Source organism: Labeo rohita, chromosome 21 (genome assembly GCF_022985175.1).
Source record: "Labeo rohita strain BAU-BD-2019 chromosome 21, IGBB_LRoh.1.0, whole genome shotgun sequence".
In the NCBI taxonomy this organism is placed as follows: Eukaryota; Metazoa; Chordata; class Actinopteri; order Cypriniformes; family Cyprinidae; genus Labeo; species Labeo rohita.
In genome coordinates, this window is record NC_066889.1 from 25792839 (window position 1) to 25915045 (window position 122207).

General features: G+C 32.4%; 4 protein-coding genes across 8 annotated transcripts in view; 2 read left to right on the forward strand and 2 right to left on the reverse strand.

Annotated features, from left to right (window-relative positions):
- Positions 1 to 240, reverse strand: part of crhbp (corticotropin releasing hormone binding protein) — a 3335-nt gene extending 3095 nt beyond the window's left edge. The window contains exon 1 of the mRNA XM_051092438.1: positions 98 to 240. Within this exon, the coding sequence (XP_050948395.1) occupies positions 98 to 184 (87 nt within the window). The 5' untranslated portion in view covers positions 185 to 240. The remainder of the gene's footprint in view (positions 1 to 97) is intronic.
- Positions 241 to 25135: 24895 nt separating this feature from the next.
- On the forward strand, positions 25136 to 35762 carry aggf1 (angiogenic factor with G patch and FHA domains 1). 3 transcript variants are annotated; one of them, XM_051092434.1, is made up of 16 exons: positions 25136 to 25221; positions 25308 to 25359; positions 25903 to 26123; positions 26259 to 26358; positions 26439 to 26626; positions 28331 to 28468; positions 28571 to 28771; positions 30788 to 31310; positions 31441 to 31543; positions 31627 to 31678; positions 32786 to 32887; positions 32990 to 33155; positions 33266 to 33345; positions 34907 to 35034; positions 35186 to 35285; positions 35380 to 35762. In XM_051092434.1, the coding sequence occupies exons 3-16, from the start codon at positions 25920 to 25922 to the stop codon at positions 35584 to 35586; spliced, it is 2292 nt and encodes a 763-aa protein (XP_050948391.1). In that variant the 5' UTR covers positions 25136 to 25221; positions 25308 to 25359; positions 25903 to 25919; the 3' UTR covers positions 35587 to 35762. The 3 variants fall into 3 exon arrangements, with proteins under 3 accessions (XP_050948391.1, XP_050948394.1, XP_050948392.1); XM_051092435.1 differs by having other exon boundaries at positions 25174 to 25210; XM_051092437.1 differs by lacking the exon at positions 30788 to 31310 and adding an exon at positions 29096 to 29162 and having other exon boundaries at positions 25159 to 25359.
- A 2295-nt stretch (positions 35763 to 38057) lies between these two features.
- pde8b (phosphodiesterase 8B) lies at positions 38058 to 102720 on the forward strand. Of its 3 annotated transcripts, none has more exons than XM_051092432.1 (22): positions 38058 to 38296; positions 63372 to 63428; positions 67099 to 67289; positions 68315 to 68374; positions 68463 to 68520; positions 68872 to 68960; positions 69060 to 69138; positions 70946 to 71086; positions 71193 to 71281; positions 71630 to 71684; positions 77622 to 77673; positions 79641 to 79718; positions 80074 to 80150; positions 82565 to 82729; positions 86378 to 86435; positions 88170 to 88299; positions 88395 to 88593; positions 90259 to 90476; positions 90559 to 90697; positions 90771 to 90938; positions 92419 to 92548; positions 95414 to 102720. In XM_051092432.1, exons 1-22 carry the CDS (start codon positions 38252 to 38254, stop codon positions 95521 to 95523), a joined length of 2388 nt encoding a protein of 795 aa, XP_050948389.1. In that variant the 5' UTR covers positions 38058 to 38251; the 3' UTR covers positions 95524 to 102720. The 3 variants fall into 3 exon arrangements, with proteins under 3 accessions (XP_050948389.1, XP_050948388.1, XP_050948390.1); XM_051092431.1 differs by lacking the exon at positions 38058 to 38296 and adding an exon at positions 42513 to 43325; XM_051092433.1 differs by lacking the exon at positions 38058 to 38296 and adding an exon at positions 62937 to 63288.
- Positions 102721 to 103735: 1015 nt separating this feature from the next.
- wdr41 (WD repeat domain 41) lies at positions 103736 to 116836 on the reverse strand. Its single transcript, XM_051093771.1, has 13 exons — positions 116323 to 116836; positions 114447 to 114562; positions 113680 to 113728; positions 112159 to 112287; positions 112015 to 112077; positions 111780 to 111891; positions 110255 to 110317; positions 109896 to 109997; positions 109632 to 109816; positions 108205 to 108326; positions 108037 to 108122; positions 106423 to 106559; positions 103736 to 104370 (listed from the first exon to the last, which is right to left on the reverse strand). The coding sequence occupies exons 1-13, from the start codon at positions 116368 to 116370 to the stop codon at positions 104230 to 104232; spliced, it is 1353 nt and encodes a 450-aa protein (XP_050949728.1). The 5' UTR covers positions 116371 to 116836; the 3' UTR covers positions 103736 to 104229.
- Positions 116837 to 122207: the final 5371 nt, after the last annotated feature.

Here is a 122207-nt window from a genome sequence, read left to right on the forward strand (position 1 = left end):
TCACATTAAATCCATCAAAAGTTACATATAAAGCTACTCTAATGATTGTGTGTGTGCGCGCGTGTGTATGAAAGGTGAGCAGGTGTAAATATCTCACCTGTATGTCCAGAAAGCGCGCGTGTCCCCGGAGAGCCGTGACGCTCAACAGGAGGAAACACAGCTGTGCGCGCAAAGTGCCCGACATCTCCGTGCCGTCTGTCCGCGAAGATTTGCGCAATAAGAGAAGAATTCCGAGAGCTCCCGACCAGACTGCTCCTTTTATACCCCCTCACATAAATAGAGGAGGGGGGGCTGCCTGTATGGATCAATTGATGTGAGTCCGCAAGAGAGAGAGAGAGAGTGAGAGAGAGAGGGGGCATGACAGATGCCTAGTGTTTATTCTAGTTTTTCTACCTATTTAATAGACTTTGAAGTAAAATTTTAATTGTAGTAATAAATGATAAAATCCATGATGCCAAAAGAGCAGACTAAGATAAGAAATGTTACTAGTAACAACTGAGATTTTCCATAGTGTCTCCTAGTCCCTGAGTACTAGTGTCTTATGAATATGCAGTGAGTGGATATTTTCTAGTTACTATTAGAATACATATTAGTATTAAATTAATATTTTTAGGATTACAGATTACAGTTACTTTTTATGGATTACATGGAAACAAATTATTCACACAATGGCAGCAAATTATTCATAAGTACTCAGTAGTCCAAATACACTACCTAAAATGAGTAATCTTGAGTAATTCGTTTTAAAACTAATTTACGTTTTATGTTTTAAAATGTTGATAATCAGATTACTTGTTATGGATCGCATGGTTACAAATTATTAACACAATGGCAACAAATTATTCATACGTACCTGGAAGTAGTCCGAATATGCTACCTAAATGACTAATTGACTAAAATGACTCATTTTGAGTCATTTGTTTTAAATCTAATTTAAAACTAATTTACGTTTTATGTATTTTAAAATGTTGATAATCAAATTACAATTACTTGTTATGGATTACATGGAGACAAATTATTCACACAATAGCAGTAAATTATTCATAAGTACTCAGAAGTAGTCCAAATACACTACCTAAAATGAGTAATCTTGAGTAATTCGTTTTAAAACTACTTTAAAACTAATTTACATTTTATATGTTTTAAAATGTTTATAAGAAGATTATAGCTACTTTTTATGGATACAAAGTATTACCACAATGCCAATAAATTATTCATAAGTACTCAGAAGTAGTCTGAATACACTACCTAAAATGAGTAACTTTGAATATTTACTTTTTCAAACTAATTTGTTTTGTTTTAAAATGTTGATAATCAGATTACAGTTACTTTGTGTGGATTACATGATTATGATTTATTATTACAATGCCAGCAAATTATTCGTAAGTACCAAAAAAAGAGTAATCTTAAGTAATTTGTTTTAAAATTAATGTACGATTTGTTTTAAAATGTTGATAATCAGATTACAGTTACTTTTTATGGATACTAATTATTCACACAATGACAGTAAATTATTCATAAGTACTCAGAAGTAGTCCGAATACACTACCTAAAATGAGTAATGTTGAGCAATTATTTTTAAAATTAATTTACATTTTATGTTTTAAAATCAAATTACAGTTACTTTTTATGGATTGCATGTTTACAAATATTAACACAATGCCAGCAAATTATCACAAGTACTCCGAAGTAGTCATAATACACTACCTAAAATGAGTAATCTTGCATAATTACTTTTAAAACTAAAAACTGATTTATGTTTTATATGTTGTAAAATGTTGATAATCAGATTACAGTTACTTTTTATAGATATAAATTATTACCACAGTGGCAGTAAATTATTCATAAGTACTCAGAAGCAGTCTGAGTACGCTACCTAAAACGAGTAATCTTGAGTAATTAGTTTTAAAAATAATTTATGTTTTATGTTTTAAAATGTTGATAATCAGATTACAGTTACTTTTTATAGATTACATGGTTACAGATTATTAACACAATGGATAGAAATTATTCATAAGTACTTGAAAGTATTCTGATTACACTACCTAAAATGAGTAATCTTGAGTAATTACTTTTAAAACTAATTTACGTTTTATGTTTTAAAATGTTGATAATCAGATTACAGTTACTTTTTATGGACTACATGATTACAAATTATTGCCTGCAATGCCTGCAAATTATTCATAAGTACTCAGAAGTATTTCGAAAGTATACCAAGTATACCAAAAATGAGTAATCTTAAGTAATTTGTTTTTAAAACTAATTTATGTGTTATGTGTTTTAAAATGTTGATAATCAGATTACAGTTACTGTTTGTGAATTAAATGGTTACAAATTATCACAATGGCAGTAAATTATTTATAAGTAGTCCAAATACACTACCTAAAATGAGTAATCTTGAGTAATTACTTTTTAAAGTAATTTAAAAAGTAATTTTAAAAAATGTACGATTTATATGTTTTAAAATGATGATAATCAGATTACAGTTACTTTTTATGGATACAAAATATTACCACAATGGCAGTAAATTATTCATAAGTACTCGGAAGTAGTCTGAGTACACTACCTAAAATGAGTAATCTTGAATTTTTTTTTTTTTTTTTAAATTACGTTTTATATATTTTAAAATGTTGATAATCAGATTACAGTTACTTTTTATGGATTACATGGTTACAAATTATTAACACAATGACAGCAAATTATTCATAAGTACTCAGAAATAGTCCGATACACTATCTAAAATAGTAATCTTGAGTATTTTTCAAAATCAACAACAGAGTACAATTTCTAAGTAGTTAATCTTAGTAGTTAATTCTTGCATCTTAAAACACCCTATAAAATGTGTACATATAGGACCACCTAAACAAACCCATTTGTTTTATTTTATTTCTTTGAGAATAACTTGTCAAAGTTTAATTTCACTGCAGTGGGAGAAAGGTGAAGTAGTCTGATTGAAGTAATGAATGTCACATACAGTGAGTCAGTGAGGTATGATTGAGTGCTTTAAAGCAATAGTTCAACTAAAAAAGAAAATGCTGTCGTTTACTCACCATTTACTCACCATCATGTCATTTCAAACTTATCAATTGCTTCCTTCTGTGCAAATTACAGTGTAGCTTTTTGTGTTACACAGAAAAAAGAAAGTCACACCAGTTTGAAGCATGTTTGAATAACTTTTGAGTAAACTAACCTTTTATAGCATTTATTCATTATAATATAATGAGGCAGCTGAACTTTTCACTTGCATATTAATATTGCGGTCCACTAATTGTCTCAGACTGGTGTTATTTTCTCACACCTACAGTGAACCAACTGTGTCAGGTGAGTCGAAGAACAGCGTTTCACCTCACTACAACAGATATTTGCTGCTCTTAAACCTATTTGCTCTCAGCTTAAAGGTCTGAAAGAATTAGAGTCGTTGAATGTCACCTCGGGTCGAAACAATCAGAATGAGCAGGACGTTTGTGTGCATGCATGATGGCTTCTTGAAAACAGCATCAAATGTTGTCTGTAAAGAGTGTTTTAGGATGTAGTAATTACAATTAGCTCAGTTTAGAGACAAGAGAGTCAATGGAAGGACAAAATGCAGTCCATATCATGCATTTGTATTTTTGTATTTTTTTTCTTTTCTGTTTCGTGACCATTTTTCACCTTCTCTCTAAGCGGTCTGTTTAAGAAACGCCCCCTTTTACATGAAATGAGTAACAGCGCTGATCACTGTGCTCGAGTTCGCTGCTCGTACAGCAACATGCATTTATCTGTGACGTCAGGAAATTGTGGAAAAGTTTAGATGAGTCATTTTTGCCGTAGTTCAGTAAATGCTCTTGTTGGATGGAGGAGGAAGTTTTGAGTCCTAAGAGTTGCAGTGTGCTTTTATAGTGCATCCGTTTCTACGATCTGACCCTTTAAAACTACCTTCATTTAGTTATTTTAAGAATGTATGATACACAAACAGGAAGGCTTTGTAACTAACACATGGCAATGAAACCAACGTCATGCTGTTTGTGTTTCTCCTTACCCAGTGTGTACTATCATCTTCAGGGAGCTGCAGCCGTTCCTCCCCATCAAACACCCTGTTCTGGCATTTGAAACCCGGCTCTTGCACAGGTGTCCGCTTCTATCAGAGTCTTACCTGCCCCGGGTGAACTGAAAGGTCAGCTGTCTTTCTCACACTCGCTCTCTGGAATCAGGGGACATTTGCCTCTTGTGAACTATATAGGGCCAGTACAGTTTTCTGACTTCTGGCTGAATATGAATGGATATATCCAGGCATACTACACATGCTGTTAATGCAGTATGCATATTTTTGTGCACTGTGAGGGTTTTTTTGCATGTGTTGGATGATATATTTTTTTCTCCACAAAATTAAAGTACACAACCTGAGCATTTTGCATGAAAACTCAAAACGCAATGCACCTGACCTTCCATTTATTGTTTTTATCTCTGCTTTGACTCACTACTTGATCAGACTGCCAAAAGTCATGTCACAGAAAATTAGATTAAAAAAGCAAAATAAACATTTAGCTTTAACTCCTTCTAGCTTTAACTCCTCCCATCGTGTTAAAGCTAGAAGGGATGCAGCTCTAGCTACTGGGTATGCACACATCAGTCTAACATTATTTTTGTCACACTGTACAACAATAATACTGTTTTTGTATTATAGTAAAGGGTAAGTTTAGGGTTGGGGTAGGTGCAGACATTAAAAAAAAAAAAAACAATCTAATAGGTAGAACAGTTCATTTCATTGTTAGTTTCCGGTCAGAGCTGTATCCCTTCTAGCCAAAACCACGTCAAGCTGGTTGAGACAGGGTGCAAAGTAAAAAAAAAAAAAAAAAACCCAGTTACCCATTTTTAATTAATTAATTTTATTATAATTATTTTTTACAATTTGCTAAAAGTATGTTTATACTTTTATTTGTATGAAATGTAATTTATTAAAGTGTGGAAAGTAAAAAAAAAAAAAAAAAAAAAAAAAATAATAATAATAATAATAAAACATAAAAAAAAAATGTCTGGGAGGAACTGATAACTTGTTACTTGTTTTTAAATAATTAGTTTTATTTCATTATTTTTAAAAAATGCTAAAAGTATGTTTATACTTTTACTTTTATGAACTGTAATTAATTAATAATAATAATAATAAATAAAACAGAAAACATATGTCTGGAAAAAACTGTTAACCTGTTACGCATTTTTAATTAATATTTAAATGTAATTATTACGTTTACTTTTACTTTTATTACATTTTTTACATTTTATATTTATTTGTTTAAATAAGTTATTTAAATATTATTAAAGTATTTAAATATTGATTTAAAATCATTTAAATTCTGGTAACAAAAATCTCATAAAATTATTGGATTAATTAATTAAGTTATAGAACATTTAGAATTTGTTTTGTTGTAATTTTTTTGTAATCTTTTAATTAAGTTAAATTGAATTTAAAAATATGATAATATATACTATTTTTAAAAAATACTGTTAATTTACTTTTTGATTTTTGATTTTTGTTCAGTCTCTGTTTGTGACCCTGGACCACAAAACCATTCTTAAGTAGCATGGGTATATTTGTAGCAATGGCTAAAAATACATTGTATGGGTCAAAATTATCATTATTTTAATTATGCCAAAAATCATTAGGATATTAAGTAAAGATCATGTTCCATGAAGATATTTTGTAAATCTACCTTAACTATATCAAAACTTAATTTGTGATTAGTAGTATGCATTGCTAAGAACTTTATTTGGACAACTTCAAAGGCGATTTTCAGAGTATTTCGATTTTTTTTGTACCCTCAGATTCCAGATATTCCACATAATCTCAGCCAAATGTTGTTCTGTCCTAACAAACCAGATGATCTATAAATCTCAATTTCAAAAAAGTGTCCCTTATGATTGGTTTAGTGGTCCAGTGTCACATTTTGTACCTATTGCCATTTCAAGTGCTGAAGATGTTTTAGGCCAAATATGTTAAAAAAAAAAAAAAAATAGACTAAGGCCAGCCATACAACTAAACCACAGTTAAATTACAGTAATTTATTGAAAAACATCCTCTCACTCATGCACCTGTGCATGTGACTCTTTCCTCACTTGAGCTCAATCGTGCAGAACTCCATGAAACCTAATATAATTCGCCATGTGTTTCCTCGTTATTTTACGACCTACTATACACCGTGTGATGTGTGTTTATTGGAATCCGACCCAAATTTCTGACTGATCCCGGGCTAACTGTGCAGCGTCCCCCCCTGCTTCGTTTATTTCATTCCTGCATCCATGCAGTGGAGAGTACAGCGGGAGAGAAGAAAGAATGACGCACTTTGGCAGATAGGAGGCCACTGTTATAGCGTTAATCTTCCATTTCTCCGAGGATATCACTCACACACACACTTATGCACAGATTGAATGCGCTTCAAGGAAAAAGGCGTATGAACTTGTCTGAACAGGAATGTATTTCCGTTGGCCCTCGGACCAGTGCGCGCAGATCGAGATGTTGAAATCGCAGCGGTGTTAGCGACTGGAGAGTCTCTTGTGTGTGTTTCTATGGCCTCTTTGTGCTACAAGCATGACTTATTGACATTTCATACGGATTCAAGGAAGGTTTCTGGTTCAATAAGTTACGCTCTATTGGCAGCATGTCGATGACCACAGAAAATAATTTTGACTCAGTTTGCAAAAACAAACAAGAGTTGTGTTTACGGCAATGCACGTGCAATGGAACTGGAGCAAGCAGAAAAGCATTATCAATTTCTGATGTCCTTCCTCATATCATACTATAGTTGCTGGGTTTACAATGATAAAACAACATCAAAGTGAGAAAAATATCTTGTATTTGCATGGCTTTGCACTTGCCAAATAGACTTCCATTGTAAATGCATTACTGTAAACACAGTTTTTGTTCATTTTTACAAACTGAGAAATCAGTCCAAGTTATCTGGCTGTAATCGACAGCATACCACGGATAGTTTGGTGGGGATTCGAGATAACATCTCTCACAAAGTAAATGCCGGATTACACAGCGTCCGTTTGCTTAGATAAACAGAAAGAAGGAGAAACGGACCCAAACAGGCAATCATTCAGCTGTGAGGGAGGCAAACACACACACATACACACACATGTCTGGTTTATTATCCTTGTGGGGACTCTCCATAGGTGCAATGGTTTTTATACTCTCCACACTGTATTTTCTATCCCCTTACCCTAACCCTACCCCTAAACCTAACCCTTACAGAAAACTTTCTGCATTTTTACTTTCTCAAAAAAACTCATTCTGTATGATTTATAAGCTTTTGTACCCATGGGGACCTCAAGCCAGTCCCCACAATGTCAAAAATTTCAGGTTTTACTATCATTGTGGGGACATTTGGTCCCCACAATGTATCAAAAACAAGTACACACACACACACACACATGTGTACAACATGAGGCGTTTGGCTCCACCGTCGTCTTTGTTAGGATAAATATGATGGATGTGTTTATGAGATGTTCTTGAATGGTATGATGATGGCAGAAAAATATAACCATGTGTTTATTATGACACAGCAGATGAGAACTTGCACATGAAAGATTGGAAATAATATTGATAGACATTTATAAATACATAAAGTGGAGAAGATAAATAGGGTGGAAAGGTTATTTGCTTTATTAAAGCAGTCTTTAGCCTTAAACGCACTGCAGTTAAAAAGTTCAGTGTTCGATGTTCAGTGTTGCTTATATGCTAATCAGGGCTGCATTTGTTTATAAAAATACAAAAAAAACTGTAATATTGTGAAATATTTGTACAATTTAAAATACCTGTTTTCTATCTAAATGTATTTTAAAAATGTAATTTATTTCTGTATTGCAAACTTGAATTTTTAGCATCATTACTCTAGTCTTCAGTGTCACATGATTCTGATTCTTATAAGCCGATTTGCTGCTCAAGAAACATTGTTATCACAATTGCGCTGCTCAATATATTTGTGCATTGTGCACAGAAATATTTTGTAACATTATAAATATCACTTTTGATCAATTTAATGCATCTGTGCTGATTAAAAATTATCAATTTCTTCATAATTTTAGCTCTGAACGTCTTTGCATGCAATGCAATGTACAAAGTTTGAGGGTGAAATCATTAATTCACATTTATTTGCATGCACCATCTGTGTTGTTTTAGAGTGAAAAGAAATTATGCAAATCAAGTAATGGCAACAAAATTAGTGCTGAGCTCATTTTGCATGCAGTAATTACAGATCTTATGAGACAGGCTATTATTTGATTCTGTTCTGTTATGATCAATATAAAGTATACAAAAAAATGTTTACCACCTACACTTAAAAAAAAAAAGACTCCCCAAAGAACCTTTCAATGAACAGTTACATTTTTTCTTAGTGTGAAGAACATTTTAATAATCTAAAGAAACCTTTTTTAATTTAAAGAATCTTTTTTGAATGTAAAGATTCCATGGATTGGAAGTTTCTCAGTGGAACTACAGATAAAGAACCTTTATTTTTAAAGTGAAACCTGGGTATTAAGGCTTGCATGGCTTAAAATAACATAAATTATGTCTCTTACTGAAATATATAGCAGAAAACCAATGAAAGAGTTAGGTTATTTTAAAAATCCACATTGTTTTATATATATATTGGACTATGCCATTATTTCAATGACGTGTATTGGCTGCAATCGTTGAGCTACTGCCGCTACCTGTTGCTATTTTTACCGCAGCATAACTCGTAAAATAAAAACACTGATACAATGCCATCTTGTGCATCTTTTGGTTGTAATTTTCAGTCGAACGGCAAAAAGACCAACAGTGTAAGTCTCCACTTCTTTTTCCTAGTGATAAGAAGAGGAGAAAAGAAAGGGAAGATGCCTGTGGACCAATAAAACGTCCTAAAGACCTGTGTCTTTGTTCTCTCCACTTTAACCCCAAAGGATTTTGACAGCTCAGGGTTGCCAAGTTTTCATATCAAAACCCGCCTCATTGCTATTCAAAACCAGCCCAAGCCGGAGTGTAAAATGCACGTTTTTGTTGGGGTTCCCCTGGTAAAATTCGCATTCCAGGGGCTAAATATCACATTATTGGGGTCGCTTTAACCCGCGGACATGAAAAACAACCTGTGGCAACAGTGTTAAGGTAGCCCAATTCTGCGCAAAAACTGTGGACTTGGCAATGCTGTCACAGCCACTAAAAGAGCTTACAAACAGCAGAGACAAGAGAAGCTAGATGTCATCCTGGCAGGATGTAAACATGCTGATGCTTGTCATGACACCACAGCCACTGAAAGAGTTTCTCAGCATCGATTTCACTCGATATCCGGAGATGTTTAGACTACTAAATGTCCCGATGGTATGACATTTGGTTTAAACCTACACTTATATCCATTGCCACCTGTAAGCTCTTTCATTAGCCGTGGTCATCGTATCAGTATAGTTGTGTTTTCGGTAAAAATAGCAACTATCGCCAGTAGCTCACCAAGTGCAACCATTTCACGTCATCTAAATAATGGTGCCAAATATGTATAAATCGATGTAGATTTTTTTTTTAAATAACAGAAATCTTTCATGGTGTCACAGTTTCACCAAGGAAGGCAATAAAGACGAAGATAATCCACAAAAATGTCTTTAATTATAATCCACATGATACATGAAAGATAATAACTCCAGGTAACAAACACATGTGACTCTAAACAATAACCAACAGTAAACTGAACAGACAGGAGACTTTAAATTGGGCAGTTGTGGAGGGAAAAACAGGTGATGGGAGTTAACTGATAATGAACTAAATGAGAACAGGAATATCCAAATAAGGACAAACAAGAACTGGAAGGAACTGACGCAAAAGGACTAAACCAATACAGAAGACAGAACCTACATATAACACAACAAAAGATTTCATAAATGTGACAGTTTGGCCCCCTCCTGGAAGGCGTGACCCGTAGAAGGATCAACGGTGGAGGGAGGGCGCGAGTTCAGGAGGAGGCCGAAGGGCTCGAGTAGGGCAGGCAGGGAGGCATGCAGATGACCAGGGTGGCTCTGATGGAGGGAGGAACTACAGGAGACAGGAGGGACCATGGAGGAGTAGACGGAGGAAGGAGCCATGGTGAAGATTGGAGGGACCAGGTTGGCTTTGACAGATGGTGCATTCCAAATGGGATATATCACCCTCTAAAGGGCACTTCGGAGTGAAAACTATCATGGTCGCCATATTGAAGGGTTGTCCCGAACCGAAGTGCTCAAAACTGGCCACTTCAAAGGGCCCTTTGGAATGCAGGATTTCGAAGGGTACAACTGATGGACACTTCAGGCCCCCATGATCATTTGCGCTAATTCTTTCCATGATGACGGCGCTTCCGTGTGGTCATAAGGACATTTTAAGAAACAGTTGTTTGGTCCCTTACACCCTTCAACCCCTCGAAACTATCACTCCGGAGGGTAAACCCTTTCAAATGATTAGGGCATAGGGATGAGCCCTTCTGAATGGACCGCAGGGAGAGGGAGGAACCAAGGAGGAGACCAGGTGGTGGAGCCCAAGGTGAAGACGGAGAGTCGACAAGCCAGGGGGAAGCCGAGGATCCAGAGAGCCAAGGCAGAGCAGATGGCTTCGGCGACCGAGGCGTAGGCGGAGATCCGGAAGGCCTCAGCAGAGCCGGAGCGAACAGAGGACTGAGGTAGAACTGAAGGGAATGAGGAGCCCAATGGAACCAAAGGGATGATGGGACATGGCGCAGCCAGAGGAGGGCAGTCCCTAGGTGGAGGTAGGGGGACGCCTGACCAAGGTGGAACTGGAGGGACGAGGGAGCCCAGCGGAGCTAGTGGCCGGACAGGCTCAGGTGGAAACGAGGGAGCTGGAAGCCATGGCGGAGCCGCTGGGTAACAGGACTGAGGTGGAGTCCGAGCCTCAGAGGCTGGAGGAGGAGTCGAGGGATCCTCCAGACTCAACGCCAATGGAGCTGGAGATTGGCAGACCCTTGGCGAGCCTACTCCACAGATGGTGAGCAGAGGGGCTGACAGTATAAAGCAAAATGAGCATCGAGAAAGGAAACAGTTCAATGAGAGAAGGCGGGAGAGGGAGATTGGGTGGGATATTTTCCCAGGTTAACAGTTCGGGTGAAGACTGAAGGACAGGTATCTTAAATCTCCCAGGTCCAGTTCTTGCTCACCCTCAGGGGTGCGCAGTGGGTGGGGCTTTCCCTTGCCCCCATGATCTCCACAGCTATTTCCACCATCGCTTGTGCTGTCGGCTCTCGCACCTGGTCAGACACTTGGGGCTCTGGCTCCGGGGAATCATCAGCTCTGTCGCTCTTGATGGCGATGGTTCAATGACCGCAGCAGGCTCTGGCTCTCCGTCTGCAGTGGGCTTGGCCAGCTACACGCCACGGGGTGGCAGTTGACTGGGCTTTGGGCTAGCGGCCATTATGGGTGATGATTCTGGGCTGGTGGTACTCACATGTGATGACCTCAGGCTGGACTCCGCTTCATCCACAGTGAATGCTGATCCGGCGATCCAATTTGCTAAGTTGATGTAGCTCTTCAGCGATCAGCACAGATCAGCTCTGGGCATGACGAAAGTCTTCCAGCCCGCACCAGAATCTCTCCATTAAGGTAAGGTCATGTGGCGAGATGGCAATTGTCCAAAAACTCAACCACATATTCCTCCAGGTCACGGCCGTCTTGAAAAATGAAGATTGTAGCTCATGAAGAGCTATGTTGGTTGGTTATTCTGTCACAGTTTCACCAGGGAAGGCAATGAAGACGAAGGCAATTCACAAAAATGTTTTTAATTATAATCCACACGATACATGAAAGATAATAACTCCAAGTAACATAAACACGTGACTCTAAACAATAACCGACAGTAAACTGAACAGAAAGGAGACCTTAAATATGGCAGCTGACGAGGGGAAAACAGGTGATGGGTGTTAACTGATAATGAATAAGAACAGGAACATAACGAAATAAGGACAAACAGGAACTGCCCAAGAACATGCACTGCAGATGTGATGATTTTCAGCTAATACTGACTTGAACTTCAATCTTTAAGTGTAGAACCCTCATTAATCCCAAAAACCATTTTATTACAGTACATTGGAACTGTAAAAAGGCACAGATGCTCTTTGTGCCGGGGTTTGTGTCCAATTCTTTTTGAAACGCTCATCCTGACACATAAAGTGGAGCGTTTGATGAGGGACTGCAGGACGAGGTCACACACCGACTCTTCATGCAATAATGACGAACATGAGTGATTTTTTTATGAGAGGCCTACACACACTCAGAATGACATGTGTATGTGTTTCTGTGTACATGTGTGAGAACGGAAAGAGAGAATTTATAAAAGAGCCTCTTATGAACACTTCAACCAGAGAGAGAGAGATGTGACCGAAAGAGAGGGGGAAAAAACTGTATAAACAGAGGCCAGTATCTGCATGCAGAAGTAAATAAAGCACTGCCCTTTGGTAAATGAGGGGTAGATGGCGTTTCATAACTGGCAGACATAGAATTACACATTTTAATGGTTCACTGTTTCAGGGACGATGATGGCACACACAGAATTGCTCGCCTTTATTGAGAGGACTTTGTGTGTATTATAAACATGCACATATTCAGTGTTCTGAAAGCCTCCAGCATTGAATTACTCCAGAAATACTAATGTAACGCTAATATGTCATTAGCATAATGATAACGTAATGTGACGCTGAAGCACTGAAGCTGCTTTCTGTAAAACAGATGCAGCTGGAATCAGACTTAAATCTCTCTGTATAACCAGAGTGTGTTTGTGTGTGCGTGATGTGTGATGTGTCCAAAGGTTTCAGAGGAGACATGTAGCCAAAGTGCCTGAGGTACACACACACAGAGGCCAGTCTAAACCTTATAACACTGAGAAGACCCGATGAATAAGAAGAGAAGAGATTTTTTGTTTAATACACTACCAGTCAAAAGTTTTTGAGCAGTAAGATTTTTAATCTCACCAAGCCTGCGTTTATTTGATCCAAAGTACAGCAAAAACAGTAAAACTGTAAAATATTTTTACTATTTTATTTGAATATATTTGAATATATGTAATTTATTTGTAATTTATTCCTGTGATTTCAAAGCTGAATTTTTTGTATCATTACACTAGTCACATGATCCTGATCTGCCCGATCAGCTGAGAATTTTTTCATGTTTCTTTGATGAATAGAAAGTTCAGAAGAACAGCATTTATCTGTAATAGAAATCTTTTGTAACATTATAGATGTCTTTATCATCAAGTTTGATCAAATTAAAGCATCCTTGCAAAATAAAACTATTAATTTCTATAATTTCTTTCCCCCAAAAATTATAGCAAACCAGCATATTAGAATGATTTCTGAAGGATCGTGTGACACTGAAGACTGGAGTAAAGATGCTGAAATTTTATCTTTGATCACAGGAATAAATTACATTTTAAAATATATTAAATTAGAAAACAATTATTTTAAAAAGAAAAAATATTTCAATATTTCATATTTTCTGGTGAGCAGAAGAGACTTCTTTAAAAACATTAACAATCTTACTGTTCAAAAACTTTTGACTGGTAGTGTATATTTTATAATTTTTTATTAATACATGTGTATAACAAAGGTAGGATCTAATAAATAAATAAATATTTTTAAATATACACTTTTTATTTTTCTTAAATTACATTATATTTTGTTTTTATCTACTTTATTTTTTTAAGTTTTTGAATGAAATTTCTTATGCTTACCAAGGCTGCATTTATTTGATCAAAAATATAGCAAAATTGTGAAATATGACTACAATATATAACTACTGTTTTCTATTTGAATGCATTTTAAAATGTAATTTATTCCTGTGAGGCAAAGCTGAATTTTCTTTTTTGACGAATAAAAATGTCAAAATTAACATTTATTTAAAATACAAATCTTTTCTTCCTGTCACTTTCGATCAATTGAATGCATTCTTGCTAAATAAAAATATTAATTTCTTTTTTTTAATAAATTGAGTGGTAGCGTATATGCATTTTTTTCAAAATCAGAATGTTTTTTTTCTACAACCAAAATGTTCTCTAAAAGGTATTACGTCTTTCAACCATTCATCCCCAGTACCTTGTTTGTCCTGATTGCCAGCTTTGCTGTACTCAGAACGTAATTCACCAGACCAAATGTTGACTTGAAGCTGTTCTTCACTCCTCCTATTAAAGAAGAGAAGAGAAAAATAAATAAAGATGAGCGCTGCTGAGACGTAATAGCTGTAATGTGTTTAATGGAGCGGCTCATGAGGAAGTGATCCACACGGCCCTCAGAGATATCAGCCCCTTATGAGTGTGTGAGGAGTCAGCAGTGCATGCACTGTTATATTTGTCTGTAAACCACCGAGACGAATCGCGCACGCTTATGCATCGCCCTAATTATTGATGACGTTGATCAGACACTGCTTGAAGGAGCCGTTTTCTGGTCTCAGATGTCAAACATATTCGGAGCCAGATTGAATCACACAAGCGTCAATAAAACACATCTAGCCGTTCAACTGTTGAGCCCCACTGTGCTGCTGTTACATGCAAAGAACAAATTCACTGACACTCTTCAGTGATCATTTCACCGACACCCCGGTGAGTCGCAAACATGCGTCCTGCTGTCAAGATCGATTGATGAGAAATCAATGCACGCCTGAACAAATCACGGCAGTTTACACGCTTTTCTGTCTGTTGGTGTCCATCTCATCTCATCTCATCTCATCTCATCTCAGAGGAGATTTGATCAATGCTCTGAATCTGTGAGCACGTGTCACACACATGTGTTCAACAATCAGAACTCAAATCCGGAGAAAATCAAGCTTGCATGAAACATCGACATGGCCCGAAGCTGATGCTCATCTGAGAGTCTTTCAGAGCAAATGAAGATAAACACAGCTTCACCTGAAGGCACTGTACAGATGTTGCAAATAGTTTCAGTTCTCCAATTGTCTTTAGGTGATTCCGGGTTAGATTTATTGACTTGTCGTGAATTAGGAACTATTAATGATATCACCAGTCTCAGAGCAACATTAATGAATCTGGCTAGTGATTGTTAACTACACCTAGAAAATGAGCAACAGTTAGTGTTGGGTAAGATTTTTTAATGTTTTTGAAAGATTCCTCTCATGCTCTCATGCAAAATTGTGAAATATTATTACATTTCAAAATAACAGTTTTCTATTTAATGCATTTGTTTTTAAAGAAATGTTTTAAAAGAAGTCTCTTCTGCACACCAAGCCTGCATTTATTTGATCCAAAGTACAGTAAAAACAAATAACTGTTTTATAACTGAATATACTTTAAAATGTAATGTATTCCTGCGACGCAAAGCTGAATTTTCAGCATCATTACTCCAGCCTTCAGCGTCACATGATCCTTCAGAAATCTTTCTAATATGTGACCCTGGACCACAAAACCAGTCATAATGGTCAAATTTTTTTAAAACTGAGATTTAATACATCATATGAAAGCTGAACAGATAAACTTCTCATTGATATATGGTTTGTTAGGATAGGATACAACGTTTTGAAAATCTGGAATCGGTGCAAAAAATTAAAAATAAAAAAAATCAGCTGAAATACAGATGAAATAGTTAGAATAGAGTTTTGTTTAGTACTTCAAAGACACATAAAATACAAGAAAATCGTATTTTAAAGTTGTCCAAATTAAATCCTTAGCAATGCATATTACTAGTCAAAAATTACATTTTTATATATTTACAGTAGGAAATTTACAAAATATCTTCATGGAACATGATCTTTACTTAATATCCTAATGATTTATTGACATAAAAGAAAATTGTATTGTTGGCTAATGTTACAAATACACTACTTATGACTGACTTTGTGCTCCAGGGTCACATATGTCGATTTGCTGCTCAAGAAACATTTTCTTCTTTTATTATTTTCGACATTTTCTTATTTTTAATAATTATTTTTATTTATTTATAAATTTTTTTTTTTTTTTTGCATTTATTTGAAATAGAAATCTGGTAAGATTATAAATGTTTTATAATCTGTCACTTTTGATCAGTGTAATGCATCCTAGCTGAATAAAAATATTAATTTCTTTTAAAAAAAATTATCCCCAAACTTTGAATGGCTGCTTATATGCATTTTTTATCAAACTATGAGACGGAATTTATCTAATTAAAAATACAGTGATTGTGAATTATTATTACTGTTTAAAATAACCGTTTTCTATTTGAATATATTTTAAAATGTAATTTTTTCCTATGATGCAAAGCTGAATTTTCAGTTTTCAAATTCTCTCTGGGTGATATCATTAGAAATCATCACCAGGATGTGAGAATAACAATAAATCTTGTTAACCAACTGTTAACTATATACGAAGAAACAATTAAAAACAATTAAATAATATTATTTCATTTTTAGCAATGAAACTTGGGTGAATTTACAATAAATATAAATAAGCACTATTGCGAACATAATTAAACATATTTTTCTATACAAACAGAAAGATGTACAATGAGAAGACCATGAATTGTAAAATTCCTGAGTAATAAAAGAGCAACCGCTTAAAAATAACTTTACTGGTTTCCACAAACATATTAAGCAGCACAACTGTTTCAAACTTTGATATTAATAAGAAATGTTTCTTGAGCAGCAAATCGGTATATTAGAATGATTTCTGAAGGATCATGTGACACTGAAGACTGAAGTAATAATGCTAAAAATTCAGCTTTGCATCACAGGAATAAATACATTTTAAAATACACTCAAATAGAAAACAGTTATTTTAATTCGTAAAAAAAAAATTTACAATAATACTGTTTTACTGTATTTTTAATCACATAAATGGAGCCATGGTTTCAAAAACACCCCTTAATGACCCAGAAGTGTTCACTGATCCGACTGCAGGACTTTCACGGCTCCCCAGGAGTCCACAGCCCCCCGGGTGAAAGAGAGGAAACACCTCAGTGATTGACTTCAATCTGGCATTTGATAGTAACACAACAGCGCATTCATCAAACAGGCCGCGAGCCCCGAGCTTCCCTACAGCGAGATGCTTCATTCAGTCTGACACAGGTTTGACACCCTACCAACATAAAAACCAACAGCATAAACAGCCAAAGGGAAAAAGTCATGAAAAAAAATGAGGCCGGAAATAAGCCAAAGGACAACGACAGGTCGTTGTAATGCACAGTGTATCTTCAGAAACACACACTCACAGAGGAATCGGTGAGTTTTGACGTGTGTGTTTGGTGCATGTCTTCTCCATGTGTCTAAAAAAGGCTCTAATGGGATCTCTAAATATAGATCCTTCATGATATTCAGGTCTGATTCTGGCTGTAGCCTCTTCGCCCTCTGGCACTTCATCTGCTGCGTCCATCAGCCTGAGCATTTCTCTGTCTGATGAAGCAGAAGACTTATGAATGCCGGACCTTTCCTAGAGATCCAGGATCCTTTCTCATGTCAGTGTCGTCATTGAACTTTGACAAACGTGAGCTTAAAAACTTAACCGTAACATGTATTTCAGAATTATGTTATGTTTCTTCCTCAGACTGACACAGGAGAAGTTCAGCAGAATACCTAAGCTTTTTTTCTGTTTCAAAGCTCTATATATGGTGTAATTCTGAGAGATTCTTTTGCTAGTTTTTATTAAAGATAAGCTCATTAGTTGAGAATGTTATTCTGTGCGCACAGAAAATTTTCTTCTCAGAGCTTTTTTTTCTTTTCTCCATGCAAATGTTACTTTTTAGTAGGTTTAATAGTCAAAGAGGGTTTTTTTGTTTATTTGTTTTTGTTTTAAACCTTACTAAACAGAAAAAAATAAAATTAACGGAAAAAGGGGGAAATTTTTTTAAAAAAGCCAAAGGCATAAGAAAAATTAAATATGAGATACAGTATATCATATATAAAATGGTGTAAAAACAATTTTCACTCAGAAATTTTACAATTACAAAGAAATAGCAAGTAGCTCATTGAATTTAATGTGAACATTTAAGGTAGAACAGCTGAAATAGTTAGAATAGAGTTTTGTTTAGTACTTCAAAGACACATAATATTATATATTATTTATTGTACACTACCAGTCAAAAGTTTTTGAACAGTGGAATTTTTAATGTTTTTAAAAGACGTTTTTAAGAAATGTTTTTTGAAATATTTTTACTATTTAAAATAACTGTTTTCTATTTGAATATATTTTAAAATGTGATTTATTCCTGTGATTTCAAAGCTGAATGTTTATTCTAATATTCTAATTTGCTGCTCAAAAAACATTTATTATTATTATTATGTTGAAAACAGCTGAGTAGAATTTTTCAGGTTTCTTTGATAGAAAGTTCAGAAGAACATTTATCTGAAATAGAAATATTTTGTAATATTATACAGTCTTTATCATCACTTTTGATCAATTCAAAGCATCTTTGCTAAGTGAAAGTATTATTTCTATACTTTCTTTCCCAAAAAAAAAAAAGTTATTTTACATAAATGCTAAAATTTGGATCTTTCTGTTCATCAAAGAATCCTGAAAAAATATATATAATACCGTTGTTAATACTGATAATAATAATAATGAAAAAAAGTTTTAAATCAGCATATTAGAATGATTTCTGGAGGGTCATGTGACACTGAAGGCTGGAGTAATGATGCTGAAAATGATGCGATGTGATGCTTTGATCACATGCATAAATTAGTAAAAATATTTCACAATATTACTGAGTTTGGATCAAATAAATGCAGGCTAGGTGAGCAGAAGAGACTTCCTAAAAAAAAACGTAAAAATTTTACTGTTCAAAAATGTTTGACTGGTAGTGTATGCGCACAGTATAGGCTACTCCAAAAAAAATATATATATATATATATATATATATTTATATATATATTTTATTTATATATATATATTTTTTTTTTTTTTACAGTGAATACACATACACATATATTTTGCTCACTCTAATTTGTTTTGTTATAAAGATGTTATTTTTACTCAAAAATACTACTTAGGAAAATTATTATTATTATTATTTTTATTAGAAACATCTGAAACTGAGCTATAAGTGAACATCAAAGCCATAAGCTATAAGTAAACCCCCGACCAGTCCCTTAAATGCTCAGTAGTATTCCGTTTTATCTATTTATTGCTGAAATTTAAGCCAAGAGGAGTCTTGCCTAGAGATAATGGCTCTACAGTATTCTCACAAATATTACAGAGGGACTGGAAAAACTGATGTAAGTTCTGATAGTGGGGGATATGAGCTGCTTTGGTGTGATATTATCTCTGCGCTTTGTGTTTTTTGGAGAGCTGGTCCTCGCCAGGATGACGTTGTTGTTACGCACAACTCCATGTCATCATAATGCAAGTCCTGCAGAGCCTTCACTTGTGTGTATGACACTTCACACACACACACACACACACACTCACATATCCAGAAGCATGATATGCTTGGCTCCAGGACAGAGCAGAATAAACATTCTTTCCCTACACACACACACACACAGCATCTTACACGACAAACCCATTCACACACACGGAGGCTAATCCACTGCAAAGCAGTACAACAGCCCTGACGCGCTGAGCTCATCAGAAAGGGCATTTGCATTTTGAATCCTGGAGCACAACGGGAATCTTTCGTTGTTTATGACACTACAATAAGCAGCAATTCCATGCACAAACAAACGCTGATTGAATTCTTGGTGCGCGGAATAAGAGAACGAGGCGGATCCTATCAGATCGGAAAGAACAATCTCTGTGGCTGTGTTTATCCCTGCGGCTTCCGATTCATTCCTTTTTGTAATTGTTTATTTGATAGCACAATCTGACAGTGAACGTATTTGAACAAAAATACATTAAAATTATTATCCGTTGCAGAGACTGGGTATTTAGAGATCAGAGGCCACACAAACACCGAAGGTTTCATCCCGGATGCAAGCATTGACCTTTTGACCTTTGACTCAATGACGCACAAATCTTTACATTCTCTAGTTTTTAAATGGCATTGAAATAATTTCTGTAGCCACGGCAACCAGCATTCTTTTGTGTCCGTTCTCTCTCGTTATGTGGTTGCAATCAAAGTCTACGTAGTAGAAAATATGACATACCAATCATTGTAAAGCAGTTAACTATAGTTTTATATATTCTAAAGAACATTTGAGTTGGTTTTTCCTGTACAAATGTTGTAGGTGGGAGCTAAGTCTTTGTTATCTGGTTGTTTTGAATGATATTTTGTATCGACTATTACGGTGAGGTCACATGTACAGTTGTCTGGTGAATTTTCAATTTCCATGCAATCGGAAATTGTGTGAAGGTGAAAGATTTCACATTTTCTTTTATACAAGAAGTTGTTTTACTTAGATATAAATCGCAATACAAAAGAGAATGTGATCACATTTGTGACCCTGGAACACAAAACTTTAAGTCTTAAGTCACTGGGGTGTATTTGTAGCAATAGCCAAAAATACATTGTATGGGTCAAAATTAATGATTTTTCTTTTATGCCAAAAATCATTAGGAAATTAAGTAAAGATCATGTTCCATGGAGATATTTTGTAAAATTCCTACTGTAAATATATGAAAACGTCATTTTTGATTAGTAATAAACATTGTTAAGAACTTTATTTGGACAACTTTAAAGGCAATTTTCTCAATATTTTGATTTTTTTGCACCTTCAGGTTCCAGGTTTTCAAATAGTTGTATCTCAACCAAATATTGTCCCATCCTAACAAACTATACATCAATGGAAAGCGTATTTATTCAACTTTCAGATGGTGAATAAATCTCAATTTTGTAAAATTGACCCTTATGACTGGTTTTGTGATCCAGGGTCACATTTATGTTTCATGCCAACTTTAAACCTGTGAAGTTGACATATGAAATATATGAAATACTAGCCGGAATTTTATATATTTTAACCCTGCAAAGCTGACATATGAAATACTAGCTGGATTTTTATATATTTATTTTACAATACAACTGTGCTGAACTTATAAAATATAAAAGTTTGCATGTGTGTTATTGTTGAGCATCATATTTGATACATCATGATTTTATGGCATATGTGTAATATAGTAGAAATATGTAGGAAGAAACACCTCGGTTTTATTTAGAGGCTCAAACAGAGCAAAAATATGTAGTTTGCTGCAGTTGCTGATATTTATATACACAGAAAGTACACTGAAATTCTTGTAACGTAAATCAGTGAGATCTCTATGACAGAATACTTACATAAAATAATATGAAATCTCCAAATAATTTGTCTAATAAAAAGATGAGTTTTAAATGCCTTGCTTTTATGGTCAAACCTTTATTGTTGGGGGCAAAACATAATGCAATACAATGATGACTGAGAGATAAACCATTAAATGCTCCCCAAAAACTTACATTTTAACATGATTTTTCTAAAAAACAATGAATAGATCATTAAAGTTGCTAAGTTTAGTTTAGAAAATGTTAAACTTTAAATATTACTAAGGTTTTACAGCAAAAAGAAACGTACCACTACCTGAAGGTGAATGTATTTATACACTGTGTGCAGAATTATTAGGCATGTTGATATTCTGGTCATATTTTTTTTCCAAACACATTTTACCAATTCCAAACCACATCAGTCTTAATAACTACTGTCAATTTTGTATTTAATCATTTATATGTGATATATAATTGTCTGTGAAGGCTGAAAAAAAACTCCTTATATTCAGGTGTGCATAATTATTAGGCATGTTTTTTTTTACTCCCAAAACTTACTGCCAGATTTTGAAAGATAAATTCTTGAATCAGAGGTACAAGAGGATGTGATGCTTTCCCTTCAAGAGTCACTCTCAACTTATCTGTCTATAAAGCCTATAAAAAAAAAAAAAAACTGTATGTATTACACATGTAAAAACATGTATTTCACAACACGTCAGCTTGTTATTCTTATTAAGTCAGGGGTATTTTTTAGGATTTTTTACCAAGCAAAGTCTCTGAGAACCTGACACATTGCACTTCTGAAGAGTCCAGGTAGGTTGCAGTTCTGGAAAATGGTGGCGCTGGAGAACTGGAAATGGTTCCTGATGGTGTCACACCTAATTCTTCACCTTAATTCCTAATTCTTTTGCAGGTAACAAGCATCTTTTCTTCTCCACCTGTTTTTTTGACCATGCAGACTCAACAAGCATTTCGCTGTCCAATGGTCAAGCCTTAACTTTGCAAATTCTTGTAATGCATTAGTATTGCATTCTTCTCATGGGCATTTAATAATCTGGACTTTTCAGTCTGGGTTAAATATCTTTTTTGGCTCATTTTATCTGTAAAAGAAAACATGCCTAATAATTATGCACACCTGAATATAAGGAGTTTTTCACTTCCAGCCTTCACGGACAATTATATATCACATATAAATGATTAAATACAAAATTGACAGTAGTTATTAAGACTGATGTGGTTTGGAATTGGTAAAATGTGTTTGGAAAAAAAAAAAATATGACCAGAATATCAACATGCCTAATAATTCTGCACACAGTGTATACTAAGAAGTCTTTAAATTGCTAAAAAAAAAAAAATCTCTTTATAATGAATTGCTTGTTGTAATTAATATATAGTAGTCAACATTTGAAGTGGATCAAAACTTTTCATCAAAGTTGTCCTAAAATTAAAACAATACCTGTTATTGTCTTGCGACATCTTTGATGAACCTTTCTGATCCACTTCAAATGTTGACTACTGTATATATATATATATAAATCATGCAACAGAAAGCATAGTACATTGTGTGCAACAAGCTTTTCAGCAGTTTCAAACATGCTGATAATTTAGAGTGTTTGCAAATTTGCATATCAAATATGATACAGTAGCCATTATAGGGTTAAATCAGTAACCCTATGTATAAGCAGTAGTTATGATGCTTGATTTAACAAGTACCGCTAATTAATATGCTCAAAGCAATGTTAATCAACATGGAAATATTGCATAACTCAAGCGAGATGGATGCTTTACTGTAATGTACTGTTTACGGGAAGAGTTTACTCGAGGGTCATGACACTCACATGTCCTGTTATTAACATCAGCTGTTAGTGTGCATGTGTGTATCACTCAGTTAGCAAGTTCTTAACATGTTAACTTCAGTCACAACTATGGTGTAGTTATTAAATAAACACTTCACTTATGTGATGAAACAAATATTAAGTTTCTCGTGTTTGCTTAAGTTCTCAGTTTTGTTTAAGAGTGAAAGAAGCACATCAGCGTGTTTCTGTACTTCCGTTAAAACTTCTTATGCAAATGCCAATTAGCACACGCTTGAGGCAGCATAACCATGCAAGCGGTGTGAAGGAAAGGAAGTTGGCCTCAAGCTGTCACTCTTTTATTTCCTCTAAGCTTCTTTCATATTAAATGCACCTGTGGTCTCATCCTCTTCACGTCGCAGCCTGACACAGGTGTTAGAATAAACGCAGTTTTAATTAGATTTAGTCTCATATCCTGAACGAAAGTGCTTCGTGAGGGACGTCATAGACAGTTTGGCTTCCAAACTCAGAACTTTGTAAGACTAGAAAATTAAAACATAACACAATGAAATCATTGCGTTCGAATGATTTTTTTTAAACATCTCTTTGAAACGATGGATGGAGTGTAATTTCTCTTGCCTGTACTGCCCTCTGCTGTCCTAAATCAAATAGTCACTCATGTTTCTCTGTAAATGGGCTTCAGAATGAAGATGCTTTATTAAAAACAACAAAACGGAAGTGCAAAAGTTTTATTTTTGAGGACGTCAGGTTTCCGTTGTTTAGATTTCAGGCTAATATGCTTTGATGCACTTTGTAAATGGTAAAATGTTGGGGGGATAAAAGCTTTATAAATTATGTTAATTAGTTGTGTTTGTACACACAGTGCCTGCAAACTGCAAACATACATGAACCCAAAATTATCCATAGTGTCACAGCATTGCTTGTTTTATTAAAATGAATGAATGAATGAATAAATAAAAAATAAGCATGCAATAGAAAGAAAGAAGGAAAGTTCCAAACCCTAAAAAAAAATAAACACACACACACACACAAAAAATAAACACACACACACACACACACACACAAAACACTTGTTAAATTAATATTGTATATGTATATTGTATATTGTATATGATGTATTAAACTTTATTAAATTTATAGTTTAATACAATATATAGTTTATAGTTTATATATAGTTTATTATACTTGTATATAGTTTATTATATTATATAGTTTATTAACTCAGTATTCCTGTTTTTTTAAATTGTTTTGTTAAAATGAATGAATAAATACAAAAATAAATAAATATAAAATATACAGAAAAAAAAAAAAAAGAAAGAAAGAAAGAAAGAAAGTTGTCGTGGCCAAATGTCCAAACCCTAAAAAAACAAAAATACACACACAAAAACACTTGTTACATTAATATTGTATATGCTGATTTATTAAACTTTTTAAAATTATTTTATTATATATATATATATATATATATTGGTATATATTGGTAAATCACGAGCAACTCAGTATTCCTGGTATCTAACTGTTTAAAAAAATAATAAATGAATGAATAAAGAAATAAATTCATTAATTAATTAATATTGTATTACTATTGTATATGCTTTATTGATTTATGTGTAATGCTCATTTATTAAACTTTTTTTTTTTTTTTTTTTTTTTTTTTTTTTTTTTTTTTGTAAATCATGGGCAACTCAGTATTCCAGGTGTTTAATTGTTTTATTAAAATAAATAAATAAATAACCGAAAATAAATAAATAATCAAATAAATACATCAAAATTGTGTTAATATTGTATATGCTTTTTTGATTTATGCTTAATGGTGATTTATTATGCTTCTTTTTTTTTTTTTTTTTTTTTTTTTTTCCCAGTGTTTAATTGTTTTATTAAAATAAATAAATAAATAAATAACCGAAAATGCTGATTTATTATACTTTTTTTGTAAATCGTGGGCAACTCAGTATTCCCGTTTTTTAAATTCTTTTATTTAAATAAATAAAGAGTCCTCCATAAAAGACTAACTAAAGAAATAATTTTTAGGGTTGGGTAAAACGTAAATGAACAAATGAAGGAATCAAGAAATGAAGAAATAAATATCTTTATATTTTATTTAACAGGTTGTCACTTCGAGCAAACGAACTTCAATGATGCATTACATGAGTTCTACATCGGGGGCGCTGTGGCGCCACAGCAAAACCGGAAGTGATGCGGGAGTAAGTAAGCCATGACGTCACAAAGTGAAAGTATGGCAGCGTCCGTTGAAGTGGAATTAAAGTTCATCACGTTTGTTCCCTGTAACGCACTTTACGATCACACAAACTTCTACACGAATATGTGTCCAGTGCACGGTGGTCATATGATGTTTATCTTTGATTTGCAGATTGACGCGCGAGCAGGGAATCTGGGAAGGCGCAGGGAAAACGGTTAAATCGGTGAGAATAATGTGGCGTAAAACTCAAAACATAGTTTATCTATTGCTTAATATTGTATCTTTTACTATATAAAATGAGTTGAGACCTTTAATTGATTGCTATGCTCAGATTACTGTCATTTTTTAAATGCTATGTTTTCAAGTTCTACATACTTATTTGCATTTTATGCATATTTGCGAAATGCTTCAATGATTGGTTGGTCTAGTTAGGAGTTTTCAAGTCTTTTAATGCAAGGAACTCACTCCCTAAATTATATATGCAGCTGTGTATTTTTATATATCCAGACATATTACTATCGATTAGTTAGTCTTAGATAAATAAAATGAAACAAATTAGACAAAAAGTTGGCATAAAGGGAAGTAGTGAAGTGATTTATTTCCTTAAAAACTTTACTTATTTCTTTGTATCATCTTTATATTTGAATATGTATTACTTGATGCATCTTTAACTCATTTAGTTCTTTAGATTTGAATTTAAATGATGTGATTTCTCCCTTTTTTTAATGCAGTCAACTATACTTTCTTATTCTAATCTACATTTTAGGTAGAACATCCTTGGCAATGGCTGCAGAAGGAAATCCAGACCCTGAATCCAGTAATCAGGGTTTGGAAGCAGAGGTTGTGTCTTTGAGATCACAAGCCGAGGCGCTGCGACAGGAGCTAAAGACGTGTAAGGATGAACTTCAGAAGTTACAGAAACAGCTCAGCCAAAGCGAACGACTCCAGAAGACGACTGAAAGCTACAACGAAGATCTCAGACAGCAGGTGAGCCATACTGTTCTGGACAACAGGGGCAGTTGATGGTTTAAGGAGCATTTCCCAGTACTTGACCAAATGAAAGACAACAAATTTTTCAACACAAGAAGATTTGGTGATAATGTTGTGTTTGTGTTGTCTTAGGTTGCTAAACTGAGTGCAGAAATCCATGAGAGAAAGAAGAGAGAGAGGGAGAAAGTGGATGCTGAGACTCAGACGGAGGAGTATACTTGGACAGAGACGGGTTGGTCCTTTTTCTTGTTAATATTTTAGTCATCCGCACAACCGATGTGTTATTTAAATGTTATTTTCTTCCTGAAACAGATTATTATAATTATTACTATGGCGGATATTACCAGTCAGGAACGGAGACAACGGCAGAAGCACAGGAGAATGTTGTCATGGAAACTCAAGGATATTGTGAACAGACTGAGGAGCATCACATAACAGCAGAGACGGCACCAGCCAATCCTGAGCTACCGAATGAATCCAGTGATGTTCCACAAACAGAGGTATGAGAAGTGTTGCTTATTTAAGTGTTATTTATTTCTGATAATAGATTTGGGCGTTTATTAAAGTCGGTATTGACATAGTTTGCATGTGTTGCATTTTGAGTTGAAACATCGAATGTCTAAAATATGGCAGATGTGATCTAACATCAGGTTTAAATAATCTGTATAATGGCTGAAATAATATAACAAATCTCAAAAAACTTACAGTAATGCCAAAATCTAGCCACAAAATAAACATATTGCTAAAAAAATAAAATAAAAGTAAATTAATCTAACATATCGCCAAAAACCTCAGTTACTGCCAAAACAATCCAACATATTGTCAAAACAATCTATATTATGACTACTAATTAAGATATGGCCAAAAATGGCCAAAACAATTAAGTGTATAGTCAAAAACATCTATATTATGGCTAAAATGATAAAACATATCACAAAGAAATTAAAATATGGCCAAAGCAATCACCAAAACTGTTAAAACATATAGCCAAAATAATCCAACGTATAGTCAAAAGAATCTATATTATGGCTAAAACGATTAAAAATATCAGAAAGAAATATAAAAAATGGCAAAAATAGCCATATTTATTAAAACATAGAGCCAAACCAATCCAACGTATAATGAAAACAATCTATATTATGGCTGAAATTAGAAAACACATCGTAAAGAAATTAAAATATGACCAAAAATGGTCAAAACATAAAATGAAAAAAAAAGCCATCACAGAGAAATTAAAAAATGACCAAAAATCGCCCAAATTATTCAAATGTATAGCCAAAACAATTCATATTATGGCTAAAATGATAAAACATATCACAAAGAAATTAAAATATGGCCAAACAATGGCCTAAACTTTTAAAACATACAGCCAAAGCAATCTAATGCATAGTCAAAAGAATGTATATTATGACTAAAATGATAAAACATATAAAGAAATTAAAAAAGGACCAAAAATGGCCAAAAGTATTAAAACATATAACCATAACTATCCAACGTATAGTCAAAACAATCTATAAAACGGCTAAAATAATTTAAAAAAAATTTAAAATAAACAAATTAAAATATGACTAAAAATGCCCAGAACTATTAAAACATATAGACAAAATATCCAACATATAGTAAAAACAATCTAAATTATAGCTAAAATGATAAAAACATATCACAAAGAAATTAAAATATGGCCAAAAAGTGGCCAAAACTATTGAAACGTATAGCCAGAAAAAAACTTAAAATTTGGCCGAAAATAATCCAGCCAGTGAAAATTATAATTTAAGCAGTTAAAGCCAAATTAATATCCAAATTTATAAAATATGGACAATATAAACCAAAAAATAGTTAAAACAGTTTTTGGCAAAAAATGTAGTAAAGAAAGGAAGATTATAATAGTCTGACACATCATATCATCACTGAAAATCAAGTATAGCTAAAGTAATCAACATATAGCCTGGAGTAATTAATTTAGTCAAATTAATTTTATAGTCACATAATCATAATATGGCCACAATCCACAACCCAGCATATACCCAAAATAGTCTAAAGTGTGATCAGAACAATTCAACATATTGCCAAAACAATGTAAAATATGATTAAAATGATCAGACATTCAGCTAAAACAAATATGAGCTGTTTATAGCCAAACAAATAATTATCATTTAAAGTAATAATTATTAACCAGTTTGTTGACTGTGTAAACATGTTCTCAGGAGGCCTCTGGAGAAGGCGGCTCTATAGCAGACATGCTGAGAGCAACAGCAGAGGAAGCGTTGAACCAGACCAACTTTGTGTTTGATGAAACCTCCGGCATGTACTACGACCACAGCACTGGATTTTACTACGACTCTGTAAGTCGTTATTCTCTTGGGATGCTTGGCTGCAGTTATTTGTGTAATCGACATGTGCAATCTTAATCACCTGTGTTAATGTGTTTTTTCCTCTTCCCCCAGTCCAGTCAGCTGTACTATGATGCTAACACAGGCATGTACTATTACTACGACCCAGAAAGCGGAAAATACCAATTCCACTCTAGGATAGAGGTGCCTACAGCACACCCCGAAGTGGAGCAGACGCCACAGAGGAAGACCAAAGATTGGAAAAACAGGAAGTCGGTGAAGAACACAGATAGAGCTTCCTGTCCCGACGGAGGGGTGAGATGCACACGGACACACATTGTCTTTGCATAGTTTTGTAATTGCAGAGAATTGTTTGTTGGTTGACACTCAGTCTTCCTCAACTTGATTACTCATTTGAAGTTTAGTTTGTCAACTACCATCTTGAGTCTCAGTTTTCAGTATTTTTTCATTCCAAAACAACTATTGGACTTCTGGTTCTTGCTCTCGTTAAATTCAGTTGTTCGTGGAGGTTTGTAGAATAGCCTGGGGTGTCAGAAACAGGTCCATCGAGCAGTTCAGAGCATTATGCGAAAATTTATGCCTGGTGGAGCTGATCGTGTGCTCTTCCTTTCGCTGTAGGTTCAGGATTTGACTTACTCGTTGGCTCAGTTGAAGATAGACCATTTGAGGCGGGTTGGAGTGAGAGGTACGGTCTTTAATAGCTATAAAGTTATATAGATTTAGTATTTTTCCCTCAAATGGACATAAGAAGCAGAAGTCAATCAGTGATTTCTATTTTTGAAGTTTATGTTCACTACTAAATACACTACTGTTTGGGCTCAGTGCAACCTGAATTGCTGCCAAAACAATTCAATGTATAGTCAAAACAATCTTGATTATGGCTAATATGATAAAACATATCGCCCAAAAATTAAAATATGGCCAGTAAATGGCCAAAACTGTTTAAACTTATAGCCAAATCAATCCAGTGTATAGTTAAACCAATCTGTATTAGGCTAAAATGATAAAACATATCACTGAGAAATTAAAAAATGGCCAGAAAATAGCCAAAGTTATTAAAACATATAGCCAAAACAATCATGTAATGGCTAAACGGATAATACATATCACAAAGAAATTAAAATATGGCCAAAAAACAGCCAGCATTTTTAAAACCTTAATTCAAAACACATCAATTCAACATATAGTCAAAATAATTTATTTTCTGGCTAAAATAATAAAAGATATCACAAAAAAATTAAAATATGGCCAAAAAATAGGCTAAATTAGTAAAACAGACAGCCAAATTAATCTAATGTATAGTCAGAACAATCTATATTGTGGCAAAAATGATAAAACATATCACTGAGAAATAAAAAAAATGGGCAGAAAATAGCCAAATTTATTAAAACATATAGCTAAAACAATCATATTATGGCTAAATTGATAATACATATCACAAATAAATTTAAATATGGCCAAAAATGGCCAAAACTATTTAAAAAATATAGCCAAATTATTCCAACATATAGTCAAAATAATTTATAATATGGCTAAAATAATGAAAGATATCACAAAGAAATTAAAATATGGCCAAAAAATAGGCAAAACTGTTAAAACATACAGCCAGCCAATCTATATTATGGTTAAAATGATAAAACATCCAAAGAAATTTTAAAAATGCCATCATAATATACAGCCAAATCAAGCAATCTGTAAATTATGTATTATGATATATTTTTTAAAAGAAATTAATACTTTTATTTAGCGAGGACAGATTAAATTAAGTATTAGTGACAGTAAAGACATTTAATGTTTAAAAAAATGCTTTTGAACTTTATATTCAAAGAAATATTTAAAAAAATTACATTTTAAAATATATTCAGATCAAAATAATTTATTTTAAATTGTAAAAATATTTCACTATTACTGTATTTTTTCCCTGTGTTTTTGTGCAAATAAATGCAGCTTTGGTGAGTGTAAACGATTTAAAAAAAACATTTTCAAATTTTTAGAATTTGTTGTGGAATCTTTTCGATTTTCGGTAGTTTTTATCTTTAAACTGGCTTGTGTCTTCAAATCTTGATTGTGCTATTTCTTTATCCCATGATGAACTCTTCACTGTCTTTTTTGTGGACGAGAATTATAAACACGTCAAATTAAAAGCGATGTTTGGATGTTGAGGTTTTAGATGGTTTCGCATTATATTTTCTTCAACTCACTAAAAACTGAGACTCAAATGGAACTTGAAAGCAAGTACAAGTCTTATATTTTCAATTCAATCCGATGTGGAGGCACTCCCTGATTGGCTGAGTGTTTGCTCACTGACAGGACCATAAAGAGCCGGAGCCTGAGGTTGCCCGACAGTCTGAAAACCACCAACGAGGTAAAAAGGATGATGCATCATCGTTTAAAAAAGGACGAAAGTCTCGATCTCGAAGCCCGCAGCGACCCAGCAGCACAGAACGATCCAGACGGACCAAGAGCCGAGACAGAAGCAGGGATCGCTCTACGAACAGAAAGAAAACCCGGAGGCGGAGCGAATCCCATTCTGATGACTCGCACAGCAGGAGGCGAAGAGAAAACGGGTCGCATTCTGATGACACGCATAGCGGAAAGAGAAAAAAGAAGAGGAAAGAGAAGAAAAGATCACGTTCTGAGACTCGCAGAGAAAGCAAGTCACACTCTGATAATGCAAATGGAGAGAGCGAGCCGGAGGAAGGCGAGATCACAGAATCAGATGGAGAGAAAGAACTCTCTTCAGCATCAACATCTTCATCATCCTCGCCCGCATCTCCTGTCCATCCAGATCATGACAGTCCTGAGAGAGAAATGGAAACGCAGTTACAGGAAGGTGAGGAGGGGAGCGAACGTTGCGCCCCCCCGGTGGCCGTTCATAGACGCACTGTGTTATTTTTAATGTGGGTCAGGTAAGCATGCCATATTTTGCACTATTCGCAATGTGTGTTATTTGTGTATTTCAGAAGCCTGGCCACCGTGTGTTCGGGTAACAGTTGTTCGCTCTCCTGTGCTGCAGACGGGAACGCTCTTCATTCTCACGGCTGATACAGTCGCCACCATCGGCCGGTCGGTACAGTTCTGTGTGTAGTTTTGTTTATCTGTTTTGTTGACAGACTGAGTTAACATGTTTGCGTGTATCTTGTTTGCAGAGAGAAAGACATGAATCATGCCATCAGAATTCCTGAGATGGGAGTTAGCAAGGTAAAACAAACTCCGATCAAACACACATTATTGAATCTAAACAGGTGCTGAGACTGCATTTTTTTATGGTCAAATGTCTTGATATGCATCAAATAATGTTCAAATACTGAAATATACTCTCTAAATCCTTGTTTATTTTAAAGAATTGTCTTAAAACTGCTGTCAATTCGATTAATCGCCATTAGTCGCGTCCAAAATAAAAGTTTGTTAACATAATATATGTGCATGGGCTGTGTATATTTATATGTATATATGAATATACACACATACATGTATATATGTAAGAAATAAATTTTAGTAGTAAAAAATAGTTTTTGTCTATTTAACATATTGTGTGTAGTGTATTATTTATTATGTATATGCACAGACACACATGCATGTATATATTTAAGAAAAATTTTAATACTTATATATTAAATATATTTATATATAATATAAATTATTTAGTGCTGTCAAACGATTAACTGCGATTAATCGCATCCAAAATAAGTGTTGTTTTTTTTTTTTTTTTTTACATACTATATGCATGTGTGCTGTGTGTATGTAAATTTAGCATGTATATTTAAATACACATGCATGTATATTTTTAAGAAAAATATGTATAATATATATAATATAAATTATATGAATATAAATATATACATGTAAGTACATGTGAATATTTTCAAAACAATGTATTTGTGTGTATTTATATATACATCATAAATATACACAGTATACACACATACATTATCTGAACAAAAACTTATTTTTGATGCAATTAATCAAGATTAATTGTTTGACAGCACTAAAATATATACATGTAAATATTTTCAAAATATGTACTGTATGTGTGTCTTTATATATACACATAATAAATATACACAGTATACAAATATTATGTGAACAAAACCTTTTATTTTGGATGCAATTAATCACGATTAATTGTTTGACAGCACTAAAATATATACATGTAAATATAAGTAAGAAAAAATCTTACTGACCCCATTTAAAATTCCCCAAAGGGAATAAAATATTAAAAAAAACATGTTTTAAAACACTAAACATGATTAATTTGATTTCATTTTGACTCCTTGCTGATGATTTCCTCTCTATCTCTGTTTGTAGTCCCATGCAGAAGTTTATTTTGACCAGGAGCAGCAGTGTTATATGCTGATAGATCAGGGAAGCCAGAACGGCACCGTCCTCAACGGGAACAGAATACTGCAGGTAACACAAACACAGCTGTTCTGTCCCAACATCCTTTCACACTTACCTAAATATAAGGACATTTATTAGAATTGTAAACATGTTTTTGTGTTATTTCTGCAGCCCAAGGTTCGCTGTGACCCTTGCCCTCTGACCCACGGAGATGAAGTGAAGATGGGAGAAACGGTTTTGTCTTTCCACATCCACATGGGAACAGATACGTGTGACGGCTGTGAACCAGGACAGATCATTGCACACCTGAGCCGCCATAAGAAAGACGACGCCTCCGGTATGTATATGCATGCACATACTGATGGCAAATTAGCATCTTTGCATGCTTCTGCTCATTAATTGCAGCTCAGATTTTTTGCAATACATGCATATGTATGTATATTTCAGGAACTGTTCTTAGTAAAGAGGACAAGGAGGTGCAAAGACAGAAAGAACTGAAGATGATGAAGGTTAAATACGGTCTTAAAGTAAGTTTTTAAGCGCAAGTCAGGTGTTTTTATGTTGGCTATGTAATAGTGTGTGGTCAGTGCTGCCATCTTATGGTCAGCATGTAGACAGTCATTCTATTCCTAGGTGTTTTAAGCTACAACAAAATGATGCTATTGTTGTCCAGAAATCATGCTAAGCATCATTGTTATTATTGTGCATACATTTTATCCTAAAATTTGTTCTAAATCATTAACTAGTCTTAAGCTAAACTTGTCTTGCAACTTTTGTGCTACACAGTGGTTTTCAGTCTTTGACATTATGAAAAGAACTTGAAGGCAACCAGTGTTATTTTAGTGTCATTGATACCATTATGGTTTTTGTTAGTGTTTTGAATGAGATTTTATTTTTATAAATTGTTTTAATTTGAAAGTTTTAGTAATTTTGTTGTGTTTTTGTCTATATATTTTTTTTTTAAGTCTTAGTTTAGTTTATTTTTTATTTTTTTTTTTTTTTCATTTTAAAAACAAAAATGAGAAATGCTGCATTGGCAACTAGCTGAAGTAAAAAATAAAAAATAATTTTTAAATTAATGTTTAATTTAATTTTTAATTAATAATTCATTAGTAATTTCATTTTTTATGGTTTTAGTTAACAATAATAATCATGTGTCCAACATAATATTCAAAAGCACTTTAAATTTAAATTAAAATAAAAAGAGAAAGTATATTTTAAAAATTCAAATTCAAAATATTGCCTAAAACTAAAATGTTAAAAAAAAATTACTTGAAATAAATTAACATGAAATGAAATAAAATTAAATTAAAAAATCTAAGTACTAAAATAACTAAAACTAAATAAACTAAAACTTAATAACTATATAAAAGTGACAAAATTGACAAAAACTTAATTACTAGAACTTTAAATTTATATTAAAATACAAACAGAAATAATATTTAAAAAAAAAAATTCAAAATATGACCTAAAACGTTAAAAACATTACTTGAAATAAAGTTAACATAAAATAAAAAATTTAATTTTAAAATGACATTTTTATTTAGTTTAAGTACTAAAATAACTAAAACTAAATAAACTAAAACTTAATAACGACTGTATAGACATGACAATATTGACAGAAACACAACAGAACTACTAGAACTTTTAATTTGAATTAAAATAAAAAAGAAAATACATTTTTAAAAATCTAATTCAAAGAATTACCTAAAACTAAAATGTTAAAAAATTATCCAAAATAACATAAAATGAAATTAAATAAAATTTAAAAATCAAATTTTTATTTAAAGTACTTAAATAACTAAATCTAAATAAACTAAAATTTGTAACAACTATACTGACATGACAAGATTGACAAAAACACAACAGAATTACTAGAACTTAGAATTTAAATTAAAATGAAAACAAAATATATTTAAAAAATTCTAATTTAAAATATTACCAAAAAACGTAATAATTTAAATACTATAAAATGTATTGTATATTTCATTATAGGTATAACTCAGAAAATGTACTTGGTTTTGTTTTGTATTTTCAGCGCTACCACTATGCTTGTTTAACAAAGACTTGCGTGCGTGTGTGTTTCAGAGCAGTGATTATGAGGAGCAGAAGACCCTGAAGAACACCAGGTATAAAGATCGAGCAGAAAACCGCCGGCAGACAGTCGGTAGCGAGGGAACCTTCCAGAGAGACGATGCTCCAGCTTCTGTTCATGTGTACGTAACCTACTCAGTCAAACATTTACCCATGTAAAACAGATCTGCACTACAGTAGACATCTTGCGCAACAATATGAAGTCTCCTCAAGGTTAAAGATGTTTTTGCAGACTTGTGCTTTTTCTCACCCTGTCTCTGTCTGTGTGTGTAGTGAAATCGGAGATGAAAATAAGGGTAGACAGATGCTGGAGAAGATGGGGTGGAAACGAGGAGAAGGGCTCGGCAAGGACGGAGCTGGAATAAAGGATCCGGTAATACTGATTTCTCCTCGTTTTGTTTACGCAGTGTCACGTACGCTAGCGTGTGAGATTAACGCTTACTTCCCTTTGTGTGTGCACGCGGTAGATTCAGCTGAATGTCCGCAAGGCTCAGTCCGGTCTTGGTTCTGGAGCTGCCGTGTCGATAGACGACGCTTCGCTCACCAAAACCAAAAACCAGCGCAACTGGGAACGTGCGCGGGAACGGTTCTCTGGTGCCTGCCAGACTGACTCCGCCCATCCTGAAACTAGCCAATCACCTAAAGCCTGGGTCAAAAGTCATGACACAGAGTGACTTCTTTGAATCTGACGCCAGACGTGGCCATTATTTGGCTAACTTTTCTAGTCATTTCAGTGGAAGGCCTTATTCTTATGAGATTTGTAAATACACACAAGTTTGTTTTGAGTGTGTTTTTGTTTACAGTGAAATCCAAAATAGAATTTCTTGGACAAATAAACAGTTTAAAAACAGTATGTGCATTCCAGTTTATACATTCGTATTAGATTTGCTTCATAAATTAAATTAAAAGTACATCTTACTTTATCCAGCAACATCTGTAAAGGCACATGTTTTGTGGATCATTTTGCAGCATTTATAGTGAAGGCTATAGTTAAACCTGTCCAATCAGAAAAGAGCAAGACAAGTTATTCCACTCCATAATAGTTTTCAGTCAGTCTTTTCTCTCTGTCATTTGTCTATAGGCTGCAAAAAATTAGTTCTGTTAGGGAACGAAATCCCATGTTGTAATTGTGACACCGTGTTACCTTGGTATCATTATCCACACATAAAGCTGCTGTAACCAGTTTGGTTTCTGTATGTTTTGGAACGTGTAGCAACCCAGCTACTTAAACATGATTATTATTTGCCTCATGCAAGCATGAACACTTATTATTGTTTATCTTTGAATTAACGTCATGTCTGGGTCACGTCACCTCAAAATCAAAAGAAAAAATTGCTGAAGGATGTTTTTAGGACCATTTAAGACCAGTTTTAGTACACTGTTTTCCTAGGATTCTCATGATCGTAATGTGCCGTGTTTTACTTGTGACTTTCTTCATAGTTCTCATTATTTTCAGCAGTCATAGGAAACAATATTTATTATAATATTATGATTTATAATAATAATAATTATTATTATTGTAATTAGTAATACTGTTATTAGAATTATTCCCATTACTGTAGTGGAAGAAGTATATTATTTAAATTATGAAGCATTTGTATTATATATTTTATAAAATATGGTAATTATTATTTTCAGTGTTTCTCATCAAATAATCCTGTTCAGACACCAATAATATTTATTATTTACTTTATTATTTTTATAATTTGGTATTGCCGTCTGAAGTAACGTGTTGAGAATGTAATGAATGTAATTACAAATAACTGTCAAAATTAATATGTATGAAAATGTATTATTATTATTATTATTATTATTAATAATTAATAAATTATTATTAGAATTATTAGCACTCCCATTACTGTAGTAGAAAAAAATTATATTATTTAAATTATGAAGAATTTGTATTATATAATAATTTTATATTAAATGATATATAGTTATATAATATGGTAATTATTTTCAGTGGTGTTTCTCATCAGATAATCCTATTCAAACACTGATGATAATAATAATAATACTTATTATTAGCATTCCCATTATTGTAGTGTAAAAATATGTATTATTTACATATTATAATATGGTATAATTGTCATCTGAAATAACACATTGGGAATATAATGAATGTAATTATGAAAAACTCATATAATAGTCAATAATTGTCAAAATTAATATTTATGAAAATGTATTATTATTATTTGAATTTTTAGCATTACCATTATTGTAGTTGGAAAAATGTATATTATTTAAATTATAAAGCATTTGTGTTATATAATAATTTAATATTATATGATATATATTTGGTAATTATCAATATTTTCAGTGGTGTTTCTCATAAGATAATCCTGTTCAGACACTAATAATAATAATAATAATAATACTTTTATTATTATTATTATTATTATTATTATTATTATGTGGTATAATTGCCGTACGGAATAACATACTGAGAATGTAATGTAATTACAAATAATTAGCAAAATAGTAATTGTCAAAATATTTATGAAAATTGTTTATTAATAATATTAATTTTTATTATTATTATTATTATTATTATGTGGTATAATTGCCGTACGGAATAACATACTGAGAGTGTAATGTAATTACGAATAATTCGCAAAATAGTAATTGTCAAAATATTTATGAAAATTGTTTATTAATAATATTAATTATTATTATTATTATTATTATTATTATTATTATTATGTGGTATAATTGCCTTCCGGAATAACATACTGAGAATGTAATGTAATTACGAATAACTCGCAAAATAGTAATTGTCAAAATTAATATTTATGAAAATTGTTTATTAATAATATTAATTTTATTCTTATTATTATTCTTATTATTATTATTATTATTATTATTATTATTATGTGGTATAACTGCCGTCCGGAATTACATACTGAGAATGTAATGTAATTACGAATAATTCGCAAAATAGTAATTGTCAAAATTAATATTTATGAAAATTGTTTATTAATAATATTAATTTGTTTATTATTATTATTATTATTATTATTATTATTATTATTATTATTTTTTGAAGTGGAATATGGCTCTGACATGAGTCCGCGAGATTCCCCGTATTGCGCAGTCGTGCCCGCGGATCCGGCGGCGCTAGGACCGCGCACTTGTCCGTTCTGTTCGTGTGGGTGAAAAAGTTCAGAGAAACGTCGCCTACCTAAAACCTCAAAAAGTTCCCAGACAACATTGTCTATCGGTGCGATCTGGTGGAGAGAATGCTGACAAAATGTGCTTTCCGCGAAGTTTTGACTCTAAATAGGCCGGATTTCATGTAACCGAACCTCTGAGGGCAGTTTGGACCGGGGACGGACAGAGATGAGCGCAAGCACACAGCTGCTGTCCAACGGACCACGGAGAGAGGTGAGATTCACTTTGAACGATTCATAACCGTCAGATCCCACGCTGAAAGCCTTCTTATAAAACAAGGGGTTGTTTTTGTACTGAGCCATCGAAGGTCGTTCATAAGACGTTTAACTAGATTAAGTTTAGCCAGTGTGACAGTTTTAAGCAGCGAAGAATAATGCGACTCGGTGTTCTGTTAATTCTCTTTAACGTGAGAAAGAATGAGCTTATAAGAAGTTTAATAACAAATTTTACCTGTTGTAACTTACTTGAGGGAATAAACGTCAGGTCCTCCGTTAGCCAGCGCTCCTCATGCCAGCGTTTAGTTCGTTCACATTGCTGGAGTGAGTTGTGACTTCTAGCTGTCCTTTACACAAAACCAAATGACATAAAAGTGTTATAAAAGCATATTGCTACCTACTGAACTAAACACAATAAAATATGACTTGCTTTAAAAAGAAAAAGTATCTGTATAGAAACCAAAAAAAAGTTCCTTCAGTGAACTTGTGCACTGTTTGGGGTAAATTGTGTCATTGGGAAATACTTTTTTTTAAAAGTACAAAAGTTTTCTCAGATGGCACATCTTACCCCACTCGCCTCTATAGGTGTATTTGCATAATGAGCGCCAGTCTTTATGCACCATTTGTTTTTTAAAGCAGTTGCGTTTGTTCTGTGGTTTCCTTTGAGTCTTTGCTGCTGTGGTTAGTAAATGAGGCTTTTTTGGTGTAGAAGAATGTAACACTGAGATTTCCCGTTCTTTCTGTTACATAGTACAGTAAGTGTCAGTAGATTTGTCTCATTCCACCTGGACAGTATTGCAGTTTTCCAGCAGAGGGCAGTCATGGGTGGGTTTGTGTATACAAAGCAGAAGGTCAGGTCAACAATCAGTGTGCAACATGCTGGACAGATTAAATCATCTGCAAGGGGGCAAGAGGTAATTTTATTCCTTTGATTAAGATGGGATGTTGTAATGTGGAAGAAAGACGCTGTGTTGAACTCTACTTGCTGCTGGAGAGATTAGGTGTTTCATTTAAAGCAAAGATTGCAATAAATACCTCGGTCGATCAAAAAGCTTCCAGCTGAGTGTCTAAATTAAACATTCTCAGCTACAAGATATTCCAAAGGATAATTTTCATATGTAATCTAATTCACATTTTGTAATTGCAGTACTTTGTAATTTCCATTAAGAGTGGCTGATTAGAATACCTGACAATCGCATTGACAGTTCGTGCATGATGAATATGCTGTGCACTTCTGAAAAGGTGTAAATTCTGGAAAAAAGTAACTTTTAATTGCTCTCTGCAGTGCTGGCTATGATTTCGACAACCTGATGATTTCCCACTGCTTGTATAAATGTTTAACCACTGTCGGTTTTCTTTACTGCCTTTGTATCTTTGATTTATACCGGGGTACTGGATGATTACCATGTTTATATAACATGGCATTTACACTGTGTCAGGTTAACTTTATTGAATGCCGCAGTATGTACCATGAAAACATAGTAATACCATGATACATGGCATCAGTTGCACTTTATGTAAGAGGAAGACTAATGAAGCTTATTTCTGTCATGGACTAAAAAAAAAAAAAAAAAAAAAAAAGATAATTGTGACTTTTTATCTCACATTTCAGATTTTTCTCACAATTTTTATGCTACCAGTCAAAGGTTTTTGAACAGTAAGATTTTTAATGTTTAAAGAAGTCTCTTCTGCTCAACAAGCCTGTATTTATTTGATCCAAATACAGCAAAAGCAGTAATATTGAAATTATTTTTACTATTTAAAATTACTGTTTTCTATTTTAATATATTTTAAAATGTAATTTATTCAAAGCTGAATTTTTAGCATCATTACTCCTGTCTTTAGTGTCACATGATCCTTCAGAAATCGTTCTAATATGCTGATATGCTGTTCAAGAAACATTTTTTATTTTTTTTAATTATTTATCATTATTATCAATATTTAAAACAGCTGAGGACATTTTTTCAGGTTACTTTGATGAATAGAAAGATCCAAAGATAGGAAGGATTAGCAAGGAAGCTTTAAATTGATCAAATTGATGATAAAGACATTTATAATGTTACAAAAGATTTATATTTCAGATAAATGCTGTTATTCTGAAATATCTGTTCATCAAAGAAACCTGGAAAAATTCTACTCAGCTGTTTTCAACATAATAATAATAAGAAGAAGAAGAAATGTTTGTTGAGCAGCAAATCAGAATATTAGAATGATTTCTGAAGGATCATGTGCCTGGTGAAATGATGCTAAAAATTCAGCTTAAAATCACATTAATAAATTACATTTAAAAATATATTTAAATAGAAAACAGTTATTTTAAATAGTAAAAATATTTCAAAATTTTACAGTTTTTCCTGTACTTTGTATCAAATAAATGCAGGCTTGGTGAGCAGAAGAGACTTCTTTAAAAAAAAAACAATAAAAACGTTGGTAGTGTATTTACCAATTCTAACTTTGATTCTAAGAATTGCAATTTTCAATTGTAAAAATGAGATAAAAAGTTGAACTTAAGCAGAAATAAGCTTCCATAGAAGACAGACATGAAAATAACAGTGTTTTTAATAAACACAGTAAAATTATAACTCTAATTAGCATATGTTTTGATTATATGGAAAACAGCAGCTTTGACATTTTTAATAATAACTCAGTTTATGTTTCATGAGAAAAGTCAGGTTTTCGAGAGACATTCAGTTTAAGTAAATGATCTGTGGAAGGAGTAACTTCATTGGACTGACCAAAGTATTGATTACAATAATTGTACTTCTTTTTTTAAAATTGTATTTTAAATCCTCCTGACTCAAAATTTTGCACATGCACCACGTGATTTGCGTATGATAAATATACACCGCAAAATCCAAACTATAGTAAAATCAATAAGATTTCCCGCTGATTATGTAAATGTTTAACCACCAGTTTATCAGAATAGTACATCTGAGATGTTATTGGCATTTCCGGGATATACAATGTCAAACAGACCTACAGTGCATTATGACTATTGAACATTTTGCCGATGCATGAACATTTTTCCCACCCATGCAAGAATCTGTTAAGTAAACTCTAGCATAATAAAAGGTCAGTGTAGTCCTATATAATCATATGTGGGCTTATCAGTCATTTACAGATGTTTGGAACACTTTACAGCTTGGACCTGTAATAGGCAAACATTTGGAAACCCAGATGTGCTATCACTGATCCTAAAAGCCTGTACATTTTAATGCATTTGGCAGATGCTTTAAATGACTTACTGCATTCATATTTTATCTGTTCATGCACTCCCTGGGAATTCAACCCTATGCTCTACTGTATAACCTGCAGAAACACTTAAAAACATCATTGTTTATGAACATTCTAATGTTCAAAGCATTTTTGAAGCATGATGCATCAAGGTGAAAGTCAACTGCATGGCCTTGTTTCATTTTATCGGTTCATAAACATGCCTACTTGGTTACTCTAGCATCACTGACAGCTGGGATAACACACAACACATATTGTCTGTTTATTTTTGAATGCATTATAAGTAAACATTGTGTGAAGTAAGTGTTTGGCAAGCAATGTTGTATATGCTTCATTTGCACTCAATAAATGCTGATTTGCGAAAAAGAATTTCATTTAAAAATATAAATAAAAAACTTTTTAATGCAGTTATCAAAATAAATTAGTCAAATGTGAAATGTCGCTGTTTGTATATAGTGAAATACACACACAGATGTAGCAGAAAACATCTGGGTCATATTTGCATTTTCTTGTCGCTGGCCATAATTCTAACCTTGAAATCAGGATTAGGCATAGAATGTGAAAATGGGCTTAGAATTGAACAAACAGTTGTAAAGTAGTTTAGAGAAAATAGAAAGCTTGTCTTTGTGCCAGTTTTTCTGCAATTAAGATATAATACAAAACTTCTTTACCTTACAAATAGCTGTCAAAACAAAAATGCATCATATTTTGTAAGAAAATGCAACATGCTTTTTCATTATTGAAAAAAAGTACTGGATTTAATTTTATTATAATGCAGGATGATGATATATCTAAATGCATGGGTCACCCTGCTGTCCAGATATCAGTTGTTGAATCAATATAGTCTTGATTATGCATTTGCTTATTTGCATGCTATTAAATATGAATACTCCACACACAGCAAAAGATGAATCCACCATTATTCCAGAATGAATTAATAGGCAGACAGAAAGAGAGAGTGTGTGTGTTGTGTGTGTGTTCGTTCATGGGAAGAGGGAGTCACTGATGTGCGTGTCTGTCACTGATGACGCTCGTGTGTCTTAAAGGACCATGAGTGTAAGTTAGAGGCATATTCTCACAGTCTGATGCTTTGCGCCTGTTATTTAAGAGCTCCGCCGTCGTGATGAATATACATATGGTCAATACCGCGAGAAAATGGATCGTATCGTGCAGCGCGAACCTTTAGTATCCTGCGCCGAGGTGAAATGAGGGTGTAATTCGTCCAAAATGTGACATGGCACAAGCGCAACGGGCTCACGGTTGGACAGTCGAGGTGTCATCGATCTGATCTGATATGATCACTGATAAATAACGCGGCGAGATGGATCTCCTCTCCGTTTCTCGTTGACTCACACGGGAGGGAGGCAGGCGGAATTGAGCAGCGCGACCACCGGCCAATGTACCGGGGGAACGGCGGCGTGACAGCGGCCCGGGAGCGGCAGCGGCAACGGCGGCGGCGGCGGTCTTGAAATCCGTTCCTCCGGGTTTTACGCAGCGAGGCGCGGGGAACCATGGGCTGCGCTCCCAGCATCCACGTCTCGCAGAGCGGGGTGATCTACTGCCGCGACTCGGACGAGTCCAACTCGCCGCATCAGACCACCACCATCTCGCAGGGCACGGCGACCACCCTGCACGGCCTCTTCATCAAGACCGACGCGGCGGACACCATCCCCTCCGTGATCGCGTACCAGAGCAGGCACACACGGACCAACTCCCACCGGGAGCGGAGGGAGAACAGCGGCGGACACATGTGCACGGAGGCCGAGACTCAGACCAGCAGCGCTAGCGTCAAGGTATGAGGAATGAATGAATGGCAAGATGGTGGGAATCAGTTTTTAGCACTTTTTCTCACAATATTTCCACCATCTTGTCATTCATTCAGTGTTTTAGTGACATTCCTGCATGTGTGATGTTGTGAATCATCAGCTGGATGCTTGCTGCTGCCATATGCTTAGTGTTTACTATTAATTATATCTAGTTTGACATCTTTAACATGTTATTTTGTCATTCAGATGGTTATGTTGAGATTAAGTGAATGAGTTTTGTTCATTCAGAAACTTCAGACAAGTGGGAGCCCAGTAAAGGACAATATTTACCTTGTAAATTAGATTTTTAGATGCATTATTTAGACATTTTTAACAGTATAAAACCAAGAGAATTTACATGAACTGTTTTTAAGGAATCAAGTAATTTAATTCCGAACTGTTATGACTGTTGTCAATGAAACATTAAAGCATGGCGCTAACAACATGGGTTCGATTCTTAGGGAATGTGAGAACTGATTAAGTGTACAACTTGAATGCAATGCAAGTCACTTTGGATAAAAACATCTGCCAAATGTAAATGCAATGTCCTGCTTGTTTTTTTTTTTTTTTTAAATGCACATTTGGCTGGTCTCTCAACAGCTGTCAGAGCAAATTTTGCTGCTTTTAGACTGATATTAATGTCACTAGATAGGTGCTGAATATTATGAAAATTAATTAAACATTTTCCTCAAGTCCTGGGTAGTTTCTGACTCTTGTAGCTTGTAGTTAGTATGTGCACCATCATGATGGTCCTTATTCAGTGTTCAACTGATGGGTCGTGACCCCAAAAATGGGCCTCTGGTTTGTTTTGATATGGCTGCATTTACATTTATGCATTTGGCGAATGCTTTTATTGGAACTTAGCGACTTATATTGCATTTAAGGTACACATTTGATCAGCTCATGTATTCCCTGGGAATCAAACCCATGATGTTGGAGTTGCTAGCACACTAATCTACTGTGTAAGCTAGATGCTCATGGCCAACAGAGGAAACAGCTTACATAACATGCAACCAGCAACATAATTTCATATAGTTAGGACAGTTCAGTATCAAGTAAATGTAGCTTTTCAGATTTTTAAGGGGACATCCCATATATTTTTGTGTTTTTTGACATCAAGGCAGTGTGACCAATTAAACACTCCTGTATTTTGCTTCTAAAATACAGCTTAGGCAGACTGTGGGTCAAATTTTTTAAATGTCAAATACTTTTATTTTTTATAATATTTTATTTATATGTTTTATGCAACTTTATACACTTTTCTAATTCATAAAATCACCTTTATCTGATATGTGACCTGGGACCACAAAACCAATCATAAGGGTACATTTTTTAAACTTGAGATTTATACATCATCTGAATAAATAAGCTTTCCATTAATGTATGGTTTGTTATGTTTGGGCAATATTTGGCTGAGATACAGCTATTTGAAAATCTAGAATCTGAGGGTGCAAAAAACAAAATATTGAGAAAATCGCCTTTAAACTTGTCCAAATTAAGATTTTAGCAATGCATATTACTATTCAAAAATTAAGTTTTGAAATATTTACGGTAGGAAATTTACAAAATATCTTTATGGAACACGATCTTTACTTAATATCCTAATAATTTTGGCATAAAAGAAAAATTGGTAGTAATTTTGACCCATACAATGTATTGTTGGCTAATGCTACAAATGTGCCTGTGCTACTTAAGACTGGTTTTGTGGTCCAGGGTCACATGTTATAATACATGTAAATTTCCACACTGTGAAACTCCCCTTCTGATATCTCCCACCTTTTGTATGTGGTAGATTTATTTTAAAGCAGGTGCAAGTCAGATAATAGTCTTTGTGTTAAATGAATTAAGTTGAGTAGGAATTAAATTAGTGCTGCTGTCGGATAACAGGTTCAATTTACCAAACAGGGCTCATGCAGTCTAATGCTTTAGCATATTGTTTTGTTCTTGTTGACATTTTACATGATCAAATTTTGCGTTGCAGATTTAGGTCGCCATTGGGAAAATTAAAGTCGAATGTGGGTCATGATGTAAAAAACAACTGAAAACTACTGCCTTAAACTGTACAAGTAGGCCCAAAAAGCATTTGGACACTTGGATCGCACATAAAAATATCTGAATTTCAATGTATTTTGTGGCCAATTAATCTGTAATGATTGTTTTGGTGTCTTTTATCAAGTGAAATCTCAAAACTGTTTTGTGTGGGACCCAATACATTTTTTTTTTTTAGTTTTGTCAGTGATTGTTTTAAGTTTACCCTTACTAAAAAGTGAATAGAAAACCCATGCTTTTTTAGGCTGGATGTTTCAGACTGCTTCAGACTGCTTGAATATTGCATTTAAAGATTTATTGTTGATCTATCAGCAATCTATCTATCTTTTTTTGTCTCTTTCTTGGGATGATATCTTTCCGTTACAGTTTGCTTACATTCTGCAGATGATGTTGGAAGGCTGTTGACCTGAGCGCCATAATTCCTGCCATGTTTAGAATGGATATCGGCCTTATCTGAGTTAAAGTGTTTACAGTCTGATCGCGTGTAGAATTCAGATTAGAAATTTTCTCACACCGCAGGTGAGCACACTCTCTCGGACCTGTAATAAACACATACTTTTATGTTAGTTTTGTCAAAGAATGATTACATTTCTCTGTCAGAGGGTGATAAAATCGCAGCTCATTTGGCCGAATAAAACCGACGGGCCGCCGTACACAATGGAATTTGTGTTACGCAACACAAATCAAATCCTAATGTCATTTTAAAATCCTCCAAGGACCATTTATAGATCTGTGTATGGATTTATATAATGGCTTTTAGAGGGCGCTTTGTGTGTGTACGTTGGTCAACCGTCAGTATGAAAGGAGACGTAGCGATTTTGGTACAGTCTGCCAAGCGTGTGTGTGGTATAGTCAGATGCTTGCGCCCTCTGAGACTGGCGAGGAACTCAATGATGCCATTGAAGTGTGTGTAACTCCGCACGGCTCTCTATCACTCACACACATTCTCATTGTGTCCGCAGCGATGGAGCCGATATCCATTTTGAATTGAATGTGCATGCTATTTGGCTTTCCCATGTGCGTTTCTCTGTGTCTTTGCGAGAGATAGAGGCCTTGTGTTGAAGAAAGACCGATTTTGTGTTTCTTTGTATGCATTTGTGTTTGTTCAGGCCACAGAGTTTGTTTACCCCTCTGGCTGTGAGCTCTGCAGGGTGTGAACTATCACATGCAAAAAGGCTGATGAATCTCAGTCCAGATACACACACATGGTTAGAGCAAGGCATTGTCAGAAGAGGTGCCCTGAGACATGCAGCAGGGCATCAGGGGTCTCGACTGACATGGGGACATATCACTGTCACAGTTGGACTAGCCTAACATGAAGTACAATCTGATTGGCCGCGGCTTCCCTCGGGAGGTCAGGAACATTTAGATAACGGCATGAAATTGCTCCTCACTGATTAGCGCCGTCCTGCAGCGTCTGTCCCATGAGTTGGCATCACGTAGTTAGCAGATTTCATTGTGTTTGCTTTCAGGGGACGCATTTGTACCAAATGAACTTGAAGATATCAGTCAATCTCCTCGATGGCTGGTTTTGATTTACCTCCATGGTAGTGATGCAGTGACGTTATTCTCCAGCATGTTTGTAGATGGTTTTTTTTCCCTCTCTGTTAGAGAGAAATCCTGTGTATTAGTTCAAGCAGTTAGTGAGTAGAAGTTTTTGGTGTGGGAAAAAAGGTACAAAAGCTGTCAGTGGGGCGGTACTTTTTCAAAAGGTACACTTTTGTACCTAAAGGGTGTGTATAGGTACCTGAAAGGTACATATTAGTACTTAAAAAGGTACTTTTGTAATGCTTTTGAAAAGGTACTGGCCAAAAGTCAACTTTTGTGCCTTTCTTTCTGAGAGTGTGCTTAGATCTGGACTAGCAGCAACCTGAAGGTTGTAGGTTCAAACCCCAGATTTTTTTCAGTATGTGAGCATATCAAAAACTTTGATTTGTAAAAGGTTAATAATTACAACAATTACACTGTTCAGTTTATTTAAGAAAAAAATCATTTAACACCATTGTGTTAGGTTTCCCATTTAAACAATTGCATTGTGTTAAACTGACTTGAAACTTCAAAAGTGTTTGGTTCAATTCAGTATTTTCATTTGAAAGAACATTTCAATTAAGTATGCCAAAAATAACATTTAATGCTTGTTCGATTTACTTAAGTAAATTAAATTAATCCAACACATTTTTTTTTTACAACCACTTAACTTAATTCATTTGAGTTGTGAGTACATAAATTATTTTACTTGCATAACTAGGAAGTGGATTTCCCCTTCCCATCATGCACAGGGTTGAATAAGGAGAGTAAATGTTGAAATAAAATGTTATTTTATTTTTATTTTTGTTATTAAAATGATAAAATTGGGATACTTGTTAATGTTTCATGTTCTTTTATGCTTCTATTTAAAACAGTTTCTGGTATGTTAGGGGTTTTGGTGGGTTACCATTGTGGTGAAGTGTTGAGCATGTGTTTGGGTTGAGGACCTGCTAACATTAGTCAAAGTGGTTTTATTAATAAAACAGCTACTTTGGGTATGCCGTAATTGTAATAAAGCCGTCTTATGGTTAATGCCTAACAAGTTGGTTAATACCTAAAGTTAAATAAATCCAATATATCATTTTTTAAGTGAAGAAGAATTTCTGACTAGTTATTTGTTTTCCAGTTAAATGTTTTAGTTGGAGTTCAAAAAACATAAAATGATCACTTCATAAACTTATCAATTTCATTTAAACTGTATTTGATTAAATTGAGTTGGCCCAACTCAATTACATTTCATTGCATGATTTGTTTTTTATGAGTTGGGGTAACACATATTAATTGGATGGAAATCCTGCCCTCAATTAAACTGAGTTCATCCAATTAATTATTTTTTTGAGTGTATTTTCTTCATGCATGTACAGCAGGGGTCACCAGACCCGGTCCTGGAGGGCTGGTGTCCCTGCAAAGTTTAACCCTAGTCTAACACACCTGAACCAGCTAATCAAGGTCTTACTAGGTACACTTAAAACTTCCAGGCAGGTGTGTTGAGGAAAGTTGGAGGTAAGCTCTGCAGGACACCAGGAACAAGTTTGGTGACCCCTGATGTACAGTATATAGACACATATACCATAAAAACATATATGAATATATATATTTAAATAATGGGTGAATATTACTAGCTTTTTGAAAGAAATTAATTCTTTTATTTAGCAGGGATACATTTAATTGAATAAAAGTGACAGTAAAGGCCTTTACATAATGTTCTGTTTCAAATAAATGCTGTTGTTCTGAACTTTCTTCAGTTTCCAGTTTTTTACTTGAAAATAAATATAGAAGCACAGCTGTTTTTAACATTGTTAAATAATAATAAATGTTTCTCAAGCAGCAAATATTAGAATGATTTCTGAAGGATCATGTGACAATGAAGACTAAAGTAATGATGCTAAAAATTCAGCTTTGATCACAGGAATAAATTACATTTGAAAATTTATTCAAATAGAAAATAGTATTTTTGATTAAATAAATCCAGCCTTGGTGAGCATAAGAGACTTCTTTCAAAAACATCTTACCAACCCCAACATTTTAAATAATAATGCACATATAAATAGTTTGCTAAAAAACTTTTTTTTTTTTTCATTTTTAAATTGTATATTGATAAAATGAGGATCTCTGTAAATAGAACTGATACATCAGGAATGGACAAGAAAATCACAAATAGCCAAATATTGCCTATTTTAATGGTCTTGCTGATAGTTTTGCACGTAAGAGTAGAGTAGAGTAAGAAATTCCTTCATGATGGTGCTCATTGTCAGAACCAATCATAAGGAATGGCAAACAAGGTTAACGTGATACACAAGAAAATTTTCCTGTCATGGTAGGTTGCATCCTTAGATTCCCCATATTATGGTTGATTTGTAGATGTGATCCGAGCATTGACCAGCTTGATTATGGTGCATTTGCTACACTCGTGTGGGATATTACTTGAATGTGCTCTCGATTCTAGTATGAAAATTACTGGTGCCAAATAGTGAGTTTTTCAGGTTTGACAGGAAACTAAAATTAGACATTTTTTCTCTGTTTGTTCACGTGTGAGTGCTTTCCTTTCATTTCTGTGTGTGTGTGTGTGTGTGTTGAGGTTGGGTTATAGACTGTGTTCTCTCAGTCAGCGAGAGCAACAGAACTCCAAAGTAGTCCATGATGGTGGCATTAGTAATGTTGTTTATCATCTGGGAGGTTTTTGTAAACACTTGAAAGCATCGTGGGAGTATGTAGGGTCTTACAGGATGGGAACAGATTGTTTGAAATATGTTTAAATGTGAAACATTCCAGTTTACAAGCTGGACACACCAAGAGAAGCTCTGCTAACACAAGGCAAGAGTTTGAATCTTAAGTTTATTCTTTTTATTAGGATGCAAGATTGGGGGAAGAACTCTAAAACTTTAAATTTCCAGACTACAAGCTATTTATAATTAACAGTGGTTAAACTACAGTCAAGCTACTCTTTTTTAAAATATAAAACACAATATACAACCAATAAAAATAATAAGCACCTTAATTTATGTATTAAATTAAGTTGAAAATTGTGAATGTCAATAATTCGGTATTAAAAAAAAAGACATAAAATGCAGTTCAGAGAATAAGTGAATCATTTTTTGATTCAAGTTAATTTAAATGAACTGTCTGAATGAACTGCAAATTCCCAATGCTTTGAGAGACCGCTTAGCCATAAACACATGTGCAATATAATGTATTATACACCTTGAAAATATGAACTATTTTGAAAATAGCTGAACCACTGTCATGTGTCTGGGAAAAAAAAAAACGTATATGGTTTCTTTAGTTGTTTCGTAGTGTTAAATTGTTAGTTGATCCCAATAAGTGTTGTTTTAGTATGATTTTATATAGTATTTATTATTCTGTAATTGTTAATAATTAATAGTGTAGTATTCATTCATATTTTGAATTAACTTTTATTTTTATATTTTCATTTTAGTTATGTTGTAGTAATTTTACTTTGTATTTTTTATCATTTTTATTAGATTTTTCTTTTTTTAAATATGTCTATTTAGCTATATTTATATTTTATTTAAGTTTTAGTAATTTTAGCACTTAGCACTTTCAACATAATACATTTAGTTTACCATGCAGCACTTCTATTTTTTTTTTTTTTTTTTTTTTTTTTTTTTTAATCAAATATTTATATTTTATTTTAATATTATTTGTGACCCTGGACCACAACACCAGTCTTAAGTAGCACGGGTATATTTGTAGCAATAGCCAACAGTACATTGTATGGGTCAAAATTATCGATTTTTCTTTTATGCCAAAAATCATTAGGATATTAAGTAAAGATCATGTTCTTGAATCTTTTGATGATGTATTTGTGAGTGTTGATGCGTATACCTGAGGTGACCCTGTTGTTTTTTCTCTTTATTGGCTTTGCTGTAGTGTTGTTTAAGAGTCATAACTGCTACACATAGCTAGAAAATCATAATCCTCTCATTTTTATCACACATTCCTGCTCTTAATTTATTACTCTGTCTGTGTCATCAGACATCTTATTGTCCCTGTTTATCTACTAATGACCATCTGTTTCCCCCTCAACCAGCATCTCTCTCTCTCTCTCTCGTCTCTCCTGTCTCTCTCACATTCTCGCTGGCTTTTATTAATACCTTTTGAACAGAGACTCCATCCCTGAAACCTGTCTGCAGTTTATCCTTAATGAACCAAATACACAGAAAGTGAAGATGAGAAAGTGAAAAAAGTGAAAATGGAAAATCAGACAGAGAAAAGGAAGTGTCTTTTTTTGTTTTGTTTACAATTTAAAGTTGGTACTTATTGAGATTTGATCTCACTGATAGAATGATAATCATGATTTATTTCAACCAGAGAAATTTATTATTTTGGAAAATGTGTGGTGCACTGGGTAAAACTGTAATTAAAATGGTAATTTTCCAAGTTGAGAAGAATCAATTTTTTTTTAAATATTTTTTTTTAATCTAGACAAAGATCTAGCGATGCATTTCACGCCATTGGCTAGATTAGAAAGTGGTCTATGTGAGTACAATATTTATAAAATGAATTTTCAAAAATTCTTTTCTAGCAATTACAAACAACTAGAAAGTCAAAAAGGGTCACTAAAGATAAACTTGATCTAATTTATGATTTATAGGTTTACTACAGATACGTAGACATATTTTTAGACACCATTTTGAAGATTTATAGATTTTTGTTGTTTACTTTGGGTTTATATGGCTTGGAGTGAATTTGTGTTCATTTTGACCTTTCTGTGTTGTGTTCTGGTTGCCTAGCTGTGCACGTTGAGTTACAGCTTCAGGAAGATGAACTGATTATTCTCTAGATAAGATGGCATTCAGCTGGTAAGCTGTATATTCATAGATAACGCTCTGTTTTATGAGGTTATTTATAGCCCATTTTAGAGGAACTCTTGAGAGAAAACTTCATCTCGTTTTACACCAATATTGACACTTTGAATTATACTGTATGTTTATCGGGACACTCTTATCGGTGATTATTCAGTGATAGATATTCAGTTCATAAACTGCTCTGTTTGTGGTAACATTTAGTAACGTAGTAACATTTCCATGGTCCATTTTCTGAATATTATTTAAAGGCCAAAACTTGGTAACTATGGAAAAAAGAACATTCTGTTAAAGAGATAGTTCACCCAAAAATAAAAATTCTGTCATTAATTACTCACCCTCATGTCGTTCCAAACCCATAAGAGCTTTGTTCATCTTCCAAACACAAATTAAAATATTTTGGATTAAATTCGAGAGTTTTCTGACCCTGCATAGACAGCAGTACAACTACCATTCAAGGCCCGGAAAGGTAGTAAGGATATCATTAAAATAGTCCATGTGACATCAGTAGTTCAACCTTAATTTTATGAATGTACAAAAAACTTTGTGTGCACAAAGAAAACAAAAATATGCAACAATTCTTATCTTCCGTATACAGTTTCACAGTATTCAGCTTGTCTAGTGCCTACACTCTAAAAATACTGGGTTAAAAACAACCCAACTTGGGTTATTTGGCAACCCAGTGCTGGGTAAATATTGGACACAACACGTGCTGGGTTATTTTTACCCAGCTTTTTGGGTTACATGTTTTTACTGAACATGCTGGGCTATTTTAAGTCAACTATTGTTTAATAATTATTGTTATATTACTGGTTTAAAATAGACTGGAACTTACAAAAAAACACACAGAGAATTACTAGAGGCAACAGCAATAATCAAAAAAAGAACATTTACGTTAAACAAGAAAACATGGACAAAATACAAGACAAAATTAATTTATTTGGGTGAATACAGCATAGTTTACAATATTACATACATGTAAACTCATTTAACAAACATTTTAGACATAAAATATGTAACATTTAAAATTAGAATTTTAATTTTAGTGTATTCAAACATTCTCTGTAATCACTTTTTACAGAAGTAGCGCTAATGCTCATACAGGTGTCATGACTGACTCCAAAACTGCCCATAAACAAAAAGTACTGACATTAGAGAACATATTTTAAGATTAAACTCAGTACAATAACAAATAAAATCCTATTATTTTAGGCAAGGCAAAAGGTGTTTCCATCATGCAAAACAACCACTGCTGATGCAGCTGACTGACATCTAGTCCTTATGTTGTGTTGGGTAAAATAATACAACTTACAGCACAGTAAAAACGTTATAAATTAAATAAAATGCAAATCGGCAGCGCTGAGAACAGCTCTCTCCTGTAGAGGACTCAAAAAGCAGCTGGGTTGTTTCGTCTGAGAAAGGCTCAACCCAGCGGTTGGGTAGAAAAAAAAAAACCAGCGTTAAAAATGACCCAGCAACTTAGTTACAGAAAAACTACCCAGCACCTGGGTAAAAAATATTCAAAATAACCCCCCAAAAAATTACCCAAGAAGGTGAACCCAGCATTTGGGTTAAAAAAAATAACCCAGCAATTGGGTAAAATTTTTCAAAATAACCCCCAAAAAATGGCCCAATAAGTTGAACCCAGCATTTGGGTTAAAAAAAACCACAGAACCTGGGTAAAAATATTAAAAATAACCCCAAAAAATTACCCAGTAGGCTGAACCCAGCATTTGGGTTAAAAAAAAAATAACCCACCACCTGGGTAAAAAGATTCAAAATAACCAAAAAAAAAAAAAAAAAAAAAAAAAAATTACCCAGCGGGCTGAACCCAGCATTTGGGTTAAAAAAAAAAAACCCAGCACCTGGGTAAAAATAGCCCCCCATAAATTACCCAGCGGGCTGAACCCAGCATTTGGTTAAAAACAAATAACCTAGCACCTAAGTAAAAATATTAAAAATAACCCCAAAAATTACCCAGCGGGCTGAACCCCGCATTTGGGTTAAAAACAAATAACCCAGCACCTGAGTAAAAATATTAAAAATAACCCCAAAAAATTACCCAGCAGGCTGAACCCAGCATTTGGGTTTAAAAAAAAAACCAGCACCTGGGTAAAAATATTAAAAATAACACCCAAAAAATTACCCAGCAGGCTGAACCCAGCATTTGGGTTTAAAAAAAAAACAGCACCTGGGTAAAAATATTAAAAATAACACCCAAACAATTACCCAGCAGGCTGAACCTAGCATTTGGGTTAAAAACAAAATAACCCAGCACCTGGGTAAAAATATTAAAAATAACACCCAAAAAATTACCCAGCAGGCAGAACCTAGCATTTGGGTTAAAAACAAAATAACCCAGCACCTGGGTAAAAATATTAAAAATAACACCCAAAAATTACCCAGCAGGCTGAACCTAGCATTTGGGTTAAAAACAAAATAACCCAGCACCTGGGTAAAAATATTAAAAATAACACCCAAAAAATTACCCAGCAGGCAGAACCTAGCATTTGGGTTAAAAACAAAATAACCCAGCACCTGGGTAAAAATATTAAAAATAACACCCAAAAAATTACCCAGCAGGCGGAACCTAGCATTTGGGTTAAAAACAAAATAACCCAGCACCTGGGTAAAAATATTAAAAATAACCCCAAAAAATCACCCAGCAGGCTGAACCCAGCATTTGGGTTAAAAACAAATAACCCAGCACCTGAGTAAAAATGTTTAAAATAACCTCAAAAAATTACCCAGTAGGCTGAACTCAGCATTGGAGTTTAAAAAAACCCCAGCACCTGGGTAAAAATATTAAAAATAACCCCGCAAAAAATTACCCAGCAGGCTGAACCCAGCATTTGGGTTAAAAAAAAAATATAACCCAGCACCTGGGTAAAAATAACCCCCCAAAAATTACCCAGCGGCTGAACCCAGCATTTGGGTAAAAAAAAATAATAACCCAGCACCTGGGTAAAAATATTTTAAAAATAACCCAATAAAAAGACTCAACGGGCTAAACCCAGCATTTGGATTAAAAAAAATAACCCAGCATTTTAGTATACTGTCTTCAGTTTCTTGCTGAAATACTGAAAAGTTATATAATGTTTTAATGAACTGCAGTGGTTAGTTGTTAATATACCCTGTGCTAATGAGCATTTTTTGTGCTTACATATCCTGTCATTCACCTCAGGTTGTTTCTACTGCAGTTTTGGAAAATGTATTTTTATATACTTCACTAAGGCATTCAAACCAGAGAAATGATCTTGTTATGTAATCATACGCAGTTCTCAACAATATGGATTTTTTTTTAATGCAGGCCCAGTCAGACAGAAGTTTAGGTTATTTATTTATCGCCCTGCCAGCATTTTTAACAAGCCCAACAGCAAAAATGCTTTTATTTTTGCAGTATAGTGTTTTATTTGTTTGGACATAAGCAAAAGTGGTTATGACTTTCTTAATTTGTTTACTGTGTAATTAGTCCATCCATTTCCAGTTTGACCAATTTAAACTGCTTTTGTGGAAGGATTGCAAACCTGTTACATGGACAGTATCACATTTGACAGTAATTTGCTCTTTGAGGCACTGTACTATTTTTCATAAATAATCTTCATAAAGCACAGACACATCCTCTTTTTTTCCCGGACATGACCAGGATTTCTAAGCTGCCTAAAATGTATGGGTTTGGCTTTGTTTTCCTGTTGTTTTCATACTTAGTGGAAAGAGGTTTGACCAGTAGCATGCAGGCATTGCACAAAATCAACCAATCATGGTGTGTGCAAGAAGGTGGGATGTGCTAAGAATGGTCAAAACTATGCAAATATGCATACATATAATGTATTAGGAGAGTATAGAGCATGTTAAAAGGAAAACAAAGCCAGAACCAGGACACTTTAGGCATTTTAGAAATCCCAGGCTGGGATATGTCCTTAAAAAAAAGCATGTTAGGTCACCCTAACGCTGATTAACCTAAATGTCCATGCCATTTATTGTGGTTTAACAGCTGAGCTGTGGTCATCATGTAATAGCTATAAAGCTATATTAGCTTTTTATTAGAGATGTGCTTGTTGTGTTGGCCACACTCAAATGTATTTGACCTCTTTGTTGGTGTCAGTGAGTGAAAACTTTAAAGGGATCTTTGAATGATTACTTAACAACTCTGTACTGATGAAGAGTGCAGATAAAAGCAGTCACACGCGGTCTTAAGATCACAGTCATACACTTGTGTGCATACATCATGTGTAACCCTCCTTCAGTCTGTGTGTGTGTGTGTGTTTACTTCTCTACACTTTGTAGCCAAATTTATCCACAAAAGTGAGCTAAATTTGACAAACTGTCTTTTGAACAGTTTGGAAACCATGTTTAAATACACGTACACACACGCACACACACAAATATATGTTTGTAATATTTTTGTAATATATTTAAAAAAAAATTCTCATGTTATTTTAATTTTCCTACTTAAAATTTGAATTAAAAATTTTAAATTAAATTTAAAATTTAGAATTTAATTTCATATTCTTTAGCAGTAGGGTTGTGTATATAATGAACTTTATATACATACAATAATTTAGATACCTGAACTGCACTGAATGTATTTTTTAAAGTTGTAAAACAAAGATTACCCCAGTGACAATTAAATATACTAAAATGTATTTAAAATAAATGTATTTTATGCTAAGTATACTACAAATACATTTACATATTATGTACTTAATAAAAATGCCCTTCAGTTGTACTTTTAGTACACTAAACTGGTATATTTAAAGTCTATTTAATTTGGAACAACTAATTTTGTACTTAATGCACTTTAATTGTGCGGAAGTTGTGCTGAAGTCCAACTAATGATGTACTTAAGTATATTTGATTGTGCTAAAGTGAAACTATTGCAAGTATAACTTTAGGTACACTTTAAATATTTTGCATTTAAAAAACAATATTATTTAAAGATCATACAATCCTCATCACTCATCACAGTGGCATTATTACGTTTGTAATATTTTTGTAATATATTTTATTAGCATTTTTATTTTTGTATTTTTCTGATATTATTTTCCTAATTAAAGTTTAAATTAAAAAATTAATTAAATTTTAATTTTTAACTTAATATCCTTTCAGCAGTATGGTTGTATATATAATAAACTTTATACACATATAATAAAAGTCAATAACATGCTCCAATTTAGATACCTGAACTGCACTAAATGTTTTATATATATATATATATATATATTTTTGTACTAAAGTTGAACTATTGCAAGTATACTTTATTAACACTTTAAATATTTTGCATTTACAGACCAATATTATTTAAAGATCATAGAATCCTCATCAGTAGCGACATTAAAATACATTTTAGGCTAAATATTAGGAAATGTGCATTGTGCACAAGTAGTACTTCAAATAAAGTTTAATTACAATATTTATATCAGTAAGTCTCAAGCAATAATTCAGTTAATGTGTTAATAGACTTGAACTATATTTAGTATAAAATAAATGCATTTTAAATCAATTACTTTTTTACTAGGGTTTTGATGTATGTTTTGCAAGAAAATACAATTTACTTGATGTTTTTTTTTAATATATATCTATATAAACTTAAAAATATAAAATAAATAATATATAAAATATATAATGTATAAAACATAATTTTATTATTTCTGGGAAAAAATGGTTTCTGAAAAAACATTTTGTGTGTGTGAAACTGATAAAAAGTCACAGTAAAGACATTTATAAAGTTGCAAGAAAAATGTTTTTCAAATAAATAACATTCTGACCTTTTTATTCAAAGAGTCCTGAACAAAAAAAAAAAACACAATTTCCACAAAAATATTAAATTTCTATTTTTCTGGTTTTCTATATACAAATATTTAATAAAAAATCTATATAAACTTGTCAGCCATTTTTGCTTTCATGAGAATGTGCTTTCATTCTAGCATCTCCAGGTCGACCTGTCGTGTGGTTCCTCTGAGTTATCTGGACAGAAACACTATCTAGGTGATATCTTATGTAACATGTGATAAGTAAATCTGAATCAATAAAGCCGCAGCGCTGCCACTTGCCTACTGTCATCTGGGGGTTCTAAATATAGCGGGGATCATATTTTATCATGACCCCGTACTCTGTGAAGGAAGGCCTTTGTTCTGCATGTGGTTTTATGTCTGTGTGTGTGTGTGTGTTCGTTGTCCTCAATAAAAGCACATGACTGAGTCAAAACACACTCAATGTGCTGGGAAGAGGAACACACCACGAGAGAAATAGAGAGAGAGAGAGAGAGACTCGGGATGCTTGAAAATACAGGGGATGAAAGAGTTTAAGATAAGATTAAGATGACAGAAGTAACTTAATCATATCTAGAAATGCAGCGATGTAATTTTATATTCGGAAAGCATCCGTCCTCCATATTCTCAGACAAGCATTGCTCTTTTCAAATGGAAATCTGTGGAGGACCTGTTTGTTTGGATTGCATTATACAAAAAAATATGGTAAAATGTTGTAAAATATTGTGTATAATTTCTTTTTATTTTATACCCTGCCTACACTATACATTTAAGGTCATTTATACTTTTATTCAGAATAAGAATAAGAATGTTTCTTGAGTGGCAAATCAGAATATTAGAATGATTTCAATTCTCATGTGACATTGAAGACTGGAGTAATGATAATAAAAATTCAGCTTTTTGCATCACTTACTCCATTAGTTGTCCTTAATATAATAAATAAATAAATGAATGAATGAATGAATGAATGAATGATTCATGATGGAGTTTTTTTACATTAAAATTATTTTAAAAATGGACTAAAAATTATGTCTATATAAAATCTTGTGTATAATAAAAGTATAAAAAATAATAATATATAAAAATGTTTTATATATAATTTTTTTTTTTTTTTGTTTTTGAAAGAAATGCTAGACAAGGTCTTTAAGGGAAGATATGAGCATGGGTGCATTAAATTGATAAAACATGAGAGTACAGACATTTATAAAGAAATGTACTTATTATTTATTATTATTAAATGTTTTTTTTTTTTTTTGCTTTTAGTGTTTTAGGTTTTTAGTTCAAATTTTATAAGTAAGAGTAACAGTAATATTTTGTAATGTTTCTTTTTAATGTTTTTTTTAAAAAGTCTTTTCTGCTCATCAAGCCTGCATTTATTTGATCTTTATATATATATATATATATATATATATATATATATATAAAGAAAGTAATACCTTTATTTTGCAAGGATGCTTTAAGTTGATTAAAAGTGATGATAAAGATTTATAATGTTATAATGTTATATTTATAATGTTACAAAAGATTTCTGTTTCAGATACATGCTGTTTTTCTGAACTTTATATTCATCAAAGAAACCTGAAAAAATTCTACTCAGCTGTTTTCAACTAAATAATAATAATAATAAATGCTTTTGAGCAGCAACTCAGAATATTAGAATGATTTCTGTAGGAATGATGCTAAAAATTTAGCTTTGAAATCACATGAATACATTACATTTTAAAACATTCAAATAGAAATCAGTTATCTAAATTGTAGAAACATTTCAAAATGTAGTACTTTGGATCAAATAAATGCATTTTTTTTAGCAGAAGAAATGTCTTTTGACTGCTAGTGAATGCAAGATATAAGATAAGAAAGAACATCATGTTGGAGTTCTTTAGCAAGGGTACTTCAGAGTTTAGTTCCTTTTACCTCAGATGAGCCTCAGTGTTAGAGATTGTGTGTGTTTATGCTATGTGACTGTTTGTATGTGTGAATTTGTGAGTGTTATGCCATGTTGCGTTGCTCTTTTGACCCTCTATTGTCTCTGCCAGTGTTGTTCTCCAGCTGTGGACAAATAGCAAGATGAAACATGCATTTGAAGGCGTGTGTGTGTGTGTGTATGTGTGTGTGTGTTAGTGTGTGTGAAAGCTAGGAGAACAGCACAGGTCTTTTATCCTGTTGAGATCTGCAGCATGATGCAGCATCAGAAGAGCTAAAATCTACCGTCTCTCTTTGAAGGGGCGCTGAAATGAAGCGTGTGGAGTCATTTAAAGATAATTAAGCGGCATTTGAAGAAGTAAAATGCTTGGTTTGTTTATTGACACAGCCATCAGATGCTGTATGATCTCTGTATCACCGCTGACTATCTCATTATTTTGATGCGTTCATCATTTTCTAAAGGTGAAATGTGTCATGTTTGTACATTAAATTCTACCTCAGCTTGTGCAGAGACAACTAAAAGTAAACCACTGGTAGGTTAATATGCAAAGAGTGTAAACAGTGTGGTGTTTTTACAACACTGTGGTCAATTCTGGTTCAACCAGTGATGTGAGTTCGGGACAGGATGACCTGAAGGGAGTGTTTGGGAAACTTGTTTGTAGACTTCAGTCATTTTCCTCCATGGGTTTGAACATTAAGTCTATTGTAAATGTGTGCTATTATTTGATCAGCTGCTATAAATGATCAGTTTTTTTGCCTGGTAATTAATAAAAACTTTCCATGGACTTTTTAGGCCATTATGCAACTTTGGAAACTTCTATGGCAGCCGGAATTTTTTTTTTTATTGCAATTCTGTCTGATGCAGTTATTGGTGCAGAACTTCTCTGATGGCAACTGTTTTATGTGAAGAATCACGGTAAATTCTGCATTGTAGATTTAGCTAATTGTTTAGGATTTTGGTGGACTTAAAACTCAAGTTATAGTTGCTGTAAACTTGTATAATCACATAGGTAGTACAACGTGAATAAGGTTTATGAGAACACTTCCTGTCATAGAAAATACAGTTTGTACCAAATAAAAACCATTACGCCTGTGGAGAGTCCCTGGAAACCACATATATCAGTATGTGTGCTTGTGTGTGTTGCTTTCAAGGAAATGAGATGTATCGTCAGTGGCAAGATATGAGAAACCTCAAGCATGGGCTCAGGAGGTAAAGAAGAAGAGCAAAGAATGAGAAAAAGATTTGGTTGGGAAAATGTATAAAAATGTAACAGAAATTACTTTATGTAAGCTGATCTTTCTAAGCATGTTTTATAAGAGTTGAAAAGCATTAGTTACAGAGTTGCAGAATGCATGGGGTTTTAATTTCGGTATTTTAATAAAAATGCATTTGAAGACAGGATTAAATATGTTGTTGATTTTCCAGTGGCAAAATGTTCGCTCTACTTTTTTGTGCAATTGCTATTGAGAAAACATCAGTCTTGTGTTATCTTGTGTAACAGTGGTTTTGCTAATGGCCTTTGGCTGGAAAATAAATAGCAGCGTTGATGCCAACTGTCTCTTCCGACTGTCACTTTCAAACAAGTCCTAGTTTGAAAAATCAATTTTTCCGTAGTGAAACTTTCAGAGCTCAGGAGACACTTTTGTGCAAAAATATTATTGTAATTAATAAAATAAAATTATATAATTTAAAAGGTGTTATTATATTATATTATAGTATATTATATTATTATGTAATATTATTATGTTATGTATATTATGTTAATAGAAAATGTAGAGATGACTACTTTAATGCTGTTGTACATTGCCTGCAATGCCATTTTTTATTGTTTTATTTATTTATTTATTTATGTATTTTTGAGTCATGAAAATGCACATTTTTGGTAATTTCTTTGAAGTATCTCAGAGTATTATGTAAATACCATGGAATAATTTTGTGGTCAATCATGCTGTATATCAAAATACCATAATATTAAATGATGCCATAATTTTATCTTGGTATTGCCACAGTACTGTTTTGTTTTATTTGTTTTGTGCTTTTTAGTCATTTCACATTAGTCTCAATAAATTTCAAGCAACTGGTGCACATTTTTGACATAAAAATGCTGGGTTAAAAACAACCCAGCACTGGGTGAAATATGGAAATGAATATTAAATGTTTAACCCAACCTTTTTGTTTAGTTTTATTCAACTCACCTATTGCTAAAAATGACTATATTTCTTCTTGCTTAAAACGAACCCAGAATAGGTTGGAAATTAACATTCATTAAAATTAAAACATTTATTAATAAGTTGAATAAAATGTGACTTTGGACCACAAAACCAGTCTTAAGTAGCACAGGTATATTTGTAGCAATAGCCATACATGCATTGTATGGGTCAAAATTATCGATTTATTATTATATTAAGTAAAGATCATGTTCCATGAGGATATTTTGTTTCCTACTGTAAATATATAAAAACTTAATTTTCAATAGTAATATGCATTGCTAAGAACTTCATTTGGACAACTTTAATGGTGATTTTCTCAATATTTTTTTTTGCACCCTCAGATTCCCGATTTTCGGCCAAATATTGTCCTCTCCTTTCAAACAATTATTTATTCAGATTTCAGGTGATTTAAAAAAAAATGACCCTTATGACTGGTTTTGTGGTCCAGGGTAACATATATTTTTTAATTGCTTATTAATAAATATTCATCTTTTGATTATTGCTGATGCCTCTAGTAATTATGTGTCTCAGATGTTTAATTTGCAACCTGTTTTGGGTTCATTTTAAGCCAGCCATACAGTATTTTTTAAACAGTAGTTGAGTTATATGAAACTACCTAGAAGGTTGGGTTAAACATTTAACCAAAACGCTGGGTTAAACATATTTCCTATTTCACCCAGCGCTGGGTTGTATTTAACCCATCATTGTCTAAGAATGAACCAATTAAAAAAATCTATGTTTTTGTAACAGTCTGTAAAGGAAAGCTGGAAGGACATGCAGAGATTCAGTATATTTCACTACAAGTGACAATTGTGGAGTAATAGCATTTGTTGAAACTGTAATTGCATCTCTGCAGATTGTGATTGTGTTATGACTGTTGAACTGTCCAATTAAGCAGATCCCAGTTCTCTCTGTGTGTGCGTGAGTAGTAACAGTAATAGAAGCTCTTCACTCTAAATGGCCTCTTAACAGTTAAAATTAACATAAAACAGGCAGATAACCAAAGCAAATTCATGCTGTGCCATTTACACAAGAGCGAGAGAGAGTTGCTTTTCAAGTAAATTGATTTTATCTTAATCTTTATTTCTTTTTACTGGAAAACAAGACAGTGCAGTGCATCTAAATATCTTTACTCATCTCGTTTGTCTGCGCAAAATTAAATGTGCGTTACATATGCTGCTTTTATAGTGATTATGATCCGTATTTAGCCTGAAGGCTTTTTGTACATGTGTGTTTGTGTGTGTGAGTGTGTGATTCCTGCTGAGAGGCTTATGTGTAGTGTTAAAGTGGATGACGCAGGAAGCTTTGAGCCACCTGCTCTCTGTCATTGCAACAATGTCGTCGTACCATTTGGACAACGCCGTAAAAAACAGCCTTTTTTTGCAATATCATATCCGACAAAGCGTTAAAACAATGGTTAAAACAGTTTGGAATATGGATAATCGTATTCAAATCAGCTAAATAACGCTCTTGGATTGGAGTTCGTGCTGATCAGGACCCATTCAACCTGTGAAACGTTATTTCTTCAGTGGACTGATCTTGCGTAGTTTGTGTAAATGGCTGAATTCGTGGACAAATGTACAAACAGCATGTGATTAAAAACAAGACAGGCATGTCAGAATGTTGCTTCAGGGCTCTGAGATGGTAAAACCAGATGCATTCTTGCTTTTGGTCTTTTTTTAACCTCATTTCAATTAAACATACCTGTTTCTCTGGATCTCTCACAGGTGTCTGCAGCAGAAGAGCGTTTGGGGCCGATGCGACTGACTCAGGAGCCAATTCAGGTAGAGTCCTGTTTAGTTATTATGTGTATGTTTGATTTTGTGGATTTGAAAGTTTGGAGTCGGTACGATTTTTAATATTTTGGATTTGAAGTCTCACCAAGGGTGCATTTATTTGGTCAAAAATACAGTAAAAACTGTAACAATGTGAAATATCACAATTTATTTTCTATTTGAATATATTTTAAAATGTACTGTGATAAGAGGATGAATTTTCAGCATCATTACTCGAGATCAGAAATCATGCTGATTTGCTGTTTTAAAAACGTTATATTTTTGTGGAAACTTTGATACCTGGATATTTGAAATATAAATATATTATTTCAATAACTGTTATACATGTCTTTACTGTCACTTTTGATCAATTTATGTGTACTTGCTGAATAAAAGCATTCATTTCTTTAAACAAAAGTCCAAACATTTGAATGGTAGTGTATTTATTGGCTTTTTAAGTGTTTGAATGGTTAACTTTGACCTGGTTAATGATCTAGGCTGAGTAAACAAAAGGTGCATGTTTAATTGGCTAATTACTGAGACTGTATCCATTTTATCATTGTGCGAGTCACTAAAGCTCAGGTTGTTTTAAGTGAATGATTAGAGTAAGAAGTGTGCTATAAGTTGCTTTAAATGAAAAGAATATGTTATATGACCTTCTTAAAATTAATCTACCAAATTTGGGCCGATTTGTGATTCAAATCGGCATTGGCCATTAATCAAGTCAGCAAGACGAGCAGCAGGCTTGGTCAACCACTGTAACATACCCAGTTTCTAGCATAGTTTTGCAGTGAGGTTTGAATTATTTTAAAGCACTGTCTCTTTAGTTTATGGAATTTAATACATTGCAGGTCATTATGAAACCATGTAGGCTAGAGATGCATTATGACCTCTCATAGTCTCTGCAATAATGCATGGTGGAATGTCCCTGTGACATCATAGTCCTTCACTACAGGACTCATTTTACTGATGTTTTGATCTCACAAAGGCTGTGCAGTGATAAAATGTTTTTGCATTACTGTCATTGCGGCATTGTTCGTTTCTACAGTATGGCAAATGAGTGAGGGCACCTAAAGACCTCTTAACATGGACTCATGACCCCAGGGATAATCTTGAGATGTCTCAAAGGATTGACACAGAGATTATCCTGAGTGCTTGTGTGTTTGTGTGTGTGCATTTGCATGTGTGTGTATGAGTGTGTGGTATTACTGGTATTATGGTTCACTAAAAGTGGAGTTGTGAAACAGAAAGTGTGCATACTGTTAACCTAATGACTGACTGCCGCTGTAAATTGAGGTCGCTTATGTAATTTCTGACTCTGTGCGAGACAGATTTGGTTGATGTAACTGAGGAAATCAATCAAGATTGATTTTACTAATGAATCACCTGTCATTTCTAGGGGCTTTTGAAATTGAATGGACTTTAATAAAAGAATCCACCCACACATGCATTGTTCGAGTTCCATTGTTATTTTTGTACAGTTAATTATAGTTATATACAGTACATCCATTTTTTTAGTGTTTTAATATGTCTCTCACAGAATTGCTTAAATGTTACCCAAATTCACTCTGGGGATGTCTAATGTTCTATGTTTTATACTCTAGAAAGCATTTTAATTTGATATGAACAGTTGCACTTATACATCAGGGTTACCAAATCCGACAACACACTGTTACAGGTTACCAAAATCTGTTACCACCCCTATATTTTTCACGTAGTTGCATAAATTTTCCTAAATTCACTTTGCTGATGTTTAATGTCCTCTGTCTGCTCTATTTTATGTGCAAGAAAACATATAGTCTAGTATGATCAGCTGCAGACATACAGCAGAGTCACGAAATGGCAGTGTAACAGGTTACTGGAATCTGTTACCCCGGTCTATTTCACACAGGATGACTTTAATGCCACCAAAAATTCACTCTGGTGAAGTCTAATGTTCTGTGTTTTATACTCTAGAAATCATTTTAATTTGATATGAACAGTTGCACTTAAACATCAGGGTTACCAAATCCGACAACACACTGTTACAGGTTACCAAAATCTGTTACCACCCCTATATTTCACACGTAGTTGCATAAATTTTCCTAAATTCACTTTGCTCATGTATAATCTCTTCTGTCTGCTCTATTTTATGTGCAAGAAAACATATAGTCTAGTATGATCAGCTGCAGACATACAGCAGAGTCACCAAATGGCAGTGTAACAGTGTAACAGTGTTTTAATACCTAAATTCACTCTGATGATGGTTAGAATTTTTATTTGATGTGAACAGATGCTATGCACATCACTAATTCCAACAAGGCAGAGTAACAGGTTACCAAAGTCTGACAACACACTTTAATGTTATCAGGTTGTCAAAATACCATTTTTATTTGATGTGAACACTTGCACATATACGGCAAGGTCACCAATCTGACAACACACTGTTACAGGTTGCCAAAATCCATTACCCGACAGTAACCCTGTTACACCTGTATGTTACACAGAATTGCTTTAATGTTACCCAAATTCACTCTGGTGATGTCTAATGTCCTCTGTTTCATACTCTAGAAAGCATTTTAATTTGATGTGAACAGCTGTGCATATAGAGCAAGGTCACCAAATCCAACAATACACTGTTACATGTTACCGAAATCTGTTACCCCCCTCCCTTCTGTTTTTTATGTTATCCAGATTTGCTTTGCTGAAGTCTAATCTCCTCTGTCTCCTCTATTTTATATCTTAGAAAGCATTTTAATTTGATGTGAACAGTTGCACATGTACTTCAGGGTCACCAAATCCGACAACACACTGAAGTCTGTTACCGAAATATGTTACCCACTTCTATTTCACACAGACTGACTTTACTGTTACTTAAATTCATTCTGGTGATGTGTAGACATCCCTATTTCATACTTCAGAAAGCATTTTGAATGTATGTAAACAGCTGCACATATACTTCAGGGTCACCAAACCTGACAACACATTGTTACAGGTTACCAAAATCTGTTATCCCTCCCACTATTTTACAAAGAATTGTTTTAATGTTATGCAGATTCACTCTGATGATGTCTAATCTTCTTTGTTTCAAAATCTAGAAAGTGTATTGATCTGATGTGAACATCTGCAAATATACATGAGTCACCAATTCAAACACAGTGTTACAGGTTACCGAAATTGGTTACTAAGATTTGCTAAACATGCTGTATCTCTGTCTGTTCAAATTAGAGCGATATGCTTTCTAAGATATAACATAAAGGAGGTTAAACATCACTAGACTAAATCTGGGTAACATTAAAAGTCACTTTGTGTGCAACAGAGGGGTGTAACAGATTTTGGTAACCTGTTACACTGCATTGTTGGATTTGGTGGCTGTGTAATATATATGGTGTTTTTTTAAACCTTTGATGCTTATAAAAAAAAAAAAAGACTTTTCTGACACTAAGTAGAAATGTGTTGGAAGATGAGTGTGTGAGCGGGTGAGGTCACTCTGCCCCCTGTAGGTGGACATGTGACGCTGCACGGTGGGGCCTCCTGAGCGAGGTAGCAGTGACAGAGGCGTCCTGAACGACCTGGGCCATGTGGAATTTCACATCTCAGCTCCATGGTTACACAACGCTGAACAGGATGAAAGACTGTTGACCTTTCACACGCACCCACCAACAGCACCTCTCTCTCTCTCCGTCTCTCTCTCGCTCAGGTGTTACTGGTCTTCGCTAAAGAGGACAGTCAGAGCGATGCGTTCTGGTGGGCGTGTGAGCGGGCGGGGTTCAGGTGTAACATCGCACGAACACCTGAGTCTGCGGTGGAGTGTTTCTTGGATAAACACCACGAGATCGTCATCATTGATGGCCGGCACTCACGGTACTTTGAGGCTGATGCCGTCTGCCGGTGGGTACAACCAAACCATCCATCATCTGTCTCTCACTCGTTTCTTTTCATCTCTTATACACTGTTTAATGGTAAATTTTAGCACTGTGATAGAGGCAGGATGGGAAATTAACTTTTTTGTCCAAATATGTTTTCTTATTTTGATTCAGATTCTTATTTTGATTTTGAATCATTGGAATATATATTTAAATTGTAATGTGCATTTTATGAAAGAATGTACATTATACTTGTTTTTTGAACCATTCATTAAAAGATCTAACTCATAAGATTAATTCTTTTCCAGAATCGTGCAACACTGGTGGAGCGTTATGTTTTTGATTCACTAAAAATAACCAGTTCGTAAAATCGTATGTCAAACTTTTTTTGTCCACAAATGCCTGTTTTTTCCAATTCGGTTATATACATTAACTTACTATTTATATGAAATTGTTCAAACGCCAAATGTTTTCTTATTTTGATTCGAATTCATATTTTGATTCTTATTCAATTGGATTTGATTCTGATTCATTTGCATATATTTTAGTTATAATGCGCATTTTATGAAATAATGTACATTTTGCTTGTTTTTTTGAACCATTCATTAAAAGATCTCACTCCTGAGATTCATTTGTTTTAAGAATCACACTGGTGGAGCTAAATGTTTCTGATTCACTAAAAAGAATCAATTCGTAAGAATCAGTTTTATGTGAATCTTTAAGACCAGGTTCCCCACCACAGTGGCTGGCAGGTAAATAAGCAAAATTACTTTTCACTTGCATAGGAAGTGGCCTGCATTTGCCTGGTTGTGGGTGTTAATTTCCCATCCTGCACAGAGGCTTAAATTCATGTGCGCACACACATACTTAAAGCTGGCATTTCTCTGCCAAATCTAGTAGTTGCCAAATCACCTATTTTCCCAGTGTCTATTGGTATGAGGGAGAGTCTGTTGCAGAGAAATATGCACAAGATACTTTCACAAGATTTCACTGCTGTGATGAAATCCAAAAATGCAAAAACTTACTTTTTGTTATTGTGTTTTTAAACAGGATGATTCGAGCAACCAAGCCTTCTGAACACACTGTTATGTTAGCAGTGATGCCACAAATGTAAGGCCTCAGTAAATACTTTTATCTATTATCCATGTGTTACGGATGTCCATCATATTTCTCCTACTGATCTTTCTGCCTCTCACAGTCCTTCAGATCAGGAGGAACCATCTGTCCTTCCTCTTCTCTCTGCTGGCTTCTCCAGAGTGAGTATTTTACACTAAAATAGGAATATTTGCTCCACTGCATGGGCGGGGCAATCCGGGGCGGGGCTAACCATGAATGTGGGCGTGGCCTGTTCAGATTATAAATTCTGAAAGTTCTTATCACTGTCAGATTTTATTGGTGGGTTGATTACCACAGAAAATAAAGTAATGCATTTAAAGCAGTGCAGAGGTTTAAAAAAAATATGAAGCTTTTTGGTAAAAAATGTAATTTAATAATTTTTTTTATTTATTAAATATACATTAAATATCTAGTACTAATTTATAGTTATATTTACACATTCACACACACGTATATGTATATATGCTGTATTATATTTCTCTGTATTTCAGAGGTACTTGGAGAACAGCAGTGTGTCAGCCTGCTATAATGAGTTAATCCAGTTAGAACATGGAGAGGTTCGAGCTCAGTTCAAACTGAGGTAAGTCTAAAGCCTTAGCTAACAAGACGTTTAGCAAAGACGCTGCTGTGAGACGGTCACAGAAAGCTTCAATGTTTGTTTGTGTTTCTGTTGTTGCAGGGCTTGTAACTCTGTGTTTACCGCATTAGAACAGTGTCAGGAAGCCGTGGAGATCAGTAGCGAAGATCACGTCATACAAGTGAGTTTTGGGATCCAAATGGAACGTCCCACTGGGATTTGGTCACATTTAGAAAGGCCATTTTAATTCAAAACAACATCCTTACAAGGACTACTGCTTGGTTGTAATGCAGTAGAGAAGCACACTTGGATAGTCAACAGGTGTCACACACTTAACACTTTGTGTTCAGTTTAAGACGGCAGTCCAAATTTCTCTTAAAATTTGAACAAAAAGTTTGTAGTTGGGCGCCACCGTTTTTTTTTTTGGCCAAGAAGTAAAGTGAAAATGCATACATTTTGCATACAATTGTGCTCCTCATTAATTATCATACAAATTATTGGGATTAACAGGATTAATAATATATATATATTTTTTTTTAGATGTCACATTAATGTACACTACCAGTCAAAAGTTTTTGAACAGTGAGATTTTTTTAATGTTTTTAAAAATGTCTCTTCTGCTCACCAAGCCTGCATTTATTTCATCCAAAGTACATAAACAGTAAAATTTTGAAATAGTTTTACTATTTAAAATAACTGTTTTCTATTTGAATATATTTTAAAATGTAATTTAACCCTGTGATTTTAAAGTTACATTTTTAGCATCATTACATGATCCGTCAGAAATCATTTTAATATTCTGATTTGCTGCTCAAAAAACATTTAGTATTATTATTGTGTTGAAAACAGCTAAGTATGATATTTTCAGATTTCTTTGATGTATAGAAAGTTCAGAAGAAATAGAATAGAAAATAGAAATCTTTTGTAACATTATAAATGTCTTTTCATCACTTTCATCACAAAATTAAAGCATCCTTGCTAAATAAAACTATTAATTTCTATAATGTTGAATAGTATCGTGTATAATCTTACAAAAGCTTTTTTATTTCAGATAAATGCTGATCTTTGGATCTTTCTATTCATCAAAGAATTCTGAAAAAGTGTACTCAACTGTTTTAAAATATTAATAATAGTAATAATAATGGAAAATGTTTTATGAATGTGACACTGAAGACTGGAGCAATGGTGCTGAAAATTTAGCTTTGATCACAGAAATAAGTTGCTTTTTAAAATATTCAAATAGAAAACTGTTATTTTAAATAGTAAAAATATTTAAGTTTTTACTGTTTTTGCTGTACTTTGGATCAAATAAATTTAATTTAAATTTAATAATTGGATGATTGGGTAATTAGTTGACTAATTATGTCAGGTGTGATGGATCATGTTGATAAAAAATAAAATATATTAATATTCAAGAATAAATATTAATATTAAAATATATTTAATATATATTAAAATACATAAATAAAATATATTTAAATAGGTACTCTTAAATTAGTTTTTTTGGTCTGTTTTTATTATTATTATTCATTTATTATTATTATTAATAGTAGTAGTAGTATATTCAAGGATATTATTATGCAATATTAGTGTATTTCTGCACTTTTATGCATTTTAAGGCAGTCCTTTCAAACTCTTAAGCTTTCATTTGACATGAAGCAAGATCTTTTTGTAGTTTTGTAGATTTTTTTTTTTTATTTGATTCATTCATTATGCAATAATTATGACAGGTCCATGTCAGTGGCCTGTATAATGAACTTCTGAAGCAGTGTCAAGGATTCTAACGTTTTGAAACTATGACTGAAATGCAAAATAATAAAGAGACTTGGCATCCATGTATTGCATTACTATTGCGACAGAAAAAATCAGTTTCACACTGAAATTGCAGGTAAATTTTACAATTAATTACAAAGAAATGACAAGTAACAAATTGATTTAAATTAAAATTGTATTGATATGCAGTTATATGTATTTCTCTGTGTTTTTAGTATGTAAATCCAGCATTTGAAAAGATGATGGGCTATCATAGAGGCGAACTGATCGGTAAAGAGTTGACCGAACTGCCCAAGAGTGACAAGAACAGCGCCGACCTGCTGGACACCATCAACACCTGCATCAAGAAAGGAAAGGTTAGTCGGCTGTATTAGATTAATCTAAAATTAGGTTAATTTAGCCTGACAATACCTATATGTATTATTATGTTATATGTGTGTGTGTGTGTGTTTGTTTGCTTAGGAATGGCAGGGGATCTATTTCTCACGGAGGAAGTCAGGGGACAGTATTCAGCAATATGTCAGAATCACTCCTGTGATTGGCCAGGGAGGGTGAGTCACATGATCATAAAAAAAAGTATGGAAATTTAAATGAATTATAATTTATAATATTTATTTTCAGAATGTTATATTTTATTATTTAATTTTAAATTAATATTTAGTGATAGAAAAATATAAATATTTCATATATATGATCTGTAATATATAAATAATATAATAAATATAATATAATAAATTATATATTATTGATTAGATACTATAAATAACATATTTTTATGTTCTAAATAAATTGTCTGCTTACTTACTTACTTACTGCTGCTGTCATTCGTGGTTTTATTATATGTAGAAATCAGCTAGAATAAAACAGTCAAATCAGACAACTGTTTTCTTACCTTCTAGAAAAATCCGCCACTTTGTGTCCATCAAGAGGCCTTACAGTGACAACCACAGACAGGTATGTTTCTTGCTTTTCCAGGTGATGTTTTCATGTGAGACCTTACTTTTAATCAGTGAGTATGCAATAAATGTTGACCAAGTTTAATGTCCACCTATTAATAGCGCTCTCAAATTAGCACCAAAACTCAAAGTGTGCAAGGCTCACGGGAACAGCGGCGGGCAGAAATGTTAGCTACGCTAAAGCATCCGTCCTGACAGGCCGGTGTCAGAGAGCCAGGCGGGCGTCAGGGTTATTAATAACCCTCCACAAGCTCAGGTCTAAAACCTGCTGTTAGTTCTAGCATTAGCTGGAGCTGCTTATCAGAAAGGCCTGTGAGAAACAGACATACTGACGCGTGTGTGAAATAGCTGTTGCTTTACTCACTGGTGTTAGTATTACCTTTCACACACTCGCAGCGTCTGTTAAGAGTCTTACCAAAATCTGCCAAGCTAAATTACCATAGTTTCCATCCAAATGCAATGGTTGCTGCGGTTATGTTTTACTTGTTTTAAGCATAAACACCCACACAATTTAAAACATTAACATATTAACAGCATGCTAGTAACATGTTAATGATGTTAGAATCATGCTAGTAACTTGCTAATCATGCTTGGAACATGCTAGTAACATTCTAATCATGGTCACAACTTGCTGCTCATGCTAGGAACATGCTAGTAACATGCTAATTGTGTTATCAACATGCCAGTAACATGCTAATCATGCTAGAATCATGATAACAACATACTAGTAACTTGCCAATCATCCTAGAAACATGCTAGTAACTTGTTAGTCATGTTAACAACCATGCTAGTAACATGCTAATCATGTTAGAATCATGCTAGTAACTTGCTAAGTATGGTATTAACATGTTAATAATGATAACAAAATGTTAGTAACTTGCTAATCACGTTAGAAACATGTTAGCAACATGTTAATCATGCTAGTAACATGCTAGTAACTTGCTAATCATGCTAAAATCATGCTAGCAAAATGCTAGTAACATGTTAATCATGCTAGTAACTTGCTAATCATGCTAAAATCATGCTAGCAAAATGTTAGTAACATGTAAATCATGCTAGTAACATGCTAGTAACTTGCTAATCATGCTAGTAACATGCTAGCAACATGCTAATCAAGCTAGTAACATGCTAGTAACTTGCTAATCATGCTAAAATCATGCTAGCAAAATGTTAGTAACATGTTAATCATGCTAGTAACATGCTAGTAACTTGCTAATCATGCTAAAATCATGCTAGCAAAATGCTAGTAACATGTTAATCATGCTAAAAGCATGGTAGTAATTTAGTAATCATGTTGGAAACATGCTAGTAACATGCTAATCATGTTAGCAACACACCAGTAACATGCTAATCATGATAAAATCATAACAACATGCTAGTAACTTGCTAATCATCTTAGAAACATGTTAGTAACTTGCTAATCATGCTTGGAACATGCTAGTAACATTCTAATCATGGTCACAACTTGCTAATCATGCTAGTAACATGCTAATCGTGTTATCAACATGCCAGTAACATGCTAATCATGCTAGAATCATGATAACAACATACTAGTAACTTGCCAATCATCCTAGAAACATGCTAGTAACTTGCTAGTCATGTTAACAACCATGCTAGTAACATGCTAATCATGTTAGAATCATGCTAGTAACTTGCTAATTATGGTATTAACATGTTAATAATGATAACAGAATGTTAGTAACTTGCTAATCACGTTAGAAACATGTTAGCAACATGTTAATCATGCTAGTAACATGCTAGTAACTTGCTAATCATGCTAAAATCATGCTAGCAAAATGCTAGTAACATGTTAATCATGCTAGTAACTTGCTAATCATGCTAAAATCATGCTAGCAAAATGCTAGTAACATGTAAATCATGCTAGTAACATGCTAGTAACTTGCTAATCATGCTAGTAACATGCTAGCAACATGCTAATCAAGCTAGTAACATGCTAGTAACTTGCTAATCATGCTAAAATCATGCTAGCAAAATGTTAGTAACATGTTAATCATGCTAGTAACATGCTAGTAACTTGCTAATCATGCTAAAATCATGCTAGCAAAATGCTAGTAACATGTTAATCATGCTAAAAGCATGGTAGTAATTTAGTAATCATGCTGGAAACATGCTAGTAACATGCTAATCATGTCAGCAACACACCAGTAACATGCTAATCATGATAAAATCATAACAACATGCTAGTAACTTGCTAATCATCTTAGAAACATGTTAGTAACTTGCTAATCATGCTTGGAACATGCTAGTAACATTCTAATCATGGTCACAACTTGCTAATCATGCTAGTAACATGCTAATCGTGTTATCAACATGCTAGCAACATGCTAATCAAGCTAGTAACATGCTAGTAACTTGCTAATCATGCTAAAATCATGCTAGCAAAATGTTAGTAACATGTTAATCATGCTAGTAACATGCTAGTAACTTGCTAATCATGCTAAAATCATGCTAGCAAAATGCTAGTAACATGTTAATCATGCTAAAAGCATGGTAGTAATTTAGTAATCATGCTGGAAACATGCTAGTAACATGCTAATCATGTTAGCAACACACCAGTAACATGCTAATCATGATAAAATCATAACAACATGCTAGTAACTTGCTAATCATCTTAGAAACATGTTAGTAACTTGCTAATCATGCTTGGAACATGCTAGTAACATTCTAATCATGGTCACAACTTGCTAATCATGCTAGTAACATGCTAATCGTGTTATCAACATGCCAGTAACATGCTAATCATGCTAGAATCATGATAAGAACATACTAGTAACTTGCCAATCATCGTAGAAACATGCTAGTAACTTGCTAGTCATGTTAACAACCATGCTAGTAACATGCTAATCATGTTAGAATCATGCTAGTAACTTGCTAATTATGGTATTAACATGTTAATAATGATAACAAAATGTTAGTAACTTGCTAATCACGTTAGAAACATGTTAGCAACATGTTAATCATGCTAGTAACATGCTAGTAACTTGCTAATCATGCTAAAATCATGCTAGCAAAATGCTAGTAACATGTTAATCATGCTAGTAATATGCTAGTAACTTGCTAATCATGTTAAAATCATGCTAGCAAAATGCTAGTAACATGTTAATCATGCTAGTAACATGCTAGTAACTTGCTAATCATGCTAAAATCATGCTAGCAAAATGCTAGTAACATGCTAATCATGCTAGTAACATGCTAGTAACTTGCTAATCATGCTAAAATCATGCTAGAAAAATGCTAGTAACATGTTAATCATGCTAAAAGCATGGTAGTAATTTAGTAATCATGTTAGAAACATGCTAGTAACTTGCTAATCATCTTAGAAACATGTTAGTAACTTGCTAATCATGTTAGTAAACATGCTAGTAACATGCTAATCATGCTATAATCATGCTAGTAACTTGTTAATTATGGTATTAACATGTTAATAATGAAAACAAAATGTTAGTAACTTGCTAATCACGTTAGAAGCATGTTAGCAACATTCTAATCATGCTAGTAACATGCTAATAACTTGCTAATCATGCTAGAATCATGCTGGCAAAATGCTAATCATGCTTGCAGTGGGTAGTAACATGTTAATAATGATAACAAAATGTTAGTATCATGTTAATCATGCTAAAAGCATGCTAGTAACTTGCTAATTATGGTAACATGCAAATAACTTGCTAATCATGTAACTAATGACAAATAACTAATGGTAATCATGCTAGCAACATATTAGCAACATGCTAATCATGCTAGTAATATGCTAGTAACTTGCCAATCATGCTAGAATCTTGCTAGCAAAATGCTATTAACATGCTAATCATGTTAAAAGAATGCTAGTGATTTGGTAGTAACATGTTAAAATCATGCTAGTCACATGCTAATTTTGTTAACAAAATGCCAGTAACATGCTGATCATGTTAGAAACGTGCTACCAACATCCTAGTAACATGTTAGTTATGCTAGAAAACATGCTAGTAACTTGCTAATCATGCTAACAACATGCTAGTAACATGCTAACAACCTGCTAATCATGCTAACAACATTGTAATCAGCCTATAAAAATGCAAGCAACAAGCTAATCATGCTAAAACATGCAAACAGCATGTTAAATCATGTAAGCAATGTGCTAAATCATGGCAGCAACATCATATTTCATACTTTTACAACTGCTTTAAACTTTCAGGCTAGGCTTTCTCAAGCAAACTTGAAGTTTGTTCTCAAACTTTACTCATCTAGTTATATCTGCAATTTTACTGAAGTACTTTTTTTACTAAACAAGATAAAAATAACACTAATTATCTTTGGCCGTGTAGTAAATCTTCTCCTGTGGTGCAGTGTGTGTGTTTGTCGTGAAACTTGTGTCTCGCTTAATCAGATTTCCTGACCTCATCCTTCAGGCCAGTGTAACTAGGCTTTTTATCCTCTTACCTACATGTCATTTGTTTTTGAGAATGTGTGTTCATGTGTTTGTGTACATGAAAATGTATGTAAAAATAGCCATATTCTGTTTCAGTCAGTACCATGTGACTTTTACTTTCTGCTAAAGCGCAAACCTCACACCACGTAGATTAGTTTTTGGCAGCGCTCTTTAATCTCTAGCCTAAGACTCAAAATCCTGTTTCATTCATTCAAAACTTGATCATGTTAAAAGGATTAAATGGATTGCGGCGGGCAGGATTTCCACCCAGGTGAATTCAACAAATGCTTAAACCATGTTCTGATCAGGAACAGACTTGACGGAGTGACGAGAGATAAACCCTGTCTATTCAATGTTAAGCTGAGTCTCTATCCTAACCAGTCACAACAAACAACAGGCTACAAGACATTCAGTTAGTCGCTTGGTTTTCAGTCATATTGTGTGATTAAACATCAAATATGTTATCAATTGCTGCGATTTTATTTATCTTAAAGTGAAAGTACATAAATTTCCACTGCCGTTCAAAAGTATATTTAATATATATTATATTTAATATATTAATATTTATATTTCACTTTTTAAATAAAGGAATTTGTTTTTGCTATATGTTGAAATTAGCTTCAAATATTAACTAAAAATATGACATTTAATTACATTTAATAATTTAATTATTGTATTTACATGTTATATTTAATAAGTGTAATATTTTATGTATTATTATTTATATGAATATTTTATTTTTAAAATGATTAACATTTTAAATAATTTAAATGTAAACTATTTCAATAATTAAATGTTTAATAAAATGTAATATATAACATTAATATAAATCAATTTATAAATAAATAAATAACTAAGAGATTATTGTTAAAATCCGTAGCTTTTTTGTTTTTGCTCCATATTGACATTAACATTGAGTATTGACTTGTGTTAGTGAAAATATAACATTTAATTACATTTAATTATTTAATTATTTTATTTACGTTATATTTAATATTTATGAATGTTATATTTAACTACAATTAAATAACTACTGTATTTAATTAAATAAATGTCATTTTTATTTTTTCGATGGTATTGGAATTAGTATGAAGTAATGACTTTTGTTAGTATAAATATTATATTTAATTACATTTAATAATTCCTGTAATTAAATATTTTATTTAATATTTATAATATTTAATATGTTCATATTTATATTAATGTTTAACTTGTAAAAGGAGTTGTTCAATAGCATTTTTGTTTTTGCGATGTATTGGAATTGGTATGAAGTTTAGACTTTTGTTAGTATAAATATTATATTTAATTACATTTAATTATTAGTGTAATTAAATATTTTATTTAATATTTATAATATTTAATTTGTTCATATTTGTATTACTTTTTAACTTGTAAAAGGAGTTGTTCAATAGTATTTTTGTTTTTGCGATGGTATTGGAATTTGTTATGAAGTTTTGACTTTTGTTAGTATAAATATATTTAATTACATTTAATAGTTACTGTTTGCAGGTTCATAAATTAAGCAAAGAAGAGAAAGGCTGTGGTGAACACTCACAATCAGGTACAACACCACACCCTCTGTCCTTAACGCTTTGTTTGTTTGTTTACTGTCTGTGTTGCACTATTGCTTAATTAGCATGCTGTAACCCATAATACCTCTGTATTGATTTGGTTTTTGTAACATGCTGTGAAGCACACAAAAGCGTGGATAAAAATGCACAGGTCAATGCTGCATTGAAAAGTAGAAGGGAAAATAGAGAGATAGATCGTGGTGCAGAATAGACAGATGGCTGCAATGCACCCTGGGACAGTTGAGTGTCAGACTGTTAAAATTAGCCATAATAATTTGCTTGCCAATATATTTGCGTGCATGTGCATATGTTACACGACCCAGTAAGTAACAGTGTTCACCGTTTCACATCAGTTGTGCGGCTTTTTAGGGCAAGAATCACTATTGGTAGTTTTTGTACTACATTAAAACATGATATAAAATGAAAATGCCTGTTAAAGAGTGCTAAGACAAATTGCTAATGTATAAAATGAACATAATTCAATTAATTAATATATACATAAGTCTAGTCAAAATTAAGCTAAATTATACTGATTTTAATTCATGAATAAATATCTTTCTGTCTGTCTTTCATGCTACTTAGAAAGCATAAATAACAGAAATAAAGAAAGAAAATATTAGTATTCCAAATACAAGGGGGTTGATTTTTGATTTCAATAATAAGAAATTGAAATGTATAAAATTAGTATAAATCAATTAATAAATAAATAACTATAAAAGATTATGGTGAGTAATAAAATTATATTTATTTTAATTAATAATAATTAGTATACTTAACTAATGGTTTGTGCAACCACTAAACATGTAGTATATATAAATATTAAAATGATATTTAATTACATTTAATAATTTAATGATTGATTGTGTTTCATTAAATATTGCATTTAATCATTATAATATTTAATATACTAACATTATTTTAATATTTCACTTTTTAAATAAAATAATGTTCAATAGAATTGTTGGTTTTGCTATGTATTGAAATTTTAGATAGTCAAATATTAACTTGTATTAGTAGAAATATTACATTTAATAATTTAATTATTATATTTACATTATATTTAATATTTATAATATTTTGTTTTAATATTTATATTAATATTTCATTTTTTTAAAATAATTTACATTTTAAATCATTTAAATGTAAATAATTTAAATGATTTAATGTATACAATTAATATAACTTTTTTCAAATTAAATAACATAAAATAAATGACATTTATTTTAATTAATAATAATTAATATACTTAACTAATGGTTTGTTGCAACCACTAACCCTTTAGTGTATACATATAAATTTTATATTTATATTTAATTACATTTAAGGACTTAATGATTATGTTTAATTAAAAATTATATTTAATATTTATAATAAATAATGTATTAATATTGTTTTAATTTTTCCATTTTTAAATATAAGAATTTGTTTAATAGCATTTTTGTTTTTGCTACATATCGAAATTAGTGACAAATATTAACTACTAATATTACATTTAATTACATTCAGTTATTGTATTTATAATGATATATTTAATATTTGTAATATTTTATGTATTAATATTTATGTTAATATTTTTACAATAATTATTTAAATAATTTAATTTAATTTAATTTAATATATAACATTAATATAAATCCATTTAGAAATAAATAACTAAGACATTATTGCTAATAATAAGTAAAATTATATTTATTTTAATCAACAAATATGAGCGTCTAGTCTTTTTTTGTGAAAAAGGAAAGGAAAGTGAAAGATTTTGTCTCGCTCACTTTTGTCTGCTGCATGAAATCACTGCTGTGCTTGTGATGATCATAATGATGATGATGATGATGATGCAGGTGAAAATAGTGGCACTGGTTGGCTGTGTTCAGATAAGAGATGATGAATGCAGTTACGTCTTTATGTGTGCGTGTGTGTGTGCTCTCGCTGCACTCATTCCTCTTTTGTCCTTATTCAGAATGCAATTCCTTGCGTCACAAAGACCGGAGGAAAGAGTCTGTGGACGTCAGATCCATCAGCTCTCACAGCAGCGATGGTAAGAGAAAGAGAGAGCATGCGTTTAATCACAACACACTGACAGAAACGAGCCAAAGAGAATCCCTTTAACAGTTCAGAAGTAATTATGAAGAGAAACAGAGCAGGAAAGAGATTTGTGTTCATGTGTGCACTTGACTGTGTGTGTTTATGATGTATTTTGTGTGTTATGTGAGTCAGAGCATGTGTGTGTGTGTGTGTGTGTGTAAGTGGGGCTTTTTGTGACGTGGCCATGGTTGATGACATCAGCACACCCCCAGTCTCAGTGCACTCTGACGCAGACAGAGCTATTTAAAGAGCTCTTCTCCCCTCTCTCTCTCTCTCTCTCTCTCTCTATCTCTCTATCTCTCTTTCAGCTCCCAGTCTACAGAACCGCAGATATTCTTCCATGGCCAGAATTCACTCCATGACTATTGAGGCTCCGATCACTAAGGTACACCTGCATTATTATACACATCTGAAGACATACAGAAAAAGATTCATACAAAAAATTATAACCACCTGATTCAGTACAGATCAAAACAGAATCAGCTATGGTGAAGCTGTGCATCAAAAACCACAGTAAACAAACTGACAACTGACCACATTCTACTGGACGTTTGAGTTTAAATGACAAGAAGTGGAATTTACTGAATTGTAATTCACAGAAATTCAGAGAATCTCTATCTATCTGTCTATCCATCCATCCATCCATCCACGTGTCATTCTATCGTTTTGTCTACCCACCCATCCATCTGTCCATCTATTATTCTATCTTTATGTCTTTCCAGCCATCGTTCTATTATTCTGTCCTTTTGTCATTCTGTCTATCCATTCATCCATCTATCTATCTGTCTATTCAACCATCCACCCATCCATCACTGTCATTCTGTCCATCCATCTATCCCTTTGTCATTCTACAGTTCCATCCATCCATCCATCTTATCCATCCGTCTGTCTGTCCATCCATCCATCGATTCATCACTCATTCTATTGTTCTGTCCATCCATCCATCCATCACTCTGTCATTCTGTCCATCCATTCATCCATCTATTCATCTGTCTTTCCATTCATCTATCACTCTGTCATTCTGTCCATCCATCCATCCATCCATTACTCTGTTGTTCTCTCCATCCATCCTTCCATCCATCAATCTATTTCAATCAATCTATCTATCTATCTATCTATCTATCTGTCTATCTATCTATCCATCACTCTATCCATCACTCTGTCATTCTGTTGTTCTGTCCATCCATCCATCCATCTATCTATCTGTTATCTGTCTGTCCATCCATTCATCACTCTGTCATTCTATCTATCTATCTATCTATCTATCTATCTATCTATCTATCTATCTATCTATCTATCTATCACTCTGGCATTCTGTTGTTCTGTCCATCCATTCATCCATCTATTCATTCATCCTTCCATCCATCTGTCACTTTCATTCTGTCATTCTGTCCATCCATTCATCCATTTATCCATTATCCATCTGTCCATCCATCCATCACTCTGTCATTCTATTGTTCTGTCTACTCATCCATCCATTCATCTATCTATCTATCTATCTATCTATCTATCTATCTATCTATCCATCAATTCATCACTCATTCTATTGTTCTGTCCATCCATCCATCCATTACTCTGTTGTTCTCTCTATCATCCATCAATCTTTTTGTTCCGTTTATCCATCCATCCGTCATTCTGTCCATCCATCCATCCCTTTGTCATTCAACAGTTCCGTCCATCCATCCATTACTGTCATTACATAGTTCCGTTCATCCATCCATCCATCCATCACTCTGTCATTCTATAGTTCCGTCCGTCTGTCCATCCATTACTCTGTCATTCTGCCCATCCATCCATCCATCGATCTATTCATCCATCCATCCATTACTCTGTCATTCTGTCCATCCATCCATCCATCCATCTATTCATCCATCCATCCATTACTCTGTGACTCTGTCCATCCATTCATCCATCTATCCATTATCCATTTGTCCATCCATCCGTCACTCTGTCATTCTGTCCATCCATCCATGCATCCATCACTATCATTCCGTTGTTCTGTCCATCCATCCATCCATCCATTACTCTGTTGTTCTCTCCATCCATCTTTCCATCCATCATTCTATTTGTTCCATCTGTCCATCCATCCAGCCATTACTCTGTTGTTCTCTCCATCCATCTTTCCATCCATCCTTCTATTTGTTCCATCTGTCCATCCATCCAGCCATCACTCTGTCATTCTGTCCATCCATCCATCCCTCTGTCATTCTATAATTCTGTCCATCTATCTATCCATCCCTTTGTCATTCTACAGCTCTGTCTATCAATCCATTCATCCATCCATCTATCCATTCATCACTCTGCTGTTTTATAGTTCTGTCCGTCTGTCCGCCCATTCATCCATCCATCGTTCTGTCGTTCTAACAAAACTAACATACAGGTTTTGCAGATTTTGCTTCTTTAGTTAAAAATGAGTTGTATGAATTTATTTACATTTTTAATTCAGTTTAAATTTTACATTCTTATATTCAAATTTGAATGTAAATTTTGGGTCCTGTCTGCTACCTCAGTTTTAATTCAGTTCAATTTTGAGAATTGAATTGGAATGTAAAAGGTGTTTTCAATTCAGTTCTGAATAGCACACAACCCTGAGACACGTGCTGAACTCCTTTGTGTCTGTGTATTTATGATTACTCGCTCATGACTGAGGATTTGTTTGTGACAGTGGAGGCAAAACAGACGTCAGAGGGGAAAATTCTTTACTACAGAGATATTTATGGATCTAAACCTTTGAGTGGTGGTTTGTTGTTTTCACTCACCCTCTGTTTTTGTTCTGCATGTATTTCGTTGTCTTTACAGGTGATAAATATCATTAATGCAGCGCAGGAGAGCAGTCCTGTGACAGTAGCGGAAGCACTGGATCGTGTTCTGGAGATTCTGCGGACCACCGAACTTTACTCACCCCAACTGGCCTCTAAAGAGGACGATCCCCACACCAATGACCTGGTGGGAGGGCTCATGAGTGTAAGTCAAGCATTCACCTTTTATTTTTAAAAGATTATTTTATTTTATTTTATTTTATTTTATACTATTTTTATTTTATTTAATTTATTGATTTTTTTACCATAATTTAAAACGTATTTATTATTAACCCATATTTAATTTTATTTTATTTTATTTGTTTCGATTTTTTTGTTTGTTTGTTTGTTTGTTTTTTTTTTATACCCTAATCCTATTCATTTCACTTTATTACTAACCCTATATTGAATTTATTTTTTATCATAATTGTTTTAATTTTTATTATTAACCTATATTTTATTTGGTTTGATTTGATTTTTTTTTTTTTTTTTTTAGTTTATTTTATTTTGTTGCAAACACTATTCATTTAATGTTATTAAATACCCTTTAAGTTATTTTCATGTATTTAATTTATTTTATTTTATTTTATTTTGCTGTTAACCATAACTTTATTCATTTTATTTGATTAATAACTTATTTTATTTTATTTTATGTATTTTGTATTCCTGACCCTAATCATTTTCTTATATTTATTTTATTTTATTTTATTTTATTTTTTTTTTAACTATATTTTTTATTTTATAATGAATCCTTATTTGATTTAATTAGATTACATTGTTGCTAATGCTATTTATTTTATTTTATTAAATACCTTTTATTTTATTTTATTTTATTTTGCTGTATTTTTTTTACCCTGATTCTATTCATTTCACTTTATTACTAATGCTTTAATTTAATTTAATTTTTTTATTGCTGACCCTAATCATGTTTCCCTATTTTATTTATTTATTTTATTTTTATTTTTTTCATTTTATTGTTAACACTTATTTGATTTGATTTTGATTTGATTTGATTTAGTTTTTTGTTTTTTTTGTTTTGTTTTTTTTTGCTAACGCTATTCATTTTATTTTATTTTATTTCAAAAGAGCAAGAAAATCCATCATATCACTGCTGTTTGGAACAAAATAACACAAAGAACTACACATCATCTTAGACCCACATGATACTCAGGAATAGCACTTAAGTACTCCTCAAACACATGCAGCCAGAAACATCATAAACAGTACCGATCAATATTAAACAGCCGGGAAATTTCACAGACCGATTTCCTGTACACAAACAAACCTCGACCAGATTTTTTCAGCAGAGAATCATCCTTACGGGAGAAATCCAGACATGCTCTGCCAGGAAACCGGTCTTATATACAGCGTGTGACTGCATGTCAGTGGCAGTCAGTAGATGTGAATGCTCTTGTTTTCGTGGCACAGATACATTGAGCTCCATGCTGCCTGGCACAGGCTGTTTCACAGCTAGCCAGCAGCCTGTGACGACAGTGCCGCGCTTGTTTACACAGCAGTCTCGCTGTCTGCCATCTCAACACGTCTCCCCCTTTGAAAGCGGCCCACTTTTAAACCAGATTCAAAATGTTTTAGACAAGAAAATGGTTGGTAGACTAAAAGAGGGTTCACACGGACAGAGCTTTGCAGTGACACACAGAACACAAGTCATTCGTTTGAGAGTCACAGAGATCTTTGGTGATGCAACAAAGTTGAGAAGTTTGCCATTGCGCAGCGATGTAGTGGTTACTGGACAGTGAAGCTCAAATTATCTGCTTCCTGATATAGCTGGATACAAATACCAAGAAGTTTTAACAGGGTTTACTTCTTGGCTGCAGACATGACTTAGGAGATTGTTAGTTGGCAGGGTTCCCGCCATGCTGAAAAACTTGGGAATATCAGGAAATCTCAAACGTTTTAGGCCAGGAAAATCACAAAAAATGAATAAAATGTTGACATTTCTATTTATTCTTAGTATTTCTTTCTAGAAATTAAGCAAAGTAGAAAAAACCTAAGCACAAACACCTGGAAAAGTCATGAAAAAAATTACGAAAAGTATGGAAAGTTGACATCCTGTACATTTTGAAATTTATCAACTAAAATTTATTTTATTTTGCTGATAACCCTAATCCTATTCATTTTATTTGACAAATAACTGTTTAATTTATTTTATTTCATTTTATTAATTTTTTTTATTTTTTAATTTTAATTTAACATTTTTTATTGCTACCCCTAATCCTTTTTTCCATATTTACTTATTTGTTTTATTATTTTATTAATATTCGTTATTATTATTATTATTATTGTTGATTAATAACCCTTTATTTATTATTTTAATGACCTGGTGGGGGGGCTTTTTATTTTGAAGTTTCTTTTATTTTTATTTTTATTTTTTAAACCCTAATCCTATGCATTTTACTTTATTACTAACCATTAGTTTACTGTAATTTAATTTAATTTTGTATTTTTTTTTATTGCTAACGCTAATCCTTTTTTCCATATTTATTTATTTATTTATTTATTTGTTATTTTTATTATTTTATTTATTAATATTCATTTTTGTTATTATTCATATTTATTTGATTTGATTAATAACCCTTTATTTGTTATTTTAATGACCTGGTTGGAGGCTTTTTTAATTTTAAAAGTTTATTTTATTTTATTTTACTTTATTTTTATTCGTTTTTATTTTTAACCGTAATTTTATTAACTTATTTTTTATTTTATTTAGTTTTTGTATTTATTCCATTTTATTTTGTTGCTAATGTTATTCATTTTTTATTTTATTTTATTTTATTTTTAAACCATAATCCTATTAATTTTACTTTATTATTAACCATTAGTTTAATGTAATTTAATTAATTTTAATTTTAATTTTTTTTTATTGCTAACCCTAATCCTTTTTTCCATATTTACTGATTTATATGTTTTATTACTGAATTTTTTTTAATGACCTGGTGGGGGGGCTTTATATTTTTAAAAGTTTATATTATATTATTATATTTTAAAAGTTTTATTTTATTTTTATTAGTTTTTATTTTTAACCATAATTTTATTAGCTTTTTTTAGTTTTATTTATGTTTTTGTATTTATTCCATTTTATTTTGTTGCTAATGTTATTCATTTTTCTATTTTTTATTTTATTTTATTTTATTTTGCTGCTAGCACCAACCCTATGTGTTTTATTTGTATATATATATATATAATTTGAAATACAAATTTGAGCTTTTTTTTAGCTTTTCAGCCACAAACTTATGAACAGTGGCAATTCTGAATCATTAAAATACGAAATAACTACAAGCCAGATTCAGGCGGCTTCCTTTCATAATGTCATTTTTCTCGGTTGCATAAAGGTCAAGCGGATGCAATGCACAAATCTCAAGAGTTCAAACGACCTTTTTGGTGGATGACCTTTCGAGGGAGAGGTCAGAGGTCAATCGCACAGTGAAATATCCGAGTTGAGATAGTGCAGCTGTGGCCTGTGATCATTACAGACGGGATGTGCGTGTGTCATATTTATGCGTGTACGGTTCTATTATCCTACGCCTGCAACATCTCAGACAGAGTTTGTTTTAAGTACTGGATGAGTCTCTTTGAATCTGGGTCTGTTTTCTGTGTGTTTAATATCCTGCAGGCCTGATAAATGGCTTTTCTCATGAGAGCATGCAAGCACGAGTGAATTATGGGTAGCGTGGTAGTGCTGTGCTTAAGTGCGTTGTTATGATTATGTTGGCTGGAAACGATATTTTGGCTTCCTCAAGTCGTTTGCTCTTTCATTTCAGTCAGATACACTGATGTGTATTTTTCTTCATTTCAGGACGGACTCAGAAGGCTCTCTGGGAATGAGTATGTCTTCTCCAAAAGTGCATTACACAGTAAGTTCTAGCCCTGCAAATGATTATTAATGTAGGATAGATGAAAGGTTGGATGTTGTAAACCAACCATTATTAAGGACAGAAGGAATGAAAAATTCAGCCTGATTACCTTCTTGGGTTATACCGATTATGTATTATTGAGTTTAATAGGATATAATATAAAATCTAAATGCCACTTAGTTGTTTAATATTAACTTAGTTAAAAGGTTTTTACTCAAAGCTGTTTAAAGCAAGTTTTATTATAAAAATTATTATAAATAAGGCTGGAGTAAAATATAAATATTAAGGAAAACTAAACTAAATGAGAATTAGAAATGTTGCTTTGGCAGCTAACTGAAGTAGGTTTAAGTCAAAGCACTAAAATTATTAACTGCAAATAAACTAGAACAATAAAATAAATTAAATGTAGAACTAAAACTGAAATTAATCCTAAATATATATAAAAAATGAATAAATGACAAAGATACATGGCAAAATGACTAATTTTAAAATAAAAACTGAAATTAAACTGAACAATATAAAACTGAAATAATAATTAATGAAACCTAAGTAATATAAAACAGAAAAAAATGACAAAAGTAAATAAAAAAATAACTGAAATTAAATTGAACTAAAACTGAAATACAATTAATGAAACCTAAACTGTATTTGATACAGTTTAGGTTTATGAAAACTGAAAATTAAAAAACTGAAATTACACTGAACAGTGTAAAACTGAAATAAAAATGAAAAAAAGAAAAACTAATAAATGACTATATAATATATATATATATATATATATATATAAAAAAAACTAGTAAAATTACATAGTAAAATCTGAAATTCAACAGAACAATCTAAAACTGAGAAATAAATGAAACCTAAATAATATAAAAAAGAAAAATAATATATGTAAATAAAATAAATGACAAAATACTTGGCAAAATTACTAATATTAAACTAAAATTAAAATAAAAACTGATATTAAACTGAATAATCAAAATTTTTTATTTAAATTAAATAAAACATAAATAATCTTAAAAAAGAACAAAAATAATATATAAAAAATTAAAAAATGGTAAATAACAAAATTACTGAACTAAAACTCAAACTGAAATACAATAAATGAAACCTAAGTTATATTAAAAAAAGAACTAATAAATGACAAAAAATATAAAAAAATTGTACTATAAAATGAAAATATAAAGATTAAAGCAAAATTTAAATTAAAACTGAAATTACACTGACAATCTAAAACTGAAATAAAAATAAATTAAACCTAAATAATTTAAAAAAGAAAACCTAAAAATAACAAAATTACTAAAATTACTAAATAAAATCTGAAAAAAGAAACCTAAGTAATATAAAAAAGAAAACTAATAAATGACAAAATACATGGCAAAATTACTAAAATTAAACTTAAATTAAAAATAAAAACTGAAATTAAACTGAACAATCTAAAACTAAAATAAAAATAAATAAGACCTAAATAATATAAAAAAAGAATTATCAAAAATACTCAAAATTAACATTAATTAAAAATGAAAGTGCACTAAACTAAAACTGAAATACAATCAGTGAAACCTAAAAAAAACTAATAAATGACAAAAGTATATTTAATTGAAATTAAAATGTGAATAAAAACTAACAGTTTATGATTAACATTAGTTTTAAGTATCTGAAATGTTTTTGTGCCTTTCTGCTTTGTTCCATGTTGACATCAAATGTTTAACCATCACCCATTTGACCCCTCAGATATGAGTCAGAGTCAGCTGGCAGTGCCTGTCCCGTTAAACGACATCCCGTCCTCCATCGCAGAGCTGCTCAATGAGGAGGAACGCTGGGAATTCAATATCCTGGAGCTGGAAGCAGCTACTCACAAGAGGTACCAGAAACTGAGACTTTTCTTTGTGTAGCACTTATTTTTAATGAGACAAGTTTTGAGTGCTATAGTGTGTGTGTGTGTGTGTGTGTGTGTAGGCCGCTCTCATACCTGGGGCTGAAGATCTTCTCTGCTTTTGGCGTGTGTGAGTTCCTGAACTGCACAGAGGCCACGTTGCGCTCGTGGCTGCAGGTGATCGAGGCTAATTACCACGCATCCAACTCTTACCACAACTCAACACACGCCGCAGACGTCCTGCACGCCACAGCCTTCTTCCTGCGCAAGGACAGAGTCAAGGTAACCCTGACAGCCAATCAGAATACAGAAATAGAAATGTTTTAATTTATAATTTGGTAAAAAATTAAAACATAGGCCCAAGGTAAGAAGAGCCTTCTAGAACAACCAAGTACTTTTACTGATGATTTTTTCATTTACTCAGACCTTTCATCAGACCTGAGTTTCAATACCTGATCGTTTATTCAAGAGTTTTTTTTCTTTTGGAATAAATAAATTATATGTTAAATGGTATTATTTTTTTATTTAATTATCATTTTTTATTTAATTTTATAATTTTAAATATTAATAAAAAAAGTAATTTTAATTTAAATAAAAATAAACACTAAAATAACAATTTAATTATTTCATTATACATAAATGTATAAATTATAATATAATTTTATAAATTACAGTATAATATTATAAATTATACGTTATAATAAAATTTTGTTATAGATGGCCAAATAAAAACTAAATGTCAGTTGGAGCTGAATTTTATCAAAATGATCCATACTAATTTATATTAAATAGTGGTTGACTAGTGTTTCTCAATAAGTAAATATACATTTTATAAATATACATTTTTAAAATATTCTAAATATTATATTATATTATATTATATTATATTATATTATATTATTAGAAAAAATAATATTGAATGATTATTCAATTTCAAAATAAAGTTTTGTCATTTCAATTATACATTTAATATTCATATTTACCATGAATTTATAATATAAATAAATATAGAAATTATATAAAAATATATATTCAATATATATTTTTATATATGTTTCAATAAATAAATATATAATTTTTATAAAATTAATTATTATATATTTTATTTCAATTTTTTAAATTACAATTGTTAATAAATATTCTAAATATTATATTATAAAAATAATATTCAGTGATTATTCAAATTCAAAATACATGAAGTTTTGAAATTTCAATTACAATTGAATTATAGTTAATTATAATTTGTTTATATTTTCTATTAAATAGTTCTCAGCAAATAAATATGCATTTTATAAATACAATTGTTAATAAATATTCTAAATATTATATTATATTATATTTTTAAAAATAATATTCAGTGATTATTTAAATTCAAAACACATAAAGTTTTGACATTTAAATTCTACATTTAATATTAATATTTAACATGAATTTACAATATTTAATAGTAATGTCCTAATCTTTATTAAAAATCATGTTAAAATATTTTATTTCGTATAGATTTATTTAACATATTTAATATTTAATATGTATATATTTTTTATTAAGAAATATTTATTTTAAATGATTTTTTTAAATAAATAGTAAGATATTTCTATTAAATATTAACAATTCAGGTCATGATATTTATGACATGCCACTCAAGGTTGATGTTGTACATTTTTGATGATACATATGCAAACTCTTGGGGGAAAAAAAACAAGAACAAAAGACACAAAACATATTTAACATTAATTTGTAACATGCATGTTCAAAATATTTGAAACATAAATTGTGCATTATCTATTGATGAAGCCATTTAAGTTACCACAGTTACTGAATGATGCCGTTCATCTCACAATGGCCAAATATTGGCAGATAAATCAGTCAGTCACTTATTATTAAGCTGGTCTAAATACTTTTGGCTTATTTATAAAATTGTCTATGGTATCTGTGTTGTGTTTGCAGGGAAGTCTTGACCAGCTGGATGAAGTAGCAGCACTGTTGGCAGCAACAGTCCATGACGTTGATCACCCGGGCCGCACCAACTCATTCCTGTGCAATGCAGGCAGTGAACTGGCCATTCTGTACAACGACACGGCCGTCCTGGAGAGTCACCACGCCGCTCTAGCGTTCCAGCTGACTGTACGAGACAGCAAGTGCAACATCTTCAAAAACATGGAAAGGTATCATCAGCTTAATCATACATTTCATAAGACTCGACATATGATCAACAACCAAACTCTTTCAACCTCTCAATATATGCAGGACTCAGTTTCGGACTCTACGGCAGGCCATAATAGACATGGTGCTGGCGACGGAAATGACGCGGCACTTCGAACACGTCAATAAGTTCGTAAACAGCATCAACAAACCCATGAGTGCTATTGAGGAGACGAGCTCCAATGTAAGACGCACGTCACTGTGTTTCCATACTGTGTGAGTACAGTCTAACTAATGGCGATCTGCATGTGTTACAGAGTGAAGGCAGTGATTGTGAGGGGCAGGCCAGTATTCGCAACTCTCCCGAGAATCGTCTGTTAATTAAACGGATGCTGATTAAATGTGCCGACGTGGCCAATCCCTGCAGGCCTCTGGAGCTCTGTATCGAATGGGCTGGTCGCATTTCAGAGGAGTACTTCGCTCAGGTAAACACATTCAATCACATTCTCACCCATGTGATATATTTGATTGGACCACAAGAAGAGTTAAAGGGATAGTTCGCCCAAAAATGAAAATTACAGCATGATTTACTCACCCTCAAGCCATCTTAGGTGTATATGACTTTCTTTTTTCACACGAATACAATCTGAGTTATATTACAAAATGTCCTGGCTCTTCCAAGCTTTATAATGGCATTGAATGGGTGTTGAGATTTTGAAGTCCAAAGACGTGCATCCATCAGTCATATAAAGTGCTCCACATGGTTCCGATCTAAGATGTAAGATCTAAGACTCCTAAATAGATATTTTACCATCTTTGTGTGTTACAAATTATGTAGGAAAAGTAATAGATTAATATATGACAAGAGTGTAACTTAAAAAATCTACGTCATAACATGAGCTCTGAGCTTTGTCACAAAAGACTAGATATAAGAAATTATGTATCAGTTCAAACTTAAAATCTCAAAATTCATCCTTTGAAAGGCATTTTAAAATCAGACATTGTATTGCCATGAAATATGTACATCAAAATCATTTTACAAAATGTTTTCATTCATGAATTATAAAAATGTAAGTCTGTGTTCAAAAGCGGGAGTGACAGTTAAAAGGTTAAAACTTTACCTAGATGTTTATGACTTTCGTCTTTCAGACGAATACAATCTGAGTTATATTAAAAAATGTCCTGGTTCTTCCAAGCTTTATAATGGCAGTGAATGGGTGTTGAGATTTTAAAGTCCAATAAAGTGCATCCATCCATCATACAAAGGACTCCACATGACTCTGGGGGTTAATAAAGGCCTTCTGAAGCAAATCAATGCATTGTATAAGAAAAATATTCATATTTAATACTGCTTTTCATGGCTTAATATTTACAGATGCTAGTCCATATTGCGGTTTGATTTAAATGTAATGACCTACTTTTGATTAATTAGTCCAAACTTTGATATATTCCATGACATTCTGAGTTAAACTGTAAATTCCGTTTTTATGACTGGATTCCGCGATTCCGTCCGTGTTTACCGCATCACGGAAATCACAGGGCCCTATATAAGCCAGGAGGAGACTGATTTTTCTTTGCTGTAAACAAAACGCAAGCTAGAGAATACAGTTTATAAAGCTTTAAATATGGGTATTTTTCTTACACAAACGCATCAGTTCGCTTCAGGCCTTTATTAACCCCCCGGAGCTGTGTGGAGTACCTTTTATGATGGATGGATGCACTTTATTGGACTTCAAAATCTCAACACCCATTCACTGCCATAATAAAGCTTGGAAGAGCCAGGACATTTTTTAATATAACTCCGATTGTACTTTTCTGAAAGTAGAAATTCACACACTCCTAGGACAGTTTGAGGGTGAGTAAATCATGGTGAACTATCCATTTAAGAAGATGTAATTTTACAATAAGATGTCTCCACTCTCCAGTCATTTGCTTTTTGTATTTGCGATCTCCCTGTTTCCGTAGACTGACGAGGAGAAAAGACAAGGTTTGCCGGTTGTCATGCCAGTGTTTGACCGGAATACCTGCAGCATTCCTAAATCCCAGATCTCGTTTATCGACTATTTCATCACGGACATGTTTGATGCCTGGGATGGTAAATATACACACACTCACACACGCAACATACTGGCAATTTATACTAATTAGTTTTGCATATGTCTCAATTTTTGCAGCCTTTTTGCAAAGTTTTGACATTTTTGATATCTTAGTATTTCCTCAGTGTTATAATTTTTCCTTAATATGTTTTAATTTTTCCATTAAATAGCTGGAGTTAGATAAACTAAAATATAAAATAAAAATCTAAAAAAAAAACTCAGTATTTATGTTATGACATTTGCGTTCAACCTCATAGCTGCATAGATACTATTATGGTTTTTATTAATATTTTAAATTAGTTTTTATAAAGTTTATAAAGTTTTAAATATGGATATTTTTCTTCAGAAGGCCTTTATTAACCAACCGGAGCCATGTGGAGTACTTTTTTATGATGGATGGATGCACTTTATTGGACTTCAAAATCTCAACACCCATTCACTGCCATTATAAAGCTCAGAAGAGCCAGGACATTTTTTAATATAACTCTGATACATTTTTTATTTAATATTTATTTATCATTTAATACTAAAAATATTTAATTGAATATTTATTTAGCATTTAATGCTGATATTTTATTATTTATTTTTATATTTATTTTATTATTTATATTTAATATTTATTTTGTTTCAAGTAAAATAACCCTTTCTCACAGCCAACTAAAAACAATAACACTCAAAAGACAAAAGGTTTTTTTGCAAATCATACATTACTCTCATGTTGCCAGAAATGATCTTGAACTGGTTTATTAGTTCGTTGCAATGTTTATGATGATTTTATATTGCCAACAAAATCACTGTAAATATAACATAACCATGAAATATTTCACTCAGCTCTATTACAAATCCAGAAAAAATACAGAAAAGAAGAGTAGAAAATGATCACACGTTAATGTGTGTCTGCGTTTGAGAGAAAAACAGAGAGAGAGAGAGAATACTTTCCCAGGCATCTTTTGACTCATCTGGTTCTCCTAAAAGAGATGAAATGGTCCATTAGCAGCAGTAGATGTTGGACCGGAGGGGTTGAGAACGGGGGATGTATTAGATGGTTGTTGAGAGGTTGTGATAATGTTATCCAGAGGTTGAGCTGATTGTGGCGAGCTTTGGAAACTTTTGGTTCTGTGTTTCCCACTGAGCCGAACCCCAGAGAATAAACCTGCTTACTGTCAACACACAACAAGCGTGATGTCACGGAAACTTTAAAAATGGTGGAGAGGGGCAGGGGGTGAGTGTGTGTGTGTATGTGAGAGAGAGAAAGAATGTGCATCTGTGTGTGTGTGTCTTTGATTTCCGTAGTCTGGGGTCAGGATGCAGTGAAGCAGAATCTCTTGAGCTCTCTGCAGATTTAGTTCCCAAGGTCACGATCAGGTCAGTTTATCATAGAGGAGCTGTGTGTGTCTGTGTGTGTGTGTGTGTGTGTGTTTGACCGAACCAGCGGGGGGCACTGAAAACATCCTCAAGAGGATGTACCAGAAATCTGAGAGTGTGTGCATATGTGTGAACATTGAAAATGCCATATTTACGCTCATGCAAACATCAACACACACACACTCACCCGTCTGTACTCCGTCTGCCAGAAACCAATGTAGCAGAACAGATGGTGAGATGAGAAAGAAAAACATTAGAATTATCAACACTTGCTTACTGTTACATACTAGATAGATAGATAGATAGATAAAATATAAAATGAAAAAATAACAAAAAAGATTACAAATCTTTAAATACACAAAATACATATAAAATGAATTTAAGATTTTACTATTGTTTTTAAAGATACAATTTTTATATCTGTATATTTCATTAGGAATTTATACTAAAATGTAACTAAAAAATAAAATTAAAAAATATAAATATAACAAAAAATTTTAAAGACACAAAATATATATAAAATTAATTTAAGATTTTATTGTTTTTTAAGATAGATAGAATTTTTTATAAACAATTTTTCTAAAATTGTTTTATATGTGTGTATTTTATTAGGAATTTATACTAAAATGTAACTAAAAAATAAAATAAAAAAATATATAAATTAAAAAAATTGAAAAATCTTTAAAGACACAAAATATATACAAAATTAATTTAAGATTTTATTGTTTTTTAAGAGATATGATTTTTATAAACAATTTTTAATAAATTCATACAAATTTTCTAGTATTATTTTATATCTGTATATTTCATTAGAAATTTATACTAAAATGTAACTAAAATAAAATTAAAAAAATATAAATATAATAAAAAATAGATAAAATGTATATAAAATTGTTGTTTTTTTAAAGAAATAGATGACAGATCTTTAATGCCAGAGAAAATATATATCATTAAAGATTTTATTGTTGTTGTTATTATAATAGATTTTTATTTATATAAACAATGTTTTACAATTTTATAACATTTTTCTAGAATTATTTTATATCTTTATATGTAATTGGTTATAAAAATATACATATCATAAAATATAAATAGATAGAAATTTTTATTTATATAAATAATTTTTTAATAAACTATTTTATAGCATTTTTCTAGAATTATTTTATACCTTTATATTTCATTAGAAATGTATAGAATTGTTTATAAAAAATATAAATATCATAAAATATTAATATAAATGTAATACACTTTAAAATAGATTCACTTAGACAAACTAAAAAATAAAATAAAATCTTGAAATCTATAAAGACATAAAATATATGTACAATTTATTTAAGATTTTATTATTATTTTAGTTAGCATCAGGCTGTTAACTGTTGTTAATTTCCTAAACCCAATTTCTCTCTCCCTCTCTTAGCCTCCATTTTTTTTTACGTTTATCAGGCTATTAACTATTGTTATTTTCCTAAACCTAATTTCTCTCTCTTTCTCTCTCTCAGCCTTTGCCAGTTTACCAGGTCTGATGGAGCATTTGGCAGAAAACTACAAATACTGGAAGAACTTGGATGAGATGAAATGCAAAAGCCTGCGGCCTCCGCCTCCTCCGTGACCCTCGTGACTCGCTCACCCTGGAGGTCAAAGGTCAGAGATTACGCTGTGAATGTAGCATCTCCGCCGGGCCTCCGAGATTCCGTCCACTGAATGCAAATCAGCAACCCTGTTTCCCTGACGAAGCTCCACCCCTAGCGACAATCGCCCGGTAACAAGGGTAAAACACAAACAAACGACAAAACGAATGCACTTTATCAGCATACAGTCAGTCCTCTTCCAGCATCTTTCTTCTCTTCTTTTTTTAAAACCCCTCTGTTCTCCCAGCTGTTTTTAATGAGTTCTGAACAGTGATTTTTTGTAATGTCTGACACAGAAGACTGATCTCAGTCCAACAGAAGACTGTATATACTATATACGCTCAAATATGGAACTGAAACGTGAGGTCTGTGACTACACACATGCAAACATAACATTAACAGACATGTGGGATCACAGATCCGAATGCCAAAAGGGCTTTATTATTTGGATTTGGACTCTGAAGTGGCTATTTTGGAAACCAAAAAGGACCTAATAGCGAGCCCTGTGGCACACCACATTTTCCCCCTTACTGATTTGTTAAAATTCAACACGGATGGAATATGTTGACACAATATTGTGGACAGAAGCAAATGTCAAGTTGCCAAAACAGAAGACGGACGATGAATGGGTATTGACCAGCACTGAATTCAATTCAGTGTGCGAGAATGTAAAAACTGCGACGGATCAGCCCGCTGCGGGCCGTCATTATTCCGGCACTTTCTGTATCAGAACGACTCAAGCCTTTCTCAGACTCCAAGGACTGGTGTGTAATAATCAATAATTTTGATATAAATAGCCAATAATAACAAAGAAATATATATTTCTCAGAAACACTGTATATCCAGACACATACTGTAACAACGTGAAGCTTGACGACGCGAGAGTGTGTGTGCGCAAGAGAGCGAGTGTGTTTATGTTACGATGAATGTATTAGCATACTTTTTACATTTTACACATGACGGTTAACATTCCTACTTCACGCAAAAGTCCGTACGGATGCAACATTCCCTTATCGTCAGAGTTACTGCGTGTAAAGTCCAGCACAGCCTCATCCGAAACCACGATGGTGGGATCGCGCATATTTTAAGTGTTACACCATTTTTAAGTATTATTTATTTACAAAAAAACTCTCTGGCTGTATATCGCTGTTGTAAGCTTACACCATGGACACAAATCGGCGACAGGCTTCAAACGCTTTTATAGTCCAAAAACCAGCGCCAAAGGTGCGTTTATAATCAAACACGATGATGAGTTTTAAACAGATGTTTGGCTGCAGCCGTTTCGACTGGAAAAAGAACTCGATTTCTTGAAATCTGTCTCACCAGACATTTTTTAAAAATACACACAAATGTTTTTATTAAACGTAGCCATTGGTGTCATTTGTTATTTGCGCACCTCATTTTTACCGGGTTGCATTTGGACACGTATTGGCTCGCGGACAGGCTTAGTAGGAATTTATGAAATGTTTATATTCGGTCGACGTTCGGCCTTTTACTCTTTATGCGTTGTCGGAAAGGAGCTGTCGAGAACTTCATCTTCACAGCGAGCGTTCTAGAACGTTCTGCACCGAGTGTTCTAAACGCGATGACATCATAGGCAGACAATTCCACAATGCCCTTGTAAGATGGCAGCGGGTGTTTTTGTTGTTCTTAGGCTGGCGATGCATCACAGCGAGTGTTTTTAGGCACTTCAGACAGCATTGTGCGCTTGAAGGCATGCGGTGCACATTCAGCAGCTCGCAGGGTTTTGATTTTTCCTCTTTCCTGTTCTCTCATCCTTCCTGATTCTATCTGTTTCCCGCCCTTTTTTCTTTTTTCTTTAATGTGGTCGCTGGTTTTGGTAGCACTTTTGAAGCTTGTATATGTAAGGTATTTTATAAAGTGTTCTTAATGCATTATTACAAGTATTGGTTTAAATCAGACAATATTTGTAGCTGATAATATCAGGGATTCTTTTTTCTAATTAAAAAAAAATAGGTGTAATGTATTGTGGTTATAATTATGAGTAAGAACGTACAACTGATTTATTATACAAATGCATTAAGAATTTCTTTATGATGTACTATATATGCATGCTTAATAGAAATTATACTAGTCCATTTACCCCTTATTTGGAGCTCTACAGATGAATGCTGAAGTACAAATTGTGAAGGATGCTCTTGTCGCCCTCTAGTGGTGAATCCAGAGATCCACACACATATTGATGCTGTTTCTTAGTTGTTTTACATAGGTGAAATTGTTTTGTTTTTTAGTAGTATAGTAGTATAATGTTTTCCCTAAAGTTAGTGCAACAAAAAGCTCCTCGTAACACTACCAGTCAAACGCTTGGACGCACTAGACTGAATTTGTGTTTATGATTTTATATGTACATACCAGTCAAAAGTACCAGCAAGATTTTGAATGTTTTTTTTTAAAGAAGTCTATTCTGCTCACCAAGCCTGCATTTATTTGATTCAAAGTACAGCAAAAACAGTAAAAATCTAAAATATTTTTACATTTTAAAATAACTGTTTTCTATTTAAATATATTTTAAAATGTAATTTATTCCTTTGATTTCAAACCTGAATTTTTAGCATCATTACTCCAGTCACATGATCCTTCAGAAATCATTCTAATATTCTGATTTGCTGCTCAAAAAGCATTTATTATTATTATTATTATTATGTTGAAAACAGCTGAGTAGAATTTTTTTCAGGTTTCTTTAATGAATATAAAGTTCAGAAGAACAGCATTTATCTGAAATAGAAGTCTTTTGTAAGATTCTAAATGTTTTATTATCAATTTTGATCAATTTAAAGCATCCTTGCTAAATAACAGTATTAATTTCTATCATTTCATTTCTCCCCCCCCAAAAAAAAAAAAAAAATTATACTGAATCCATTCTTTTGAATAGTATAGTGTATAACATTACAAAAGCATTCTATTTCAGGTAAATGTTGATCTTCGGATCTTTCTATTCATCAAAGAAAATATATAATTTATTTAATTTTATTTAATTTTATTTTATTATTTCATTTTATTTTATAATTTATAATTATTTTATAATATAATAATTTTTATATATATATATATTTTAAATGATGTAAAATTAAAAAAATAATAGAAATGTAAGTCACGATTTTTCAGCTGGAGCTATTTTTGATGTTGATTACCACAGAAAATCATGTTGATTCATCCCTCTGTATTTTATTTTATTACTTTATTTTGTTTTATTTTATTTTATTGTTTTTGTTTTGTTTTTGTTTTTTAAAAGCAAATATTAAAAATATTTTAATAATAAAAAAAAGCAAATATAGCAATTACAACAGTTTACTTAAGAGTTCCAGATGACCTAAAATAAATGCTGATCTTTGGGGAAAAAAATGTACTTAACTGTTTTAAATGTTATTAGTAATAATAATAATAATAATAATAATAATAATAATAATAATAATGTTTCTTGAGTAGCAAATTGCCATTTTAGGATGATTTCTGAAGGATCATGTGACAATATAGACTGGAGTAATGATAAAAATTCAGCTTTGCATCATAAAAATAAATTACATTTTACAATATATTCAAATAGAAAGCAGTTATTTAAAATAGTAAAACTATTTCACAATATTACTGCTTTTGCGTTTTTTTTTAATCAAATAAATGCAGACTTGATGAGCTGAAGAGACAAAAACATTACAAATCTTACAGTTCAAAAACTTTTGACTTATTTTTTTTTTTCCAGATAAATGCTGTTTATTATGATTTTCACAAACATATAAAGCAGCACAACTTTACTATTGATTACAATAAAACAAATGTTTCTTGAGCAGCAAATCAGCATATTAGGATGATTTCTGAAGGATCATGTGACACTGAAGACTGCAGTAATGATGCTGAAAATTCAGCTTTGCATCACCTTTGCATTCAAACAGAAAACACTTATTTTAAATTATAATAATATTTCATATTTTACTATATTTTTAATCAAATAAATACAGCCTTGATGAGCAGAAAGGCTTCAAGGTTTAAAAAAAACACTCTAAAATATGAAAAATAGCCATAATAAAGACCAAGTAGGTGTTTCCCAACATTTAACTGGTAGAAAACACAAATGTGCATCCTTTATGTACAGGACGTGCTCTCATTTAGCGTCATTTTATCCATGTAGATGTTTGAATATTAGCGTTTCGCTGTACGTCACTGCCAGTTTTGACATCCTGTAGTGTAAAGCGAAATGAATTTCCATTCCGCTCATCTGTATTGACTGAACAAAGGCACAGTAACCTGTAACGCACAATCAACAAACGCCAGTAGAGGCTCGTCTCATTTGACTCGTCTCAGACGGGTCTTGATTCTGGGTTTGGAGCCGAGTGAGATAAAGCCATAGAACAACCTAGAACTAATAATGGAAGTGCAGGTCATAAGATGATGTATCTATTCTCTCTTTTCCTGTCCTCCACCCTGCTCATCCTCTCTCTTCCTGTCTTTCTGTGTCGGAAAAGCTCCTGCGTTATCCTGCTTCATAACCGTTGCATATTGCGTTCTCACACACAGGGTTTGTAGGTAATTTAAAGTACAAAATGTTATAGGGGAGAATCCCTTTTTAAGCTCAGATGTTTTGACTATGAATTTATATGGACTCTTTTACAGATATTAATATAAATATGTAGAGTTTAGAGAGAATATTCAGGTTCATGCCTTAAACGCTATTATAAAACGCTCCTCGTTCACTTGTCAACACTGACTGAAAGCCTCTTTTAAAGTACTGAGTGACTGAACGACGTGACCATGTGATTGTTTCATTCCAAAGGTCCACTGTAATATTAACATGATGTTGTTCTGGTGGTTGTTGGTTAATTTGGTTACTGGTGGTTTTGGTTGTTGTTTGTTGGATGTTTAGTGATGTGCTTAAAAGAACGGCCCGAGCATGATGTTTGTGACCACAGAAAATCATTTTGACTCATCCCTCTTTTTTATTTTATTTTATTTTATTTTATTACTTTATTTTATTTTGTTTTTATTTTTTATTTTAAAAAGTAAATTATTACAAATATTTTAATTAAAATTAAAAAAGCAAATATAGCCATTACATTGGTTTACTTAAAAGTTCCAGATGGCTTAAAATCAGACATGTAAAACTCATATTTATAATAATTTAAAATAACAAAAATTAAAAATAGTTTATAGTATTATTATATTTGTATAGCTAAAAATGTAAGTCACAGTTTTTCAGCTGGAGCTATTTTTAATGTTGATTACCATAGAAAATAATTTTGACTCATCCCTCCGTATTTTATTTTATTTTATTTGTTTTATTTTTTATTTTAAAAAGCAAATTATTACAAATATTTTAATTTAAAAAAGCAAATAAAGCCATTACAGTGGTTTACAGTAGTTTCAGATGACTTAAAATCAGAAATGTAAAGCTTATATTTGTATAAAACGTGTACAATGAGTAAGTAAAGCATAAAGAATTAGTAGTCACATAATAGCAATATATATTGTTTTCAGGATGTTTTCATATTAAAAGTTCCAGATGGCTTAAAATCAGAAATGTAAAACTCATATTTATAATAATTTAAAATAACAAAAATTAAAAATAGTCTATAATATTGTTATGTTTGTAAAGCTAAAAATGTAAGTCACAATTTTTCAGCTGGAGCTATTTTTAATGTTGATTATCACAGAAAATAATTTTGACTCATCCCTCTGTATTTTATTTTATTTTATAATTTATATTTATAATAATTAACAATTTAAAAATAATTTATATTATTATTATATTTGTAAAAGTAAAAACCATAGACAATAATTTTGACTCATCCCCCTTTATTTTATTTTATATTATTATTTTATTTTATTACTTTATTTTTGTTTTATTTAATTTTTATTGTTTTATTTTAAAAAGTAACTTATTAAAAATATTTTTCAGCTGGAACTATTTTTGATGTTGATTACCATAGAAAATAATTTTGACTCATCCCTTTGCATTTTATTTTATTTTGTTTTGTTTTATTTTATTATTTATATTTATAATATTTTATTTTATTACTTTGTTATTACTTTTTTAAACCAAATTATTAAAAATATTTTAATTAAAAAAAGCAAATATGTCACATTTTTATTTTTTATTTTATTATTTTGTTTTATTTTATCATTAATATTTATAATAATTTAAAATTGTTAAAAATAATAAGCTTTTTTTTTTTTTAAGTGTACAACTTCCAGAGGACTTAAAATCAGAAATGTAAAGCTTGTATTATAATAATTTATAAATAAAAACTAATATTAATAATAATTTATAGTATTATGTCTGTAAAAGCAAAAATGATTTCTGGTCTCTGTGTTTTATTTTGAATGTTTTTTGGGTTTGTTTGTTTTTTTTTATAAAAAAAGGGAAGAGTCAAAGTTTGATTTGAAGTCAGTATGTTGCCATAAATGCTATTCGAGAACCAGAACATTGAATTAAAGATGGTTAGTGTTATCTTATAGTTTCACCTATTAGGTTCATATTTTAATACATTCAGTTTCAGCTTTATTTATTTCAGATTTACATTGACTTCCTCTCTTCAGTGTAAAGGTGGCGGAAATGTTTAGGCTCATGGGAGGCGCTCATGCTCCGTCCATTATCACTAGCAGTACATTGTTTAAAACAATTTTTCATCTACCCGAGGTATAAAAAAATTCACTGTGTAAACTAACGACTGATCAGTCCATAGTCAAAGTGTCATCCTTCACATGATCCAAGGGCTCCCTTATTAGCATACCACGATGACCTCACAACGACATCATCACCGGGGGCGGGTCCTGAGACGCAGCCTGTTCGATTAGCGAGCCTGAACCGAATTGATGGGTGCAGATTATGTGCCAATTACTGTATTTTTTTGAAGTACGGGGAATGAACGCTAGCATCATCCCTGGCGTAAATGTATATAAACTATTTTTTATTGAACAAATACATCACTGAAAGTAAAAAATGGTCACATGCCATTTAACAGGTTTGTTTCGTTGAAGGATTTTATTTTATTGTATTGTCAGTTGTACAAAAAGAAAAGATTCAGTGTTGCATAAAATGTCTGTTTGCTTTGTTTACTTCTGTTCGATTCTGTCTCTGCATCTGCTGTCGTTTGGAGACGCCACTCCAACTCTGAAACCATTGTGTTTGTGAGACACAGAAAAAAGAAATAAAAATTTGCAATAAAGTGTTTTTGATCGAATTGACATGGACACACCAAGCTTTAATCAGTCTTTTAATCAGCTTTGTCAGTTAAAGGAAACACACAAGCATACATTCAAGAATCACATTGATAACACTTTACTAGCTTAGTTTCATTTATTTTACATTTCATTTATATTTTATTTTGAATATTGTTTAATTTATTTATATATATATATATATAGTAATTAAAAATATGTATATATGGGTCAAAGACGTAAAGGGCTTAAGCATAAAAATAAGTGTAATACTGCTTTAAATTGTTGTTTTTCCAATAAATAAATAGGTTTGTGTAATTATTTTTTTTCTAAGCAAAAAATAAATATACATTTTTCCCTAATTTACAGATGACACCCACTAAAATGTCATTCAGTGTGAATCATGTCAGGCATATTTACAACAAAAATCTATTTATGACATTAAATTATGAAATTACTTTTACCTTAAACACTAATTAGTTGTAATTCTGAATTTTTAAAATTTGCCACTATCCTAGGTTTTGTCAGTAAGATTTTTTTACACATTTAAAACAATAAAATTTAATATGCTTCCTTATTCTTTTATATTTTAATACGTACAAGTCAGAATAAGCATGTTGTTTAAATTTTTACATAAATATTGTGACATTTTATTCTCCGAAAACTAATTTGAAACCTTGAAGGTAGACACTTAAAATTACATTTAATGACCTTTCTATGGACATAAAATCACTTTGGTAAATTTCTTTTGATGTGGACACTAAACATCTTAAACATCTTTGACCCATATATATATTTACACATAATTGTTGTATTATAAAATCATTTGTAATTTATTTTAAAAATACAACAATTATATATATATATATATATATATATATATATATATATATATATATATATATATATATATAAAATAAATTGTTTAATTTTTAAAATAAATTTAATATATATATATATATATATATATATAAAATTGTTTAATTTTTAAAATAAATTTATCATTATATATTCATTTTTTAATTTTTTTATTATTTTAATTTTATGTATATTAGTACATCAAGTTATACTAAATGAAAATGATAAATGTTTTGACAACTAGCTGAAATAAAATATATTTTATTTCAGGTAAGGTTTATTTTGAGTAACACTGTTTTCTTTTATATAATATTAGTTTTATTTAGCAATAATAACAACCATACTGTGAACTAACGCATAAATATAGCAAATGAAACTTTATTGTAAAGTGTTATCATTGCACTTAAAAAATTCAGTTTTAAAATAACATAAAAACACATCAATCACAATATATACATACAGATGTTTACTACAAGACACTGATTTCATAAAACCATCAAATTAAAAATCACAGCATCGTAGGCATTTTATCGTACCGAAACAACGTGAAGTTAAAACACTGATGTGACGAGGCTTTGCAGATGGTTAGTAAGGCAAAGAAAGGTGTTCACATTTATAAAATATGACCTGAAAATGATGAAAATGGTTTGAAGATGCGATCACAGTTCCTGGTTTTCCTCAAGTTTCTGGAAGAGGGCGAGACTGCGGAGCTGAGACTGTAACTCTCCATCCTTCCAGACAATGAGCAGGTGATCGGTGGAGCAGGTGACCAGACCCTTCTCCTTAAAACTTAGAAACATCTGCAACACAAGACACATTCAATGAGTCCTCCTTTATTTACACTGTCTTCACTACAACATGAGAAAGAATGATGCCTCAGTGGACTCAATCTGTCATTTGTGGCTCTTTGGGAGCTGAAGCACGATCTTAGCATTACTGGAGCTGATCTCTAACAGTGACAGGAACTACTTTATACACAAAACTAATAATAGACGTGTAGGTCATTAGATGATGTCTCTATTCCCCTCTTTTCCTGTTCCCCCACTCCTCTCGTCCCCTCTCTTCCTGTCTTTTACAGTTAAAAACGCTACTGTAAGGTAACGTATGGCTACCGTTAGCAGGAACTGCTTTGCCACAACAAACATTTTATTTTAAGTAAAGGCATTGATATAATATTCTATATTATGTAAGATATCGCAGTGCAAAAATAAAAAAATAAAAACGCCAATCTTAAAAAACACAACATCAAAAAAAGTGTAGAAATCACTCGTTTTTCTAAAGAAACATTGTCCGACAGCGAGAGTCCGCTCATCTCCATCGCGATATGATTGGATATGACTGGTTATGCTCGGCCGTGATTGGTTCACGTGATAAATCCCGCCTCTTGTGTTCGTGCGCATTTTGTCTTTGCAAATCAGTCTGACTGAACGATATATAACGGCGTTAATGGGAAGACTACGTTGAAAAAAGTAAGCAAAACAACTGTTTAGATAACATATAACCACGTTTGTTACGTCAAAATAAGACCTAAAATGCCATGAAAACATGATCTGTAAAAGTTTTTTTTAAGTGAGTATTTAGCTTGGTGAAATTTGAAGTGAATATCCGAGCTTTGATGACCTTCAAAAACAGTTAAACTATTAAAAAGAATAGCTTAAGTTCACAAATAAAATATATTGTTTAGACACTGTTTACACTACGAGTCAAAAGTTTTTGAACAGTACGATTTTTAATGTTTTTTAAAGTCTCTATTTGATTCAAAGTACAGCAAAAACGGTAAAACTGTGAAATATTTTTACTATTTAAAATAACTGTTGGCTATTTAAATATATTTTAAAATATAATTTATTTCTGTGATTTCAACCATGATTTCTCCAGTTACGTGATCCTTTAGAAATCATTCTAATATGCTGATTTGCTGCTCAAAAACAATTATTTTTATTATGTTCAAAACAGCTAAGTAGAATTTTTTCAGGCTTCTTTGATGAATAGAAAGTTCAGAAGAACAGCATTTATCTAAAACAGAAATCTTTTGTGACATTTTAAATGTCTTTGTCATCACTTTTGATCAATTAAAAGCTTCCTCGCTAAATATAAGTATTAATTTCTATAATAAAATGTACAAAATTAAAAAAAAGCTTTTTATTTTAGAAAATGCTGATCTTTGGATCTTTCTATTTATCAAAGAATCCTGAAAAAATTGTATTCAGCTGTTTCAAATATTGATAATAATACTAAAAAAATGTTTCTTGAACACCAAATCAGCATATTAGAATGATTCTGCAGAATCATTGTGACACTGAATGATTTAAATAGAAAAAATATTTCAAAATTGTACAATTTTTGCTGTACTTTGGATCAAATGAATGCAGGATTGGTGAGCAGAAAAGCCTTCTTTAAAAACTTTAAAAAAAAATCTTACTGTTCAAAAACTTTTGACTCATAGTGTATGCCTAAATGATAGCAGAGCCAACTCTTTTAATATTCTGTTTTTATATGCATGTCTAAATGACATTGAGATAAGCCATAATAAAACTGCATGAAGCTGATTTAAAACATGCAATATGAGTTACTTATAATGCTAATGTGATGGGTGTGCTGTTAAAACAGAGCACATGTCAGATGATCAATGCGTAAGTTGACTTGTATGTAGATCACATCCTTCACTCTGTCAGAAACTTTAATTAAACTGCAGGTCAGAACGATTGTCTGCTTCATCCAGGATCAATGTCTCCTAATAACACACTGTTTCGACACACAAAATCGAAAGCTTTCATCTAAAACTAGCTCATGAAACTGGGTCGGGAAAAACACTCAATACCACCAGGGTTTATGTCACATGACCCATGTACCTGCACAGCTCCAGAGTGACCAATCAGATCGCCGATCAGCTCCAGCGAGCGCAGACCAGGGACTTCTGGGATTTTCTTGGCAGGAGGGCCTGTCTGCTTACTGGACCGGCCAAAAGTGCCGAACATCCCAAAAAACCCTGAAAGAGAAAGCAGACGTAGTAATCGCCCAAAAATAATGCATTAAACTCATGATAATTAAAAAAATATATACACTACCGTTCAAAAGTTTGGGGTCAGTACATTTTTATTGTTTCTTTCTTTTTTTTTTTTTTTTTTTTTTTTAAGAAATTAATACTTTTATTCACCAAGGATGTTAATAATTAAAAGTTTATTAAAAGTTAATAATAAATAATTTACATTGTTATAAAATATTTATATTTTGAATAAACACTGTACTTTTTAAACTTGTTATTCATGAAAGAATCCTGAAAAAAAAAAAAAAAAAAAAAAATATCACAGGTTCCAAAAAAATATTTGGCAGCACAACTGTTGATATTATCCAACATTGATCATTCTAATAATAAATCCGTATATTAGAATGATTTCTGAAGGATCATGTGACACTTAAGACTGGAGTAACAGCTGATAAAAATTCAGGTTTTCATCACAGGAATAAATTCTATTTTAAAGTATGTTAAAATAAAAAACATCATTTTATATTGTAAAAACATTTTGCAATATTACTGTTTTTTTCTATATTTTTAATCAAATAAATGCAGCCTTGATGAGCGTAAGAGACTTCTTTAAAGACTATTACAAGTCTTACTGACCCCAAACTTTTGAACGGTAGTGTATGTATTTATGTTGTAAAAGGAAGTCATAAATTATTTAAATAAGAGTCTGTAACATATTTTAAATATGTGTTTTAATTAATGAAATCAGTAAGGAAATCAGTGGGATCAGTAAGATTTTTTTGAAGAAATTAATATTTTTATTAACCAAGGATTTCTGAAGAATCATGCCACATTGAAGACTGAAAAAATGTGCTGAAAATTCAGCATTGCATCACAGAAATAAATTACATTTTAAAATATATTCAAATGAAAAACAATTTTAAATTGTAATAATATTTAACAATATTACTGCTTTTAACGAATCAAATCTTTTGACAACATTAAAATAAAAAAAATAATAAAACATTAAAAAGTCTTGCAACACTGCATATACACTAACTAAAAAATATTATAATGTTAAATGTAATTTCACATTATATAAACATAAGCAAGGGATAAAGTAATAAATATATAAAGACTTTTTAATAATTAATATTAATAGCAATTGTATTATGGGCAATAAAAAAAATGAGAACAATCCCATGTTGTTTTTCGTCCATTTAAATATTAGTGGTTGTTTTGGCTGTCATTCAGGAAATTATTTTATGGCAGCTGGACTGAACCACACACACATCCTCTGCACAGGATGGCAGAATAAATGATGATCTGGCAAGATCTGGATCAATTTCAGAAAGATGACAAGAATGAGGGAAGGAAGGATGTGGCTTGTGATGGAAAGAGGAAACGGCGAGAAGATATTTGAAAGATAAAACGGAAGGATGGAAAGAACAGACGAACGAATGGGGCGTTTGTACTGTGGAGGGGGGCGTGTCCTGCTCACCTGAGGAGGCGGGCTCAGCGGGCAGGGGGAGGTCCTGTAACTCCCACATCCTCACACTACCGTCCTCAGAGCATGACATCAACCGCCTGCAAACAGGACAGAACACTTTGCTTTATTCAGAAACTTCACAAAGATATTTGTGAGGAATTCTTTCTGTGTGTTTCATACCCATCCTCCTGCAGCATGGTGTGTAAGACATTGGAATCATGGGCGGTTTTCCTGTACGCCACCACACTCTTCATCAGCACGTTATAAACATACAGACCACTGCCTACAGCCGCCACTATATACTGAGAGAGAAAGACTGAACTACGTAAGAATAATATGCATGATAAAAGTATCATATATCATTTACAGCATATACATTAGAAGTCAGAATTTTGAAAGAAGTCTCTTCTGCTCACCAAGGCTACATTTATTTGACAAAAAATACAGTAAAAACAGTAAAATTGTGAAATATTATTACAATTTAAAATAGCTGTTTTCTATTTAAATATATTTTAAAATTAAATTTATTTCTGTGATGCAAAGCTGAATTTTCAGCATCATTACTCCAGTCTTCAGTGTCACATGATTCTTCAAAAATTATTTTAATAGGCTGATTTGCTGTTCAAAAAGCATTTATTATTATCAATTCTGACAACAGTTGTGCTCCTGAATATTTTTGTAGAAACATTGCTACATTTTTTGAGGATTATTTAAGGAATAAAAGCACTTATTTGAAATAAACATGTTTTGTGATATTATAAATGTCTTTATTCACTTTTGATCAATTAATGCATTTTTGTTCAATAAATATTTATCCATTTATTTTTTACATACCCCAGACTTTTGAATACCAGTGTGTTATAGTTTCCATAAAAATTGAAGCAGCAAAAACAGTTTATAAACATTTATAATAATTTTTTTTGTAAAAAATTGAGCAGCAAATCAGCATATTAGAATGGTGTCTAGAGGATCATGTGACACTGAAGACTGGAGTAATGATGATGCTGAAAATTCTGCTTTGACATCACAAAAATAAATTACGTTTTAAAATATATAAAAACAGAAAGTAGTTATTTGAACAAAATAATTTTTTGATCAAATAAATGCAGCCTTAATGAGAATAAGAGATCTTATATTTAAAAAACATAAAAGTCATTATTATTCCAAACTTATGACCACTGGTGTATAATTTATATAGACCCTGAACCACATAACTAATCTTAAGTAGCACAGGTAAATTTGTAGCAATAGGCAAAAATACATTGCATGGGTCAAAATCATACATTTTTCTTTTATGCCAAAAATTATTAGGATATTAAGTAAAGATCATGTTTTAGGAAGATATTTTGTAAATTTCCGACTGTAAATATATAAAAACTTTTTTGATTAGTAATATGCTTTGCTAAGAACTTCATTTGGACAACTTTAAAGGCAATTTTCTCAATATTTTTTTTGCACCCTCAGATTCCAGATCTTCAAATAATCTTACATATTCAGCTTTCAGATGATGTATAAATCTCAATTTTAAAAAATTGACCCTTATGACTGGTTTTGAGGTTCAGGGACACATACAGTTCATAATTTATATTGAAAAATCAGTTTTTTACCTCTCCATCTGAGCTCATGTGTTGAATGGACCTCTCAATTTGTTTCTGGTGACTCAGTCTGACCTCTGATTGGCTGTCTCCCGTTGGCACCTCCCACAGAATGTGCTCATACGCCTGGATCGTCCAATCCACTGAATCCCAGACGATGAGCTCACCGATATGAGAGCCGCTCGCAAACAAGTCGCCTGAGATAAACAACCAACACTAAACAACAATACTCAACACAATCTCAAAAATAGGACTGATTGCCACCAAATGTCTCACCGTTGATGTTGATGAGAGAATGGATGGTGTCCTGATGGTCAGCTAGATGACGCATGGCCAAAACCGCAATGTCTGATCCAGACAGGTTCAACTTAAATATCACTGAAACATTAGAAACCATTTCAAATCATTATTTTAACTACAAGCAAACTTATAAAAACAACAGCTTTAGCTACAACATGAAAGTCATTATTACTAAGAGGATTTTTTTTTTTAACTGAACAGAGCTTTGAGATTATTTACGAGGATCAAGACAGCTTTTTTTAGACTAGTGAGTGCAAATCTTTTCATATTTGTTGAAAATACCATTAAGTTTTTCAAGCATGCAACGTTTTATGGAAAAATTATTTTTCAGTTACCAATTTCTTTATCCATGGCAGCTGCAATGAAGTTCTTCGGTAACTCCACCATGGCCGAGATGCCTTCAGAACAAAGCAGAAGATTTATTATAATATATATATATATATATATTTTTTTTTAAAATACACTACTATTCTATAGTTTGGGGTCAGTAAAGATTTTTTTTTTTCAAAGAAATTAATACTTTTATACACCAAGGATGCATTAAATTGATAAAAAGTGACAGAGAAGACATCAATAATGTTACAACAGATTTCTATTTCAATTAAATGTTTTTCGGTCATCACATAATGTTTTTAGCATAATAATAATAATTGTTTCTTGAACAGCAAATCAGCATATTAGTATGATTTCTGAAGGATCATGTGACACTGAAGACTGGAGTAATGATGCTGAAAATTCAAATATAAATTCTATTTTAAAATTATTTATTTTTTAAAATTATTTATTTTGAATTGTAATAATATTTCACAATTTTACTGTTTTTACTGTATTTTTTATCAAATAAATTAAGCCTTGGTGAGCAGAAGAGACTTTTTGAAAATAGTTTGACGTTGCAGAAATGACACACTGCCACTTTCAAGTTTATAAAAACTATTAGCAACATGCATTGTAGTGATGTTGCCTTGTGCTTTGTAGTCCGTTTCTGGACTTGGACAGATGTTTCTTTGTGGTATACACTACCAGTCAAAAGTTTTTGAACAGTAAGATTTTTTTATGTTTTTTAAAGAAGTCTCTTCTGCTCACCAAGTCTGCATTTATTTGATCCAAAGTACAGCAAAAAAAACAGTACAATTTTGAAATATTTTTACTATTTAAAATAACTCTTTTCTATCTGAATATATTCTAAAATGAAATTTAATTCTGTGATGCAATGCTGAATTTTCAGCATCATTACTCCAGTCTTCAGTGTCATATGATCCTTCAGAAATCAGAAATCATTCTAATATGCTGATTTGCTGCTCAAAAAACATTATTATTGTTGTTGAAAACAGCAGAGTAGAATTTTTTCAGGTTTCTTTGATGAATAGAAAGTTTAAAAGAGCAGCATTTATCTTAAATAGAAACCTTTTGTAACATAAATGCTTTTATCATCACTTTTGATCAATTTAAAGCATCCGTACTAAGTAAAAGTATTAATTTCTATAATTAATTTCCCAAAAATTAAATAAATACTGACTTCAAGGTTTTGAATGGTGTAGTGCATAATGTTACAAAGGCGTTTTATTTCAGATAAATGCTCATCTGTATTGATATTGATAATAATAATAATAATGTTTCTTAAACAGCAAATTAGCATATTATAATGATTTCTGAAGGATCATGTGACTGGAGTAATGATTTATTTGAAATAGTAAAAATATTTCACAATTTTACTGTTGTTGCTGTGCTTTGGATCAAATAAATGCAGGTTTGGTGAGCAGAAGAGACTTCTTTAAAAAACATTAAAAATCTCACTGTTAAAACTATCGACTGAACATCATTTGTGTATTAATTTATCTGTGTGTGTTTTGTATTGTGTACCTGCATCGCTGTGATGAACCGTTTTACACTGCAGCTCAAAGTCTCTGTTCCAAACGCACAGTTCATTCCCACCCGAGAGCCACACATCCAAACGATCCAACACCAGCAAACACTGAAAAACAGACACATCCGTCAGCGTACAAACACGAAATCCACCTCCACACACTGAAAGAGGAACAGACCTGCTTCCGCACACAGTCCAAACTATCTGCACTGAAACAGGAACATACTGTACCTTCACTGAGGACTGGAGATCAGATATATTCTGCACTCGGTTTCCTGAATCTGGATCCCATAACTGTTGCAGAATTAAGGACGTGTGTAAACACTAAACACACAGATACACACACTCTTCAGCAAGAGTTTGTATAAAGGATACACTGAGCGTGCGGTCTGATGATGCTGTAATGAGCGCAGTGTGTGCGTTTCTTCCTCTGATGAAGGTGTACGATGTCATTGCAGTGATCTGCTGCGTGTGACCGCGCAACTCAAACAAACAGTCTCCAGTCTGAAACACACACAAACACTGCTGGTTTTGCACTTATATCGAATGTTGGGTCACACAGGAAATGTAATATAATGAAACAGCACTCTATGATTATAATTTACATTTTATTAATATTATTAATATAGTATTAACTACTTAATTAACAGTTTCAAAATATATGCAATTTCAAAATAAATGAAATCAAGCATACAATATTTTTGTACTAAGCGTACAGTATTTATTAAATTAAATTGTTCATATATTTTTAGGCATTTCCCCCTCTCCAAAATACTCACACACACACACACACATATATATATATATATAATATCAATTTTACATTTTTATAAAATACTTTAAAAATATACAACTTTGTATAGTGCTTTATATAGTACTTATATATAGTATATAGTGTAAATGAATAAAATTACCCATTATACAATTATACATAAATTATAAAGCATTATATATTTCTTTTTCTATATTTATAATATATTGTGTAAATAAAATTATATAAACTTATTAAAAACATATAAAAAATATGTATAAAAAAACCCATTTAAGCTCATATTTAACAAGAAAATTATATATGGTTACTTACATATTATATATTTGTAAAATAGTTTAAATATATAGAACATTAGTGTAAATAAATAATATAATACGTTACATAATTATACACATTATAAAACAAAAAATACCTTGTGAAGATATATATATATATATATTTATATAAAAATAGTTTTTAATAAGTATTATATAGAACTATAAAATATCTAAAACTATTTTTATATATTTATAAACTATTTATATAGAACATTAGTGTAAATAAATAAACTATAACTATACACATTATAAAACAAATAAAATACCCCATAAAGCATTATATATTTCTTTTTCTATATTTATAATATATTGGATAAATAAAAAATTATATAGTACAGAGTGTGTGTGTGTGTTATTTTTTTTTTTAATTAAAATATATATATATATATATACATAAAATATTTATTACAGATATAAAATCATTTTGAGTTCATATTTACAAAATTGTTTAAATATATAGAACATATTATAGAGATATTATATATATTCTATAATAAATACAGAAATATTTATATATTTTACAAATAAATGTCAATAAATGTTACCTATATAAGAAAATATTATATGTTTTTAATATATTTATTAAAAATATTTTTTTTATTTCTAAAATAAAATAATTACCATTACAGAAGGCTTTTGAGCACTGTGGTGTTTCAATGCAAAAAAAAAAGTTCCAGATTTTGTTTAATTTTATTAATAATAATATTACATAATATAAAGATTATCAACTAGGTTGACTTATGACCTATTTCAAATATTTGCCATATCATTAACATGTGATTAGCATATTCATAATATTCTGCTCACCTCAACATTCCAAATGAGCACCAGGCCGTCGTCACCTGCAGACGCAAACCTGCCAATCACAAAACACACACGTTAGGTAAAACCTGCCATGTTGCTTTACTTCCATTAACTACTTTAACAGTTAAATGAAACCATGAAGCGCAAAATATAACATCGCCTGCACCATGACAGACCTTCTTCTCTGATTGGATTTTAACAAACAGAACGATTCTGAGGTGACCTTTGACCTCTCGAGCTCAAAAAACAAATCGTCCACAGGAAGAACAGCAGAACGAAACTATGATAAAGGGATGAGATACAGGAAGTATAGCAGGGATTGGAGAAGAGAAACAGGACTCGGGACTCTAAAAGCAATCAGCGATGTTCTGCACACTGACCTCACCTGAAACTCTCCTCCAGCCCCGAGATCATCAGGAGCGGCCAGCCGTAACACACACACGCACTCACACACACTCACACACCTCCAAACGCTCTTCTCCATCACTTCAATCAAAATAAGCCCCGCACTGCGTGTTTGTATATACATGAGCTTTTTAAAAGCATCCAGCGCAGATGTTTTCATGCAGACGCGGTTAATGCGGACAGGCCCAGAGCTGATGGACACTATCAAGTGGATGTCGAAGTGCACACACACAGCAAACTCCCTCAAGCTGTGATGATTAAGCTCTTGTCACGCTCTGTAAGTTTGCTTTTGGAGAGGATCTGGCTGGGCCTTAGCTGTCAATCACTGGTCAGAGGCAGGAGAAGAGGAGAAGAGGATTGCTTACCTTAAGTCATCAATCTGCACCAGAAATCGAACAATGTCAAAGTGTCCTTTCAGCACCTGCATCTCCGTGAAACAGTTTTTGGGCTGTTCCTCCCCAATGAACAGCGCCGCGCTCTTCTGCCCACGGAGAGAATATAATAGACAAACGAATCATTGCTTCAATCTAGCTCAGAATGTGCTTAAATGACTGCTGTTTGCTCGACTGCGTCGGCCTGTCTCTCTGATACATGTACCGCACTCCTGCAACTATAAGACCCTGTCTTTAGGAGAACTGGACGCCGAAACCGAAACTTCTCGTCTTCTGTTTATTGGTAAATAATGGCGAGAAAATGGATGTGGCTCATGCCACACAACTGGAGTTTTTGTGACTTTTAAACTGCATGGCTGATATCAGCTTTGAATATGTATTATTACAGCCATTTTTCTAAACACATTAACAAAAATCAATCACTTTCAGTTTAAATGTTGTCGTTTTTTTGTTTTGTTTTGTTTTTTGTTCTGTTTTTGGCCTGTGTCCAGCCCAGGGTTATTATCCCTAACTGAAACTACAATTACAAAAAAAAAAAAAAAAAAAAAAGAAAAGAAAAAGAAATGAATATTATTTTATTTTATTTTATTTTTTTCAGGTAGTTGCCAATGCAACAATTCTCATTTTTCGTTTGAAACTTACATTTTACTTTATTTTATATTACAGGTAGTTGCCAGTGCAAGATTTCTCTTTTTTTAGTACTAAAACTTGTTTTATTTTATTTTATTTTATTTTCAGGTAGTTAGTACTAAAACTTTTATTTTATTTTATTTTATTTTATTTTATTTTATTTTATCTTATTTTTCATTTTGTTACAGGTAGTTGTCAATGCAACACTTCTCATTTTCGTTTGAACTACTACAACTAAAACTTACATTTTATTTTGTTTTATTTTAGGTAGTTGCCAATGCAACAATTCTCATTTTCGTTTGAAGTACTAAAAACTAAAACTTACATTTTATTTTGTTTTATATTACAGGTAGTTGCCAGTGCAATATTTATCTTTTTTTTTAGTACTAAAACTAGTTTTATTTTATTTTATTTTGTTTTATTTTATTTTCAGGTAGTTAGTACTAAAACTTTTATATTATTTTATTTTATCTTATTTTTCATTTTGTTACAGGTAATTGCCAATGCAACATTTCTCATTTTTGTTTGAGCTACTAAAACTAAAACTTCAATTTTATTTTATTTTATTTTATTTCAGGTAGTTGCCAATGCAACAATTCTCATTTTCGTTTGAAGCACTAAAAACTAAAACATTTAATAAAAAATAGCAAAAGGATTATAAGATTTCTCTTTTTTTTAGTACTAAAACTTTTTATTTTATTTTATTTTATTATTTTTCATTTTGTTACAGGTAGTTGCCAATGCAACATTTCTCATTTTTGTTATTTTATTTTATTTTATTTTAGGTAGTTTCCAGTGCAACATTTCTCATTTTTGTTTGAAGTATTTAAACTTCTATTTTATTTTATGTTTAATTTAAATTAAATAAATAAAAATATTTAGCTAGACAGATAGATAGATAGATAGATAGATAGATAGATAGATAGATAGATAGATAGATAGATAATTTCTTTTAATAAACACTCCTTACAACTAAATGAACACAGTGCAACTGAACTGTCAATCCTGGCATAGTTTTATCTCTAGCTCTACATATAATAATATTTATTAATTTAGCCTTGAGATTGATCAATGCAATTTCTGAACGCTTTAAGACAATCTCTATGTGATATAATTTCTCAAGTCTTAAAGAAATCTATTTTTGGAACATGAAACAGCAGCAGTTTCACAGAGTTACCCACATACACTGTAGTGTTTTTTATTTGTGGCTTGTACTCACCTCCACTGTTCCCTGCGCCTCCCGACCTCCCAGAATCCACCGCAGCATGTTGGTCTTTTAAAAACCCTGATTTTACACGCAAACGAATGGATTTTGTGTGCAAATAAATCACAAGACAAATCAGTGGAGCTGCATGTTGCGAAACCGGCTGTCAGAGACGTGCGATGCGTTATTTTGATATTCCTGATGTGAGGAGTCTTTATTAAAATATTCAAACACAGAATCAGTCAGCCGAATCTCTGCTGTAATATATTTACATCTGTCACACACCGAAACATTGTAACAAGATTTGATTGACAGGACGCGTCAGGCGTAGCGTCTGATACAATGTATCAGTTTCGCCGGTTCTGCTTTAGATCCAAAACACTTCAGTTAGACCAGATAAACGAGTCAAAAGACCGTCGACGATCGGAAATGTTTATATAAAATCATCTCTCTAAAAGTATTTTCGGCCAAATTTGTCTCTGATCTGTGACAGCCTCATATCAGCTGCTCACTACAAACAGCGAACTCATGTGACTAGCTACGGAAGCTTCTAGGGGACACACGTGACCCAGTGTTTTCTCGAAGTAAAAAACACCAAAGGTCTACAGTTTATCCTTCTTTGCTGGTTGGTTTGCAGATGTACCAGCCCCAAATTTGCAATATGTGATTCTTTTTATTTTTTATTTTTTATTTTTTTTTATATTTCATCATTTTTTTTTTATATTATTATATTTAAAAAAAAAAAATACAATTAATAACATGTATAAATCAAATTGAAAATTATAATAAATTATATATATATATACACTACCGTTTTTTTAATTTCTTTTTTAAGAAATTCATACTTTTATTCACCAAGGATGTATTAAGTTAATAATTAAAAGTTTATTAAAAGTTAATAATAAATAATTTACATTGTTATAAAATATTTATATTTTGAATAAACACTGTACTTTTTAAACTTGTTATTCATGAAAGAATCACAGGTTCCAAAAAATATTTGGCAGCACAACTGTTGATATTATCCAACATTGATCATCCTAATAATAAATCTGCATATTAGAATGATTTCTGAAGGATCATGTGACACTTAAGACTGGAGTAACAGCTGATAAAAATTCAGCTTTTCATCACAGGAATAAATTCTATTTTAAAGTATGTTAAAATAAAAAAACATTATTTTATATTGTAAAAACATTTTGCAATATTACTGTTTTTTTTTTTCTATATTTTTAATCAAATAAATGCAGCCTTGATGAGCATAAGAGACTTCTTTAAAGACTATTACAAGTCTTACTGACCCCAAACTTTTGAACGGTAGTGTATATATATATATATATATATATATATTAGATTTTAGAATTTATTATAATAAATAAATAATATATATTTAATTTATTATTATATTTACCTAGAATTCTGTCTCATAAAATAATCTTATTTTATTTTATTTCTGTTTTGCTGTTCATCATGCCAGCGCTAGATGTCAGTATACACCAACTCGAAAATCCTGTTAAGCCACTACATGCCTGTAATACTGAGACACTAATGAGGTTATTCACAGCTTCAGGGATTCAATCCAGTATATTCAGTCACTAATGTCTGTGATCTCCTCCCAAATGTATTATTCACACGCATAAAGCCAACAGTATGGTATAAAGGCAACCGTACGACACGGCATCTACTGAATAATCAAGTCAACAGATTAAAGTAATACTTTTAAGCCTTTTCTCTGGCTACATTTTCCCTCAGGTCTTCAAAAGAGTGAGAGTGATGGACTCTGTGTGTGAATGCTGAGTAATTATTTGAGGATTACCATCACCTCACCTTACAGAGATGTGGCCCCTCTCAAAATCCCATAGGGCCCTTGTGACCCGACACACACACACACACGGATAAGCGAATCGCGTGTGTTCTCAGATAGAGACGAGTGTGTGAGCGAGTGTGACCTTCATGCTGAGCTCTAGCGTTGATTTCTGATTTAGTGTCAATCCGCTGCGCTTGTCATGCCAGGCGAGGTGCTTTCCACAAGGTAATAGAAAAACTCAAGGGCAGAGAGAGAGGGGAGGGTAGAGGAGATGGAGGGAGATGTAACTATCTGAACAAGGTACAAAGAAACAACAGAACAGTCAAAATGCGAGAGAAATTATAGTAAGGATGAGAGAAATGTTGACCATTAAAAGTTCATGAAAATAATATATAATTGTTGCACGACAGCGAAAATGTTACCACTTTAAGAAAAAAGTAATTATTTTTATTTTTATTAGAATAATACTAGCAATAATCTATATAAATGAATAAATAATAAATGCAAAAACGTAAAGACCAATCATAATTCAGTATGCAACTGTAACGAAAAAGATAACTATAAAGTTTTTTTTCTAATTAGAATAGATAACATATAGAGGAACTGTATCATTGTAATCACTTTCAGAACGATTTTCTTTTCCAGCTGATGAACAATTAGAACATTGAGAGCCAATCAGAATCATAGAATAAAGAGCGCCAGCATTTAAAGTGACAGACCACAAAGAATTGGTGCTGTCAAATCGATTAATCGCGAATAATCGCAACCGAAATAAAAGTTTGTATTTACATAATATATGTGTGCTGAGTACTGTGTGTGTATAAACATTAACATTAATATTTAAATTAGCATTTGCATTAATATTTAAATTCACACACACATACACGTATATATTTAAGATATATGAAGAGTTCAGATGCAAAACCAGCTAAAAGCCACCTCGGTCAAAAATGAGCTAATGATACTGAGTGAATGCTCCTGACACATATTATACGTCCATCAAATACTTTTACTTTAAACCCGCTAAATTCCAGCCTCAGCCCAGTCAGAACAAGTACCAGTACTTGCATAGAAACCTATACAAAGTAGCCAGAAAGAAATGCTCATTTTAAAGAAATACGTCAGATGGATTTAAAGGCTTTTGCATCTGAACTCTTCATATATATATGGGCTGTCAAACGATTAATCACGATTAATCGCATACAAAATAAAAGTTTGAGTTTGGCTAATATATATGTGTGTGTATTGTGTGTAATTATTATGTATATGTAAATACAAACGCATTCGTGCATATATTTAAGAAATATTTACAAATATTAATAAATAACTTATTTCTCTTAAATATAAACATTAATTTGTATGTATTTATACATACTAGGGGTGTGCAAAGCAGCCGGTATTTGTATCTGTATTTGTATTTGTTGAGGGGGGAAAAGTATTTGTATTTGTATTTGCATTCGAGTAAAATTCAAAATAGGCGTAAAAATCCATTTTTTTTTTTTATTTTTTTTTTTTTTTTTTTTGCGTTACACTTCTACACACTTTTTTTGGCTGGTGGAGGACCAAGAGATCTCAGCAGCAGCCACACTCTTTTCTATTTGGTTGCCCAAATCCATGTGAGGAGTTTCAACTAAGTTAATGGGTGACGGGAAGCTATGCTAAGGTGAACTGGGGAGTCGCTCTCTAAACGAGGGCTATTAAAATTGCTTTTGAATGCGCGCGCGCGTTTTACTTTCGGTTTCGTTTTAACGATGGCGCGAAACTCTCGGCGGTGCTAAGCGTGCATTCCACAATACAAGACATTAATTTAACAAAACTATTCAAAAGTGGTGGGACACAAACGGGATTTTGAAAAGTGTGTCCCCAGTGGAAATTACGCCCCTGCGTGAGTGGAGTTATCATTTGATGTGAGTGTATGCCAGAATGTGCGCTGTAGCACAAAATATAGTATATTTCTTCAAAAGCAGATTGTGGAGACATTTTAATTGTCCACAATCAAAAATCGCCATATCACACACCCCTAATTGCAATGTAGTTTGTGCAAATCCGGAACAGAGGTTGGTTAAGAGAGAGAAAAAAACGGCCGGTTCCGAGTTTCAGCGGAGCAGTGTCAGTGACAGGGAGTGATTGACGACTAATATCTAAAATCTGTTAAGAATGTACAGATCGAGTTTCATTAGTTATGTAATGTTGGAGAAAACGGCGAAACTGTCACTGTATCAGCTCACAGCGGTCTGGGCAGTAGTTCGGCTAGCGAAAGTTTTGTAAAGAAATAAAAACAAGTCGCACCGCAACGATTTCTCGCACTCGCACAAATGCTTCCAAATATATTTTGAGGTCGCGCAGATTAAATTTTGGGAGCATATGCCCTGGCCCCAACCCCTCCGACTCCTGAATGTCACTCACTCACTCGCTCATGCGGGCGTGCACTGCGGTCTCATGAGGAAACGCAGCTTTTTGATATAAAGTTTTTCTTGTTCCCGAATACAAATATTTTTTTAAGTATTTGTTCGAAATAAGTATTTGTAAAAACAAGCTATTTGTGCCTTTCCGAATACCGTATTCGGGTTCGGCTCCACCCCTAATACATACATAATAATTAAACACAGTACACACACACATGTTAGGCAAACTCAAACTTTTATTTTGTATGCGATTAATCGTGATTAATCGTTTGACAGCCAAATATATATTACATATTTTTTCTTAAATATATACATGTATGTGTGTATATTTATATGCATCTAAAATGTACACACTTACATATAATATATACACAACACACATATATATTATGTAAACAAACTTTTATTGTAAATGCGATTATTCGGTTTGACAGCACTAGAAAAGTCATGCTGGGTTGGTGTGGAAGCTAATATTGACTTTATGTAGCCACGCCCCCTTTCAGCGCGCATAGTGTTCTGTGTCTGTCGCTTTGTATTTTCTCAGCATGAAGGTAAGATCTTATGGATTTATAAATGAACCGCTCGTTTAAAAATCTTCAAGGTCTACTGACATTTGTTATGATATCCATTTCAAACATTAAAATGCTCATGATAATTTTAGTTAAATCTACAGAAAGTAAATTTAGGCTACTTCACCAGCTAATTACTCTTTGACAGCAATGCCATAGAAATAGTTATTCACCTTATTCTCCAACTTGGAAGTAAGCCTATGGGCGAGACTTTTGGTTCATTAGCTGCTGTAGGGAAATAAGGAGAAGAATAAGAGTAAAACTGTTTGCACTATAAACAAGTGGTTTGATAATTAAGATACTAAATTAAAATAATATGGTAAGAAACACCAATTTGCAACATCAAGCAGCAAAACCAGCTGTATGTAAAGCTAAAAATAGCTGGACACAGATGAGACCGGACAACAGACCCATAAAATTTACAAATGGCCGTGCCCACTCTTATGCCAAAAATAAGGTGGATACAGAGCTACTGCCAAAACAGAAGTTAGAAGACAACATTCTTAAGATGGTTGCTTGCTTGTTTCTCTGGTGCAAAAGGTTTGTAAGTACAGTAACCTTAATAGTTATAATTTTTGGCAGTATGCAAATATTACAATGACATCATCACTGTCAGATTTTGATGGGTGATTGTTTTCACATGTATAAGTCAAATATTTTTTTATCTACAAAACAAGGTCTAAATACATTTGAATTGGCATAGTTACGTGCATAAACTTATGGAAAAGAAAAATAATTAAAAAGACAGATTCCACTACAGTGCTGCTTTGAAAATTAAATTTTGTGTTCACAAATAATCAGTGATCATGTCAGACATGAACACTGAAATACTCTCCATTTTCAGACGCAATGAAATCGCTGTTCTCAGTTCAGAGAGAGAACAGACCACAAGGAAGATCGTCCTGCTCTCTCTCTCTCTCTCTCTCATTTCTCCTTTCCTCTCTCAGCTTCTGTCCATCCGGCGAGAGCAGAATAGATGGTTATTCTAAAAGGTGCTGATTTCAGCTATAAACTGTAGGGGGAATGCGTGTGATGTTCAATAAGGCTTTCCCATACAGAGACGGAGTAGAGAAGACAAACTCGTTTATGAGCAACACACAACCCTGTCCTCCTGTATTA

Excerpts from the sequence above, each read along its gene's own strand:
- aggf1 (XM_051092434.1), top strand. The coding sequence starts at position 25,920 with ATGGCTGCAGAAGGAAATCCAGACCCTGAATCCAGTAATCAGGGTTTG. Across the intron at positions 31,679-32,785 it reads CTGAGATGGGAGTTAGCAAG|TCCCATGCAGAAGTTTATTT; the intron begins GTAAAACAAACT and ends CTCTGTTTGTAG. Across the intron at positions 35,035-35,185 it reads GCTCCAGCTTCTGTTCATGT|TGAAATCGGAGATGAAAATA; the intron begins GTACGTAACCTA and ends CTGTGTGTGTAG.
- pde8b (XM_051092431.1), top strand. The coding sequence starts at position 43,044 with ATGGGCTGCGCTCCCAGCATCCACGTCTCGCAGAGCGGGGTGATCTAC. Across the intron at positions 68,961-69,059 it reads CGAGCTCAGTTCAAACTGAG|GGCTTGTAACTCTGTGTTTA; the intron begins GTAAGTCTAAAG and ends CTGTTGTTGCAG. Across the intron at positions 71,685-77,621 it reads ACAGTGACAACCACAGACAG|GTTCATAAATTAAGCAAAGA; the intron begins GTATGTTTCTTG and ends TACTGTTTGCAG.
- wdr41 (XM_051093771.1), bottom strand. The coding sequence starts at position 116,370 with ATGCTGCGGTGGATTCTGGGAGGTCGGGAGGCGCAGGGAACAGTGGAG. Across the intron at positions 112,078-112,158 it reads CATCAGACCGCACGCTCAGT|TTATGGGATCCAGATTCAGG; the intron begins GTATCCTTTATA and ends ATTCTGCAACAG. Across the intron at positions 106,560-108,036 it reads CGCTGAGCCCGCCTCCTCAG|GGTTTTTTGGGATGTTCGGC; the intron begins GTGAGCAGGACA and ends TTTCTCTTTCAG.